We start from the raw sequence: 144,179 nt of genomic DNA on the forward strand, positions 1-144,179 counted from the left end.
GTTTCGTCAAATTCTTATCATTTCTTAAATTTCGGCATTAATTATCGTATAAATAAATTTTACCTGATTTTTGATGTAACGAAAATTTAATTTTTTATATTAAAATAAGTCAAAACTAGAGCTGTGTTCCATTGAAGGTCAACTTAACTCAAGTACTAGAATAGAGATTGTTTGTCAAAGGAATAATCTTGCGACAAATCTGAATATTGTAAATTGTCTACTACAAATTTTCGATCGACTTTAATTAAGCTATACAAGGTTTGACTGCCCTTTTATGGGATCTATCCAACAAAATTAATTAATTCTATATGTTATTTTACTCTCCATTTCCTCATGTCTTCTGGTTTTTTAAATATTTTGTATATTTTTCAATTAGTATTCTTTGTGCAGCGAAAGGTGGATTTTGGTTAATTTTCTGGACAACAAACAAGTTATAATTGTATTATTCATTATTTCAAAATTACAGAAACAAAGAAAAGCTATATAATTTTGTTAAGAACAATGAACTATAAGTTTGGATTGTCGAACATTTTCTTTCCGATTTATAAGTTCTGCGCGATGCAGGATGACTTTTACACTTGAATACTTAGACAAATCTAAATGGGTTAAAAGGTAGAGTTACAAGGGTAGCGATATAGTTAGTTTTTCTTTTTTTTTGCTAGATGACTAAATCAAAAATGCTTTCGTAAAAATTGGGAGCCTGCTGGTGTGCTAGAGATTTTCCCAAAAAATGAGCTAAGGGTTTCGTAGAGGTGGGGCAGCTTTGGAAAAAAAAACTTTTATTTTGGAATCCCTCATTTTACCTATGCTATAATCGACCGGGATAAACAAAACTGGGAAAAACAAATGCTTGCCCCTACCTAGTGCGGTTTATTGGCAGCACATATTTCTAAGATATAACATTTTGCTGATATTGATAATAAAACGTCAAATAAGATAAGGTACACAAAATTTACAATTGAATTTCTGATTTAATGGTACAATTATTAAAGGCACTGACTACTCTAGTGCATACTACCTACTATGATAACTAAAGGTCAGGAATCTAATGCGACAATAGAATATAAAGTTGTTCCCCCCGATGGTGGGTGGGGTTATATCGTCGCAATAGCAACCACGGTAATTTTCGTAAGTTTTATTTTGATTTTTCATAACGTGGCTAAACATATATTGTGCGGTGGTGGAAAGTATCTAAAATGCTGGAACATCAAAACAGATATGGAAAGACTGTAAATTGTTTTCAGAAGTTCATATCTGCGTACGAAGCCTCAATTCATCCTATATCTCTGTATTCTTGTAGATTTTAACCAGATGATAACCAATACCCCATCATCTAGTAAACATATTTCTGGTCTGCCACTTTTTATTTTTTATTATTTAAGACATGTAAGTTTGAAAACAATGTATAATTTTTGGCTACGTATTTAGAGTTATAGTGTCCCGCGACTAACCTGGATTGTATTACATTCTATGGTTACATAATTATCTAGAAATTAATTAGAAAATACTTCTAACGGGGATTTTTTATTTATGTCTTAATTATCATGAATCAAAAGTGAAAACCACCAAATAATTTGAGTGGAATGATTTTTCTCATACATAAGTTTATACCTGCCCCCATAAAAACAGACTACAAATAGATCCTCAGAACAAATTAAATTATCGCTTTTTGGGAAAAGACAGTTCCACAAACAGTTAATTTAAAACAACATCAAAATCAAAATATGATTTCACATCTTATCGTATTATAAATGACAATGCGATGGGTACTGAGTAAAGCAAACTATGTCGTTATACTTATTAAAATTATGGGTTGTGGTACGGAATGGGGTAAGCATTAAATAGGTAAAAAAGATTATAAAAGAAAGCACAATTAAATAAAGTGTGGATCTCAGTCATGTGATGCTTCAAAACAAATAAGGAGCCTAAAGCTTCTAATTTTAAAAATTTATTTGTATAGTATAAATAGTATAAAGATTTTCGAAAACATTACTAACTTGTATCCAGTGATCGTTTGTAAAATGATTCAGCATGCCTCATTTGAATAAACCATCAGTATTTAGAGACTGAATTGCGTCACACATAATCTATTTACGAAAAATTCTATTTGGATTTTAAAATGTACTCTTAATATTCTGATACAAAGATCGCTATAGGATTTCGCAAAAAAAAAACTGTTTTATCGCAGTTTCTTAGCGGGTGCTGTGTAAATATGCAATTAATGTAATTGTTAAACAATCGAACTGTATATGAGTGAATGGAAATATTAATTGCCTTTCAATGTTTCGGCCTAAATAGTTATTATATGATAAGGATCACTAGACGTTACCCGCCTGAGTTTTATTGGTAAACAGTTGATAATCTGTAATTTTATAACCACTTGTCCATAAGCACATAATTTTACTGATAACACAATATTTCAGAGGGGATATCAATACTGAGAAAAATGGGTGTATAAGAGTTCAATATTTTTTTCACCTATATGTATGTAAACATTAATTAGGATACTTCAAATTCTACTTCGACGGTTGGGATTTCGGAAATGGGATCCTTAATTCCGCTGAAAAGTATAGTTTATTCAAAAACTTTCGAAGATACATATTATACTTAATGTTTTCTGATCTGAATTGTGTTATAGTTATGCACTACTAGTGCAAACTTCAATTTGTCAATGGATATTTTTCGTTTCACCATTACGTTTACCCAATTTGAGCCAATCTTTATCCTTTACCATTCTCCAGAATCCAATGTGAAACACTCTATACACGCACGCTAAATCGATGTATAATTGGTTATTTTACAGAAGGGAGTACAGAATAGCATATTATGCAACAAGTGTGGTAAACGGCATTTCATTTTATTTGGCACGAGCATCGCGTTGTGGAGGGTGATTAATAAACGAGCCATTAGATTTTAGGTACACTTTTGCAAAACAACACAGTTACATTCACTAACATCACCGTCAGAATTGATAAACGTGAAAATTCAAGACGTGGAAAATGTCTCCGAAAGCATCCGATTGCTGCCAAACCCGGAAATGTCGTAAGTGGACCGCAGGCGTAGGAAACGAAAGTGACGCGGTTAAGTGAAACTTTTCACAAGCTAGATGGGTTTATAAATGGGTATTTTGGTGAAGGGAGTAGAAAAATATGTAAGTTTCGTTACCTACGGCGGGGAGCCGCTTCGGACATGCCCGGGGTATTATATACTCACTGGTTTGGCAGCGGATTGATTTTTGACATTTGTCAATAACGACGGTCATATCACGCGTCACTCATTGAATGTATTAGTGCTGAAAAAATGTACCTAAAAACTGATAATTAAAGGAAAAATATTGTATGCAACACGTTTGATAAACTTTTTCATACACTCGCCCCTCTGCGGTCCGTTGCGCTCCGCTCTGCCAAAACAAAATTGTGACTCAAACGGCGTTTATCAAACTTGTTGCATAATATACTATGTCTTACTACCAACTTTAAAATACTTACACATATATAAACGGGAATACTAATTATTTTTTATGAGCTCTTTATTTTGACGTAACAATGATTAAGTTGTGGATATGGTGTCAATTTAAAACGTCATCTTCATTAAAATGCCAGTCAATCCGAGCGTTTCTCGTACTTTAGCCACGGGTTTGGGGGTAATAGGATTCTTTTTTTGTTTTGATTTATAACGCAGATGGTATTTTGACGTTTATCAGTTCTGATGGTCACACCTCATTCAGTGAATGTATTTGTGCTGTTTCGTGACAGTCGTGGAAAAAGTATAGTATGTAATACGTTTATGATTTTCAGAAACTCGCTCATTAAACACTGGCTTTGCTGCTTTCCGCTCGCACCAAAAGAAGGTCGTGACTAAGGCGTCCTTTAAAAAAATTGCTGTTAATATATAAGTAACAAATAAGTTAAAATTTTCTCTAGTTTGTAATTATTATAATATATATTTAATGATAATTATTATAATTTATAATAGTTATAGTCGTAATTTAATCCAGTACAATTCTACTTAATGATATAGTCGTGATCGAATAATATAATAGTGTTTCAACATAAGTGGATCTAATTGATGATAAAGTTGACCACATGGGACACCTTCATGATTATAGATAATAAATTTAATCATAATTGAATGTACGAGAAAAAAAAATGAGGCATTTACATCAAAGTAGAAACAAAATAATTTGGAATTGTCAAAACGGAGAAAGAGAAATTCGTCAGGCAAATTTGAATCAGCAACTTGCAATACGCACTTTTTATCGAGTCTAGACTTTACTATCACACAAAAAACACTAATGAAAATGTAACAAATAAGCTTATAACGTATACGTTAGACAATTAGCTTTCGTTGAAGAGCTCACATACTTTATGGTTTGAAACTTTCGATATCGCCTGACCAATTTTCTTCCATTTCTGAAGTTTTTGTATACTGGATTGTTAATTGTTAAATTTGTTGCAAAAGAGACTGTGTCGATACTAACCAAAATTTATAAGTACATTTATTTTCATCAACACTTTCCTTCAGATTTCTACGTGTGCACCAGTCGCTGCTTTTGGACTAATTTATGGAAAGTTTTTGGATTCCGTTGGTGACGAAACAACTGGAACGACATTGGCAACTGGTTTCTTTAACACCGTTAGTTCATTTATGGGTGAGATTTTAAACAATATTCTAATCCTTTAAAGGTATAACTGCAATCTAAGTGGCTAACAAACGACAAAGAAATGGTCATCATATCATACGATTTAATTTAAATGGTCCTATCCAAAATGCTTTCGAAAGGAGGTTCTTGGTTCGTATTCGGTTAGGTATTTTTCAGAATGGTGAAAGGTCAAACTTAGGTTATCGGTCTTTCATTCGTTTTATTTTATTTCATTATGGAGACTCTATGAAGAACTTACTCTCTCGAAGATAATAATTTTAATTTTAGAAGAAAAAACCGAAACATTCATAAACCAGTTTTGGTTTGTTAGTTAGCATGGAATGAATTCGGTTCTTCGGATGCTTCAGTGTAGTACATTTTCCACTTTCTAAATTATTTTTGATATTTTTAAGCATCTATTTAAATTTAAATGTATTCGTGTTGTGCTGCCAAAGTATACCCGAAAACTAATAGTGCTAGAAAAAGTATAATAAGCAAGACGTTTGTAAATTTCTTGAAACACTCATTTATTAGTCAATGGCTCCGCTGCGTTCCCACCATGCCTAAAAAATCTTGGAACTAAATTGTATTTTATAAAACTTGTTGCATAATATATACACATGGTCTATTTTACACATTTAGGTGTAATTACTGAATGACATCTTTTTACAATCGCATCTAATTTTAGGTTTAGCAACAAACATTCTTCTTAATAGATATTCGTATAGACAAGTGGCCCTGGCTGGATCGGCAATATTTATCATCGGAGCAGTTAATGTAATTTTTTCAAAAACTATGATTCAATTTCTTTTATTCTATGGAGTCGTTCAAGGTAACGTATATGTTTTACTAATTTTTAGTTGTATTGCAGAAAATGTCCTGCGCGCTTTTAGGTATAGGCTTCGGTTTATTGATGCCGTCTTCATTTTCTGCAATGAACTGTTATTTTGACAATAAATTGTCTGTGATGATGAGTTTATCGCAAACGTTCCTTATTGCTGCCTATATGAGTGCACCGCCACTGGCAACGATTTCTATCGAATATTTAGGTTTCAAAGGAACGTTAATACTGATAGCGAACTTAAGCGTTTTGAGCTTCCCTTCGGCTTTATCATTTCGCCCTGCCCAATCGAATATAGGAAAGATCTCAATTGACACATTTGAGCTCAATAATGGTAATTTTTGAAGTTTTTTTTTTATTTCCATTAATGTAATATTATTTAAGAAACTTCTGGATTCTTCCTGCGTCGGTTGTGGTTGAGTCGAACTTGCCAACCCTTCGCCTATCATCTTGTTGTCTTCTTCAGAGCTTGACTGAAACTGGCTCACATTTTACTCTGTACCTGCTTATATATTGCTTTTTTTTTGGGAGGGGGTGGGGAGCTAAATGAGGGGCATAAACAACGTCCCGGATGACTGATTCCCATATTGGTGAAAGGTCGCGGTTAAGATTTTGGGATTTTTCGTCGGTAGAAGAATTGATTACATGCAAGAATTTTAGTTTTATCAGTGTCGTGATTGTGTTCGGCAACTGTTGATGAGTTTAGTTGTGTTAGTCTTAAGGCTCTTTCATATTCTTTGAGCCTAGTGAATATTTTTCGTCCGGTCTCTCTAATGTATTCTTTGTCGCATCTGCATGAAATACTGTAAACTCCCAGCATCTCAAGTGGAATTTTGTCTTTGATGCTTTTAGATGGAAGGTGTTGAGCTTTCTTCTCAAAGGCTTCCATAAACCCGTAGCTGTTCCCGACGTTTCTTCAAAAGTTTGACCGTTATAGGAAAATGTATTCCAGAACAGCATTTTTCAATTAAGGTTAGAAGGTTTGGTTCCAGATTCTCGGGTTTTAATCTATCTGGAATGATGTTGAGAGTTTCAGGAATAGAGACTTTAGTAAAGAAGTATTCTACGAATATCACGAAACCGGACATAAAATTTTCTTCCAATGAAAAATTCTAGAATCAATAGAAACAGTCTTAACCGCGACTTTGGTCTTTACCTGTCACCCATATAGAAATCAGTCATCCGACACTATGTTTCTGCCCCTCATTTAGCTCCGCTCCCCTAAAACAAGCAGCAGGAACAGAAAAATATGCGAGCTAGTTTCAGTTAACCTCTGAAGAAGTCAACAGGATGATAGGCGTTAGCGAGTTCGACTTAACAACAACCGATGCCGGAGGAATCCAGAAGCAATAGCATTACAGTAGCCTGCGGATGTTTCTTTGAAAAATTAATTAATCTAAATTTAACAAAACTATGTTATCCAATATTTAATGTTTTAGGTCCTGCTATTGGTAAAATCAACTTAAGACAACGAGCTTTATCGTTGGGGAATGAAATGCTATATTCTCAAATGCAACCTTTAGTGAATACCAATATGAACAAGGCTAATTATCCTAGCGAAAAATTTGTAAACAGGAAATTATCTCGAGATGTTGAGGTTTATATTCGTAAGCCAAGAATGTCCGTAGTAAGTCTTGGTGATAGAAGTGCGGCGATTCCCATTGATTCTATTTTGGAAAACCTCGAGGACAAATCATTTTGGTTAGTTGTTATTTGAGAGAAAAAAATTAATATTGTGCTTTCAAATAAGTTCAACTTGGGATTGTCCACAAAACATTAAACATTAATAATTAATTTAACAGATTATGGTAAAAGTGGAAAAAGTATGCGTGTTCTGTTTTTCTGAAGGTTTCCACAATCTTAGTTCAAGTTTGGAAGTTGGAAGCATTTTCCACCATCCAATTTGAATGTTTCAGTGAATGAATATATTATAGGAATATCTAAGGAAAGTCCCTGATTTTTTTTTGAAATACCATTCAAATAAGAAAAAAGTTGTGGTTTTTAAGACTTTTGTGTTTCTTACGTAAGTGTATTAATTAACATATTTCTTATTGACATATTTTAATAAAACTTACTAAATATGTTATTGCTCTACTAAAAACCATATTGGATTTTCACGATGCTCAATCTAACGAAAAATACTAATTGCTTCATGTAGTACGCGATTTAATTTTTTTAATAATTCTTGGAAAACGTCCCTTGATTGTTTATTCATTAAAATGGAATTGGCATGCAATGATAATTTTTATAATAAAATTGACCATTTATTTGAAAGCTTGTTTTTTTTTTCATTTGCAGTTCCATATTTTGTCAAACTTACAACAATTAATGCTACTTTGTTATCATCATTTTATCTTGTTCGATTCTTTTTCAGCAAATCTCTCTTGGAGTCCATGGATATGTCGCTATTAAAAAATCTGCAATACCTTAATGTCAGTATCGGCGTAGCATTATCATATACAGCCGATGTGTCATTTTTTCCAATAATTCCTTTAATTTTGACTAATATAGGATATTCCTCATCTGATATAGCACTGGCCATATCTATTTATTTTGGATCTGATTTGGCGGCTAGATTAATTTTTTCAGTTGTATCCGGATTAGTTGAATTTAATAGCAGACATGTGCTACTTATGGGATCATTTCTAAGTGCTATTTTTAGGTTTGGTAAGGGCATAGTTCACTTTTTAAATATAAACTTAATATTTTTCCATTATCTAGTATTTGTTGGAAGCGATTCGTATATTTTAAAAATAACGTCCCTTGTTATATTGGGTTCCATGCGTTGCACTGTACAAACAGTGATGCCATTGGTATTTTCTGAACAATACCCCGATATATTTGCAACCGCTTTTTCTTTGTTTATGGTCGTCAATGGAACAATTGGTTTGGTGACTGCCCCGCTAATGAGTAAGTTTTTAGATACTGTTGCATAATCCTTTAAATGTTCGAACAAATATTGGGAGGTTTATATTTTTGGAAACTTTTTCAATTTCAGGTTACATCAAATCCTGGACAGACAGTGATCTTTTGGTTTGCCATATCCTCACAATCATGTATCTAATCTGCGTCGTATCTTGGTTATTGGAAATGTGGTACTATAGGTTAAAAGAAAAAAGGGGAACAACTTGAATATACCAGCATGACGAAATGAATGTTTTTATTATATTGTGTATAATTGCAATTGCATGGTGTATAATACATGCTCATAGAGAAGTACGACGTTGAAATCTAAAAGTATTATATAATTTGTGGCATGGAAAACTACTCTACGAGGTTGAAAAATTTTGAAACTTGAAAAATAAAAATGTGCACAATTGGTTTGACTTACAGCGACGCATTAACTACTCATCCCTATGCTTAGATCTTCAAAAATATATATGCTTCAGAATTGTGGGCAACAAAGAGCGAATAAGAAAAAGAACCTTTATTTTCAAATCGTTGTAATATGATAGCTACTTGCAAGTTTCCGTCCATTTTCTCTACCAGTAAGACGGACATTTGAATGGCGTTCTGAAAGGACTCATATTCATAAGAATATCTTATGTTATTTTGATTATTTAGCTTCGGTGTTTCATATCAAATTACTGAAATAGCACTTTATCATTTCTAGTTTTGCACAACTTTTTTCTAGTATTACCCATAAATTTAAGGTAGCTCACAATTTTAAGCAAAATTTGGAAAGCTAGGCGAAGAAACTCTGCAAGAATCTTTTATCATATTAAAATATTCGATTCTTTTAATACGGCCCTTGTTGGTGCAAAATACTAGAATATATACCTAAATACTATTTCTTATCACAACAATTAAAAAGCATGATTTGGGATTATTTATCAATATATTTTCGACTTAAGAACATGCGCGTTCATCATTTCTAATCAACTTGAAAGTTTATTTCATTACAATTTATTATTAGGCAGGATTCCAGTCGGAATTCAACAAGATTGCTTTCGCAATCTCGTTGCTGCGCGAGACGACTGCTCCGCGCTGCGCGCTACGCAGTAAACAAAGCCGCTCCGCGGCTTTCTATTTCAGAGAAGCCGCTTCGCGGCTTCTTGTCCTGGGAGAAAGCATTGTTTTTCTGTCGTGCTCCTGCGGACCACTACGGAACTTTCGCAAAATGTAATTTTATTATGTTTGCATCCTGTATAAAGGGTCGTTTATGTCTAGCCGAGTTTAAATATCATGGCAAACTTCGTTAAATATAAAACTTTTTACGAGTAATTGCGATTTGTTGTACTTGATTGGATCTAAACGTAGGACACAATATTAAATAATTGCTTTGTTTTCAGCATTTTTCAAAACTCATACAAACCACCTTCAAAATCCAATTATTACGAATTAATGCTCTGAAGATGGCTTCCTGCTAAAACGAAACTTCGGACGCAATTTTAAATCATTGCATCATCTTCAGCGCACCTCAAAACCCCCGGAACCACCTTCAAATTCCAATTATTACGAATTAGTGTTCTGAAGATGGCTTCCTGCTAAAACGAAACGTCGGACAAAACTTTAAATCATTGCATCATCTTCAGCGCACCTCAAAACCCCCGAAACCACCGTTAAATTCCAATTATTACGAATTAGTGCCCTGAAGATGGCTGCCTACAAAAACGAAATGTCGGCCACAATTTTAAATAATTGCATCGTCTTCAGCGCTTCTCAAAACCGCCGGAACCACGTTCAAATTCAAATTATTACGTATAAACGCTCTAAAGATAGCTTCCTACTAAAACGAAACGTCGGACACAATTTTAAATCATCGCATCGTCTTCAGCGCATCTCAAAACCCCCGGACGAGATGCAGAGCCTACTATTTATAGTGAAACGCATAGAGCAATAGGATTAAAGCTTAAGAAAATTGCACGTATAATCGCTGAACCAATCAAAATAAAAGATTCAAATAAATCTCACAGCCTACTCCTGAATTAGAAACATTATTCTCAGAATATTTATATTTCTTATTTTTTTTTTTTAATACTTACATTGCTCCGAGAAGATTGAAATTTTTTTTCAAGATGAAGGTCAATAAGGTCTATTCACAGATACCATAAAATTCCCCCCAGCCCCCTCCATTTACCTATTAATAATTATTTTTTAAAATTTGCAGTCTCACACATAAACCGCTCCCGACGGCAAACGGTATAACTTGTGGGAATCTTTTTGGTATCGTTGGATTGAGGAAGGATCAAAGTATTGAACGCAAAATTTTTAATTTTTTAAAATTATAATTAAATAAAATATAAAACGTTAAAAATTGATAATTGATTTTTAAGCCGATTTTTCCATTTAAAATGAGATTTCAAGGTTATTTCTCAGCTCATATTGATCCGAGAAAGTTGAAATTTTTATGGAAGATACACATCAATGAGGTCCATTCGCGGATACTATAATGTCGCCCCCCAACCCCCCATTTTCTTTTAATATTTTCAATTTATTATTTTCATATTTATGTGTTTTTCTTCAAAAAATTTAGATTCTTAATTTTTTTAAATATATACCTTTCTCCGAGAAGAATGAAATTATTATCAAACTTAGAGGTCAATGAGGTCTATTCGCCAATACCGTAAAATCTGCTTGCAGCCCCCTCCATTATTAGTTAATATTCTGAATTTATAATTTTCATGGGTATCATGATGCTCCTAAAAAATTTTGGTTTTCATTTTTTTTAAATACCTACGTTACTTCGAAAAGATTGAAATTTTTTCTGAAGATGGAGGTCAATGAGGTCTATCCAAAGAAATTATAAAGCCCTCCCCAGCTCCTACCATTTAATTATAAATAATAATTAATACATTTTTTGAAAATATTGCAGTCTCAGACACAAACCATTCCCGACAAAAAACCATACAACTTGTGTAAGATCTTTTCATATCATTAAATAGATAAAAGACTAAAGTATATAACATATTAATTTCAAATTCCTAAAATTATAAATAGCGGCAATATAGAACATTTTATAAAAAAAAATCCTTTTTTTTTCGATGTTTTATCCCCCGAAAGGACTAAGGAACTTAGAATTAAACAACCGACTATTTTTTTTAAAAACCCACCCGACCACCTATCTTCGTGCCAAATTTCATCCGGATTGGTTAACATCGACCTCGATCCAAAATTTTCATGGTCGTGATTTTTCCCAAAAATTTAAATTTTTAATTTTTTAAAATACCTACGTAGCCACTAGAAGCTTGAAATTTTTACTGTAGATAAAGGTCAATGAGGCCTATTCGCAGATACTATAAAGTCCCCCCCAGCCCCCTCCATTTAATTGTAATTAAGCATTATTTTAAAATTTGCAGCATCCCACAAAAACCGTTCCCGACGGCAAACGGTACAACTTGTGCGCAACTTTTTGGTGTTGTTGGATAGAGAAAGGACGTAGGTATATAACATATAGATTTCAATTTCTCACAGTTTAAAATAACCGAGATATAAATCATAAATTACGGACCATCGATTTTTGAGCCGGTCTTTCAGCCCAAAATGTGATTTCGAGGTAATGTCCCAAAAGGTTGCAAAATTTTGGCTAAAGGGGTTTCTGAGGATCAGAAATCCGAATCGGCAACTACTTTTTGAAAATGTTGACATTTCATGACGATTTATGATTATATTGATTATGTTTTTCCAAATATCTCGCGCACCCTGTATAGTAGACGAAAGCTCCAAATCCGAGAATTGTAGCTCTCTATACAGTTCTTAATACGTTTTAAACCAAATTTTCCTATCCTTTACAGTTTTTCATTCATAGATAATATTTTATACACGAAAACAGCAATTTTCACGGTACTTTACATATTTTGCCCATAATCGAGACACCCTGTACATAATCGGAAAAATTACAGAAATGGAGATTAAAACCCTGAATCTCCCACGTTCCGTGGTAGATGAAGTTTGCAAATAGAACAAACGGTTTTCCAGAGAATTACATTTATCTGAAACCATGCAGCGCACAGCACGTGGTAATGGTGACGTCATCGCGTCTAAATTAAGCGCGATTTTCACATGCATTTTTTCAAATATCTCGAGCAGCATGTGTTCTAGATGAAAACCGTGTTAAATCCGCAAAGCGAACACCCGGGCAAGAACCGCGGAAGTTTAAAAATGTAGAGCTAAAAGAGGGAGAGAGCGCGCGCACGTGCGACTAAGAACGGGCTTAACGTCTTTTTCGCGTTCGAACTCGGGATCGATAGCACGCCGATAGTGTTGAACCCCAAAAGAAAAAACTATTGTCTCCCTACGCGTTGCGTGTGCGTGTGAACCACCTCTACCGTACCGAGACCGTGATCCTCAAGATCGAAGAGGAGCTGCTATTGGGGCCCCAGTCCAGCGAGACAGCAGCGACAAGAGGTTAGTGCCGTCTCTACCCTCGAGTCCACGTCTTGCGGGCTCGCGGGCTCTGCTTCTTAATAAAAAATTAGAGTCCGCTTTAAATTAACCTCAGGGTCGCGACGACCCAAACCGTAAATGCAAAAATTGTAACCCTCGGTGTGGTCTACACCTCGGTTTAAACCAATTAGCCATGTTTTTCAAGAATTTTGATTTACGGCTAAGAATGTAATCTGGAAAAGGACAATTTTCTGAGTCTTTCAGATTTTTGCCTATAAAGAAAAAACTATGCATATAATCAAAAAAATGGCTAAAATAAAAGTTATAGTCCCGGATGTTCTGCGTCTTTTGGTTCAAGAATTTTGTTGATCGGGTAAAGCGTTTTGGCGAAATGAATTTTTTTATGCAGCCCAAAAAGACGACAAAAAATTTTTCGAAAATTTTTAAAAAATATTTTGAGAAGTTCGATTGCGCCTAGCTTCAAGTATTTGGGTGCGGGGGCGGACTTTTACCACCCTGCAAAATTTGAAGTCAATAGCTGCAAATTTGCGGCACCTGTTGTATTTTTTAATAAAACCCGATATATCTCGCGCACCCTGTATAGTAGACCAAAGCTCTAAATCAGAGAATTGTAGCTCTCGATGCAGTTCATAATACGTTTTAAACCAAATTTTCCTATCTTTTACAGTTTTTCATTAATAGCTAATATTTTATACACGAAAACGGCAATTTTCACGGTACTCTACATATTTTGCCCATAATCGAGACACCCTGTACATAATCGGAAAAATTACGGAAATGGAGATTAAAACCCTGAATCTCTCACGTTCCGTGGTAGACGAAGTTTGCCAATAGAGCAAATGGTTTTCGAGAAAATAATACGTATCTGAAACAATGCAGCGCACAGCACGTGGTAATGGTGACGTCATCGCGTCTAAATTGAGCGCGATTTTCACATGCATTTTTTCAAATATCTCGAGCAGCATGTGTTCTAGATGAAAACCGTAAATACAAAAATTGTAGCTCTCGGTGTGGTCTACACCTATGTTCTAACCAATTGGCCATATTTTTTATGAATTTTGACCTACTGCTAATAATGTACTCTGAAAAAGGACAATTTTCAGAGTCTTTAAGTTTTTTGCCTATAATGAAAAAACTATGCATAAAATCGAAAAAATGGCTAAAACAAAAGTTATAGTCCCAGATCTTCTGCGTCTTTTGGTTCAAGAATTTTGTCGATAGGGTGAAGCGTTTTCGCGAAATGAATTTTTTTATGCAGCCCAAAAAGACGACAAAAAAATTTTCGAAAATTTTTAAAAAATATTTGCCGATGTCCGATTGCGCCTAGCTTCAAGTATTTGGGTGCGGGGGTGGACTTTTACCACCCTGCCTAATTTGAAGTCGATAGCTGCAAATTTGGGGCACCTGTTGCATTTTTCAATAAAACGCGATATATCTCGAACACCCTGTACAATACGCGAAAACCTTAAATACAAGGATTTTAGCGGTCTCTACGGCCTACGCTGTCATGTAGAAAAAAAGTCTGACTGAGTAACAGTGTTTAACTTACAGTCAATTATCTTTGCGAGGGTAACTCGAGGATAAGTTTATTGGAAATACCGGCACATCCTGTATATTTGGGAACAATTATCAAGAATAAAGATTTATGGGTATCCACATTCTGCATCTTCTCGTTCGCGAATTGTTTCGATCCGCGAAACCGTTTTCGAGATATAGCAATTTTTTACTTAAAAAAAAAAAGTGGTTTTTGAATTTTTAAAAATACTTCCCAATCACCGATCCCTCTCAATTTCAATAGGTTCCGTTAGGGGCCCGGTCTCTACCCTCGTGGAAAATTTCAATTAGATAGATTCAAATTTCGGACAGTTATCGTGTTTCATAGCGAAGCCGAAAAATCGAAACAAAAGTGACAAAAAATCGGGGTTGCCGTGGTGATCGGGGTCATATTTCGTTTTCAGAATATTATTTTTTCAAGATAAAAGGGTCAAAATTTCAGCCCTCTAGCTCAAACGGTTGCCGAGTTATAGCGGTTTTAGCGGATACAGAGAACGGAGAACGGAGAAACGGACAAAAAAAAAATTTTTTTTTTCGAAACTGATTCGATCTCATTCATTTTGCGAAAGTAACAAGCGAACGGATGATGTCCCGGAGTGTTTTTTATAGCATGTTTTTCCTTTTATATATATATATATATATATATATATATATATATATATATATATATATATATATATATATATATATATATATAAATAAATAAATATATATATATATATATATATATATATATATATATATATATATATATATATATATATATATATATATATATATATATATATATATATATATATATATATATATATATATATATATATATATATATATATATATACATATATATATATAAATATATATATATATATATATATATATATATATATATATATATATATATATATATATATATATATATACACACAGTGTTCGAAGTGTTTTCGGAGCGCGAGCATTGAAGATGCCAAGTGAGATTTTGGCGAAACGTCTGCAGGATTCCAGTCGGATGCAAGATTTGCAGAATTCCAGTCGGATGCAGGATTCCAGTCGGAGTTCAACGAGCGAACGGATGATATCCCGGAATATAGTGTCATCACATTTTTCCATCCGTGAATCAATACGTGAGAATATATATATATATATATATATATATATATATATATATATATATATATATATATATATATATATATATATATATATATATATATATATATATATATATATATATATATATATATATATATATATATATATATATATATATATATATATATATATATATGATGACAACATATTCCGGGATGACATCCGTTCGTTTGTTGATCTCCTACTGGAATCCTGCAGACGTTTCGCCAAGATCTCACTTGGCATCTTCAATGCTCGCGGTCCGAAATATGCACATGGAGCATTGCATATTTTGGTGGTTTGACGGATATATATATATATATATATATATATATATATATATATATATATATATATATATATATATATATATATATATCGTTTATCTACGTTTCTTCTTCGACCAATTGTAAGCACTATTGGTTCTCCAACCTATTCTAGTAAAATATATAGCTTTATATTAAAAGCCATTACAAGGAAAAGTGATAGTTTTGTACTTAATTCTATTAGCTTCATTGAACTTTTTTGTAATCAATTTTTCTATCAAAGAAAAATTCTAGAATCCATTGAAAACAATCACACAATTTTAACTGCCACTTAGGGGAATCGGCTATCCGAGATAATGTTCATGTCGATTATTTAGCTCCGCTCTCCTCAAACAGTATACAAGCAGATCCAGAATATAATGCAAACCAGTTTCAGTTAAGCTCCGAAGAAGCCAACAGGATGATTGATTGGGGAAACGTTAGCAACTTCTATTATTCAAAATTAAGAGATGTTTATTAAATACATTTACATAAAGTTTTTTTCGAAAAATTAGCTCGAGGATTATTCCTTTCAGTATCGGCGTTTGTAGTGGTTTTTATTATATTATGTAATGCGGAATCGTCACCTAGTTTCCTTCTTTTTAGAACAATCCATATTTTTCCAAATAATGACGTAAAATTTGTTTGAAAGCTTGTTTGAAAACATTCATTTGGGACAGTCGACTGATAGTTCCGATTTTTATATATTTATTTTCTTTATTTCGTCTTATATTTTGTAATGTTAATATTTTTGAAAGTTTTCAAGACTTTGGGTAAGTGTTAAGATAGTTTTTTCAACTGTCATCAATTTTACTATTTTTTTTCAATCCCTATAGAAAATTCCGAAAACCATTGTAACAACGCAGCGCTAGAGCGGCAAAAATATTCCTGACAAATATATTCCTTGCCCTTACAGATTTCGATTTCTCAAAAAACTAGTTTTAAGTGTTCGGCTATTTAGTTAAAATTATTTATAGTATTAACACAAACAGCCAAAACGAAACCGAACAAAGGGAAAAAAGTAATTACTTACATTAATTACATTACCTTTTGGTAACTTGTTTTTTTTTCGAAATTTGCTTTAATAATTTAGACTTCATATCTTCGCCCTCTCAAGTTCATGTTCTTATTATTTTTTATTCTAGTCCTTGGAAACAAGCCGTCCAGTTACAAACCTAGCCGGTTGTTACTTTATGAAAGCCAAAGGGAAATTTCTTTTTTCATCCGAATACCAGACGTCGGATGCTCCGGGTGACGCTCAAATCAGTTTTGCAGACGATTTTAAGCCAATAATGAACTAAAAAGAAAGGAGGGGTTAAAATAGGAAAAAAGAAACACTGATTCCGTCGAAATACAGGACTGTTTCAGTACAGGTATAAGTTTTATTATATTTTAAAAATTTCTTTGGATGTAAGTTAATACACCATTTTAAATTTGGGAGCTAACGAGGGGTAAATTGTGTACACTATGAAGGAATTCCAAGAAATTCGAAGGGAATTCATTTTTCGATGCGTTCGTTATAAATCAGTTAATAAACTACGTATGTGTTATCACTGCTTTTTGACTCATAAATCCATCTGTCTTAACTATAAAACAATTTGTTTCGTAGAAGACTGGAGAATTGCACTCTTCAATAAGTCTATCACAAGAGTTAATTTAAGTTATCTGCGTAATTTAAGATTAAGAAGTGAATAAGAGATTAAATTTTTCTTTGGCATACATAATTTGCTAATGCTTAAAAGTTGACGCCATATTTTGCCGAAACTTATCTATGAAATTGGTATATTGATAACAAGATATCAATTGTGATTAGGCGTATCGAATTCACAATTTAATTTCTGATTTTCTGTTTTAAACATTGAAAACACCGACTCATGTGAACATCGGTACGATGCGCAACAGAAATGGAGAATTCCAAATAACAGTGGAAAATAAAGTTGCACCCCCAGATGGGGGATGGGGGTATATCGTCGCAATATCGACCACTTTGATTTTCGTAAGTAAAGTATATTTCTAACAGCAAATATTGTGCTATGGTTGAAAATTATTAAAACAACCATAAGTGCAACGTAAATTTTTATTTTACAATTAAAAATGGTGTACAAAACTAATGCATAATATATACCCGTCAATCTGGCCGAATATTTAATATTCGAATGTTTCCGACTTTCTGAATAGGGCACAAAGTGATAGAGGGGTGAATACTGAAAGCTCTGCATTATTTCTATACGCAGGGTAAGGGTTACAAAATATAACTGTATAATGTTTATGATAAATGAAAAATTTTCTGCATGCTTTCTTTTTGAATATAACAGAAAAATAAAGTTTTAAAAAAAATTTTACTTCAACAATTTTACTGATTGAAACTCGAAATCCCAATAAATAATTCCAGATATTGATATTGGCTTTGATCGGGATAATGGTGTGGCGGTTGTGATTTGTTTTCAGCAGGGAAATTGAAGTTTGATTTTATTAAGGAACCTAGGAATTTGACGATTTTGGGAATTAGACCATGGATGTCGCATTTTTTAAAATCATTTTTCGTTATACAGGATGCCAGTGAAATAGAAAATTTTCTATTGTTTGGCGAAGAATTTGAAAGCGATGGGGAGGTCTGCAAAGTTCTTTATGACGTTGGTTGAATTATTGCTACGGAAATTATAACTAGATATAAACAGATATCGTCTGTACTTGAGAAAACGGGAAAATGGGGGTTCATAACATTGGAACTATTTTATGAAAAAATTTTAGAGGGTACTAGAATTGAGTTTATTCATTACACAGTCTCTATATTCTGTACAGTTTTAATTAGTTCATTCAGACATAACTTATAAGAATTTTATTTTATTAGTAAGGTCCTGTATAACGAAAATGGATTTAACAAAATATAACACGACAATATTGACGCATTCACTAAGACTCTCGCTGAAAATCCAACATCGCCATAGAAAAGTTAACAAAATAAATAAGAAATGAAAGTTAAGATTTTCACGAAATTATATATTTTCACATGACAATTGTTTCAATAACAGCGTGTCTTTATTAAATGGAATATTCACAAACTACCTGCTCCTATATATACCTAAAAATTATTATAAATTATATACATTAAAACCTTAATTAATGTTGTTGTGAGAATTTAAGTTTAATAATGGAGATATATTTAAATCTAATTGATCGTTAAGCAATACATTTGAATTTAATTTTCTACCTTTTGTGGCTGTATGTAAAATATCAAAATTGTAATCAAAAATGTGTTTTTCTTTGTTTAAGTGTGTAGGATAATTAGAATCTAGACTATTGTTTTTAAACGCTCTTTTATGTTCGTTAATGCGTTTCTTGAAGGATCTACATGTTTGTCCAATATAAATTTTAGGACAAGATCCGCATTTCAACGTAGACACCTGATTTTTGAGATTTTGGACATTTAGTTTTATTGTTTTTTAAAAATTATCCTATTGTGTTGTTAGTTCTGAAAGCTATTTTTAAACCACATTTGTTTGGAAACTTTTTCACTGGGTTATCCTATGTATGTAATTGTTTCAAATTGTTCGTGTTCTGTACTAGGTTTCGGATAAATAGAGTTTACTGTTGTCTGTCCTTGTTTTTTATTCATAATTTTATCGATAATGGATGGATTGTAGCGGTTGTTCAGTGCAATTTGTTTAATGATATTAAGTTCTTTGTTGTAATTTTCTGTTAAGAGTGGCATAATAGTTAAGTCTAAAAAATTAATAGAGTTATCCTGTTCAATCTCGATAGTGAATTTTATACGATTATGTACTGAGTTAATGTAATTTAAAAAATTATTTAATTGTCTGTCGGTTCCAACAAAGCAAGCAAATACATCATCCACGCATCTATACCACCATGGAAAACTTTATATTGGACAAACAGGTAGATCCTTCGAGAAACGCATTAACGAACATAAAAGAGCGTTTAAAAACAATAGTCTAGATTCTAATTATGCTACACACTTAAACACAGAAAAACATATTTTTGACGACAATTTTGATATTTTACATACAGCCACAAAAAGTAGAAAATTAAATTTATTGGAAGCCATGGAGATTAACAAAATGAGACATTCAAATGTATTGCTTAACGACCATTTAGATTTAAATATCTCTCCATTATTAAACTTAAATTCTCACAAAAATGTTAATTAAGGTTTTAATGTCATTTTTCGATAAATATAGGAGCAGGTAGTTTGTAAATATTACATTTGATAAAGACACGGTGTTGTCGAAACAATTGTCATGTGGAAATATATAATTTCGTGAAAATCTGAAACTTTAGTTTGTTATTTTGTTAAATGGATTTTAACCAAGTAAAATCCACCTCAGTTCAATCATAGAAAAGTTGTCGCTAATCAAAATGCCCTAGGGCCTTTGAGAAAACTTTCTTATTGCCTGCTTGTCATTTAAGATCGCGACTTGTACACCGTCAGCAACTTTTGGCTTAATTTATGGAAAATTTTTGGCATCGATTGGTGATGAAACAACTGCAACAACGCTAGCTAATGGTTTTTTCAACGCAGTTAGTTCATTTATGGGTAAGATAAAACTTGAAACTATATATTAATAAACCCACTTTTAAATTTTACTAAAAATCAAATTAAATCTGCGTCTTGAAATTTAAATATAACACACAGTCTTTGCCCATTCCAATGCACATTATAATGTCTTATGACGTCTAAGTGTAGTTTCCTCTGGATTCTACATCTACTTTGTTCTACTACTTCGGTCCATTCGGTGCCTTGCACTTATTTGGTTGCTATAACATTTAATAGTCAATTCTGTCACCGCTAACTAGACGTGTTAAGTTAAATGGGAATACCGGTTCAATATTGTACTATAAGCGGTTGGGCAATGGGTTATGATTTTAAAATGTTTATACAATTATTGACCTATCAATTTCACTTATGTAATAAAGGCAGTATATTTGCACCAACTTTTATGTAAACGTTAAACAAGTTATACAAATTTAAAGTGATCAATTGGGCGCAAAAACTTCACTCGATTCGTGATCAACGTCAACTTTCTTTTATCGTTCTTTCATGCGAATACTTCGGCAGTGATTTTGTTTATGGGAAGATTTAAAAACAGCATTAATGAGTCTTTGGTTTATAGTGTCTACATTTAATAAGATCTCGGACACTGCTTTAAACTTAGAATGAGAAATTAAGTTATTAGTAATTTTGTTTAGAATTATTAGAAAAGAATGACTAATTTGAACTAAATTATTCTCTTTTTCCATTAGGATACGTTCATTTATATATTTAAAAATTTTGGCAAATTTGTCATGATATCTGGTTTATTTGCAACAAGTTTAATCAATGACACATTATTCACGAGCTTGTTTTTGCATGAGCGGAGCGCCATCATTAATTTTTGTGTGACATGACTGTCAGAACTGACAAACATCAAAATACCATCAATATTAAATTCACAACCAGTGTCTAGATACCGAAATCCCAAAATCACTCATAACAGTGTTTAACGAAGCTGAATTTTTAAAGTGACACTTTGGGCAAGCCTGATCAGTGCATAAAAAAGGGCGTAGAAAAAACATATTTTTATTTTATTTATGAAGCGGTAAGAGAATGACTGAACATAAAAGGAAAATAAAAAAAAATCTATTAAAATATTTCTCCAAAGCATTATCAATTACAATTAACTAAAATGGCATTTAACGGATTGGTAGTATTGTAATCGATAGATTACATATATAAAAAGACTCAAATTAACTCTAGTTTCAGCTACATATACCCTAACTTTAGTTCTTCCAGTTTTGGTAGTCTTTAGTGGTTACTCAGCAGGCTTTCTTTATGAGGATTTAAATGGGGATGTCTTTTGTTAATGCCAACTTTTATAAATTATTGTTACGTAGTAACTAGCCAGCTAAAGCTTAAGGTGACCTTAAGCCTTGATGACCTTTGATATATCTAGAATTTTATATTATATTGGTAGATTTTATTTCAAAATAAATGTATCGTAATTTAGTTTGATAAGTAACATTCGCATTTTTGTCACTCAATCGGAACATGTTCTTATCTGCTGTAAAAATAATTTGTAATAGTAATAAATACAAGTTAATAAGCAAAATTTTCTTTTTTTTGTTATAGGTTTAGCCACAAATATTCTTCTTAACAAGTTTTCCGCTAGAAAAGTCGCTGTAGTTGGATCTCTAACCTTTATCGTTGGCGCGATTACCTTAATCTTTTGCGAGAACATGGTTCAGTTTATAGTGTTTTTCGGAGTCGTTCAAGGTAACACATATTTTTTATTACTTGTGTTTAAAATCACACATAAAATTGCAGCTTGAATTTTTAGGTATAGGCTTCGGTTTATTGATGCCATCTTCGTTTTCTACCATGAATTGTTATTTTGACAGCAAGTTATCCATGATGATGAGCTTGTCGCAGTCGTTACTCATTGCGGCATACATAGGCGCAGCGCCACTGGCAACAATTTCTATCGATCACTTGGGCTTCAAGGGCACATTGGTTGTCATAGCAGGCTTAAGTGTTTTAAGTCTTCCAGCCGCCATGTCGTTTCAACCCGTTAAATTGCACATAAAAGAGATTTCGACAGATACCTTTGACAATAACGGTAATTCATCTTTTATCCTTAAATTTCGGTATGCGCAGACTACACATTATGTAATATTTTAATGACTAAATCTGACACACACTGCTTTCAGTTTATGGCTGTGATTTATTTTTAATGACTTAAGATAACCATTTCGTTAGCAATGGCACCAAGCGTATTCTGATGGTATTTGCTGTCCATCATTATGACGTAGTCGTCATCTTTCCTGATATTTATTATATCAACAGATATGTCAGAGATGTTACACCGTTATAATAATAATAATAATAATAACAACGTTTATTTCCATTGACTTTTAACAAAAGTATCGGATAATGTCAACAAGTAAAAAAAAATACATTAGAACACTAAAATACAAACTTTAAAAACAGATACGTACGATCACATAAAGTATATCACGCTGAGAGATCGGCATTACTACAATCAAACTATTCTTCGATAGTATAAAAAGAGCTCTTCTTCAAAATGAGTTTTAATTTTTGCTTAAATATAGGGACAGGCAATATCTGCCTGACGGACAAAGGCAACTTATTATATAGTTTTATTGATATTTATATTTTTATAGATAAACAAGATTGAACATATCCGAAATAATACAATAGTAAAAGCTGAAGATCCACACTCGACCGCAGTCGCCAAATAACAAAAGTATGCATAGCCATTTTGTTTAATACGTAGTCTATTTGGCTTGTCCAGGACAAATTACTATCTATGAACAAACCTAAATACTTGACAACGTTAGTCTAATTAATCGATTTATCCTGCATTCTAACCAATAAGCTCTTGTTCAAATCTCTAAGCGAAAACAACATCATCTCAGTCTTTGTTCCGTTGAAACAAATACCGTTACGCTCGCAATATCGGATCATACCACTTACTGCCCTAGTTGCAAAGAACGTGAGATCTTCCAGACTTCTAGATGACACGGCCACAACAGTTTCGTCTGCATATAAGGAAACATAATTTTCTTGGAAGGAATCAGATATATCATTTACCTGTCAAACACAAAAAAAAACAATTTACTAATTAATGGTAAAATATATTTTTGTTCTACTCCTCTAAAATCCAGGATTATGCACAGCTGAAAAGTGGGGAAGGTGTCAATTTAAGACGTCAGCTTTAGGCTAGTAAAAACGTGTATTAGTATAGCAACACGCGGATAATCTTCTTCTGTCAGTTGTTTAGGAAACACTAGCTTTTCTGGTGCCAACGCAAACTTGAGAAGTGTTTTTGATCAAACTTATTGCTTAAATACTTAACATTCTCGGTCTGCCCATATTATTATTATCTTCAACAAAGTCATTGCCTAGATTTGACTCAAACTTGCTTGTTGGCTTGTTGAATTGATCAGCACTTTCGTTTTTATCTAATAAAATATTTCTTTCTATCTGTTGTCTTTATAGATTAATATTTGAGTTGAGTATTGACTTTACTAGTGCCGAAGAGGGTATTAGGCAACAAGTTCTATAAACGACACATTAATTTAAGTATGATTTGACTGAGTGGTTAATAAATAAATAAATAAAATGAAGAAGTTGATCAATATTCATTATATTCTTATTATATTATTTATTTATTATAATTTATATATTTTTGCAAAACAGCACGATTACATTCACTAATAACACATGACGCTATGAACTGATAAACGTGAAAATACCATCAGTTGCAAAAATCTACCGAAAACATCCTATTCCGTGACTCAAGTGCCTACCGGAAATGCCCAAAGTGGGTCGCGGCAGTAATTGACAAAATACACCGGTTCTATCTCTAGCGGCGCTCATTTTTCCAGCATATTTAACAAGATCTGGGAATACTTTTATAACATACTGCCGTCAAAATGCAACATATAAACTTAAACGTGCCACGAACTGCCAGCGGCCAAATAGCGGCGCCAGTGCCTATAAAGTTACCAATATATTTTTCATTCTCGCTTCATAAGTTGTATGCTGTGTAATCAGTTTTAGTTAAGTCGTGTATATACCAGTGGCTTGAAAAACACATTTAGAAATGCATTTCTTTTAGCCACCTTTTATTTAGTATCAGTAAATGAAATTCTCAATCAAATCACTAGTAATTTGTGCATACTTTGGATAATAGATACGAATCGTTTTCTTTTCCTAAATGGGAACAAATTATGAAAATTCTAGTGTGTTTTAGTTTTGGTTAGTTTATATATAAAATTATATAGAAATAAAAGTAGTCGGCTCAAATACTTATAAAAATAATGCTGTTCGAGATTACAAGTTTCAATCTAATAGCAAAATTTCAATCCTAAGAAAGCTACTTATTCTTTTGAGAGTGTCACGCAGAGCAATCGCAAAGAATTTCTGTTAGGTCTTTCTCAGTCGTTTTAATTTTACTAAAACATGTTTGTTAAATTTTTCAATAGCATATATTCAAGTGATCGCAAATGGTCTGTTTTTTTAGATCAAACATTTAGTGCAAACGCAAGGCAACGTGCCATATCCCTGGGAAATGACGTCTTGTATTCTCAGATAAATCTTCTAACGGACTTCAATGCCACTGAATGTAGTTACCAAAGCCAGGAAGCGCTAAACAATAATATAATTCGAGATGGAGGTTTTTGCATTACGAAGCAAACAATGTCGGTGATCAGCCTTGGTGATAGAAGTGCTGTAGTTCCCACCAACTTCAGCAATATTGGAAAGAAGTCAATTTGGTTAGTTTTACGCTCGATAGATAGATAGATAGAAATACACGTAATTAATAGGTAATCCACCCATGCCCAAGCTGTAGTTTTGTGATACATTGCAATATTCTGTAATGGGTTTGAATGTTGACTTGACTTCATGAATGAATTGTGATCAATCTGTGTTATTTTGCCCGCAATGTATGTAAATTTTGCATTATCCAGTGAGTCAGCAAATTTTGGATTTATAGCTCAGTTATGCCTATACTTATCGAAATGGTGAAAACTGGTCTGGGTAGGGAAAAAATTTAGTTAAATAAAGCAAACTTGAGTTTTTTTAATGGATCACCTTATCTCTCTTATTTTAATTTGTTTGGTTTTTTATAAGTAGGCAACGCCCAAAATTCAGATTAAAAAAAAAAGTTACTTAATTTACTATAGAAGTCAAAATAAACTTGTGTGTGTGCAGTATTATATGCGCATTGCTAATACTGCTTACAATAACAGTAATACTATTATATCCAATTTTTCATAATTCTCATATTTTGGGTTAACAAAAAGAAGGAGAAGCAGAAATGACAATAATAATTAAGAAATGTCATCAATGTTTGGTAGGAAAACGGACATTCTTTTTACATGACCTACTAGCTTTATTAATAAGGAAGATACACCGTAAAGACATCAAAAATGGAACACGATCTACACTTTGGTATTTCAGGCATGACTGTCTTTCTAATTAATTTTTTACTCATTTCGGCATATCTATGATGTTAATAATATACTTTATTCACGTAATTTCGACAAAAGCAAAATTACAAAAGAAGGAAAGAGTGCAATAGCTATTGCATCTGATTGCTACACTTGTCCATACAAATTCCAAAAGACATGACACCCAATGCTTTAAATTAGTATCTACCTATATACAGAAGGAAAAAGGAGATCCTAAACCTATCTCTGTAAACAAAACTACAATCTAAGCCTGCGAGTACAGGAAAATTTTCAAGAATTCTAGTAGTGGTTTTTGCGTTCCACGGCCTTTCTTCTTTGTTTCTTCTATCTGCGTTATTTCTTCTTTCTTATATTTTCTTTTTTTTCACCCAACTGAATGCGACAATTTTTTTTGCGGCGTGTGATCTTCGATCATTATTAGCTGACAAATAAAAATATAACTCATAATATTGTGCGTTTTTTGGGAATAACAATACATGGTATAGCCTATTGTGCCTCTTGGTTAAGAGTATATTTAGATTGAGATAAAAGGCGATGTTAACCAGCGACCGCGAATTAACTAGTATGAATTCTATTAGGCAAAAGCAAATTAAAAATTATCTATACATATAAACGTTGAACATTTCATTAACTATTTATTAATCTTCTGGATTCCTCCTGCGCTAGTTCAAACAATATGTAAGCAGGTACAGAGCAGAATGCGAGGCAGTTTCAGTTAAGCCAACAGGATGGTTGGCGAAGTTTGGTTTATAAACAACCGACTCAGAAGGAATCCCGAAGATTTGTAAATAGTATTACAGTAGCCTGTGAAAGTTTCTTGGGAAAATTTCATTGATCTTCTTCCAGGCAATCCCTACTACATTCAATGGATTTATCGCTTTTCAAGGACCTGCGTTACCTTAATATCAGTGTCGGAGTGGCATTTTCCTATACAGCAGACTTATCATTTTTTCCGATAATTCCTCTAATTTTGGGTAATATAGGATACAGATCATCCGACATAGCACTGGTTCTGTCTGTATATTATGGGTCCGATTTGGCAGCTAGACTAATTCTTTCAGTTGTATCGGGATTAGTTGCATTTGAAAGCAGAAAAGGATTGGTTATTGGGTCGTTATTGAGTGCCATATTTGTATTCGGTACGTAAGTAAATAAATTACGTTGTGTGGCTATAAGTTAAATTTTTTTGTTTTCTAGTATTTGTAATCAACGACTCGTATGCATTAAAAGTAGTCGCCCTTGTTTTGTTGGGTTCTCTGCGTTGCACTGTACAAACACTAATGCCGTTAGTCTTTTCTGAAGAATACTCTGACATATTTGCAACGGCTTTTTCACTGTTTATGGTTGTTAATGGAACGGTTGGGTTGATAACAGCACCTTTAATGAGTAAGTATTTTAATGTTTCTATTTTATTGTCCTGCAGACGTTTCGCCAAGTTCTTACTTGGCATCTTCAATGCTCCCGCTTCGAAAACACTTCGAACACTGGGAGGTTATCGGCGATGCGTGCAGTATTTATAACCTGCGCCGGAGATGGTAACGGTAATTGTCGCATCGTTACTATTTGCGGCGCAGGTTATAAATACCGCACGCATCGTTGATAACCTCCCAGTGTTCGAAGTGTTTTCGGAGCGCGAGCATAGAAGATGCCAAGTGAGATCTTGGCGAAAAGTCTGTAGGATTCCAGTCGGATGCAGGATTCCAGTCGGCATCACTATATCGAATATTTTTCATTTCTAGGTTACATAAAATCTTTCACAAATAGTGATGTTATGGTGTGTTATTTCTTATCGTTTATGTATTTAACTTGCGCTGCATCCTGGTTGCTGGAAATATGTTTCAGCAAGTCAAGTTGTAAACTTGTTGGAAAAAAATAAAAGTAAGACGAATATGAGTCAACAACGAATCCGACTCTTTAATTTAACTTTAATGTTTAGTGTTTCTGAATTATTTCAGGATGCGCAAAGAACTTGCGTTTGTACTTCTAGATATTTATAAATACGGATGAATCGGGATGTGGATTGTTTTATTCCTGTTGTCATAAATTACAGTTGCAATAAGACGACTGAGAAAATAACAACAAATGAATTTGAATGTAGATTTATTTTATCTCATGCCTATTGAGCTGCGGTCATATATTTCTGACAAATATGTTAATTTATTGATAACAAGCATTGCAAAAAATGTTTTGCTGCGGTCTATTTCGAGTTCTTCAAGTTCTTCATCACTTTACACCCACTGTTGCGTTTAAAAATTGGTGGACTGTATTTTCGTTGGTTCAAAACACTAACGTTATCACTACATAAAACTTTATTCCTCTTACTGCCGAATAGATAACAATACTAACAGACTAGACAAAAGAAGGAAAAAACATGGGTCTCTATTCGTTCACCGCCGACATGCTTCTCCCTCTCCTTCGCGGCCGGCGCCGGGAAAAATCGAGTATGTTGGGTTGCATACCGCACAAAACTAAACATAAACCCCCGGCCTTGAAAGGACACCCTTTCAAACACATTACACTACTACTGCTGAATTTGTAGGTAATGGACAAATCTTCGCAAAGGAGCGCTTTAAGTTGCCTCTCCGGGTCCTAATTGTAGCTACTCTGCAAATTCCATCCTTCCCTGGATGCAAATCTTCGATCCTCCCCAACAACCATTTGCATGGAGGAAGATTGTCCTCTTTGATCAGCACTAGATCATTCTTCTTTGGATAAGTTCTTGATTCGCTCCTATAAAATTATTCCCGTTATCCGAGTATATTTGAGTAGGCTTTCCACGACGTGATGCAAAGCGTCTTAAGGCTGCCAAAAAGGCTTCAGTAGTTAAATCTGCTACTAATTCTAGATGGATGGCACGCGTGGTAAAACAAACAAAGACACAGATATAACCCTTTGTCACCTTGAAACCACGCCCTTGTCTGTCTCGAATCGAAAATGGTCCTGCGTAATCTACCCCGGTTATAAAAAATGGAGGGGCTGGATTTACACGTGTACTAGGTAGATTTCCCATTAACGGACTGATTGAACGTGGGTTAGCTCTAAAACATTTTATACATTCATAATATACCTTACGTGCTATGTTTCGTCCAGCTATGGGCCAATATTTTTCGCGAATACTAGACAATAAAAGTTGAGGACCCGCATGTAATAATTGTTGATGTTGACGTATAAAAAGCAACTTGGTAAATTCGTGCTTTGATGATAAAACGATTGGATATTTTTTATCAAACCCAAAATTTGAGTTAGTAAGCCTACCACCTACTCCTAAAATGCCGTCAACATCGAGGAAGGGATGTAACTTATATAGTTTACTACATTTGTCAATTTTTAAATTGCTCTCAAGTGCTATAATTTCTTTACTAAAAGATTGGCTTTGCGAAAGCTTGATAAGATAATTTAAAGCATTACAAATCTCCTTATATGTTAAGACACCTCCATTTCGAAACTCCTTTGATTTAAGAGCATTTTCCTTAAATCTAAAACAATAGGCAATTATACGTTCAAGTTTGGATAAACTTGAACAATATTTTAAGTCAATGGAATCTTGAATTGAGCATATTTGCGTTTGTACAACTACCTTTCTTAATTCTGGTAAAATTTCTTCTGTGTTGCACATCTTAGGCCAAAAATCTTCCGACTGTTTGAGCCAATCTGGCCCTGACCAATAAAGTTCAAGCGACAGTAAATCCGTTGGTTTAGCCCCTCGCGACACATAATCTGCCGGGTTCTCTTGAGTCGGTACATGTCTCCAATTTCCTACATTCGATAATTCTTGAATTTCGGAAACGCGATTTGCCACAAAAACTTGTAATAGATTAGACGGTTTGTTTAACCACTCTAAAACAACCGTAGAATCAGACCAAAAAATAGATTTATCGACTTGTATATTAAGTGACGTCGTAACCTTACTCATCAATCTCGCTATCAATAGCGCAGCCATTAATTCCAGCCTTGGAATAGTTTGAACCTTTAATGGGGCCACCTTTGATTTTGCACAAATGAGCTTGACTAAGACTTCATGCCTTTTATTACGTGTCTTCACATACACGCACGCACCATAGGCATATGCCGATGCATCCGAAAATCCATGAAGCTCAGTACAAATTGCATTTTTACACGTTACCTGTTGTTCTATGTTAAACTCATTCAGTGAAGGTAAGTCATCACGAAAACGTAACCATCGGGTGTGTAAAGATTGTGGTAAGGAACTATCCCAGTCTATCCTTTCTAACCAGATATCGCGTAAAATAATTTTTGCTAATATAATACACGCGCTTAATAACCCGAGGGGGTCAAAAATTTGCGATATTTCGGAGAGAACCGTCCGTTTTGTCACAGATTTGTTGGAAATATTCCTTATCCTGTACGAAGGCGTATCTTCCCTACCGTTCCAAATTAAGCCTAATGTTTTCGTATTTTCGTTGGCACCCAAATCTAAAATATCTGTTTTATCGGCCGTTTCAATTTTATCCAGGATTTTTGAACTGTTCGATAGCCACTTACGCAAATGAAAACCCGATTTGCTAAGAATTTTCGAAATGTTGTTTGCTAACTTTATTGCTTTCTCCACGCTATCAGCACCAGTCAGCATATCATCAACATAGAAATCTTTTTTGATAACTTGCGAAGCGTCGGCGCATTCCGTTTCACATTCTATACCAATTTGATAAAGACATCTAGTTGCTAGATATGATGCAGATTTCGTACCATAAGTGATGGTTTGCAGCTCGTAAGTATCTATAGAGTTGTTTAGATCATCTCTCCATAAAATGCGTTGAAAACACGTTTGTTCCGGGTTTACGCGGCACATCCTATACATTTTTTCAACATCCGCGGCAATCACAAAATTATGATTTCGATATCGCAAGAGAATCGAGAAAATGTCTGATTGGATATTGGGACCATTCATTTGTAAATCGTTAAATGAGTACCCAGTAGTCGTAGGACATGATGCATCAAACACCGTTCTGAGCCTTGTGGTAACGCTATTTTCATTAATGACGCCGTGATGTGGCATATAGTAACTAATTTTGGAACTATCATGATCATTTATCTTAATCATATGTCCTAAAGATCTGTACTCGCTCATGAATTTGAAGTATTGGGTTTTAAAAGTTTGATTACGTATAAATTTTCGCTCTAATGTAATCAAACGCCTTTCCGCGGCCTCATATGATTCACCTAATTTTTCCGGACTATCTGCTAAAGGAATAGTTATTACAAACCGACCGTTTGCATCGCGGGTAACAGTTTCCACGAAATGATTTTCACAGATACTTTCTTCAAGAGACCATGGCTTGACCGCAGGAAACTCTTCAATCTCCCAAACCCTCGATAATCTACTATCTATGCCCGCGTTCACTAAATTACATTGGACAATTTGATTACAATTTTCTGAAACCCGCCCTGATATGATCCATCCAAAATTTGTTTTTTGTAAATAAGGACCGTTGTGATCTAGTTTAATTTGACCCACGCATATTACCTTCCAAAAACAATCCGCTCCGATTAACATATCTATATCCCCTGGTATATCAAAGCTTGGATCGGCCAATTTTATATCGCGCGGAATTTTAAAGGTATTTCTGTTAACTTTAAAGTTGGGCAAATTTCCTGTAATTCGAGGTACGATTAAACAAAAAATTTCTGTTGAAAAACTATTTAGTTTCGACTGTACCCGTACAATACATTTGTGTTTACATTCAGATAGTGTTTCGTTAAGTCCAGTGACCCTTATATCAATGGGCGCCTTTGCTAATTTAAGTTTTGCACAAAATTTTTCCGTCAAGAAACTGCTTTGTGAACCTACATCAAGGCGCGAGCAGTGTGAGGTTTATTATTACTATCTAAAATATTTACCGAGACCGTTGCAAGAAGTACTTGGTTAGTATTTATGATACTACGGGAAGATAGATTTACGCTCTCTGGGTTGGAATCATTAATGTTTTTAACCGATCCTTTCCGCCCATTATCATTGTCGCCTGCATGCAGCAACGTATGATGTTTCATTTTGCAAGTTTTATACGGACCAGAAAAGCATTTCCTAATCAAGTGACCCACTCTTAAACAATTCAAACATAGGCGTTTTTTCTTTGTCTGTTCATATCTCTCGTTGACCCTTAATTTTAAAAATTCAGCACAATTTTGAATGTAATGTTCCTTCTCGCAAAATGTACACCTCGGTTGGCTGTGACTACTACCAGAAACAAATGATTTAACTATTCTTTCGCGCTTATTCGATTGCGGCTTATTTGCTTTATTTTGTTCTAAAGATTCGAGAAGATCTGCTCTTTCCCTTAAAAAATTATTTAAATTTTCTAGAGAAGCTGTTTTATATGAAGCTTTAATCTGTTCCCATTTCCTCAGAGTGACGTCATCGAGTTTTGTGGTTATTAAATATATAAGCAATGTATCCCACGAGTCTGTCGGCTCGTTTAACGTGTTCAAAGCTCTAATATGTTTGGCAACGCTGTCTATTAGTTTTCTCAACGCGTCCGCTGATTCAGTAATAATTTTTTCTAGGCTAAAGAGAGCTTTCACATGGTTTTGAATTAAAATGTGACTATTATTAAATCTATTGCAAACTAATTCCCAAGCATTTTCATAATTCGATCCCGAAAACTCTAAGCTAGCTATAATTTCTAACACGGTTGGACCTAAATACGATCGCAAGTAATGATATTTCTGTATATCCGACAAGGTGCAGTTTTTATGAATAAGTGACTCATACGTATCGCGAAATTCCAACCACTTATTATATTCTCCGTTGAAACGCGCTATTTCTATTGTCGGTAGCTTTATGCCGCCAATGTTTTCGCTACCCGATTGTAATGCGTTGCCCCTAGGAATTTCGATCGAGACAGAACTATTAGAAGACAGAGACGGTCCGCCCCTATTATGATTAACGTTTTCAGAATTTGTGTCAATTAAACGTTTAGCCCTCACTGTGGCCGCCGTAGAATGCCGCTTCAAATAGCTCACGTTCGTTGATTTGCGTTTCAGGATTGTCGGCACCTAGTTCGATTTCACTTTGAAGTTCGTCAAACTCGTCAATGATTTTACATGCCCTTTCAAAATGTTGTTTCAATTCGGGAAATACATTTTGGTTGTCAAAAATGCCATTAACATAAGTTTCTTCTACATTTGTAATATATTTCTCGAAAGTAGTAAGTTTAGCTTTGACTGCACCTCTCTTTCTAACGAGTTTTTCTTGTTCCATGATTGTTAACTCACAACTACTCTACGATATGATTAGTAAAACTCGTTGATTCAATTGAGGACAGTTTAAATTGCATGCACTAGGAAAGGCCTAAAGGGAAAACATGGAAAGGACCCACCTCTTTACTCGGTGATTTTATCACGCTTTGCGGCCCGATCCACAATCCGGTCGTGGAACCAAAAATGCTGCGGCTCGATGGACCAAAATGTTGCGTTTGAAAATTGATGGACTGTATTTTCGTTGGTTCAAAAACACTAACGTTATCACTACATAAAACTTTATTCCTCTTACTGCCGAATAGATAACAATACTAACAGACTAGACAAAAGAAGGAAAAAACATGGTCTCTATTCGTTTACCGCCGACATGCTTCTCCCTCTCCTTCGCGGCCGGCGCCGGGAAAAAATCGAGTATGTTGGGTTGCATACCGCACAAAACTAAACACCCACGACGCTGGCGATTATTATGTACTAGTCAGTTCTCTAATTATTTTCAGCTATGATGTCCATGAGTCTTGGCGTGTGCCTCATAAATTAAGATTAACAAGACCTTTACCAGATTTTTAGAATCTATTGTGTTTAAAGACTAGTGCGAACGACAGCGGAAAACTCTATAGTTTGATATTGGATTGAATTTCCGTAATGCTTTATTGAGAAGAAAGAACAAACTGAAACGGCGTTCAATTTTTGTCATTATAATTATTAAGTGACATGAAATTGAGAAATGAAGTATGTAATAGAATTTTTTTAATTAAAATGAGTAGAAGAGTTTAGCGCAGCTATAAAAAACATTTTGCAAAAACTGATTTTTCAAAAATTTGGAAGGCTAACGTCAACACTGGCGAAATCGTCAAACTCTCCAACTACTAAACACTGTGGTAAATGTATCATCGCACCAACTTTCGGACACTGAAAAATTAGTTCCTCCAAAGGTCCCAATTGTGTCCTTGCCTCACATATTATTCCAATCGAGGAAATCATTTCAAATTTCAATTTCAATTTCGAGTCTGTCCTAAACAAACTGCCATCTCAAGCAGCTAATGAAATTTGATTTGAAAGCGCAAACACCCTTAAAAAATCAACACCTCCTAAATCTAATATTCCAAAGCCTGGACACATTGCTCTAAAATCTCTAAAATCTAATCCCGACATCGTAATCCTAAAAGCAAATAAAGGGAACCCTAACACAAACGAATATCAGGGAAAGATGCAAGATATTCTTACAGATCGATCTTATCGTCAACTTTAAAAAGATCTTACGTCATCTATGGAACACAACCTTAAATCTGTTATTAAGGTGTCTTCTATATCAGACTCTGTGAAAAAGTCTGTCACCCCTCATGACCCTAAAGTTCCTCGTCTCTACGGGCTCATTAGATCCACAGGATATTCTAGTTACTTTCGAAGTAGAATCCCTCTTTACTAAAGTCCCAATTCCTGAAACCCTCAACATCATTTGAGAAACATTAACGTCTGAGAATCTGAAACCAAACCTTCTCATCTTAATTAAAAAATACTTGTCTGGAACATATTTTCCTTGTAACGGTCAAATTTTTGAACATCGGGAACAGCCATGGGTTCTCCATTATCACCAGTCATTGCGAATATATTTATGTAAACCTCTGAAAAGAGAGCTCTCGACACCTTTCATCTAATACCAAAATCATGGAAACGCTACGTGGATGATACTTTTATTATTTGGTCTCATTGCCTCACTTAAACGCTGTACACCATTGCATTCAAAACATCACTGACCACATATGAAAAGTTCTTAAGAAAAATAATGTGAAAGCCAGATTTACCACTGGTCCAAAAATGTCTCAACTTCTTTGAAGACAAAATTCCGTTTGAGGTACCAAGAGTTTACAGCATTCCATGCATATGCGGCATGGAGAGACCGGACGAAAAATATCAACTAGGTTCAAAGAACATGAAAGAGCCTTAAGACGAAGACAAACTCATCAGTAGTTGCCGAGCACAATCACGAAACCGGTTGAAAAGTAGGTGCAATGTTTTTTGGGTTGCCGACCATTAATAGTAATTTTCCCTTATAAAATAGTAATGACGGAAAAGTGTTCTTTTAACCTACCGGAATGTCGCTCAGAATCATTAGATTGCTAAGTAGCACACAAACTACGCATGCATTGGTTAAATATCGGTCGCGAAATTGTAAAGATGAAAATAAACAATAGAAACTTGGTTATGGTTGGCTAGCCACGAGTTAGCAAAATAATAAATCCATAGCAACTTTTTGTTTTTAATGGAGATTAATCATATCCAAATCTTTAAATTCCGTTAATCGCTTAAATACTTTCCGGTTTGCAAAGATTATAACTAATCTAAAAATTTAATCTAATTTTCGATATGTTGTCAGATCAGTTAATCTTCACTCGTGGCCTGTCTGATAACCATATTGAAGAAAAGTCTAATACAAGATGGTAGTAGAGGGCGATATTTATAACTTAAAACTACTTTAGTTTTGGTTAGCTAATTCTGAAATAAATGTATCAAATAAAAAAAATTCTTTTTATATGATAAAAATACTCGTATTATGTTTATTTAATTTGAAAATTTGCTAAAACATATGAACAGTCAAAAAACTCTAATCTCCACTGTTTACGCTTGACGTAGATGTGGTTCGGTGATATCTTGACATTTCAGTTAAACTATTATTTAGCAAGACCTTAGCAAGCATGCCGACAAAAAAAATGCTTAATTTATTTAATCAACAAAAAACGACCTTTGAAGCTTAATTCGGCAAATAATTGTGAAGAAATCGAATGGTGGTCAACTTAACAAAATTCTGTAATCTGGACCTACGTATTCGCTATCAAACAAAAGCTATCGGTTGATTAATAATTTCGAGCATCCACGTGTCTGATGAACTCAGTGCAGAGAAGTTCTGTCGTTATTTGGTTAACAATTATTTCCTTAATTCAGCTCACTAGTTCATTATAGTTATACTTTCTTCTAATTTTATTATGGTGGTTTTATTTGAATCACAAAATATTGGGAACATTTTGGAAAAAGAGTGCATTTAAAATAAATTCCACATGTCACAAAAAAAGAGCTCTGAAAGATATTAGATTTTTGCCCTTAACATTAGTGGAATTAAACATTGATAAGAGCTGCAAAATAGTATAATATGCTACAAGTTTTATAAACTGCACTTTAGTCACAAGTTCGTTTACATATGGGACATAAAATACTATCGGTGTTTTAAATATCTATTGTAAATATCAGACAGTATCCAACCCGTGATCCCTCACTGAAAAAGTGACTCGCGGCAGTGATTGATGATGCTTGCTGATGTTATAAAGTGACACGTTGCTTACGCCTGAGCTGTGCATTATTGAGTATTTCAGATTACGAAAACAGAAATTTTCAACACTGATTCAATAGGCGGGAAGGGGTCCAACATAAACTTGTTGTGATTTACATAAGTGGAATGCGCCGCATTAAATTAAATACGATCATCAAGAACACGAACGCAGTAATGCAGGAATTATTAAAACAATTAAAGGGTTGATAATATAACCGGCTGCTTATATTATTACTATATGAACAGTGTTTTGTAACGCTTAAATTGAAAAAAATCGGTCAGACCCAAAATGATTTGACATGCAAAGTTTATTTTTTATATAAAGAAGCATATCTCTGACGGCCCCAAAAACGTTGATATAATTATTTTGTTATATGTAGTTACAAAATTGTTGAAACCTTGTTGATTTAACCACCGCCGAGATAATCAATTATTTATGCCACTTACTAAACACACAATAACGGTTATTGTTTTTAAAAATACCAAAATCTCTCGCAGAAGAGAATATAATGTAACATTTATCTACTGATAATGAATGTAACAGATAACATAGAAATTACGGTTTAAATTTATTTAATTTTAATTGTCTTTCTTGACCCAAGGTTTCGACGTTAGATATCGTTTGTGTGTGTGTGTGTATGTGAATGTATTCCGAATAAGTGAGCGCAGAATGGGGTCTAAAAGGAGAGAGCCGCCAAATAATGATGAAATAATGAAATACCAAATCCTTCCACCTGATGGAGGCTGGGGATACGCTGTTGCAGTGGCCTCTACGATGCTCTTCGTAAGATGAAATTTCCGTCTGGAGTATACCCATCTAATAAAATAAAATAAAAAAATATTTACAGAAACCGTAAATTAAGCATTTAGTCATCGCAATTGGTAGATAATATTAACAATCCTGTCTGTTTTATTTTATTAAAATAAGGTTAAGCGATGACAGCAAGTGTTTTCACACCAATTTGATATATATGAGTGCTTAATATTTTCTTTGTAGCATATGTAGCAACTTTTGTAGCGCATCCGCCTTAATATTGGATGAATTTTTCTTCGATGTTAATGCAAATTTACATTAAACTAAAACCCAAATTTACTGTGGTAGTATTGGCAGTTATATCTATATACAGTGTGTATCAGATGAGGATGTCTATCATGAGGATATTAGAATCCATAAGAGATACGAAGATGGTTAAATTAGAAAAAAACTGAAAAACTTAAAGGTAGCAGATTTTACGATTCCAGTTGAACGTTCTATTTTTCAGATGTTTTTCAGTTACAGTTAACAGTACATCATTTACTTTTTTTTATTGCAGGGTTTATTTCTGGACTGGAACTTCTCATATGAAAAACCACATTCGATTTTGTATAGCAAAATAGATCAAAAACAAAAAGACGCACCAAGAAGTGTGGTAAACGGTATTTGAGTCAGGAGTTTATTTGGTGTTTAATAAACGAGTGACTTAAAAAGTTTACCAAACGTGATATTTTTTCTAAGATCGTTAGTTTCTGGGTCCATTTTTGCAAAACAACACAATATTTTCGCTGACATGACGGTCAGAATTGACAATTGTCAAATTCATTCCGTGAAAACATCCGATTGCTCCCAAAACAGTGAGATAATATCCCGGAAATATCCAAAGGGGCTCCGATCCGTGAGAAACGAAATTGACGTGGGCATTTTATAGAAGGAAATAGAAAAAAATATTTTGACATTTTCTCAACGCCATCATATCAGCGCCTACTACACCAAACCATTGAACATTTAATAAAAACCCTTTTCCGTGTGGTTTTTCGATGGATTACACGAAAAAATAATAATTAATAATATAATAATGATTTCGGCGAAGCAAAACGTCGGACTTAAAATCGGCCAATGCTATCTTGTGGAGCTCAAAAAGTGGCGACAATAAGGTGTCCTTTATGTGTTCCATTAATTCATATAATATATTAAACATTAAAGAGTTCTGCTATTTGATGAATCAAAAAATGATTATAAAAAGTTTTCAAATAAACATGGTATTAATCCTGACTGGCTACAGCTTTTGCAACTTACAACGCGCTCCTCGAAGTGTGAGTTTATTTTTGGTTTGGATAATTATTTTCATTTGTTATTTCCAGAGTATAAAAATTTGACGGGCAATATTTCCAATTTCAAAGGTTGCGACTAAAATCACTCTTTTGTTTGATGCATGAACATTTGAATGTATTACGAATTACGATCGTAACATTTTTATTTTTAATTCTCATTTTTTTTTTCAGGTAACCACCCTCATTCCAATGGCTGCGTTTGGTTTGGTTTTTGGTGACTTTTTGAAGTCGGTGGGAGATGAAACAACTGGAACAACATTAGCAAACGGGTTTTTCAATACCGTCAGCTCGTTTATGGGTATAAATATTTCCTAAAACGAGTTGGCGAGACGCCCATATAAATTAAACACAGTGTGAAAAATATGATTGCTATTTAAAAAGTTGAGATTATTACCACATTTAGAACTAGCAGACGTTTGGAGAGTTAGTGTTTTCAGTCTCTTGCCCGTTGATTAAAAAAGTTATTTCGACGCCATTATTGTCTTTTTGTGTTTTGAATTTAAAACCCAATTTAAGTTTTTTAGGTTTGGTCGCAAATGTCCTTTTAAATATGTATTCATTCCGAAAAGTTGCCTTTGCTGGCTCCGTCATATTCACCATAGGCACGATTGGAGTGGTTTTTGCGGCAGATATGCTTCAGCTGATATTTTTCTTCGGAGTTGTTGAAGGTAATTAGAAAATAAGTTCGGGACACGCGATTCATCGAAAAGTAATATAAAATTTTTGGAACCTTTTAAGTATTGCCATTTATATATATATATATATATATATATATATATATATATATATATATATATATATATATATATATATATATATATATATATATATATATATATATATATATATATATATATATATATATATATATATATATATATATATATATATATATATATAAAGGAATAAAAAACTTGACACAAGAAAATACTTCTACATTAATGTTTATTGAATAACCAAATAACCAAGACATTTCAGTCCAAGTATGTTCAACTCAATATATTTTTTTAAATACTAGCCCCCGGGTGTATTATAAGGTGTAAGCCACAATAGCGAATATACCAACGCTGCTAGTAAATATTTGATTTGATTATATTTTTTTAAATACTAGCCCCCGGGTGTATTATAAGGTGTAAGCCACAATAGCGAATATACCAACGCTGCTAGTAAATATTTGATTTGATTATGAATTTTTATGAATTTTTCCGAATGTCACTCAAATTGTATTAAGAAAAACTGTTACACCGGTTGTCCAATAAGTGTGCTTAGTATCTCATTGGCTTATTTCAGCCTTCATTGTGTATTTTTAAATATTATAGATTTTTATATATTTATTATAACGATGTTTTTAAGGTATCGGCTTTGGTTTAATAATGCCTGCTGCTTTCTCAGCCTTCAATTCTTATTTTGATAAGCGCATGACCCTTATGATGAGTATCTCCCAGGCCATCATGGTAGTAGGTTACATGACCATGCCGATCATGGGTGCGTACTTCATGCAACACTTGGGCTTTAGAGGCACGCTAATGTTATTGGTTGCCCTTACTTTGCTGAATTTTCCATCTTCCGCCATTTTTCAACCAGTCAAATGGCATGTCAAGAAAATTCCCATCGAAACAGAAACTCAGGATATTGGTGAGAAAAAACAAAAATAGTAACTTTGCTGAGTGATATCTAATATACATAGAATTTTACCTAAAATATAAATTGTATTTTTATAGTCAAGTGATTAAAGTTCTTTTAAGAATAAGTGTGCAAGATCTAAAATTAACATAATGTTTTCAGCAATTGATATTGACCACAAACGAGAGAAAACACATTCCTTAAATGAAGCCGTACTGAAATCCCAAATTGAGCCTTTGATGAAACATAGCCAACACAATTTGAGTAGTAGCCACAAATCACTTCACCAAAGACTAGGCAGTAATCTAGTATTACCAAAGCCTAGAAGTTCTATTGTAAGTTTGGGTGATAGAGCGGTGTCTGTAACAACGATACACGATTACCAAGAAAAGCAGGAGAAAACTTCATTCTGGTGAGTTAATCTATATTTCTTTTCATATCTTGTAATTTTAAATATTGCATCGGATTTAACCAATTCGCAGAATAAATTTAGGGTGGAATACATCTTAATAATATATAAATCTTATAAAGGTATTCTAATTTTTTTTTCTTGCAGGTCTTCTCTACGGATATATGAGATTGGTTTTAGAAATTAATTCAAATTTAAATTAAATTAAATTAATAAATTATGGACCAATTTTTAGAATCAGTAATTAACAAAAAATAAATTTGGGGCAAGAATAATTTAAATCCTCATACCTTTTATTGAAGATAAAAAGTTAAAAAGTTTCATTTTAGTGGGAATAAACAAAAATACCCACTTTTAGTTTAAAATTCTATCGAAATACGAGAGATTACCTTGTATTCGTACTGTAAAAAAAATTATCATCGCAGAAAACAACTGACAGGCGGATATATTAATAAATAACACTGGACTTCTCTATTTCAAAAGTAAAAAGAAAACTATATAATGTTTTTTTCATGTTCGACATCAGTATGTATTTAATAATTAATTTTTAGGAAAACCTTTGCTAATTCAATGGATATGTCTCTTTTCAAAGACGTAAGATATGTAAACATCAGTTTGGGATTGGCACTCTGTTACACCGCAGATATAGCATTTTTCCCAATCATCCCGCTAGTTTTGGGTAACATAGGATTCAATTCACAAGACATTGCGCTCATGATGTTCGTCTATTTTGCGTCTGATCTGGTTGCAAGAATATCGTTGTCCGTTCTATCCGGATTCGTACACGTTAAGAGCAGATATCTCGTTCTCGGTGGAGCGATTTTCAGTGCCATATTTAGATTTGGTAGGTATTTTGTTGACCCAAAAGGCCATAGTTTGGGCCAAATGACACATTGCGTACCATACAGACCTAACAATCGGCATTTCATGCTCTACGCCTACGTAGTTATTCGCACGGTACAAGCGTGAATAAAATTTTCTCTGTCAAATTTGCTGTTGTTACTATATTTGAATAGCTTTGGATAAAATGTGATAAATATGTACCTACTACCTACCGATTTGGATTGTTATTGGTTATAGAAATTTCATCAAGGTCATACGACATTGTGTAGTAATGATGAAAAGTATAGTATCCCAACTTTTTCAGTAACTCGTTTACTAATCACATGCTCCGCGCGTGCCAAATAGAACTCGTGACTAAAATAGCGTTTATCAAACTTTTTCATGATGTCTATTTTAAATCTATTTTGCTTATTACTATTAGGTGTACTCATTAGCGTGTTTAAATCAACTTTCAAGCTCAAATGCTAGCTTTTTAGTTAGTGATCCAACGGGAGTTGCTTGTTACAATCTTAATGAATGCTAGAACTGTTTGTGTGACATTGTCCTAGTGAATTATGCAACAATTTTGTCTCCAATTAGATTTGGCCTGAGGGAAGCTAGTGTTTAATAAAACATAGACTAAAGAAGTTTATTAGCTTGGTAGACTTTCTCTGCGACCAGTAGCTTTGCGATACATTTTTGCAAAACAGTATGAGTGACGCGTGATGTGCCCATCTTGATAATCGTCAGAATACAAACAATACAATACAAACCAATGACTAAAATACCGTACCTCTCTACCTATCATAATCATATATCCATGATATTTATTTTATTACCGTATCCCAACATCTAACCTATTTTTATTGAAACACGATGTCTTCTTCTTCTTCTAATACCTAACATTGTTTAATTATGCTTTCGATCAGCTACTGTTTTACAGACAAACTGAAAAAAAGTATGGGAAATGAATTATTTTGCGTTTCCTTTCATGCATTTTTAATTTTGTACAGTTTATAGCTTCGGCTCTAGAGCACATCTACATCATATTTTAGCGTTCGTGAGCAACGACACCTATATATGGAAGATCTTTATGCTTGCAATATTGGGATTTCTGCGCTGCTTCATCCAAACACCTTTGCCGTTGGTGTTGTCTGAAGAATACCCAGATAAGTTTGCTACTGCGTTCTCTCTTTACATGGTTGTGAACGGTGCAGTTAGCTTATTATGTGGACCACTTATGAGTAAGCTGCAGGAAAAATATAATAAGCTTAAAATTGCCTTAATTCGCAAATTTCAGGCATTGTAAAATCTTATACTGGCAGCGATGTAATGGTATGTCACGTTTTAACAACATCCTTCGGGTTATGTATCATCGCGTGGGCGATTGAAATGATTTTCAATCGAAAATCAGTGATGGACAAGTCTCATAAACCTTATGTCTCATAAAACTTAGATTGAAATGTAAAATTTTTATTATTTTTTTTTTTTTTTGGGATTGAAATATATTATTTATTAAAAACCGTGCTGGAAGCTTTTTATTAGCATTAGAATTTTAAAAAAGTTTAGTTGCAATTTAAAAAAATTGACAGTTGCCCCTATTAATGTGAAGGTCGTAAAATAGTATGTCACTTATTGCATAAGCCTTCATATTTGTTGTAAATATGAAAAGTTAGACCTTGTCATACTATTAGTTCTGTATTTTTGTATTGTATCTTTAAAGAAATTCAGAAAGTGAAAAGCGTACAGAAGTTGTAGCACGTGACTTTTTAATAATTCAACTAACAATTTGAAAAAAAATGAAGTCAGTGACAAAACATTTTAAACTCTTTGAATCGCATAATGAGTATAGTGTTAAAAATGGGGCATTCGATAAAAAACGTTACACACCGGGTCGTAATAGATTAACACTTGCGTTACAATGAACAAACTAAACAAATGTTCATTTGCCTAAGTGTAATTCAGGACTGCGTTGGCGGTCAGACATCGCGCTATTTGTCACGAACGGCGGCGGTTTTTCTTTGATGCAGTCGACGTCGGTATTTTTTTTACATATAGAAAAACGAAAAAAAAAATCGCCTCCTTACAACTCCTGCAAATCATTTTTGTAATTTTTCCACTTATTCAACAGCAATTAATTTTTAGTTCTCTTGTATTTATTTTTATTGCCTACTAAATCAATCCTTGAATCTCGAGTTTTAATGCCTGAATTATTCCTTTTGTTAGACATATTTATATCCGAAATGCCGCTTTTTTGGAATTTGCAACACATTTCTTTTTATTAATTTCAAAATTAATTCGCGAACGATTAGTTTTAGTTATAAACATAAAATACTCTCGGGTATTATTATTCTGTAGCCAATCGTCAGTAAATCCCATATTATCACAATGCAAATAAACGTTGTGTACTTTGTAAAAGCATTAACTACTACTGTCAACTATCAAAATCGCTTTTCAAGAAGACTAATTGCATCGTTTATCTTCTGATAAAAAATTTCAAAGATAATATAGAAACTAAAGCCTTTTATAAGTTGTAGGCGTCTGTCTTGTCCCGTTGTTAGTAACATCTTTGTATTGGCGCGTAAGAACATGCGAGTTCGTTGCGAATGATTTAAAACATATAGTGCGGGCAATATGGAAGCTAAAAAAATGGCATCTTCGGAGAATCAGATGAAATATAAACATCTTCCCCCTGACGGGGGATGGGGCTATGCTGTTGCCGTTGCCTCAACAGTGATTTTTGTAAGTCATTATAATCTACTTATACTTTACCTTAAGGATTTGTAAAAAAAACTTTTGGATTGTGTTGTACATACACTATAAAAGGAGCATTCGGACAAAGCCATATTTAAACATAATTTAATTTCTAGAAAAAACATGAAAACGTTTTGCGTATGTGACGATTGTGACTGAACTATGCATATTTAAATACAATGTCAAATGGATTTTGAGAGAATAAATAACAACTCTAAATAAATTTCTTATTGTATCGAAAAAGTGAGGATGATGAAGATTTTGACGCTCCACATATACATGTTTGGCTGATAGAAAAACTATAAAAGGGTTTTAATATATAGAGCATAAATATTGTTCTTATTTAAAATGTATGAATAATAAGCAATGAAGGCAGTAGATATCTGCAATAGTGATTATTACCTACCAAATCCAAATAATTTGGAGGCGTCTATGTTCGTTCACTATTTTTAATTCCTTTCTTCCACTTCTTTATATTTTCAGACAACTTTCAGAACACCCCATGTAACAAAAACACTCCTAGTGGGAAAGGTTATTGGTAAAACATATGGGCAATTCCACTTCTTTATATTTTCAGACAACTTTCAGAACACCCCATGTAACAAAAACACTCCTAGTCGGAAAGGTTATTGGTAAAACATATGGGCAATTCCAAAGCAAAAAGGCTTAAAGCTTAAATTTTGTACGCTATCCTGTATATATTTTGCGCTTTTTTTGCATTCAAATAATATTCGGAGTGACGCTGGTCGGAGATTAACACATATAAACGTTTATTCTTCCAACACGCGGGCGTCTACGATTTTAAATATAGATTTGATAACAAAATAAATATGTAAACTTTTTAACGTATCACATAATGCTTCTGTACAATAAATAAGAGTCATAAACCTTTTTGATCCCTTTGGCGAGACACCTTACAAAAAAGGTCGAAATCAGGATAAATAAATATAATATGACTCAATTTATATTTCTCCTACTTTTAAATTGAGACCTATTCTTAAGATGGATGGTTTAGGCACCTGGTTTGGTTTTCGATTGATTTGAAAACGTAGAATTACATACATTTTTCTATAAGTAAAACTTGATGCGCTAGTTTTACTGGTTTAGCGAGGAAGGTAATTATTTTGGATGGATTATTTTAGCTGGCCAATATTCTATTTCAATTATTTTTTTCTTATATGTATATAATAACAGTTTACCACGATAATTATTTATTGTACTAACAATATTTTGAATAGTTAAAAATGACTTCTATAACAACGCCACAGAAGGCTATTTAACAGAATATCTGAATATAAACCTAGATTAGTTGGGAAATTAAACGTGTAGACAAATACCACAAAATACGGTTACCTTAGGTATTTTTAACAAAAACAAAAATAATTGATTGTATCAAAGGTGGACAACTTTTATTCAAATGGCGATAGCTTTTAGATAATTTTTATTAATAATTATTTGTTTTATGTCAAGATTAATAAATGTCGTTATACTTTCGAATAAAATATTGTCTAATAAACGCCGTTGTGACTAGGACAATTAATTACAGTCTTCTTTTTCTATATATCCTTAAATGGTGTTATTGTATTTATAAGATTTTCCTATTGCCAATAATAATGTGAATGTTTGTGTCCTTTTTTCATAGGTAGTAACCATTATTCCAATGGCTGCATTTGGTTTAATATTTGGAAATTTTTTGTCATCCGTGGGGGACGAAACAACTGGGACAACATTGGCGAACGGGATTTTCAATACCGTCAGCTCGTTTATGGGTGCGTAAAATTTTAATTTTAATTTAATGTGTTGACGTTTTTTTTGTAGGTTTCTGACTTTTTCTTTTGTTTGTTTTATTTCACAAAAATTTCCTATGGTTCTTATATTTAAAAAAAAAACAGAGAGATTTCAGATTTGGATTCATAATGTTTGTGATGGGATTGATTGATTTGATATTTGCTGAAATGGATAAAAAGAAGAAAACCAAAACGAACCAAAACTAACTATTTTTTTTTTATTACGAAAGCGAATCTTGAAAATATCCTGGCCAGAATGCTTTACCGAGCATGTCCGATTCGGTCTCTGTAGAGTACCGCCTTCGGATCCGTCCGCAAGACTTCTACCGACCCCACTTTCCTGATGCGCTCCCAACCTGGTCATAGTTGGTAAACTCTGCCGTTTCCGCTTTCCTGATACGGTTGGTATATTGTCCGAAACATCCGTGTCGTACAAACTTGATCTCTCCTCCGATTCTAGGTGGATCAGTATTAGCCTCTCTACGATCAGCGCCGCGTCAGTGGGCACCGTACGATACACGCTGATACCCCTATGACCAGTTTCTTCTGTTGTTACAGCAGAAGAGGGTGTACACCCTTACAGCTTCGGCCCAGCGAGGTGCTCCGTATAGTGGAAGTCCACTGCTGAAACTAGCATTTTTTTAACGGGTGGATGAACACCCGATATTTGGCATTATCCTGTGCAGGTATCTAAGGGTCGGGTTGAAACGGATTTCTGTTCCTCTCAGCCTAAAGACCAGTCGCTTCAATGTTCGCATTTCACACAGTAGTACGACCTCCGTTTGGTGCGACGCCAGTTCCTGGCTGCTTTAGCGCATCCAACCATCGAGTCCATCTAATGCTTCATCTGCGCACAGCATTGGGTCTTCCTCCGATTTCCCCGACACCAAAATCGCCAAATCGTCGGCGTACGCCACTGTTTCAGTTCCCTCCGGTAGCCTCTCTTGGAGTAATGCGAGGTAGTGGACCAGGTAGTGAGACACCCGGTACATTTAAGTGTCTGTAAGATTATTTCCCACGAAGCAGAGTTGAATGCATTTTTAATGTCAGAATAAGGGTGCACCATTTCCTGTTTTCCCCCGATGGTATGCGTTTAGATTCTTGTAGGATATATTTTACTGTTGCTATTGCAGACATCCCTTTTCGGAAGCCGTATTGGGTTTTGCTCAGCTTGTAGTCGAATTTTTTCCTGAAAGCTCGTATAGCTTGCCTAGGCTGTTTAGTAGACATCCTGGTCTATAGAATGTGTCTTTCTGTCCCGTGTTCGCTCCCCTCTTTGGTATTAGGGCCAGACCTGCGGTCTTCCAGAAAGTTACTCCTGTACAGCAGGCCTAAACCGCTTCTGGTGGGATGTGGTCTGGTCTTTTTTTTTCTGATAGTGATATTGGCGGAAAGGGCTAATTTGATTGGATTTGTCTTGATTTTATGAGCTGTTTTGCGAAGAGTTCTTATATAATTTCTTTTTTTCCTACTGCTTTTCGTGTGTGTAGGTAACTGTTTTCCAGAAGGATATGAGCCTTGTCTTTGCTCAGCGTGTCGGTGACGGCACCGGTGCTTCTAGCATTTGGGCGGATGTCTCCTATCGTGTCGTTGTCGAGTGCATCTACTTTTTCCTCTACGGCTTCCAGTATTTCCTCCTTCATTGTTGTCGCATATATGTCCCTGTATTATCTCCACTCACACTCCCTTCACTTTGAAGTGAGTGTACTTGGATATTTGCCAGATATGTTTATTTATAAGCTCTTTTACCGCCTCATCATCTGTGTTTGTGATGATTAGAATCCTTCTGTCTCTTTTGCCTTATAAATCTTATCTTTCCGCTTATGCTGCTGCAACTTTTGATTTTATATTGCTGAGGGCTTCTTTGTAATCCTTCCCCAGCTGCTCTACTATTATCGCGCACGACATTTTCTTTCTGCCCGTGTTCTGTCTTTTCTCATTTCTTGTGTTCAGGATCGAATTTGAGGTATATATTGAGACGTTCGTATCCGAGTCTTTGAAGATTACTTCCGTTAATTTTCTCAGTTTTTCTACACTTAGTATGCGCCTGCAATTTAAGAGCAGTCGTTCCTTATCTCTTCCTTAGTTCTCGTGTATGGACATTGGTGACTCCGTATGATTTTTGTTGTTGGTTCCATTATGGCGAAATCATCTTTAATGTAGGCGAATTTCGGGTGTCTGTATATTCTCTGTCCATGTTTAGATCTGTGCTTTCAATGATTACTATTTTTACTACCCTCATATTCGTGTTAAGTGGATTCCCGGTCTTTACTTTCGTTTTACATACGTTTGTTGGTTCCACCTCAGATATCCTACGCAAGTCTTCCGAACTGTGAATAGTATGTTAGTTCTATTGAATTGCCCTCACTCATAGTCTAAGATCCTTGGTCTTTTGCCTCTTTGATATTCGGGATTGCAAAATTATTCTATCTAGCCATTCGGAGTGTCTGCTTAACGCAGTTAACGCTTCTTCCATCTTCCTCTTTTTGTCCTGACTCCTCATGGAACAAATCATATGTCGCTATGGAGTTTCTTCTTTCTTGGTCTGTTTGTCCCCTCAATGCGGAGTGCCCTCTCCAGAATTCGTAGGGCATGCGCCGGCCACCGGGGTTTTCACCCTGTCGGAATCGGAAAAGCTTCTCTATACTTAGTTAGAACTACCTCTAGAAAGAACATTTAGAATCTTAATGTTCTAAAAACGAAATAACTTTTCTAACAAATTGAAATATGGCTTGAATTTGCGTTTCGTCACTCATATACGTAGCCAAACATAATTAAAAAAGTTATTCTTATCCAATAATCAATTTGTTTTTTGAAATAGATACAGTAAAATATTCATAATTTATAATTCGTAAATAATTTCTATTTTGTTTCAGGATTAATCGTGAATGTGCTTTTGAACATGTATTCGTTTAGAAAAGTAGCATTTGCTGGTTCGCTAATATTTTCTCTTGGTACTATTGGAGTTATCTTTTGTACTAATATGGCACAATTCATAATTTCCTTTGGAGTTATTGAAGGTAACTTTCAAGCCAAGTTAATTCTACTACTAATATTATTATAATTAGCGCGCTCCATATAGCTATTCGCGCCAGTAAATACTGGAAAATTGATACACCTCGAGCGGCTATGGCATATTGCAATGAATGTGCAAATTGTCAGGTGTCATGTCGACTGTCCAACGCCGGGAGGTAATTTTTTTTTTTTCGCGGAGCCCATCCCGAACCTATTCGGAATATAAACCAAGCAAGAATTGTACCAATGCGCATGCTCGCTACCGAACTAATTTAGGTTATTTGGAGTTTGCGAAGGCACAGCGAGGTTCTAAGAATTTGAAATTTAGACTAAGACTAATATTTGTGGACCAATTAGCTTTGCTTTAGCGATGTCTAATAAAATATGAGAGATTGGACAAGAAACTAAGTTTTGCGGTTTTGCCAAAATTTTTAATACTGCCGTCTATCTCCGAGTTAAAAGAGCATGAAACAGGAACAGATTATTAACACAACTCTCATATCTTGAATTAATATCAAAATTACAGGAACCAGTTTGAAACGTATTTGAAATTTCTAATACAGCAAATAAATTAAACGTCATATCTATATATATATTTATGTATATATATATATATATATATATATATATATATATATATATATATATATATATATATATATATATATATATATATATATATATTCTCACGTATTGATTCACGGATGGAAAAATGTGATGACACTATATTCCGGGATATCATCCGTTCGCTCGTTGAACTCCGACTGGAATCCTGCATCCGACTGGAATCCTGCAAATCTTGCATCCGACTGGAATCCTGCAGACGTTTCGCCAAAATCTCACTTGGCATCTTCAATGCTCGCGCTCGTGTTCGAAGTGTTTTCGGAGCGCGAGCATTGAAGATGCCAAGTGAGATTTTGGCGAAACGTCTGCAGGATTCCAGTCGGATGCAGGATTCCAGTCGGAGTTCAACGAGCGAACGGATGATATCCCGGAATATAGAATATAGTGTCATCATATATATATATATATTTATATATATATATATATATATATATATATATATATATATATATATATATATATATATATATATATATATATATATATGTTGGAATACAATACTTTGCGTGTTAGGTACATTTATTTGTATAAGTAATATGCAATACATATTGCGTTTACGTCTCTTTATCTTTGCCTCTCAGTACCGTAGATATTTGTTTCACTTGTTCTCTCTGTACTTGACTGTCGTGTGCGCGTCATGTAAAAATGTGTGTTGTAACTTCTGTATAATAAACGGCCGGTTATTTTGTACGTGCTTATTTTATTGGCAAACGTTGATACAAGTAACGAATTCCGCTTGTGCTTATCGCCCTGCAACAGGGTATGGGCCCAGGGCTATGAACTATTGCGTTGCCGAATTTTTTTTTGTCGTTCTTTGTGTCGTTTATTCAAAATGGCTGCGACTGGCGATTTCAAATCCCTTTGAAACATGATGGTCTTTGGGAATGTGTGATGGGGCAGATGGTTACTTTCGCGACTACTGACGAAGCTCCAACAGCGGTTGCAGCACGCCGGGAGGCAGCACGTAAGGAAGAAAAAGCGTTATCCAAAATAAATCCTTCCTTGGACAAGTGAACGTACCCACGCGTGATGCAGTCGAAAACATCGATAGAAGCTTGGAAGGCTCTTGAAAAAGCCTTTGAAGACAAGGGACTTCATCGAAGTCTGCGCCTTTTGAGGAATCTGTGTTCCATTAAGTTGAATAATTATGATACAATGGAGGATTATGTTAATGAAATTATGTCTCTCTCGCAACAACTTAATTCGAGACCTATTGATGATGAGTTTTTAGGTGTTGTTATGCTCCAAGGGCTCACTGAAGATTATGACTCGATGGTGATGCCACTTGAAAGTTCTGGAACTGACATAACCTCAGATTTTGTAAAGACCAAGCTCCTGCAAGATAAAAAATGGCAGAATGGTAAATGCTCAAATAGAGACACAGCACTGATATCAAAAACAGGTAAAAGGACTCCTTGGTGCTGGAGATGTCGCTCTAAGGGGCACTATAAAAATCAGTGTACCCAGAAACAATATAACCATCAAAATAACTTTCCTCGTGCAAAAGTTAAAAACATGAATAGCAACAAAGCTTTCTTTGCGGCTTTTAACATAAGTGAAAGACATATTTTACCAAATGTATGGTATATTGATAGTGGAGCAACTTCTCATATGACTGGTAATAGTACATTGTTACCTGTGCTGTCTGACAAAAATAAAGGACAGGAAATTATAGTTGCTGACAATGCTAGGTTGTCTGTTGCCGGAACGGGAGATATAGTTGTCAAGTTGCAGCAAAATGGCAGCGAAAGACGCATTTCAGATATAAAATATGTTCCTAACCTGGCTGTGAATTTATTAAGTGTTAATTCACTAATTTCAAAGGGTTTTAGTGTATCTTTTGATTCGCAGGGTTGCCGAATATTTAATTGCAAAGAATTCACCAACAGGGAAGAGTTGATAGCAACAGCAAGTAATGTGGATGGTTTGTACAGACTTGATACAATACCAGAAAGTGACATCTGTGCGAATACTGCAGAAGTCATAGAATCGCAAATGCTGTGGCACAAAAGGTCATGTCAACTTAATCATTTTAGCATGAAGCTGTTAAAAGAAGGTTTGGCCTCAGGAATTAGCTATTGTGATACTCAACCTCCATCCTTGTGTGAAAGTTGCATTAAAGGTAAGCATTCGAAGAAACCGTTCCCCAAAAATAAAAGTAATGGGGTGGCTGCGAATAAATTAGACTTAATCCACTCAGATGTAATGGGACCTATAGAAATAAAGTCCTGGAGTGGTGTTAGATATATTTTTACACTAATTGACGATAACGCAAGAAAAGTTGTCTGGTATTTTCTCAAAAGTAAAGATGAAGTTGCAGATTGCTTTAAAGAGTTTTGTGTTCGAGTCGAAAATGAGAGAGAAAGAAAAATAAAAATATTACGAACTGATAATGGCGGTGAATACTGCAATCAGAATTTGGACAAGTTTTTAAAACAAAGAGGTATAAAACATGAGCTGATGGTTCCTTATACACCAGAACAAAATGGTGTAGCCGAACGTTACAACCGCACAATAATGGATAAGGTGCGCTCAATGATGTTTGATACAAATTGTCCAAGCCAGATGTGGGCGGAGGCGGCGAACCATGCCACTGGAGGGTGCAGAAGTTGGAATGGACCATAAAAATGGTAATGTAGAACCTCTTCGGCAGACTAATGATGCGGCAAGTGATGTTTCAGAGAGCGAACTTTTTGAAGATGTAGTTGACAAAGAAGACAGTTCTTCAGCAAGTTCCCCAGAAAAATTATTATTATTATTATTATTATTATGATTGGACACACAGGTGCTATGGAAGGGCGAATGAGTGATGTGCAACAGGTTCCTGATAGTGATGTAAATCACTATCAGGACCGAAGGTACCCAAAAAGAATCTCTCGTAAGCCGACGTTTTTTAACGAATATGTTTTGACCGACTCATCTGATTTAGATATTGATTTTGCTATGTTATCTTTAAATGTAGAGTCAGAGCCAGAGACTGTTTCCAGAGCATTGTCTGCACCAAATAAAGATCAATGGATTCTAGCTATCCAAACGGAGCTTAATGCTTTTAGACAGAATAATGCTTGGGAATTAGTTGACAGGCCTGCTAACACCAATATTGTTAGAAATAAGTGGGTGTTTAAAATCAAAAGAGATCAGAGCAGCCAAATTGCTACATATAGAGCTCGTTTGGTGGCAAAGGGGTTTACTCAAAAATATGAATATACTAAAACTTTTTCCCCTGTTGTCCGTTTTTCTAGTTTGAGACTTTTGTTTGCAATGGCAGCTGAATTGAATCTTGAAACTGATCATCTTGACGTTGAAAATGCATTCCTTAATGGTGACCTGAATGAAACAATATATATGTGTTACCCTGATGGCTTTGAGGAGCCTGGCTTGGAAAATAAAGTTTGCTTGTTAAAGAAAGCTATTTATGGACTCAAGCAATCATCTCCTTTGTGGTATGAAAAAGCCAGTAGAGTTTTGCAAAAATTAAACTTTGTGCAGTCTGAGATTGAACCCTATTTGTATTTTAAAGGTACAGATAACTCCATTGTCATCGTGGCTCTGTATGTTGACGATTTTTTTTCTTGCCAAGTCATACTATGGTTATGTATTTTGTTTGACCAGTGGCCCAATATCGTGGGAAAGCAGGAAATAAAAGACTTTAGCTCTCAGCTCAATAGAGGCAGAATATATAGGTATGTGTGAAGCTACAAAAGAGGCATTGTATTTAAAATTTTTGATTCATGAGCTCTTCACTACTAATAGTGAGTGTCAATTTTAAATGTATCACAGGCATGTAGAGTATATAATGCAATCAAAGTGCCATAAAATTAGCCCAAAATCAAATATTTCACAAGCGTACAAAACATATACATGTGAAATACCATTTCTTACGAGAAAAAGTTAGAGATGGTGGTGTTACTTTTCTATACATGTCACCTAATGACTTGGTAGCCTACTGACTTACAAAAGGTATGGCTAGTAATAAACTTATGTGGTAAACTAAGCTTGCAGTGATTTAGCTGTAATTTAACTTAAAATGGGACTAAAATGTGGTATCTTATTGTACTCGCCTATGTAACGCAAATATTGAGGGAGAATGTTGGAATACAATACTTTGCGTGTTAGGTACATTTATTTGTATAAGTAATATGCAATACATATTGCGTTTACGTCTCTTTATCTTTGCCTCTCAGTACCGTAGATATTTGTTTCACTTGTTCTCTCTGTACTTGACTGTCGTGTGCGCGTCATGTAAAAATGTATATATATATATATATATATATATATATATATATATATATATATATATATATATATATATATATATATATATATATATATATAGATATATAGATAGATATATAGATAGGGCGATAAGCACAAGCGAAATTCGTTACTTGTATCAACGTTTGCCAATAAAATAAGTACGTACAAAATAACCGGCCGTTTATTATACAGAAGTTACAACACACATTTTTACATGACGCGCACACGACAGTCAAGTACAGAGAGAACAAGTGAAACAAATATCTACGGTACTGAGAGGCAAAGATAAAGAGACGTAAACGCAATATGTATTGCATATTACTTATACAAATAAATGTACCTAACACGAAAAGTATTGTATTCCAACATTGTATATATATATATATATATATATATATATATATATATATATATATATATATATATATATATATATATATATATATATATATATATATATATATATATATATATATATATATATATATATATATATATATATATATATATATATATATATATATATATATAAAGGCTTACCACTCTTGTAAAATCTAAATGCATGTCGATATAAATTCTATACGGTATACACACACAAATATGACAAGAAAAAGTCAAAACACCTTAAAAACAAAGTAGACATTCTCCGTCGCGACCGACGAGATACAAACTAAACGGAATAAAAATAATGCGAGGTAAGATCGTTCTTTTTTTGGCGAGACTCGAAGGAAGGGCAACGGTGACACGGGTTGTTCGTTTAGTAAAGACAAAATTTCATTGTTAATTGAACGGTTAATAAACTTATTAAAATAATTGTTTCAGCAGATTGCAATATATTTTGCTTAAGTTTTTGGTGTCGATTTACAGCATTTTTGTTTTTTTGGATTTCGATCATTTCCAATATTTCCCGTTTTTTTTGTGTTGTTTTCGCTTTTTAAGATCTTAACCCTATCAAAATTGAAGGAATGTTTCATCTCCGTACAGTGACTCTTCAGCGCAGTAGTATTTTTTATCATATTTGTGACCATTTATTCTGCTTTTGAGGTATTGGCTTGTTTGACCTACATACACACCCTCGCAGTCGTTACAGGGCATCTTGTAAACAACATGACTTTTTTTCCCATCCGGTATTTTGTCTTTTAGTTTGCTATAGTTGTTCTTCATTAGATTTAAAACCCTTGTGAGCAACAGTGATGTTGTGGTTTGTGAAAATTTTGCTAAAATCTTCTGACATACCCGGTATATAGGGAAGAGACAAATAGGTGTTTTTTTGTTTTTTCTGCTTTCCAGAATGTTTTTGGTTTTCGTTGTAAAAAAGATAGACATGTGTTTTTTGAAGATATTGTTGACTAGTGTTTCAGGATAATTATTTAGTTTGAGTGCCAGTTTGGCTTTTTCGAATGCTGTTTTTTTGAAATCCGGATCAGAGAGCTTGATAGAACGGTCAGCCAAGCCAATAATAACAGATTTTTTTTGGTTAGTTTGTTGTTTTTTTGTTAGTTTGGTTGGAGTAAAAATTGACATATCTGGAAGACCAGGTTTCTTTGGTGTACCATTCTGTTCTGATTTCTCTTTGTTCGTTGTGCAGTGTCAAGTCTAGAAAATGTATTTTGTTTTCGGATTCTATTTCTATTGTAAATTGAATTTTAGGGTGATAACTGTTAAACACTTGAAGGAATTAGTTTTGTTTGTTTCTGGGAATGGCTGCAATGCAATCGTCTACGTATCGATAGAAAAATGGAATATCAAAATTGGCATTATCTAGGACCTATTCTTCCAAATCTTCCATGACAATTTGGGCTATGGGGCTGGAAATTGATGCACCCATAGCACATTTGTTGGTAAAACTTGTTATTGTATTGAATTAACAATGAAATTTTGTCTTTTATAAACGAACAACCCGTATCAGTTGCCCTTTCTTCGAGTCTCGCCAAAAAAAAAAACGATCGTACAGTTATATATCTATTTATGATGATCCATATAATGATAAGAACGCATTCGATAAGGATCAGCTTATTCAGCTTTTGTATACTATAAATACAAGTATTGTGCATATGCTTATTCAGTCTCTTAAGTCGCTTCTTGTCGTAACGCTGCCTGTAAACGCTCGTATTGAATAAAAAATCGTTTTTAAAAATACATGGTTTACGGACGGAAATAAAATTGGCGCAGTCGGTAGGATCCTTTTCGGTGTGTTTTCGAAAATTTACTCGATATTAGTACGCTGGATTACCATTTTTGGATTGTCAGTGCATTGTACTTCTCGAAAGTTTCTTCGCGATTAGTGTGCTGAAACGCCAGTTTGGATCATCAGTGCATCGCAAAAGGGATCGTGACACACTTCTGTTTCAACAGTTAAGAAAAGGATTTCAAAACATCATCGTTACACGGGGCACTTGGGGCTCCTGGCAACATCGATCATTGGTACGCCATTTCGATAGCCAGTAGGACGAACTAGCCTGAGCCAGCGTCCACTACAAACGGCATCGTTCTTGGGAAAGTGCAGCTTCTCAACTGGACGTGACCATTTGATACAGGAACGAGACTAGGAACATATAATTGTAAGTGCGTTTACTAAACTGTTCCTTATAGTTGTGACTCCTGTTAGTTAAGAATTTGTAAAAGATTTTATGATATTTCATGAGGAAATTTAAAAATAGTGTGTAAGTGAAGAAAATAATTCTACTCTTACGGATACTTTAGAAACTAGCTTAGATTTAACTCTTTGTGAAATTAACAATATGGCCGACACTTTGAGATCAACTGTTTCTCTATTAAAAGACTTCCATGGTACGCCGTCACGTTTAGAATTTTTCCTTAACCAAATTGATACCTTCTATGTAAGATATTTTAATAACGATTAATCACAACAGGAATATGTTATCTTGGCAATAAAATCAAAAATTATAGGTATAGCCGAAGATTTTCTTTTAACTCGACCAGACCTTAGAACCTGGCCCGAGATAAAATCAGCTTTAATTCAGAAATTTAGTGATCCGATCACTCGTACTAACCTTCAACAACAATTAATATTTTCATCTAGGAAAAATGATTCTATTCAAGACTACATTCAAAAACTCAAAGCCTTAGTCACTAAAATTAATACTAAGATATGTTCAGAAATCGAAAACGCTGAAGCTAGATCGATATTAATTTCTCAAAATGAATTAACCGCTACACAAAATCTTTTAGCAAACATTCCTAATGAATTGAGAACGTTACTTATAATTCGCAATCCTCAGAATTTGGATGAAGCTATAGATACTATTAATAATTATGAAATATTAACAAGAAAAACACATTTTAAAAATACTTATCTCCAAAATAGTACGTCTACACGACATAATATGCAGAAACCATTAAATTATAGTAATCAAATATTGAGTAATCTGATAAATCAATCTTTTAGACAGCCAAATCAACCCTTTAGACAGCAAAATTTACCATTCGGACAACCCCATCAAATGCCACAAAATCAATTCTTTAAACCTCAAAATCAATTTTTCAAGTCACAAAATCAATTATTTAAACCTCAAAATCAATTTTTAAAGCCACAAAACCAATTTTTTAAACAACCGCAAACTTCTAATCAAACTAACCCCCAAAATTCAAAAAATCAATACCCCCAACCTATGTCAGGCATGACCATACAACCTAAAAGATCGTTTCCGCAAATGAGACCACAACAAAAGTATTTTCAATCAATAGGTAAACCAAACTTTACATTTCAGGAATTAACACACGCAAAAAACTCTAACAATAATTACGAAATTAACGAACCACAAACAGACTCGACTAACTCTAATGAAAGTAACTATTACCCCGACTGTGATGAAGAAGAATGCTTTGAACAAGAAAATGATAAAATCGAACAATTAGAAAATTTTCAATTAACGGCCTCGGACGAAACTAACCCTACCTAACTTTAAATAGTTTTCAAATAAACCAGTTACCATATATTGAAATACCTAATTATAAAATTCGACTACTTATAGATACAGGTTCCCATGCGTCACTTCTTAGACCTTCGTTAGCTGAAGTTTATTTTCCAGAACTAATCAAACCTTATGTAAATACTCTTCAAACTTGCGCGGGTTCAAAGAAAGCTACACATAAGGCAACTATTCCACTTTTTACATGTTTTGGTATAACCGAACCGATTGAATTTATTTTATATCCCTTCCACGAATATTTTGATGGTATCTTAGGAATAAAAGACCTTTGTAAATTAAATCTAAACATTGACTTAAAAAATACCAAGTTAAAAAACCAATACATTGAAATTCCTTTCCAATATAGACAAAATTTTGATAACTATGTAGTAGAGATTCCCCCAAAAACTATACAAAAAGCAACACTTAAAACTAATTTGCCTGATAATACGATGTGGCTAATGCCATATTATCGTGACAACGAAATTGAAATACAACCAACCCTTGTAACAATTACAAATAAAACTTATACAATTGATATATACAATCATTCGGAAAAATCAATAGCCCTCGAAGGTAATATTAATAATAACTTACCTTTAAAACTATTTGAACTTAATAATTTTGAAATCTTTAATTTTGAAACAACGGCCTTTAATAACCCGACAATAAAAAAAGACATTACTGGGAAAATCGATATAAAAAATTGAATACGGCATGAACACCTAAACCTAGAAGAAAAGGAACAGCTCTTTAGACTTATTAAAAAATTCGAACAAATTTTACATAAACCCGGAGACACTTTAACCTTTACAAACCAAGTTAAACATATTATTAGAACTAGTGATGAAATTCCCGTACATGCGAAAAGCTATCGATACCCGTATATCCATAAACAAGAAGTGAATAGACAGATAGACGAAATGCTACAAGGAGGAATAATTCGACCATCAAGTTCTCCCTGGAGCTCACCAGTCTGGATAGTACCCAAAAAGGTAGACGCATCCGGATGTAGGAAATGGAGACTCGTGATAGACTACAGGAAATTAAATGAAAAAACAATAGACGATAAATATCCAATACCAAATATCGCCGATATACTTGATAAACTAGGAAGATGCCAGTATTTTACAACAATAGATCTTGCTAGCGGATTCCATCAAATAGAAATGGGTCCTGAAAGTATTCCGAAAACAGCGTTTAACGTAGAACACGGACACTATGAATACACACGTATGCCCTTCGGACTGAAGAACGCACCATCTACATTCCAGCGTGCGATAGATAATATATTGCGTGGACTATTGGGTAAAATATGTCTTGTATACATGGATGATATAATAATATTTTCAACTAGTCTGCAGGAACATCTAAACTCATTAAAATTAGTCTTTGAATATGAAGATACAATTGGATAAATCAGAATTTTTAAAGAAGACAGTAGAATTCTTAGGACACGTAGTAACCCCGGATGGAGTTAAACCAAACCCGAAGAAAATTGAGGCTATTTAGAATTTTTAAATCCCTAGTACTCCAAAAGAAATTAAATCATTTTTGGGCCTCGTTGTATACTATAGGAAGTTCATTAAAGACTTCGCAAAAATTACAAAACCATTGACACATTGCCTAAAGAAAAACGTTAAAATAACCCACGATAAAGCATTCGTCTCAGCTTTTAATCTTTGTAAGAATATATTGACCAATGACCCTATACTATAATCCCCGGATTTTAATAAAACTTTTGTCTTAACAACGGATGCTTCTGACTATGCAATTGGTGCAATACTTTCGCAAGGACCTATCGGATCGGATCTACCAATAGCATACACCAGCCGAACACTCAACTCTGCAGAATGCCATTATTCTACGACAGAAAAAGAACTTCTCGCTATCGTGTGGGCTACTAAGTATTTTCGACCATATCTGTTTGGTAGGAAATTTACGATAATAACGGATCACAAGCCGTTACAATGGCTCTTCTCTCTTAAGGAACCTAACTCGAAATTAGACAGGTGGAAATTAAAATTACAGGAATTCGACTACATTGTTCAATATAAAAAAGGTAAACAGAATACAAATGCAGATGCCCTTTCGCGTCCTCCTAAGGAAATTCACCCTGTAGATCTAATAAAACCACCATTAACACACATGTCCGCCGTATGCGAAAAAAATGAAGAAAAAGATGATCAACACATTTGGCATGAAAAAATTAAACACTTTTTTGAATCACAGAAATCACAAAAAACAACCCCACGTTCGAATAGAAAAACTATTTGAAACTAGGAAGAGAATAATGATGTACATAAATGAAAACCCAATAATGGAAAGAATTCAAATATTACGAGACAATTTACCACCAGATACTTACTGCTTATACTTTTTGAATAAAGAATTAGAACCGGTAATTATAAGAACCTTCCAGGAAACATTTAAAAATAATGCATTTAAATTAGTTATCTCTAACACCTTGCTTGAAGAAGTAACCGACCAGGACGAACAAAAAGAAATAGTAAACAGATATCATACTACAAAAACATCTCACCGAGGAATGACGGAAAATATTAAAAATATTAAACAAAAGTATTATTGGCCAAGTCTTGAAAGAGACGTAATTAACTTTGTCAATTTATGCGAAGTATGCCAGAAAACTAAATATGATAGATATCCTTACAAGGCCATTTATAAACCAACGCCAATTGGATCTAAACCTTTAGAACACATATATATGGACATACATTCAATTTCAGGACAAAAACATCTTACGATATTGGACAACTTTTCTAAATTTGCAGCGGCATACCCTATCAACGAAACATCTCTCGAAATATGCCAAAACCTAATTAAATTCTTTTCACACCATGGTACGCCAAGTAAAATCACAACTGACAACGCGCAGACATTTAAAAGTAAATTACTAGAGGATTTGTATAAAACATATAAAATAGAATTACACTTTACTACACCATATAACCCAAACTCGAATTCACCAGTCGAAAGATTACATTCAACTATTAAGGAAAGTCTTGTTGCCCTTAGAAACGATCACCGTACCAAAACGATTCAAGAACTAATGGATATTGTAATTCTAAATTATAATAATAGTATACATTCTTCCCATGAATATACTTCTTTCCAAATTTTAAAAGGATGTCTTAATTACCAACTAAATTTCGAGAAAAACTTGAATCAACTACAAACCGATTATATATATGACCTCGCACGTACTTTCGACGAACTTAATGAAAAAATAAATATGAAACTTAATGCCAAGAAATCGAACGTCTTAGCTAAATTAAACGAAAAACGTGAAAATGACCCTGAAATGCTCGAAGATACAAATCAATTAGTAAATACACCTCAAAAACTAGCTCAAAAACTACAACCCAAATATAAGTTGATAGAATTTAAAAATCAAAGACACCCTAAAGATGTTAAAAAACGTTTGTAATTTCAGGTATAAGAATGAAGGCTACTGTACTCCTACTGCCAATGCTTGTGAGTGCGCAATATAAAATAGAAGAAATTGAAAACCCTCTATTACCAGTCTACGAAGGAGATAGTAATAACGAGATAGTAATAACGAGATAGTAATAATGAACTTCCATCACGTCTACTATCATGTTAATCTAACTAATTTACAAGATAAAAAAAGTATAAAAGCAACAAAGTCAACGCTTTTAAGTATTAATTCGACTTTAAACAATTTAAATACACCTATAGGCCACTTATTGATAACCCGAACTTTAGATCTTATAGACCAAGCAGAATCTATTCAAAATTTTATTAATCATTATACTACTGTACATAAAAGAATAAAAAGAGGACTCTTTAATTTCTGGGGAAAAGCTCAAAAGTATTTATTTGGTACTTTAGACGTAGACGATGGTAAACGTTATGATCAATATATTAAAACACTACATGAAAACCAAGAAATTCTTCATCAAGATATATTCTCGACTCAAACGATTGTTAAACGACTAACAAAAGACATAGACTCCCAATTAAATAATATAAAAAATAATCAACAAAAAATACTAACTCAGATTAACTATTTAGCAAAAATGACACAAACGCTAACGACGACATATTTTATCATCTTACTCGATAATTTAGAGAACAATTTCCGCGTTATTAATGAAATCCCTAGTAACGTACAGACTGCTATTAACTTCGCAGAAATAAACATAATGCATCACAGCATTTTTAAGTATAAAGAATTTAAGAACGTCATCGCTAAACTTGACCCGAAAACACGAATTCCCTTTGATAATATTATTAAATATTATGAGGTGATACATACAGACGTCATAATTAAGAATGAACTTATTATATTCTATATGGCAGTACCTTTAATATTAAATAAACCATTTACTCTATATGGTATCTACCCGATACCTGTAAATAATAATATACCTGTTATAAATAACCCATATCTATTAAAATCCATGGATGATTTCTTCAACCTAAAGGAAAACTGTTATAAAATTGAAGAAATATCGTTATGCCCACGAAACTTACTTAATAAAAATGAACCCTGCGTTCCATAAACAATTAATTTAACTAACCATTGCCCAATGATACAGGTAAAATACTTAGAAACCTCAGTTACTCAATTAAAAGACAATTCAATTTTAGTAATCCTCTCTTCACGGGAAAAAGCATATTTCCAATGCCCAAATCAACAAAGTATTGAAATTAAAGAAAGTTTCTTTAATTTTCCCTTTAAACTGTAATGTTAACATTCAGGATAATAATTACGATTCTCAAAAAATAGACATAATTAATTTAAGACTAAAACTTCCATCAATTACTATTGATGAGAAATTGGTTCAAAATGTCGAACCTTTGCAATTAAGAGAAATTAATGTCGAAAATATAAAGGAGGATATAGTAAATGCCCAAAATCTAGCCACCTACCCACTAAAACGTTTGGACTTTGTAAAATCAGGTGTTCCAATTACTTTAATACTAATAATTGTTATTACAATCATAGGTATAATAATTTGGGTATATTGTTACTATAAGAAAAGACATCAAAATGTAAAAGTAGATATAGAACTGAAAACCCTCGAAAATCAACCCCGATTTTCTCAGACTTGAGGAGGGAGGAGTTATATATCTATTTATGATGATCCATATAATAATAACGCATTCGATAAGGATAAGCTTATTCAGCTTTTATATACTATAAATACAAGTATTGTGCATGTGCTTATTCAGTCTCTTAAGTCGCTTCTTGTCGTAACGCTGCCTGTAAACGCTCATATTGAATAAAAAATCGTTTTTAAAAATACAAGTTTTACGGACGGAAATAAAATTGTACCTTGAATTATTTTTATTCCGTTTAGTTTGTATCTCGTCGGTCCCGATGGAGAATGTCTACTTTGTTTTTAAGGTTTTTTTTTTACCTTTTCTTGTCATATTTGTGTGTGTATACCTTATAGAATTTATATCGACATGCAAAGACCCTTTTAGATAATAATATGCATGCGACAACAATCCACTGTATTTTCAAACATTTTTAATGGTACGATGATACTCTCCCAATAAAGTGGCAACTTTTTGAGCAATTTTTTTATACACAGACCTAAAACCCAAGAATCAACACGCTAATATATATATAGGAAAGGTCTAAGACACAAACAAAATAAAACCTATATATATATATATATATATATATATATATATATATATATATATATATATATATATATATATATATATATATATATATATATAACTAACCAAAAATTCCCGGAGAGAACTTTTAAAGCGAACTTTTAAACTTTTAAACTTAGAAAGCGAGTTTTGATATGATTGGCGCGCATATTAATATTATCTCCTCAATGTTTGTTGTGGTAGGTTTCAAAAATGCTTGTCTTTCTATACTTTATATATTCAGTTGCTATATGGTGATATGGTGTATTTATTTAATTTAAGCGGTCAACAATAAGCGGTCAACATAAGCACATATTACGTATGAAAAAATATTTATTATTTATTCGTTTATGAATTAATTAATTTAAAACGTTCATTGGCAATATTTTGTTGGTGTTTTATCACAAGTTTCTAGCAAAATATTTTTGTAGTAATGGAAATTTCAAAGGGTTCTTCAATTGTAGGTATCGGTTTCGGCCTACTGATGCCAGCAGCTTTTTCAGCATTGAATTCCTATTTTGACAAAAAAATGGCATTGGTGATGAGTGTCTCGCAAGCGATAATGGTAGCCGGAAATATGTTCATGCCAATTTTAGCCGCCTACTTTATCAACATCTTAGGTTTTAGAGGAACTTTGATAGTCATAGCTGTTTTAAGCTTGTGCAGTTTTCCTTGTGCGGTCGTGCTTCAACCAGTGCAATGGCACTGCAAAAAGGTTGCCATAGAAGATGAAATTGGTAAGTGTTTGCGTTTTATTAAGACTTGTTGCAACTTACGTTTCTTTAAAAGCGTGATGATGTGGATAACACTTGTAACACTTATTGTTTATAATTACGTAACACCAAAAAATATCAAATTTATGATAATAAAAAGTGTTAATAACCTTAATAGCTATATATTTTATTCTATAACTAAGGCTGTTACCACAAAAGTAGACGACTAGAAGAAATTTCTATAAATTCGAAAAAATTTTGCTTATTGGTAGATGTAAGAATCAAATTTTATAAATGGGTGTATAGAGACTATTAAAAAAGGAAAAGATGTCCTGCAACCAAATATGATATAACAATACATATATATAGCACAAATATATGTGAAAGATGGTCAAACTTGTGTTTCAGTGCTCGACGTAGATATTCATTCCCGGGGAAAGACAAGGTCATTAGGAGAAGACGTGCTAAAGTCTCAGATCGAACCGCTGATGCATCAGAACGAGCAGTATAAACACTTAGGTGCCAGCCGCAGATCGCTTCACCACAAAGTACTCGAGAACAACTTCATTCCGCCAAAACCAAGATCTTTAATTATAGGGCTTGGTGATCGCGTAGCCTCAGTCACAACCATACACGACTTTGAAGATAGCTACGAAACAACCTCGTTTTGGTAAAAATCTAAATGTATTCGAAGTGTACATACCAGATCTACTAATGCTTCCAGGAAGACTTTCGCCGCGTCAATGGATATGTCTTTATTAAAAGACCTTCAATATGTTAACGTGAGCCTCGGTTTAGCCCTTTGTTTCACAGCGGATGTCGCATTTTTTCCGATTATACCTTTAATTTTGGGTCACATCGGACTTAGTTCCAGAGAAATAGCGTTTATGATGTTTACCTACTTTGCATCTGACTTGCTTTCTCGAATTTTGCTTTCTGTTGCATCTGGGATTGTAAGATTTAAGAGCAGATATTTGGTTTTAGGAGGAGCAGCGTTAAGTGCAATATTTAGGTTTAGTAAGTTGACAAATTTTTACGCCTTTTGGTACGCTTGAAGTTTTTTTTCATTGAACTAGCAATGGTATTCTTGTTGTCCATTTTTGTTTCGTTATTTAGCCGTAACTTATTAGTTAGTGTGAAAGCGTCAAATTTTTACCTGACAACGGAGTAAATAAATTTATAAAATTTATTGTTGTGTCTGCTAAAGTAATCTAAGTGTGGATTTTTCTAAAGCTAAATTAATTAATAATTAATTATTATTAATTAAAAAGTTAAAGAATTTTAATAAGAATTCAAAACAAAATTTAAAAATAAGGCGTTCCGTTTAAAAAAATTATACTTTATTTGGTGCTTTTTTTGAGCCACCCTGTATACTTCAAAGTAATTTTAAATTGCGCATTAAATACTATCCATCTTTACAACTTCCGTATTTACCATTTTCTCATAACATTAAAAACCAATCAGATAATGAAGTTTATTTACTGTTGACTCACCCTGTAGAGTTCCACAAAACTAATTATCACTCGCTTCTTGGCCAAAACGTAACCCCGTGACCATAGAATAGCAACGCAGAAATTAATTTAATTTTGAAAAATTAATTGGCTTTGATGGGAAAAATGCATTTTACAGGACGAGTAAATCAGTTTGCGGAATACTTATTTAACTAAGGTATAAGCCGCTGGTTAATATGTGAATATACTAGGTCTTCTTGAGTATCCATACTTACAACCTTTGAAGCGACAATGTTGCAATTTTAAAAGTAGAAGAAGGAAAATTAAGTTTGATGCATTGTTATTTTTATGGCCCTTCCTAAGATAACATTTTCAGTCTTTCTTTTATGACCATGCTCAATATACCAGGTGTCCCAGTAAAGGCAACGCAGTAACGTATTAGGGAAACGAACGATCTTAGAAATAAAAAGAATGTAAATCGACCAAGAGAAAATGCTGCAGATTATTTTCGAGGGGGCAGAATTATTAGCTTGAATTTTAAAACTAGATTTATACAACAAAATTCAAACGTTAAAGTTTAATGTTAAAACGTTAAGTTAATTTTTTTTTATTTAATGCTGTTTGCTATATATCTTTAATGAAAGTGGTGGAGGATGTAATTAGATATTCAAAAATGTCATGTGGTTGTATTTATAATTTTTTCAGAAAAATATATTTCATTTATCGAGATAGACTAGGAGTCCTCTATAACGACGTCAAATTATGGATATGGACATTATTTAAGAAAATGTTCCAACACCACCACCACTTTTCTTGCAGAGATGGGGCAAACATCATTAAAAAATCAAATTTAAAATTTGTCTCAGCTTTAAAGCAGAGGTACTCACTGTAACTGCAGTTGCCATTCGACGATATTGTAGAAATAGAGTTTTAGAATTTAAGATCAGCAACTTCATATTTTTCTTTCTTAATTCTATCGGTTTTTAGCATTCGTGTGCAATGACACCTATCTGTGGAAAATATCGCTCCTTGCCGTTTTGGGCTTCCTACGTTGCTTCATTCAGACTCCTTTGCCGTTGGTTTTATCAGAGGAATATCCAGAAAATTTTGCAACCGCCTTCTCTCTCTATATGGCCGTGAACGGTGCAGTGAGTTTGATATGCGGACCTGTTATGAGTAAGCATTTCTGCGGTTAAATACGTTACTTAAAATACCATCGCGATTATTTATTTTCAGGTGCTGTGAAGTCCTTTACCGGCAGCGATGTTATGGTTTGCAATATCTTGACCGCATTATACGCAATATGTGTTGTCGCATGGGTAATCGAATTTGTATGCAGAAGGGGAAAAACTGATAGTAAATTAAGTAATGTAATTAGAAACTAGCGAACGATTTATATATATTTATATATGTGTGTTCACGCAAGTTTTCTTTTATTTTTGCCTCTATCGTTTAACTTTGGTTTTAATGCTGATAGTAAATGTCTTTTTCTTCCCAATTTTTCTAACAGTTATTTTTGCTCAAACCCGTTTCCTAGTCGTAAATTGGACATACTAGGAGTAAATTAAAAACGCCAAAATACTATCCGCAGCTAAATTTTACGAAAAACTTCCGATGATGTCCAAATCAATGACTGAAGTACCGCGAATGCCCGAAGTGTCTGACTCTAGTGTTTAGCAGAGCTGACGTGTTAAAGTAACACATTACGCATGCCTGATCCGACCATAATTTAGATTTCGATTTTCGTTTGTTATCAATTCGAACAATAAGTAAAGAGTGTATTTGTTGTCGAGTTTGAAAATAGGTTTGCACTGTTTACAACGACAAAAAAGAAGCAAACATTCTAATTATAATTTTAATTCACAAACATATTTGCTTTGGTTATAATTTTTGATTGTGTTTGTTAAACATTAACATTAATCGTTACAAACCTTAACTTTGGAAGGTTAAGCTTAAGCAATAAAAATACATCTACCAATTACGAACATTTATATAAAATGGATGACGGTATTTGAAAGCGAATGCTAACTTCCAATATGGACACAAAAACCTAAGATTACGGATTAACAAAAGTCATACGAACTGATTTATTTTTTTATTGAACAAAATGCATTTTTTATTTCTTGAGATAGTCTTTGCTTCGTCATTATAGTTTTGAAATTGTTTCGCATACTCTTAACTTGATTTTTCACCGCGTTTGTTGCGAAGTCGAAGTCGAAGTCAAATAGAAAAAGACCGGGTGTTTGGAAAACGTAGTAGAACGCATAACAGGAATCAAAATGCTTTAAAAAGTTGCTACGCCCTGCGGAGTACTGAGACACAACCCTCCAAATGGGGAATATATTTTTTTTATTTTAGTCGTTTTTGACTTTTTTAACAATTCAATTGTAATGAATGTAAATTCTTATTTACTCTAATGTTTTGATCGTGATCTTGGCGTGACCGACAAGCTGAATATATATACCATATTGATGTTTCAACCACTCTTGTTTGCGATGCTGTTGGAAGAAACTGATCAGCATTGGAGTCCTTGTGATGCGTTTCTTCTTTGCAAGTTCCAACACATTATCTTAATTATTAACACATTATTTAATTATAGCTAATTCTTAAATCCATTACTCATAAAATTATTGAATAAGTAGGTTTCGTACAATTTTTTTATTTCTATTTTGTTAGCGATTATTAGCGGTGTTGGCCATAGTAAAGCTTAAGCCAGAAATTATGTTAAAAAAAATTCTATTTTATATTTGATCAAGCATGCGGAAAATATGGATGGTCGGATGTTTTCGGTAGTTTTTTACCATAGTATTTTGACTTTTTTCAGATCTGCTACACCTATTTTATGACTTTAGCTGTTGGTTGCTTGCAATAATTTGAAAAAATAATAATAAACTGGTACCAAAAAACAGCTCCCATCTATTCTGCCGCGGACCACACGGGTCCGTCTCACCGTCAACCGACGTGAACAACACAGTATGACACTTATTTTCAAAACGTTGACAAAACTCACAAATAACTGAAATCACTTAAGTCAAACCGATAACCAAAACTATGAAATGATAAATCATAGTGGCAGCACTTTAGCACTTGTGTTGCTTAAGCGCCGTCATAGCCACCTTACACTAACTGAACTTATATGGCACTAGCATATTTTTTGTGATAGACAAATGTTTAAAAGGAAATATTTCAAAAAGTAAAAATATTAGGCACATACAACCTTATATAAAATTGTCTTAATTTTTAGAGCTAAATATGACAAGATTATAAAAATAGATAGTATCCATTAAAAAAAAAGTTTTTTGGCAGTTTTTTTAATTTCAGTTTTAATCTAATTTTTCGCGTACACTGTATTAATATGTATAGAAATTTCTTATGAAATCTGTCTAGAATTTTGTATAGAATTCAAAAATGAAGTAATGTAGCAGGTATTCCATTTAAAATAAGAAAGTTGATGTTTGCCTACTAAAACTGAAACCCCCTGTATATACAACATTTAAATAAATTGAAGATTTGTAATACCCCAATTAACTTTTGTATATAACTTTTGGCTCCATCCCCTAAAGTTTCTGAGGTAAGATAGTATCTTGAGATAAGCGCCCCTCCCTATACATAGTATAGGTATACAGTTTCGAACTAAATTAACTTGAATATGGAAACTTTGTCCTTTACCTGAAAAAAGTTTAAGCTTTCATAAAAAGAATCTAAACATGTTTCGAGAGGTGGGCAAAACAAAGGAGATGCTATTTTCCTCAAGAGGTAAAATTAAATTTCCACCGTGAGCGTAAATCATCTCCCAGATAAGAACGATGAAGAAATTTGAAACATAAAACTCGTTCTAATAATATATTCGAATTTAGCTGTTTCTTTGTGAACTGTGTAAGGAAAAAGATTTTATAACACAGTTGGCGAAACATCTATTCTATTGGGCATAAATAAGTAAGTATTTATTTGATAAAGTGAAAAATTTTGAACTGCTATTGTCTTTATTATTTACGTCTATAACGTCAAGTGGTCCAGTGGTCTTATTATTATGTTTCGTCGCTACTCGTTACTGAATCGCTTGAGCAAACTCATTGCACTGGCTAATCGTTTGGTTTTGTGTTCCTTAGTCAACATTTTGGGCATCCATCGTGAACACAATTTCCGATAATGTAAAAGTTCAGACACAAGACAAAAATGCTTTTTGAGATAACAGAAAACTCTTCAGATAAGGACGAAATCGTGAATCGTCTGTTCTCTTTCACTTTACAGTCAACTTTTTGAATCAAGTCATCGGTAATGAAGGTCGGCCTACTTCGTTCCCCATCGTGAATGTTACCGGGGCCATCTTAAAAGGCCTTAACCCATTTGTGCACCATTCCATAAACATAATGTTTTCACCATAAACATCACTAATTTGGCGATGAAGGGCAGCTGATCTGAAGCCTTTAACACTGCAAATGTATTACAGCACGCACTTCACAATAGGCCTTGCCTTCCCAACGGATGCAGCTATACGACATGCATGCTCTAAACGGGTACGCAGTGCTGCGGCAGCATAAATTAAAAACGGTACTTACTTTAAAAACACGCCTAGTATCTTCCTTCGGTGATTATATAATTTTGTCGGAGCCTATAAATTTCGTTTTACGCAAATAAAATCAGTTGAGGCTGTTATAGTTATCTAAAACTCCTACTTTCGAATATCTCTTCATTAGTAAATGACATTTTCCGGTGAACATAATTTAGTTTTGAATACGTAAAATTTAGACGTACTTCTGCTTAAAATCACCAAAGTCAAGTTAAGCTGCAGCAATTCCGGCGGTTTAAACAAGGACATAAAACACTCCAACTTTCACAGAAGTATCGGAGAGTTTCGAGATTGTTATTGATCCTGCTCGGTTCGTTGATAGATTGGGGTATTAGTGCTTTAGGAATGGCCACGACGTTCCTCTTCGAAACTACCGCTTTGCGTTAATATATCACGTAGATATTAAATGAAATAGTTTTACTTGTTTTGACAAGAACGGAATGCAATTTATTAGGATGGATATCGGTGGCATCTAATCATTTTTCTAAATATTTTAGGACATAGTAGGTGATGTTATTTATAATTTGCTTCATACGATTGCATCTATTACGAAATAGGACTGAATAGGGATTATTCAAAAACAAGCAAAATATTTTATTTATTATAATTTTTGCGTTCAACATTTAAAAACACATCGTGATTGTCCCTTACCTTTGAATAAATTATTGAGTTTCCCCAGTAACAATACGGATGAAGTTTATAATTACCTTTTGGGGAGCGTCCGTCAAAAGCCAAGAGGATATACCTTGAGAAACATTTTACACTCCTTCTGACTATCTCTTGCATCGGGTATTGACACTTAGTCTAAGAGCCAGTGGGCGGTTACATGTATGTTTTTGTACATTGAGGCCCCTATACCTACTATGCATGAGGTGGGGGCCCTCTATGCCCAAAGCGGTGGACTCAGGTACTGCGCATGTGAGACAGGTATTGATTTTTGGCGAATTTTAAACATATTTGACCACGGCTGCCGTTTTGAAATCATAATTTATTAAAAAAAAAATGAAATACAGATTCGAATTGTTTTTTGTTACTTGCATTATACCCCAAGATTTCAGATTATTTTGTAATATATTTACTTCATTTACCATCAATCTTATAAAGTTTAGTATATAAAGTACAAAAAAAGTATTAATTTCCATACATATAGTGATAAAATTAATTATAAGTCAACAGCGATCGTAATACATATACATCTGACCGAGTAATAGTAAAGATTTTGTTATCTACTGAGGAGTCTACTCAATAAAAACGTCTGCCGTTATTAATATAAGCTTTTAAGACTATAATATTATAGACTATATTCTATATCCCAATGGCAGATCTGGTTAAATACTTTAAAAATTTAAATTTTTTGAGCATTTTCAAAACTGTCTGCCTTAATGTTAACCGCATGCTAATGGTCGGCCATTATTATTTTTCGATAATAATATCGACAAAAGTATTGATTTTTGTGTCTCACCTGAGCAGTACCTAGGGACACCGCTTTGGGCTTAGTGCGTCCCACATCATGTATAGTAGGTATAGGGGCCTCAATGTACAAAAACTCAGGTCAGGTCAAATACATGCAGCTATCCGCCCACTGGCTCTTAGACTAACTGTCTTGCAGATGTTTTGCGAAACATGCTGCTCCTTCAGAGCGCTATCTGAAAACTGTCAGCAAGACCGAGACAATACTCGACACTGCAGAAATCCAAATGGAGTATACCTACAATTTTCCCAGCCTGCGTAAGTTTCTTTAAAGAACACATTTTTTTTCAAAATTCTAGACAAATCTGGTTCTGCAGCTAACTCTTGTTGAATGTTGCCAAAATAATCCAGGATTTTGAAAAAAACTGGCGAAAAAATGTTGAAAAGCCATTTTTTCTATTTTGTTTCTTATTTGAGCTTAGACATTTTATATTTCGACCGTCTTCACCTAGGCAGTGGCGCAAACGGGGTGCTAAGTATCGTTTCCTTTCATTTCAGCTTGCATATTGGGTATAGATTCTGATAGTTCTCTGTCCTATTTTATTATTGCTTAGATTATTTAATATTTGTAAATAGCAAAGGTGCCCGAAAAGATAATTTGATAATGTTTCTGATAAATTTCGATATTTTAATAATTTATAATTAGCAAATAAAGTTTTAAGTCGTTTTATTCAGAAGACGAATAAAGAAAATAATAAAACGAAGTGCAATTAATATTTTCGGTTCATTGAGGAACACGCCTCGGAACGCGCTGTTAATCGAAATACATCCGTCACAAAACTGCGAAGGCCAGATGGAGTGGCATGTCTAGTAATTATGATCGTATTAAGGTTTTGTGTACGGCTTACAGGGAGATTGTTCCATTATCCGGAAAATTAATTAAATCGCAAGCCGCGTTCCACTTTTATGGATCACAGCTTTAATTATAATGTTTATGTGCAAAAGTTTCAAGTCTATCGCCATAATGAAGATTAAGGTAAACGATTGTGACAGAATTAAATAGTCAAAAAATTGAAATAAACATAAAATTTAACAATAAATTAATATATGTATAGAGGCAATGTCTATGCTGATAATAGAGGGAATTTTTGAACCGACGATGAAAAAATATGTTGAGATAGGACTTATGAGCATGAGCATGGGCCATGTCAAATCTCTTTTTCAGTTTAAATTTAAAAATTTTACGGCAGAATTTTCTCAAAATATTCTAAGATCTCGTTCACTGTTCTCAATAAAAAAATTAAGTGTACGCAAATGTAGGTTATTACATGCGTCTAAGATCATTCTTATCTATACAATTTTTTTTACCGTATTACCATACTTACTACACTCTATTATCTAATAGCTGTATGGTTTTTAAGTCCAGTCTGAGCAATTGTGCAGTTAGATCATAGCATGACATCTTTATCTAGTTCATTACTGGATGTCGTAAATTGACACAGGAATTTTGTTTGATAGACATACGGATCATTTATGATTACGTTACTATACGTAACGTAACTGCATAACTGCTCTGATTGGTAGTCTGATAGGTAGTCTAGGAAGGGAATCTATATAACTAGTACCTATATGGAATAGACTATATCACGGAAGGAGTACTTTGTCTGGAGGTGGTGGCTATTTAAAAATTTAAAAAAATAAATTTTGAGCTCGACTTGATATATATATATATATATATATATATATATATATATATATATATATATATATATATATATATATATATATATATATATATATATATATATTATTGCATATTATTAGTAGATACTCCATTTTATACTCAATCACTCAGTGTAGAGTGTTTTCGGATTTACGGTCATTTAAGTGATTTATCCTCTACTTGTCTTGATGTTGGTTTGAATTATACAGGGCGCGTCAAAATTAAAAATATTAATTTTTTTGAAAAAATCAAATGGAACATCCTGCATATTATAATTCCATTAATTACTCCTATTAATGCTCTCTCTCTCAATTTTATTAAGCATTTAATATACCAAAACCAAAAAAGTATTTTTTGAGCTATGCTCATTTTCACGGACAAAACTCCGAAAATTTGTCAATTTATGGAAAAATATCGAAATAAGCCTAGAAAAAAAAACATAAATAGGTGAATTTTTATTTTTATTATTTTATTTCCATTAATTTAGAAATTCACCCTTTCTTAAATATTATTGAACTATAAAATAATGTTTTCAGATCGCGTCTTTAAGTGCAAATGTAAATTGGCCATGCAAATCTAAATTTGGCACGCAAATGCCTATAAATAATTAATTAAATAGTTTTTTTTTGTTTTGCAATTTTAACCTTGATATTCAAGTGTTTTTTTTAACTAAGTGCAATATTAATTTTGCATTTGTAATGTTAGGGTAAACTACTCTTTAAATTGTTTTTGTATTAATATGTAACTTATCTGAAAAAACTATTCTTAATTCGTCTCTGTAGACTTTTGACGTTCAGGTAATATTTATTTTATTCTCAACCTTTTGTTTTTTATGATTTTGATTACAAAATTTGATGTCAAGTATTTTTTGAGCTATGCTCATTTTCACGGACAAAACTCCGAAAATTTGTCAATTTATGGAAAAATATCGAAATAAGCCTAGAAAAAAAAACATAAATAGGTGAATTTTTATTTTTATTATCTTATTTCCATTAATTTAGAAATTCACCCTTTCTTAAATATTATTGAACTATAAAATAATGTTTTCAGATCGCGTCTTTAAGTGCAAATGTAAATTGGCCATGCAAATCTAAATTTGGCACGCAAATGCCTATAAATAATTAATTAAATAGTTTTTTTTTGTTTTGCAATTTTAACCTTGATATTCAAGTGTTTTTTTTAACTAAGTGCAATATTAATTTTGCATTTGTAATGTTAGGGTAAACTACTCTTTAAATTGTTTTTGTATTAATATGTAACTTATCTGAAAAAACTATTCTTAATTCGTCTCTGTAGACTTTTGACGTTCAGGTAATATTTATTTTATTCTCAACCTTTTGTTTTTTATGATTTTGATTACAAAATTTGATGTCAAAACTTCTCGAATTAATTTGAAACTAAAGAAAGGGTATCATATAATGGTACTTTATTGCTATGGCAACTAAAAGGCATAAGTCAGTTTTTGTCAAGATGGTTGTTAAACGATTTTATGCATTCTATAAAATTACCTTGTATTTTTTCTTTTAAATGTTCCCAAGTATCAGTCTCATAGTAAGTCTACACCATATTGCTATTCTGGTAAAATATTATTAGAATCGAGATGTAACAAAATTTGTTGTTTTAGAATTTCTTCAAATGACTTAGATAAATTACTGATAAGTGAAATGGGTCTATAATTGGCAAACTCTCATTTTCACCTGTTTTAAACAAAGATTTAAGTATAGCTTTTTTAAATGATTCTGGAACATTTCCATTTTTGATTGATTGGTTAAGTGAGTGAGAGGTTCTTTGATACATCCTGAAATTTTTTTCTTTTTAAAATTTCATGTTAGATGTTAGACAATCTTACCCACGCGTTTTTCTTGGTTTTAATGCTTTAGTTATGTTTGTAAGATCGAACTTAATTTTTTTGTCAATAATAGTTTTATTGTTTTCAACCAAGTTTTTACCGATATTACAAAAGTAATCATTAAAGTAGTTTGACGTTTCTTTGTTGTCAAATGTACTATTATCAGCTTTTTTTATTTGTTATTGTGAATTGTAGTATTATTAGGTTTTTTATTGATTTTTTAGTACTCGTATTTAATTTATGATTTTTGTTTGTAGCGCATTTAAAGCAATTTCATACTTTCTTTATGCAATTAAGTTTTTGTTTGCTATAGTTTATTTTAGCATGTTTTAACAAATCATTTAAGGTTTGGCCACACATATTCAGGACGCGTACGAGACATTTGCGTGTTGATAGAACGAGACTCGTACGGGACTCGTTTCAGAGCCATAAGCCCACACTGTACCGGCGTACCTATGACTTGCGTGTAGTCTCCAAATTTGTTACGCGCAGTGTATTGAGATAGAACTGGAAAGGTTTGTTTTAAAAAAACAGTCAAACCAACACATGCGTTAACCTGTGCTCAGTTGGGTTGCGTCTTATACTGGTTACTATAATTATTGCTGCGAATATGGAGGAGAAGGGGATTGAGGCTGAAGAGGTGTGAGACAATATCCTTCTGAAGGTGCAGCTAAGTTATCTCGATCACAGTGCTGGGGTGATTGCGAAGACGGGGCTGAATGAAATTGAGGAGAATGGAGAGGTTTGAAAGAATGCTCTCGAGGTGAGTCAACTATATATATATATATATATATATATATATATATATATATATATATATATATATATATATATATATATACATTTAAACATTTAAAAGAAAAAATACAAGGTAATTTTATAGAATGCATAAAATCGTTTAACAACCATCTTGACAAAAACTGACTTATGCCTTTTAGTTGCCATAGCAATAAAGTACCATTATATGATACCCTTTCTTTAGTTTCAAATTAATTCGAGAAGTTTTGACATCAAATTTTGTAATCAAAATCATAAAAAACAAAAGGTTGAGAATAAAATAAATATTACCTGAACGTCAAAAGTCTACAGAGACGAATTAAGAATAGTTTTTTCAGATAAGTTACATATTAATACAAAAACAATTTAAAGAGTAGTTTACCCTAACATTACAAATGCAAAATTAATATTGCACTTAGTTAAAAAAAACACTTGAATATCAAGGTTAAAATTGCAAAACAAAAAAAAAACTATTTAATTAATTATTTATAGGCATTTGCGTGCCAAATTTAAATTTGCATGGCCAATTTACATTTGCACTTAAAGACGCGATCTGAAAACATTATTTTATAGTTCAATAATATTTAAGAAAGGGTGAATTTCTAAATTAATGGAAATAAAATAATAAAAATAAAAATTCACCTATTTATGTTTTTTTTTCTAGGCTTATTTCGATATTTTTCCATAAATTGACAAATTTTCGGAGTTTTGTCCGTGAAAATGAGCATAGCTCAAAAAATACTTTTTTGGTTTTGGTATATTAAATGCTTAATAAAATTGAGAGAGAGAGCATTAATAGGAGTAATTAATGGAATTATAATATGCAGGATGTTCCATTTGATTTTTTCAAGAAAATTAATATTTTTAATTTTGACGCGCCCTGTATAATTCAAACCAACATCAAGACAAGTAGAGGATAAATCACTTAAATGACCGTAAATCCGAAAACACTCTACACTGAGTGATTGAGTATAAAATGGAGTATCTACTAATAATATGCAATAATATATATATATATATATATATATATATATATATATATATATATATATATATATATATATATATATATATATATATATATATATATATATATATATATATATCAAGTCGAGCTCAAAATTTATTTGTTTAAATTTTTAAATAGCCACCACCTCCAGACAAAGTACTCCTTCCGTGGTATAGTCTATTCCATATAGGTACTAGTTATATAGAGGCTCTTCCTAGACTACCTATCAGACTACCAATCAGAGCAGTTATGCAGTTACGTTACGTATAGTAACGTAATCATAAATGATCCGTATGTCTATCAAACAAAATTCCTGTGTCAATTTACGACATCCAGTAATGAACTAGATAAAGATGTCATGCTATGATCTAACTGCACAATTGCTCAGACTGGACTTAAAAACCATACAGCTATTAGATAATAGAGTGTAGTAAGTACGGTAATACGGTAAAAAAAATTGTATAGATAAGAATGATCTTAGACGCATGTAATAACCTACATTTGCGTACACTTAATTTTTTTATTGAGAACAGTGAACGAGATCTTAGAATATTTTGAGAAAATTCTGCCGTAAAATTTTTAAATCTAAACTGAAAAAGAGATTTGACATGGCCCATGCTCATGCTCATAAGTCCTATCTCAACATATTTTTTCATCGTCGGTTCAAAAATTCCCTCTATTATCAGCATAGACATTGCCTCTATACATATATTAATTTATTGTTAAATTTTATGTTTATTTCAATTTTTTGACTATTTAATTCTGTCACAATCGTTTACCTTAATCTTCATTATGGCGATAGACTTGAAACTTTTGCACATAAACATTATAATTAAAGCTGTGATCCATAAAAAAAATGCGTTAACCTGTGCTCAGTTGGGTTGCGTCTTATACTGGTTACTATAATTATTGCTGCGAATTTGGAGGAGAAGGGGATTGAGGCTGAAGAGGTGTGAGACAATATCCTTCTGAAGGTGCAGCTAAGTTATCTCGATCACAGTGCTGGGGTGATTGCGAAGACGGGGCTGAATGAAATTGAGGAGAATGGAGAGGTTTGAAAGAATGCTCTCGAGGTGAGTCAACTATATATATATATATATATATATATATATATATATATATATATATATATATATATATATATATATATATATATATATATATATATATATATATATATACTAAATACTGTAATACTCTTCTCTGCTAACGCTCTAGGAGACGCTATTTGAACCCCGTTCAAAGAAAAACTTCTACAGCCCAAATAACCTCTCTGAACCACACTTAAGCGCATCACTCTTTCTTGCAGCCTTCAGATTAATATTCCGTACTAACTACGTATGCCATACAAGAAATGTTCTCTTTTCTAATTTTTTTTCTATGCGCTACATTAACGAACAGGATCTGAACTTTTCTGTCTGTGTATTTTGTTAGCCACCTTAAAAAAATTAAAAAAAAGGTATGCGAACCTAGAGGATATTTTCCATATTTTTCACAAATGGTGACAACAATTAATGCAAGTATTATTTTTAATAATAATCCATCTTTCGCTTTGACATGAAAACATCGATTTTTTAATTGTAACTTTTCTCTTTAGTCTATATCTGTTCTTTAACTAAATCCCCACCTTTTTGAAAAACCAACCTCTAAAAATAGTTATTTTTCTCTAATATAAAGCTATACGTTTTCCGCAATGTGTGTGAATATTTTTGCTAGAGCATTTAGTTACTCAGTACATGTCCTAATCAATATTTTAAAAATAAAATTCTAATGATACGTGTTTACGATTTGAACATATCGAAACATTCCTCAGTTTTATAAATGAGAGCTCACTGCCAAACTACCAAACATCACAGTACAAACTACCGTACTACGCCCCCTGGACAAAATCAGGTTAGTCAGCGTCATTAATTCTACCTGCGTTAACGAATAGCGTATTGTTAATTAAGGTTTAATACGCAGAAAATTTAAGTAACAAATAATTGAAATGAAACTCACTAACATCGTAAATTATTTAAAAAAAAATGAGAACAGTTGGAACTTACTGGAGTAACCAATTTGGCACTAAAAATGGAAATTTTCGATACTCTACTAGGTGCCTACAATAAATTTTACTATTATTTTTAATGCAGAGACACAACGATTTTCTAGTTCTGAATTTGATCCGGGTATAGACAATACTTTACGCCGACTCTAAAAGCCATGCAGTCTAAGCAATCAGAGTTATTGAACGCCCCATTTTGTGTATTATGTTCAAAACAGAGACTCTCTGGGCTTACGACTACAGCTACCAGCTACTACTTTCAATAATATTAACACAAAAAAAAGTAGGTGGCATTTCTATAATAGGTGCAAAGTTTATGTGAAACTGACTGGAAGACAGAGTAATGCACCAATATGTTACTAAACATATTTCCATAGAATTTCGTAAGAGCTTACCTCCAAGTTTTCTCATTTAGTCAGTCAAAGCATCAAATGGGAAATTCCAATTCAATATATGTAGTGGTGGAAATACATCAATCGCCTACGTTACCGATGGTACCCGACTGAAGCTTCTCCGTCTTCTTTACCCCACATGCCGACTTAAAATGTTACTGGTCTAAGTCTCAATATTCCTGTTAAAAAAAGAGAGGTTCTATATTGCCATAAATATGTGTTTTCAAAATTTTACCTGAATGGTTCATGATTCCTTATATATGCCGTGTTGGCAGCAATGTGGCGACGACTACGCTTAAACTTTCCACATCTCGTGTCCCCATGACTGGTCTGTTTCATATATGAAAGGTCACCTCGCACCGCTTTGAACCGCCTTAAAAAAACGAGGCAAGTCTTGTACTTATCATATCAAAACTTATTTCATCGCCTCCAAAGGGGGGAGTAGGGGTTTCTAAAGTATGGTAGGTGCATCTCCTTATTTTTTTTTTAATTAAAAAAAGTGACATAATTACGCGACGTAACTCGATCCGGATCGTTAACGCGTCTCAAGATGGGGGTTTAGAGATGCTGAGGCCATTAAATTGATTCACTAATACCAGTACATACTGAAACCCCTTATTTGCAAAATAAAAAATTGTTAACTGTTAACACACAAAAAAAAAACTATTTTCTCACCAATTATATTTCTGGGGTCGTTTTCAGAATTTGTCCAACGTAGAATCCCAAGAGGATAGGTCCGCGATTTCGAAAAATGTTCATGTCTCCCCGCTATGCATTTGTACACGAAGCAGCAATTATATTCTTGTCAGTCAACATACAGCCGCCGATTGAATTCTCGGATTCTGCTTTACTAGTTGTCTGTCAAATATGTTACTTAAAAAATTGTATATTTTTTTTTTTACAAAGAATATACCTTTCCTAAAATAATTCCGCCTTTATCAAGGTGGACAAGGGCACGTCTGGCCGCTTTGAAAAGCGCGGCGTATGTATCTTCCAAAATGATCCAAATCGTTAACCTTTTTTTGATTTTTTGATTCCTCGTTATGCAAATCTAAACGGAGCAGGCTCGGATTGTCAGCAAATACACAACTCGCCGATTCAATTCTGAGTTGTTGCTTCACGAGTTACCATGATCTGTCAAATATTTTAATTTAAAAAAAAAATCATTTATTTAGCAACAATATACCTTTTTCAAAATCATTTCGTCTTTTTCAAGTTCAACAGGACACGTGTGTTCGTTTCGAAAGGTTTCGTATTCTGTAGCTCTGACGAATTCTCCAAAATTCGTTAAACCTTCAGATATTTTCAAAATTTGTCCAACGCAGACTTCCACTCACGCAGTTTCGAAAACTTTCAGGTCTCCCCGCCATGCATTTGTACACGAAGCAGGGGTGGACTATCAGCAAACAGCACATCCGTCATTTTTCTTCTCGAATTCCGCTTGACGAGTTACATCGATCTGTCAAATATTTAATGTAAAACAATCTTATCTATTACTTTTACCCCAATATTAAGTACCTATTTAAAATTAGTAGCGCCTTTTCGAGTTCGAAAGGTTTCGTAGCCTATAGCCCTGCCGAAATGGCATTGCATTTGTACACGAAGCAGGGTCGGATTGTAAGCAAACAGCACCCCCGGTCACTTCTTCTCGGGTTCTGCTTGACGAGTTACATCGATCTGTGGAATATTTAGCGTAAAAAAAATTATCTATTACTTTTACCAAAAATGAAGTACCTTTTTTCTTTAAAATTTGTTCGTCCTTTTCGAGTTCGGAATTTTTCGTAGTCTATATCGTCTGCCAATTGTCCAAAATCGTTGAACTTTCAGAGCTTTTCAAAATTCGCCCCAACGCAGCCTTCCACGCACGCACGCAGTTTCGAAATCTTTCATGTCTTCCCGCTATGCAATTGTACACGAAGCAGGGTCGGATTGTCAGCAAACAGCACCCACCGTCACTTTTCTTCTCGGGTTCTGCTTGACGAGTTACATCGATCTGTGGAATATTTAGCGTAAAAAAAAATTATCTATTACTTTTACTAAAAATGAAGTACCTTTTTTCTTTAAAATAGTTCGTCCTTTTCGAGTTTGAAAGGTTTCGTAGCCTATAGCCCTGCCGAAATGTCATTGCATTTGTACACGAAGCAGGGTCGGATTGTCAGCAAACAGCACAAGCCTCCCTTTTCTTCTCGGTTTCTGCTTGACGAATTACATCGATCGGTCAAATATTTAATATAAAAAATATCTATTTTACCAAAAATACGTACTCTTCTAAGATAAATTAGCTCTTTTCGAGTTTAAGAGGACACGTATCGTCAACTGTAGGATGTTTTATTATTATATTTTCCAGTGTCTATAAATTAATAAACAACAGAAGCTTCCGAATACAAAAATTTCAACATGAGTTTTTTTTCTTGAAACTTAAAAAGTTCTAACCCCTAAAACCATATTTTTAATACGCTGGCGGACGTATGACAATCCCCAAAAATTACCATATTAAAATTGTTACTATTGACATATTTCTATTCCGAACTTAACTCAATACATGCAAAAAAAAACTAGCGAATGTTATTTATTATCTCCGATGGATGGATGATTGAGAAACGTTTAAATAAATCTACCTTTCTGTCTCTCTTTTTCTGTATAGGTAACTCATTCTCTCTATCTGTTACTTTCCACAATCCGAATTTACACTTTGTCCCCAAAAATCTTGTAAAATTTTATCTGCTTAACTTCTTCGCGTTGTTCATATGGCTGAATTTTTTGGGGAGATATATCGTGCGTTATTTCTATTAATATTCTGTTTCCTTTTTTACCTACTTCAAAAACGTAAGCGAGCATTTTTGGTTGTTTTATTGAACAAAAATGGATACTAAACAAGATCCGTATCTCCGACCTCAGCCTCCTTTGATCACTCCCCATTTTTTTAAAATTAAGTATAGAAACCTCGTCGAACATATACATAATACTAGGTCAAAATGTTACGCGGTTACTCATTAAAGTCGCAATTCCGAAAGCTTCTTACCTATCTTTTTCCAGTCTTTTTTGTTTTATTTATCCGTATATGAAATACACAATGAACACAAAACTTAAACTCGTTGGCGATATTGCATTAAGCAACAAACGTGGATATCAGAAACAAACCCTTAACACAAACGCTTCTTTAAACTTCGACTGACACGTCAAACAATCCGCATTCCTACGAAAGGCAGGTAAACCAAGCAGGTCAAATTTAAGCTACCCTCCAGTGTCGTCGTAGGTTCGGGCATAGTAAATAACGAATACAACAAAGCGGTAATTTTTAATAATTTAATTTGCATTTTATTTAACTTAAGTTGTTATGTAGAAAATGTGACATTTCTACAATTAATCAATATACTACGAGTACTTTTCCGCTTAATTACTACTTTGAGAAACAAAAGAAAATGTTAGATTCCATTCAAACTTTTTCGGTTTTCATAATATCTCGCGTTTATTTAGAAGCTAATGGCCTGTGGCCATTAACCAGACGTTTCCAAAGACTGGTTTGATATTATGTATATAAATCTTAACAAACACAAAAATAGAGTTATATTGCCACCGAAAATCTGAATTTATGTTTAAAAATGTAACTTTCCTTATTTAAACTATTGCCTGCATTGGCGCCTATATTTTATAGTTTTTTTGTATAATATTTTTTTGTTTTGCTTGCAAATATGTGTCCATTTTTGGGTACTGATTTTTTTTTCTCAGATTATTACAAATTACTCAAAACGGAGTTAAAAACAGACGAGGAGAAAAGGGAAGAACCCTTATTTCTCCGACACTGACCTCCGATTTTTATAAAAATTGACGCCTTGACACCCTGCCCGTGAATATTTTGCAAAGGATTTTTAAAATTTAACTTCCAAATAACTCATACTCTCGCCTAGTGTCACAGTTTTGGGTCCCATTTTGCTATGGTTAGACAGGTTTATTCTTGTACATTGTCGGGACAAAAGAAGCATCTCCTTCATCCAAATGGACTTTTTCATACCAATACAACAGCTTCCGGACATCATCTCGCCTTAAATGTTTCTATTGAATTAATTTTAGTTACAAAAAATTAGATGATCGTCAAAATTGGCATAAAAAGATAATCAAGATTTAATTAAACAAGAATATGCACAAAAGAAAAGAGATAAACTCCGACACGGGAAACAAGGAAATATCGCTAAAACGGCAACTGATCTAGCGCGCGCCTTTTTTAAAAATAATATTATTTTTTCAAAAAAGAATTCTAGGCTAAGCTAAATACCTGGTGCAACAAAATATTGAAGGATCTTCATGATCCTACCTGTGAGCGAGTAGAAAATTATTTGCAAAGAGGATAAAGGTATATCTTAATCTAAATCGTTTATAAATTATTTCACTATTGATAATATGTCCCCTTTTAAAATGGCGCATTATTTGATACGTACTTTTTCTTGTCAGAGCTTGTCTAAAAAAAAGCGGGATGGATGGAGGTACTCCGTCAGGTTTTTTCCTGTCGAAACAAGTATGTGAGGCGTTCGCTTTGGATCTGGGGAACGGGTGGGGGTTATACATATATAAGCTATAAGAAATTTAAATTTTTATTCAGTTTCCACTCATACAATTTTTTGATAAGTGCAGAGTGAGAAAAATGTCCAAAGTCGAAAATTATCCAACGCAAGCATTGGATTCGTGGGGAAGATTTGTGGTCAATGCGGAAATAATCCGCGAACAAAAATACATTTACGAGGCAGCAATTACGCTGTCGGAATTCGGACTAGAAATCACCTCAGGTCTTAGCCCCGCAAGAATCTTCGCTCCAGCAGTGAAAGTGAGCTTTCTCCGCTACGCTTTGTCGGAAAAAAGAAGCATTTCGTTCGACGAGATAGACTTCACAGAATTAATACAACAGCTTCCACTGATATTGTCAGCAGGCCCGACTGGTAAAGTTATGTATTTAACCTGCTTCAAACTCAGCTGTCTACAATGTGATGGTGAAGTCTTGGTCAAGATTGAAAATGGCGAGGGTATACTCTATATTTCGAAAGACTGGGTACAGGAATTAATTACCATAACCAAATTTGCAGTGAAAAAGTCAAAGTTCAAAGTTGGCGATGCAGTGAGCATAAGTCGCACAAAATCGGTTTTTGACAAAAGCTATGAAATTAATTGGACACCCCGAAAATTTCAAGATTGTTAAAGTCAGTGGTTCCTTCCCTCTTACGTATATTTTGGAAGATATGGAGGGGCGTTAAATCAAAGCTTCGTTTTATGAAGTCGAATTACAAAAACCGTACTACCAAATAGTCGATCGACTATTTGCAATTTTTTTTTGGTAAATTATATACGAGAATCTCCGTTGTAGGGGTAATTTCTGAAGGTTTCATTCCGGTGGTACTATGTTTTGTTTGATTATGTTTTGTTGTTTTTTTTTCTTTAATAAAGTTATTTTACGCAATTAATTGTTTTTTTTTTACTTTTTTTATGTGGGGTAAGGATAAAAGACACACACACTGAATGTTATAAAACATTTATTATTATTAGTTTACAGATAAATTTCTATTAAAACACAGGTATGTCCCACGCTATCCTTTTGTTGATATCTTGTTTTATCTGCATTTTTCCAAAACGCATGTAGTCCTCCATGCAGTAGCTCTGCTCACTCTCTTCTGTAGAACATAAATATTCTATATGCGGAAAGATTTTGGCGTCGTCCAGCAAATTTTCATGTATAGTCAAATACAATATTCTATCGTAGTACTCGTAAAAGTTCAAACGAGACAGTACTCGTATTCTTTTAAATACCAATTTGCTTATGGTAATTAATTCCTGTACCCAGTCTTTCGAAATATAGAGTATACCCTCGCCATTTTCAATCTTGACCAAGACTTCACCATCACATTGTAGACAGCTGAGTTTGAAGCAGGTTAAATACATAACTTTACCAGTCGGGCCTGCTAACAATATCAGTGGAAGCTGTTGTATTAATTCTGTGAAGTCTATCTCGTCGAACGAAATGCTTCTTTTCTCCGACAAAGCGTAGGGAAGAAAGCTCACTTTCACTGCTGGAGCGAAGATTCTTGCGGGGCTAAGACCTGAGGTAATTTCTAGTCCGAATTCCGACAGCGTAATTGCTGCCTCGTAAATGTATTTTTGTTCGCGGATTATTTCCGCATTGACCACAAATCTTCCCGAATCCAATGCTTGCGTTGGATAATTTTCGACTTTGGACATTTTTCTCACTCTGCACTTATCAAAAAATTGTATGAGTGGAAACTGAATAAAAATTTAAATTTCTTATAGCTTATATATGTATAACCCCCACCCGTTCCCCAGATCCAAAGCGAACGCCTCACATACTTGTTTCGACAGGAAAAAACCTGACGGAGTACCTCCATCCATCCCGCTTTTTTTTTAGACAAGCTCTGACAAGAAAAAGTACGTATCAAATAATGCGCCATTTTAAAAGGGGACATATTATCAATAGTGAAATAATTTATAAACGATTTAGATTAAGATATACCTTTATCCTCTTTGCAAATAATTTTCTACTCGCTCACAGGTAGGATCATGAAGATCCTTCAATATTTTGTTGCACCAGGTATTTAGCTTAGCCTAGAATTCTTTTTTGAAAAAATAATATTATTTTTAAAAAAGGCGCGCGCTAGATCAGTTGCCGTTTTAGCGATATTTCCTTGTTTCCCGTGTCGGAGTTTATCTCTTTTCTTTTGTGCATATTCTTGTTTAATTAAATCTTGATTATCTTTTTATGCCAATTTTGACGATCATCTAATTTTTTGTAACTAAAATTAATTCAATAGAAACATTTAAGGCGAGATGATGGCCGGGTATTAGGTATGAAAAAGTCCATTTGGATGAAGGAGATGCTTCTTTTGTCCCGACAATGTACAAGAATTAACCTGTCTAACCATAGCAAAATGGGGCCCAAAACTGTGACACTAGGCGAGAGTATGAGTTATTTGGAAGTTAAATTTTAAAAATCCTTTGCAAAACATTCACGGGCAGGGTGTCAAGGCGTCAATTTTTATAAAAATCGGAGGGCAGTGTCGGAGAAATAAGGGTTCTTCCCTTTTCTCCTCGTCTGTTTTTAACTCCGTTTTGAGTAATTTGTAATAATTTGAGAAAAAAAAATCAGTACCCAAAAATGGACACACATTTGCAAGCAAAACAAAAAAAAATAGGATACAAAAAAACTATAAAATATAGGGAGAAGTTACATTTTTAAACATAAATTCAGATTTTCGGTGGCAATATAACTCTATTTTTGTGTTCGTTAAGATTTATATACATAATATCAAACCAGCCTTTGGAAACGTCTGGTTAATGGCCACAGGCCATTAGCTTCTAAATAAACGCGAGATATTATGAAAACCGAAAAAGTTTGAATGGAATCTAACGTTTTCTTTTGTTTCTCAAAGTAGTAATTAAGCGGAAAAGTACTCGTAGTATATTGATTAATTGTAGAAATGTCACATTTTCTACAATTTAAGTTAAATAAAATGCAAATTAAATTATTAAAAATTACCGCTTTGTTGTATTCGTTATTTACTATGCCCGAACCTACGACGACACTGGAGGGTAGCTTAAATTTGACCTGCTTGGTTTACCTGCCTTTCGTAGGAATGCGGGTTGTTTCACGTGTCAGTCGAAGTTTAAAGAAGCGTTTGTGTTAAGGGTTTGTTTCTGTTATCTACGTTTGTTGCTTAATGCAATATCGCCAACGAGTTTAAGTTTTGTGTTCATTGTGTATTTCATATACGGATAAATAAAACAAAAAAGACTGGAAAAAGATAGGTAAGAAGCTTTCGGAATTGCGACTTTAATGAGTAACCGCGTAACATTTTGACTTAGTATTATGTATATGTTCGACGAGGTTTCTATACTTAATTAAAAAAAAATGGGGAGTGATCAAAGGAGGCTGAGGTCGGAGATACGGATCTTGTTTGGTATCCATTTTTGTTCAATAAAACAACCAAAAATGCTCGCTTACGTTTTTGAAGTAGGTAAAAAAGGAAACAGAATTTTAATAGAAATAACGCACGATATATCTCCCCAAAAAAATCAGCCATATGAACAACGCGAAGAAGTTAAGCAGATAAAATTTACCAAGATTTTTGGGGACAAAGTGTAAATTCGGATTGTGGAAAGTAACAGATAGAGAGAATGAGTTACCTATATAGAAAAAGAGAGACAGAAAGGTAGATTTATTTAAACGTTTCTCAATCATCCATCCATCGGAGATAATAAATAACATTCGCTAGTTTTTTTTGCATGTATTGAGTTAAGTTCGGAATAGAAATATATCAATAGTAACAATTTAAATATGGTAATTTTTGGAGATTGTCATACGTCCGCCAGCGTATTAAAAATATGGTTTTAGGGTTTAGAACTTTTTAAGCTTCAAGAAAAAAAAACTCATGTTGAAATTTTTGTATTCAGAAGCTTCTGTTGTTTATTAATTTATAGACACTGGAAAATATAATAATAAAACATTCTACAGTTGACGATACGTGTCCTCTTAAACTCGAAAAGAGCAAATTTATCTTAGAAGAGTACGTATTTTTGGTAAAATAGATATTTTTTATATTAAATATTTGACCGATCGATGTAATTCGTCAAGCAGAAACCGAGAAGAAAAGGGAGGCTTGTGCTGTTTGCTGACAATCCGACCCTGCTTCGTGTACAAATGCAATGACATTTCGGCAGGGCTATAGGCTACGAAACCTTTCAAACTCGAAAAGAACGAACTATTTTAAAGAAAAAAGGCATTTCATTTTTGGTAAAAAATATTCCACAGATCGATGTAACTCGTCAAGCAGAACCCGAGAAGAAAAGTGACGGTGGGTGCTGTTTGCTGACAATCCGACCCTGCTTCGTGTACAATTGCATAGCGGGAAGACATGAAAGATTTCGAAACTGCGTGCGTGCGTGGAAGGCTGCGTTGGGGCGAATTTTGAAAAGCTCTGAAAGTTCAACGATTTTGGACAATTGGCATACGATATAGACTACGAAAAATTCCGAACTCGAAAAGGACGAACAAATTTTAAAGAAAAAAGGTACTTCATTTTTGGTAAAAGTAATAGATAATTTTTTTTACGCTAAATATTCCACAGATCGATGTAACTCGTCAAGCAGAACCCGAGAAGAAAAGTGACCGGGGGTGCTGTTTGCTTACAATCCGACCCTGCTTCGTGTACAAATGCAATGCCATTTCGGCAGGGCTATAGGCTACGAAACCTTTCGAACTCGAAAAGGCGCTACTAATTTTAAATAGGTACTTAATATTGGGGTAAAAGTAATAGATAAGATTGTTTTACATTAAATATTTGACAGATCGATGTAACTCGTCAAGCGGAATTCGAGAAGAAAAATGACGGATGTGCTGTTTGCTGATAGTCCACCCCTGCTTCGTGTACAAATGCATGGCGGGGAGACCTGAAAGTTTTCGAAACTGCGTGAGTGGAAGTCTGCGTTGGACAAATTTTGAAAATATCTGAAGGTTTAACGAATTTTGGAGAATTCGTCAGAGCTACAGAATACGAAACCTTTCGAAACGAACACACGTGTCCTGTTGAACTTGAAAAAGACGAAATTATTTTGAAAAAGGTATATTGTTGCTAAATAATAGATTTTTTTTTAATTAAAATATTTGACAGATCATGGTAATTCGTGAAGCAACAACTCAGAATTGAATCGGTGAGTTGTGTATTTGCTGACAATCCGAGATTGCTTAGACTGCATGGCTTTTAGAGTCGGCGTAAAGTATGGTCATATACCCGGATCAAATTCAAAACTAGAAAATCGTTGTGTCTCTGCATTAAAAATAATAGTAAAATTTATTGTAGGCGCCTAGTAGAGTATCGAAAATTTCCATTTTTAGTGCCAAATTGGTTACTCCAGTAAGTTCCAACTGTTCTAATTTTTTTTTAAATAATTTATGATGTTAGTGAGTTTCATTTCAATTATTTGTTACTTAAATTTTCTGCGTTTTAAACCTTAATTAACAATACGCTATTCGTTAACGCAGGTAGAATTAATGACGCTGACTAACCAGATTTTGTCCAGGGGGCGTAGTACGGTAGTTTGTACTGTGATGTTTGGTAGTTTGGCAGTGAGCTCTCATTTATAAAACTGAGGAATGTTTCGATATGTTCAAATCGTAAACACGTATCATTAGAATTATATTTTTAAAATATTGATTAGGACATGTACTGAGTAACTAAATGCTCTAGCAAAAATATTCACACACATTGCTGAAAACGTATAACTTTATATTAGAGAAAAATAACTATTTTTAGAGGTTGGTTTTTCAAAAAGGTGGGGATTTAGTTAAAGAACAGATATAGACTAAAGAGAAAAGTTACAATTAAAAAATCGATGTTTTCATGTCATAGCGAAAGATGGATTATTATTAAAAATAATACTTGCATTAATTGTTGTCACCATTTGTGAAAAATATGGAAAATATCCTCTAGGTTCGCATACCTTTTTTTTAATTTTTTTAAGGTGGCTAACAAAATACACAGACAGAAAAGTTCAGATCCTGTTCGTTAATGTAGCGCATAGAAAAAAAATTAGAAAAGAGAACGTTTTGTGTATGGCATACGTAGTTAGTACGGAATATTAATCTGAAGGCTGCAAGACAGTGAAAGAGTGATGCGCTTGAGTGTGGTTCAGAGAGGTTATTTGGGCTGTAGAAGTTTTTCTTTGAACGGGGTTCAAATAGCGTCTCCTAGAGCGTTAGCAGAGAAGAGTATTACAGTATTTAGTATAAGCGTCCAGATTTCATTATTGTTGAGATTGCCATAGAAACACACTTTCATGTAGTAGTCGCAGCAGCTTTAAAGTATATGACTTTTTAGTTAAGATGCCTTTCGAGTTTGTTTCATGGGTTGATAGGAAATTAAAGGGTAGATACGAAGTTACGAAAAAAAAAAGTATGTACACTATCCTCAAAGATCAGCAATAAATAAAAAAAATGATGAAATAGTAAAGTTGACTGCGATATCTTAAAATCATTAATAAGATAGATAAATTAATTTTGAAAATATTAAATAACAAAAACAAATAATAAAATAGCAAAGAAAACCAAAATCATCAATAAGATAGATAAATTAATTTTGTAAATATGAAATAATAAAAATAAAATCATAATAGCAAAGAAAACCTACCACGGCCACATACACATAATATTTTCGACATATGAACTTTTCCCAGATAAATAGTCAAATATTTCACGATACCTTAAAACAGAAGAATGCGGAAATATGTATGAAGTTAACGCACGGTAGATGGCATAGTAAATTAATAATGTATATGGTTTCTAATATCCTACTTTATTAATGAAAATTTTAACCATGTTTTTGTTTTTGCAGATATTATTGGTGGTGCCTGCCAGCTTCCAGTTCCGAAAAAAGAAATCCAACACTTTTCGTCTTTATTTACCCTGACCTTTGTGCGCAATAGTAAAAAGTACAGTTTGTACCCTCGAGGATAACATTCGCAGAACTACATGTTTATAAAATAAATGTTTTGGTCAATATTCACTAGGTGGGGTTACCTCATTAAAGAAAATCTTAATCCAAGAGGGGACACTAGTTTACATTCGAACCGCTAGAGGGTGCAGATGGTCGCGCGAACAATATGATTAAGTCTCATTGACGCCATTGCTTTTCTTATGGGTGGGAAAATATCTGGGCTCTGATTGGCTTCGCCGCCATCGCAAACTAGAGGAGGGGGATTGATTAAACCCTACATTTCTGGTTGCTTATCCAATGGGGGCCAGTTTCAACGGATTATGGGTAAAGGGGAAGGAGCTAGTGGGTCGTGGGGAAGGAGGACACGCCCATAAAAAGGGAGAGGAGTAGGGATGGACTATAGTGTACTTTTATACTACTTTCATCCTCACGATAACTTGGACTCACCTCGAGAGCATTCTTTTAAACCTCTCCATTCTCCTCAATTTCATTCAGCCCCGTCTTCGCAATCACCCCAGCACTGTGATCGAGATAACTTAGCTGCACCTTCAGAAGGATATTGTCTCACACCTCTTCAGCCTCAATCCCCTTCTCCTCCATATTCGCAGCAATAATTATAGTAACCAGTATAAGATGCAACCCAACTGAGCACAGGTTAACGCATGTGTTGGTTTGACTGTTTTTTTAAAACAAACCTTTCGAGTTCTATCTCAATACACTGCGCGTAACAAATTTGGAGACTACACGCAAGTCATAGGTACGCCGGTACAGTGTGGGCTTATGGCTCGTTCTAACTATCAACACGCAAATGTCTCGTACGCGTCCTGAATATGTGTGGCCAAACCTTAAATGATTTGTTAAAACATGCTAAAATAAACTATAGCAAACAAAAACTTAATTGCATAAAGAAAGTATGAAATTGCTTTAAATGCGCTACAAACAAAAATCATAAATTAAATACGAGTACTAAAAAATCAATAAAAAACCTGATAATACTACAATTCACAATAACAAATAAAAAAAGCTGATAATAGTACATTTGACAACAAAGAAACGTCAAACTACTTTAATGATTACTTTTGTAATATCGGTAAAAACTTGGTTGAAAACAATAAAACTATTATTGACAAAAAAATTAAGTTCGATCTTACAAACATAACTAAAGCATTGTCTAACATCTAACATGAAATTTTACAAAGAAAAAAAATTCAGAATGTATCAAAAACCTCTCACTCACTTAGCCAATCAATCAAAAATGGAAATGTTCCAGAATCATTTAAAAAAGCTATACTTAAATCTTTGTTTAAAACAGGTGAAAATGAAAGGTTGCCAATTATAGACCCATTTCACTTATCAGTAATTTATCTAAGTCAGCCATTTTCTTGGTTCGAGTTTAAAGGCCGTCGTCGATTGGAATTACTTCCTAACGTTTCGCTAGCACGAGTGGCGAGCTTCTTCAGAGGTCCTTCCATCTCCGATGTTGGACGTAGACTGACGATTTCTCCTGCGCAGGTTGTATTTATGCCGATTGGTGGTGGGCGGGGCTTGTTCCGCTTCGGTTGGTCTCGGGATATCGATCGGTACTGCTCGGGCGTTCCTAAGGATCGGGTTCCAGATTTGGTTGAGTCTAAGGGTCTCCTCCTTTCGGTTGAAATTGTGTGGGTGTTTTTGTATCTCAATGGCTTCCCTGACTAGTCTGTTGTGATAGCCGTTGACCGATGCTAGTAACTTACAGCTCTCAAAGTGTATCCTGTGTTCCCCGCTGCTCAGTGCGTGTTCAGCTACTGCAGACTTCTCTGTATGTCCTAGCCTGCAGCTTGCTTTATGCTCCTTAAGTCTCGTTCCCATTGATCTCTTGGTAGTCCCGATGTAGACCTTTCCGCATGAACACGGAATGCGGTAGACTCCTGCAGCTGAAAGTGAGCCCCTCTTGTCCTTCGCTGACCTGATGGTCTGCTGGATCTTCTTTGTAGGCTTAAAGATTGTTTTGATGTCGTGTCTTTTCAATACTCTGCCAATCCTGTCGGTGACACTCGGAATATACGGCAGATATGCGTGGGAGGTGGAGGGTCGTTGTTCGGTATCCCGTGATCTTGGTGATCTTGAGTTCATTGATCTCTCAATCTCCCTCTTGCTGTAGCCATTTGCCTCGAACGCAGTTTTTAGGTGTTCAAGTTCCATCGGGAGGCTCTCCGGTTCGCAAATCCTTCGGACTCGTTCTGTCAGGGTTCTGATAACCCCATACTTTTGACTTGGGTGATGGTTGGATAGAGCATGCAGGTATTTGTCCGTATGGGTTGGTTTTCTGTAAACTGTGTGGCCCAGCTTCTTACCTCGCTTCCTCACTAGTACGTCCAAGAATGCAAGTTGTTGGTCATTTTCAGTCTCCATAGTAAACTGGACGCTGGGATGCTGACTGTTGAGATGCTGCAGAAAATTGTTGAGCTTGTCCATACCATGTTTCCAAATTACGAAGGTGTCATCCACGTACCGGAACCACGTTGCTGGCTTGTACTCTGAGGTCTCGATCGCTTTTTCCTCAAAGTGTTCCATAAATAAGTTGGCTATAACCGGGCTTAGTGGGCTTCCCATTGTCACTCCGTCCACCTGTTCGTAGAAGTGTCCCTTCCACACGAAATAGCTACCGGTCAGACAGACTTCAAAAAGTTTGCAAATATCGACAGGAAATATCCTGTTCACCAGGTCCAAGCAACTCTTCAGAGGTACTTTGGTAAACAGTGAGACGACGTCGAAGCTCACAAGGATGTCGTTTTGTTCAATATTGATGTCTTGAATCTTGCGCACGAAGTCGGTGGAGTCCTTGATGTAACTGGTGCCGTCTCCTACGTGTGGTTGGAGCAGCGATGCCAAGTGTTTAGCCAAGTAATACGTTGGTGATCCGGGTGCGCTAACTATTGGTCTTAACGGGACATCTATTTTGTGTATCTTAGGTAGTCCATAGAGCCTTGGTGGAACAGTCTCCGTCCTCACAATGCGTTTCTTGATTTCTTCTGACAGTGATGATGACTTGATGAGCCGGTTGGTAAGACGTAGTCTAACTTGCGTCGGATCCTTTTTCAGGGGTTTGTAGCTTCCTGGGTCCAAGAGTTCTTCAATCTTCCTTTCATACTCCTCGGTCTTCAGAAGAACGGTTATAGCCAACTTATTTATGGAACACTTTGAGGAAAAAGCGATCGAGACCTCAGAGTACAAGCCAGCAACGTGGTTCCGGTACGTGGATGACACCTTCGTAATTTGGAAACATGGTATGGACAAGCTCAACAATTTTCTGCAGCATCTCAACAGTCAGCATCCCAGCGTCCAGTTTACTATGGAGACTGAAAATGACCAACAACTTGCATTCTTGGACGTACTAGTGAGGAAGCGAGATAAGAAGCTGGGCCACACAGTTTACAGAAAACCAACCCATACGGACAAATACCTGCATGCTCTATCCAACCATCACCCAAGTCAAAAGTATGGGGTTATCAGAACCCTGACAGAACGAGCCCGAAGGATTTGCGAACCGGAGAGCCTCCTGATGGAACTTGAACACCTAAAAACTGCGTTCGAGGCAAATGGCTACAGCAAGAGGGAGATTGAGAGATCAATGAACTCAAGATCACCAAGATCACGGGATACCGAACAACGACCCTCCACCTCCCACGCATATCTGCCGTATATTCCGAGTGTCACCGACAGGATTGGCAGAGTATTGAAAAGCCACGACATCAAAACAATCTTTAAGCCTACAAAGAAGATCCAGCAGACCATCAGGTCAGCGAAGGACAAGAGGGGCTCACTTTCAGCTGCAGGAGTCTACCGCATTCCGTGTTCATGCGGAAAGGTCTACATCGGGACTACCAAGAGATCAATGGGAACGAGACTTAAGGAGCATAAAGCAAGCTGCAGGCTAGGACATACAGAGAAGTCTGCAGTAGCTGAACACGCACTGAGCAGCGGGGAACACAGGATACACTTTGAGAGCTGTAAGTTACTAGCATCGGTCAACGGCTATCACAACAGACTAGTCAGGGAAGCCATTGAGATACAAAAACACCCACACAATTTCAACCGAAAGGAGGAGACCCTTAGACTCAACCAAATCTGGAACCCGATCCTTAGGAACGCCCGAGCAGTACCGATCGATATCCCGAGACCAACCGAAGCGGAACAAGCCCCGCCCACCACCAATCGGCATAAATACAACCTGCGCAGGAGAAATCGTCAGTCTACGTCCAACATCGGAGATGGAAGGACCTCTGAAGAAGCTCGCCACTCGTGCTAGCGAAACGTTAGAAAGTAATTCCAATCGACGACGGCCTTTAAACCCGAACCAAGAAAATGGCTTATCAACGGGCCGCGAAAGCCTTAACCAATTTATCTAAGTCATTTGAAGAAATTCTAAAACAACAAATTTTGTTACATCTCGATTCTAGTAATATTTTACCAGAATAGCAATATGGTTTAGACTTACTATGAGACTGATACTTGGGAACATTTAAAAGAAAAAATACAAGGTAATTTTATAGAATGCATAAAATCGTTTAACAACAACCATCTTGACAAAAACTGACTTATGCCTTTTAGTTGCCATAGCAATAAAGTACCTTTATATGATACCCTTTCTTTAGTTTCAAATTAATTCGAGAAGTATTGACATCAAATTTTGTAATCAATTTAAGTATTTTAGAGTAATTGTTGATAGTCATTTAGGATGAATGAATCACAAATAAATCTTAAATCACTTACACAATTTTCAGATTTTTTACAACAATTTTAGAGTTAGACCAACTTAAAACTTTGTACAATGGTATCGCTCAATAGCATTTAAATTCTAGCATAGAGTGGGTTGATAAACAAATATTTACCGGCAATTAATATTTCATAAAAATGGATTTTAAAAATTATTTATAAAAGGAATAGGTGTTATAAAAAAGCACAATTTTTTAATGAATTAGGTATCCTCGATGCTCGATTTTCAAAAAATAGCAGTCCAAATCTTTTTAAATAAAATTCCTATTAGAAATTATGCTCATCTTTAGTCAACCAGAAACAGAATAAACGAAGTCACTGCCTAAGGTATCTAAAACTGAAACAGAGATGTTTTCTTTATCTGCCTGCAACAGTTTCATAAAAAATAATAAAATTGCTTAATAGTAGAACACTTTCCTTATTTAAAATCAGATTAAAAACATTTATTAAAACTGAAACAACCAGAGATGAAATCCATAGTCTAATATAGTAATAATCTCAACTTTATTAATTTGATCCATTTATCCGTTCTATGCTTATGATTATGTTTTTATGTTTATTTACTCTGTATGCTTACCAGGTTGAAATTAGTAATCTAATCTAAAAGTGGTTATTTATTTATTAGGAACAAAAAAATCTATAGTTATCTATAGTAATTAATGTTTTTTCTTTTCTTTTTCCAGTATTCTTTTCTTTTTTTGGTCCTACCAGTTTTAAAAAAATGTTTTCAAGCTTAGAATTTGGTTTATTTTTTTGTCCTCCTTTTATGACAATAAATGCTATATAATAATAAAAATAATAAGGTGGGGGATAATTGTTTTTTCAAATTTTTGCATGCTGTATAACTTGTAGATACACCCGTTATGGATTTATCTTGGTTAGGATACTGACTCTGTTGCCCTGACGTCTGAAACGGTTTGAAGCTAGGAGCGAAACGTCATGGAGACAGAGCCAATGCGATATGTGAGTATATGTGATAAATTTTGTTTATTGTTTTGGTTGCTTATAACTTAAAAATTTGCAATTAAAAAAGTGTTTTAAACTTTCCCCAAAAATTCTTTTCCGATTAAAAATGTTCGGTCGTAATAAAAATTCCTGCAAAATACCTGATTCGGGCGATTTAATTGGGGCTCGACCTCTAGATTCAACATCTAAAGGGTCAGCGCTCTAATCGATGGAATGAGATGCTGCTGTACGAAAACAGGTCAGGAATCAGACTTGAAATACTTTGATCTCGAGCATTTTAAAAAGGAAAAATAGTATATTATATTATTACCACTTTGGTAAACGAGACATTAGTCAGAAGTTTATTTATGCTATCCTTTTTCTACGATCTTTAGTTTTTGGGTACATTACTGCAAAAACAGAACAAATGCATACTATGACTGGCGTCTGACAAACATCAAAATATCATCAGTGTATAATACTATAAAGTATATTATACTAGTTTATGATCTTAAAGTCTATGAAATGTCTTAAGTGGGTCTCGACGGTGAAGAAGCCAACGTCTTAAAGTCACATTTTGTGTACCTTTGATTAGTGCATAATTAGGTATTATAGAGTACTGAGTACGAAAAGTTACAAATCAATTTTATTCACTTAACATGTCAAAGATTGTCGTAGTCAAGGGGTGCGTTTTGACTCATCAGCTGCTGCAGTTTCCAAAGCTTTTCCGGTGGGTTGAATAGCTCAACACAAGTAGGATACTCGTTCATGGCGTGCAGCCATTTACGAAAAAGCGGAATGTCGTTTTCTTGGAACGGAAGCTCATGATTGAGTTTTCTAGAAATGTTCCAATAGTTTGGCATAAATGGCCATATCATATAGTCGACCTAAAATGCATAAATTTCTAAAAGTTTGCAAAACGATGTGCTGAAAAACCAACTAAAACTTACAATCCCTGGCTTCGAACCTCCAATAAATACCGATCCCCTCGAATTCAACTCGCTTTCGATGGGTTCAAATTTTTGGTTAAAGAATTGTATCCATTCGTCGTCGCTTTTTTCTTCAGTGCTGATAACAAATTCTCTGAACGCCAGTATATTGAATTTTCCTAAATTGTTCAAAATTTCCTGGTCTCTTTGCTTTTGCGCCGCATCAGTCGGGTACAGCGGATTTTCCGGATATTTTTCTTCCAGATAATTGCAGATATCAAGACTTTCGACAACTATTTTTCCATTATCTAATATAGCGGGTACCTTTCCTAAAATAAAGACCAACCAATTAACGAACCAATACAAACATTCTACTATTTAGAGTTTTTTCGTTATAAATATTTTCCCTGTACTTACATAAACCTCATAGCTCTTATGCAATTCGCGCTAAAATAAAAATCGAACACTGCCATAATTAATATTTACTTACTTATAACAAAAAAGGGAAATTACTAAAAATATTAACTAAATTTCATAGCAGTTTACAAAATAAAACAAAATGAGAGATTTATGTTGTCAAAGCTCTTTTTTAAATATAAAAATTGATCTGAAATCTGCAAAAATCCATGAATAAAAACTGAGCTAAATGCAGAGTGTAATTCATATAAAGACATTTTAATTTGGGTTAGATCATAACATTAGAGGTTAGTTAAAGAGTGTATTGTGTAGCACGTTTTTTTAGGTATATTCTTAGTATTTTAGTATGGAAATACTTACGTGTACATTTGATTTGATTTAATCTTAACTATTTCGTCAGTTTTCTTACCATTTGGATTAATTTCCAGATACCATTCCGGTTTGTTCTCATAAAGTCTGATGAACACGGTATCGTGAGGAATTCCTTTAGCATTGAGGACAAGCCTTGCTCTTAGAGCGTAAGGACAAAACTTCATTACATAAACCCTCAATAGCCCATCTTTCCTTGGTGGCTCAACAGATCCTGCAGAAAGGGTACAGAAAATTATCTTATGTTGACATAAGGAATCCCTTAAAATGTTTAAATCGCAAAGACATTCCAGCTAAGTATATCCAAAATATATAGGCGAAATGTTACTAATAAAAAAAGTTATTGTGGACTCAATGTTTAATCTGAATTTGTAAGATATCAGAATGACGCAACTCAAACTTAAACATACTCGTATGTTTATTTACAAAACCTGCTTACCTTTTCCTAAATGAATTGTAGACATTGTTTTCGATAAATTATAGGATTAGTTGATTATACTTGATTTTAACGAATGCTGACGGGAAACTGCTAAAAGTAATTTTAACATATCACTTTTATAGAAGAATTGACTAACTTGGCAAATATTATTTAAGTACTAAACACATACAAGTATCCAAATTATCTATAACAAAGCAGTTCTGCGATAAAAACTTAAGTGGTTTGCAAAGTAGGATAGAACAGGGTACCAAAATTCATTTCGAATTTTCTGATTCCATTAACTCAATCTTTCAAATTTAGCCATGCAAATCGAAATTGTTTCTGATTATATCACAGCTAGTTAAAAAGAATCACAGTCCTAATTGAGAAATATATCAACAAAATATTTACTGTACAAATTCTTTTTTCCTGTCTCAGCTTAAACAGTTTTCCTAACTGAGAAAAAAAATAAGTAGATTTTAACTATATTTAACAAAGTTGTATTGCCTCATGAAGACGATACTGCTGTATATACAGGGTATTATTGAAATGGAATCACATAAATTAATTAATGAATATCATGGTCGAGAGAGAAAGCGAAAAATACCCGCTATAACGGGTGCTATCTGGTATGTTTGTCGGGTCACTAAATTTTTCGGCGGGACGAAATAATGACAAAAATTGGAAAAGAAGTGTTTCAGCGTTTATATGAAAAAAAAACTGATTAGGGGATCTTATTATTTTGTCTACGAAGACTACAAAGAATTACCGATTAATTGTTAGCAACGACATTGCTAATCAAATAAATTAAAACAAAAAATTTACGTTATTACGTCCCAATATCATTAGGTGGTCTTATTACTTTCTCTGCTACCACGACAAAATGTTCTCGATTATTTTTTGGACAAACCGCAGTATAAACACTGCTAATATCATAAATTCAATCTCCATCAAATAGTGCAATTTAGTACTCGCCAATATAACTACAAGATTACTAACCACTGGGGAATTCACTGTTTTCAAAAAGGGATGCATTAAAAAATTTTCACAAATTATTTAACAAGTCACATAATATCTCCAGTTTTATTCTTTGGTCGTGATTTTCTTTACCACATCAGCTACACTTCATATTCTTCTTAATCGGATTAGATTTATTACATTACTTTTCACGAAATTTTAATCAAAATAGTTGTAAAATGTTGTTGATAATTTCCAATAAGCTATTAATTTTTCAAAGAAACTTCCCCAGGCGTAGTACGATTTCAAAATATTCCCGAATCGCACTTGACGTTTTACAAATTATCTTGATAGCTTCTTCAGAGTCTAACTGACACTGGTTTAATTTCTACTCTGTACCTGCTTATATACTGTTCAAGCGGAACGTAGCTTACAAAGAGACATGAACATTTTCTTGGATGCCAGATTCCTATATTGGTGAAAGATACAGTGACTGGTTGCTGTAAGCGATTTCTATGGAAGATTTGATTTCCGCTTTCACGATTATGTTCGGCAACTGCTGAGTTACTCACACAATAGGCATTGTTCGCTAAATGGCCGGTGTTTTGTCAGCTCGTCTCTGTTTAAACTTTACTTGTTCGCCCTTTAGAATGGAGATGGCGCGGTAAGTATTGATAAACAGTACTTCTTCAGTTTCATTTTAATAGTAATTTTAAACCTAATTATATGCTATTATATGCTACGCTGTATTAATTTGTTGAGTGTTTATAGTGCAATGTGTTTTAAGTGTAGAGTAAGAAATAATTTATAATATTAAGGGATATTTGGAAAATTTTCAGCAATTGAACCAGCACATCTGTTGTACCGTATAATCTAATAACAATCTAAGACTTTGGCTCCTTGTTAGTAAAGTTAGTTTTGTATCATATCAGCGTATTTATCGAAATTAATATGAAATATTTGGCCAAATATATTTCGAACGTTTATTTACGTTCTGTCATTTGTTACACTTCGCGATTGTTCTGTACCGGTCATAATCGTCCTATTGGACAATTTACGAAAAAATGAATTTTTTTATCCATTTGGGACCGGCATGAGAGTGAGGTTCAGATTCACTAATTAGTAAACCAATGCCTTGCATTAGGCTCATATCTCAAATTGATGTCGACATTCGATATAGACAATTCATTTCTTCGTATTTGTTGTGATGTGTTAAGTAGTATATGTTTATTTCATGTCATAATTCTATACTTATGGTTTACTCGAAATTTAAATAAGAAATATTTAAATTTAGTAATATCTTGTTATTCGGTATTTGTCCTAATTTTTCTAACAAGTTACTAGTTGACCTTGACTTGAAAACTGAAGTAACAAAAATTGACAAAGTTGTATTGCTTTATGAAGACGATACAACAAAATACAACTAACACAACATTTTAATACATAGAACGTGATTATAGCACCTGTATAGGTACGTACTATAAATCTATGGAATTCTCGACTTCAAATAAAAGTATATCTAGCGTACATACATTTTACTTATTTACTTTTTTACAGAAAAAAAAACTGCTAATTATAAGTTTATAGACAAAATTCGTTATAAATAAATAGGAAACTCCAGTCGTTTCGAATAGCTCTAAGAATTCCAAAAATGGGCAGACATTATTTTTTGTTTTTTAGTTTTGGTTAGTTTTATAGATTATTATGTGCTATGTAGTTTTGATGAATTTGAGAAATTTCAATATCTTACCAAAGTAACATATGGCATCGATAAATTGATACTTACTTGGTCTCCTTAGGGAAACTACGGGAAAAATGTACACGTTATGGTCCTGGACTGAATTAGACTGGTTCGTCATCGTCAATGGAAAACCGGCGCCGGTTTACTAGAATCGCGTACTAAGAGTTTGGTTGCCATAGTAACGAACTCCATGTGTATACGTCAGTGACCTACTATCGGTTGCCTCTATAATCTATGTCGCACGTAAAATGCTAGGGACCGATCTAGTTCTAGTTTTCCTGTTCCGAGTGTTTGTAATTCAAATAATCTTATGAATTATATTGGAAAATGGTAAACAACTTTCATTTGAAATTATTTTTTGCACGCACATTTTAATGAGAAAATAATAACCGATTTACAGGTTTTGATTTTTGCTGCAGTATAGTAAGTCTTTTGCGTTTGAATATGATGAAAACACATTCATGGTTTAAAGTTTATCGTTAATGTAGTTTATTCTTGCATATCTTAACTGTGTTATGCATGTATTCATGATCATTCGTATAAGATGCGGAAAAAAAAACAGATTAAAAATCTACATTTTTCTGTCAATAGTGCAAGATTAATAATATCTTTGGCACCTGGACTAAATGGAGTTCTTGATACACTGTGGAAAGTCAGCAAGAACATGGTTGTCGAATTTTTACACCAGTATATTACAATCAGGACAAATCCCAAAAAAGCTGAAACAAACCAACATAATTGCAATCCTAAAGCCTGGAAAAGCTGCCGACAAGCCAGAAAGCTACCGCCCGATTGCACTGCTGAATGCAATATATAAACTTCTTGAACGACTTGTTCTTAATAGAATCAACCCAGTACTGTCCTGCCACATCCCAATAGAGCAGGCAGGATTTCGACCAGGGCGCAGCACAACAGACCAAGTTTTAGCTCTTACAACTTACATAGAAGGTGGCTACCAAAGGAAACTGAAGACCTCAGTGGCATTTATAGACTTGACGGCAGCATACGACCCGGTCTGGAAGGATGATCTGCTATTCAAATTGCTAAAAGTAATCCCATGCAAAACAATATATCGACTAATGAACAACATGCTTAGTAGTAGATGCTTCGCGGTCTCCATGGGAAGTGCAAAAAGCTCTAATAGGACCCTAAACAACGGACTTCCACAAGGATCTGTACTCGCCCCAACTTTATTTAACCTGTACATATCAGATATGCCACCTACCCAAAGACAAAAATTCGGGTATGCGGATGATTGGGCAATTGCAACCAGGGACAAGTCAATGTAAACTACCGAGCGCGTACTCACAGAGGACCTTGCGACACTAGGGGACTTCTTTAGGTCGTGGCGACTTAAGCCGAATCCGAACAAGACAGAGGTATGCTGTTTCCACCTAAACACCAAAATGGCTCACAGGCAGCTCCAAGTCTATGCTGACAACCACCTGCTAACACACAACACCACCCCAAAATATCTGGGAGTGACTCTAGACAGAACACTGTCTTTTAAACAACACCTCCAAAATACAGCAGCCAAATTAAGAACTAGGAACAACATAATCCACAAATTATGCGGAACAACATGGGGTTCAAATGCTTCCACACTGCGATGCTCGGCCCTGGGGCTTGTCTACTCAACTGCTGAATACTGTGCGCCAGTGTGGCTGAATAGTGCTCACACAAGACTTGTTGACACACAATTAAACACAACAATGCGGTTAATATCTGGTACAATAAAATCCACTCCGACCCAATGGCTTCCGCTACTAAGTTTTATACCACCTCCAGAACTACGACGGCAAAATGCCTTACTGAAAACCTTCAAGAAGATACAGAACAACCCTAACCTGCCAATCCAGAATGAAATTGCTAATGCCAACCGCAATCGCTTGCGTTCGAGAAACCCGCCAACGAGAACAGCCGAAGAACTGAGGGCAAACGACTTCCAGTTAAACAATCAGTGGAGCAACATACAGAACGAAGCCATCCCAGCTATCAGAGACATGCCCGGTATAAGTACTACCCCTCCGGGATTTGGCCTACCACGGAAGGTCTGGTCCACTCTAAACAGAATAAGAACTGGGCATGGAGACTGTGCAGACTTCCGGTATAAATGGGACCAAATCCAAAGACCCGAATGTGACTGTGGTGCAGAGAGGCAAACAATCCAGCACATTACAACCGAATGTCCTATAAGAAGATACGACGGTGATCCAGAGGACTTCCTGTACGCGACTCCAGCAACGATTGAATACATCTATAATTTAGATATTAAATTGTGACTTAATTATGTACTGTGTATATTTATGCCATACGCTAAATAATAAATAAAATAAAATTTGGCGAACATCTGATGTTTTATAGCAGATTAAAAGAAACATTAAAAATTTTCGTGAAAAAATCAGTGGTAGATATCCGTTTGTACATTACTGTTGCTTTCCAAAGTTTTGCAAAAATGCAAGTGTGTCCAAGATAAGGTTGTGCAGCATGTGAGCTTCGACAAATAGTAACGGTGATAATTAAATCAGAGACCAGTAGCTTAAATATAAATAATAGTGAGTAGTTTAAAAAATATACATACCTCATGAAGCCCGAGATATTGTTAGGTCATTGTTTAACCCTACCCTGGGTTAAGTATATGCAATTCTGTAAAGCTCAATTCGAAATACAAGGTAAAGGAAATGCAACGTTTGCTAAAAAGCCATCTCTATTTATAGACATGATACAGGGTGACTCAGAGTAAATTTCACTATTTAAACGCGAGTTGTACATCCAACATCCAACATCCAACAAGGAGGATTGGACAACATTTTATTCAGTGATGAGGCTCACTTCCATCTGGAGGGGTATGTTAACAAACAAAACTGTCGCTTTTGGAGCCCCGACAACCCCAAAGAAAAGCATGAAAAACAATTGCATTCCAAGAAGGTAACAGTTTGGTGTGCCATGTCAGCTACTGGAATAATTGGGCCCTACTTTTTGAAGTTGCCCATGGTCGCTCTGAAACGGTAACAAGTCAAAGGTACACTGCAATGCTCTACCAATTTTTGACTCCAGCTCTTCAAAACTTTCCTGGCTATAACCCCAATTTGACCTGGTTTCAACAAGATGGGGCGACGGCACACACAGCAGCAGTATCAATGGACGCTGTACGTGAATTGTTTCCAGGAACTGTTATTTCAAAATTTGAGGACATCTCTTTTCCTCCAAGATCGCCCGATCTTACGCCCCTAGATTTTTTTTTGTGGCGATATTTGAAGAGTATCGTCTACACTGATCCACCAGTCACTACGGAGCAGTTAAGACGCAACATTCGAGAGGCTATTGCCGACATTCCTATTGAAATGTGTCAGCGGGTCTTTCAACATTTAAGAGCATCATTGGAGGAGTGTTATCTAAGGGATGGTCGATATTTGGACAACATTGTGTTTAAAAAATAAAATCCGCATTTCTGTACTTTCAAAATTTATTATTAAAATTATGCCAGCACTTTTTATTCCGTTTTTATAACATGTTAAAAAGGGAAATTTACTCTGAGTCACCCTGTATTTATAAACCTCGCTCGTCTAGTAGCTCATTTTCACTTATGATTTTGTTGTCATTTTTTTATCATGGTAAAAGGGTGAATGTTGGTCATTGATTTTATGTGGTACAATATGATCTATTATATTTCACACTTTTTCCCGTGGGAGTTAAGCGATACATTTTTAAATGGCAATAATCTGAACTATAAACAATCCCGATATAGTCAGGCTATTCGGCATTTGATTTTAAAAAAAATTGAATTATGGGATGGGTAAAGACTTAAATAAAAAATATTTATATAAAAGCGAAAATGGATTAACTTATAGGATATTAGAAGGTAGCCTAAATTATGAAGTGGTACATTAGTACTGATAAACATTTAGTCGTGAAACGAGGTTCTCTTGATAAGCCTATTGTTTACATAAGTCCCATAGTACAGTATTATGATGTGTTGCTAGAATCCACAAGTTATGGTGGCATGGGTAAAATGACATTTGCATTAAAAAAGAAATATAACATTGCTAGAAGATCAGTAGAAACTTTCATTTCATTATGCAAGGAATGGTAATTAACAAATCGCAACCCCATAAGAGTTGTGCGACCAATCCTTTCACAAGATTTTAATGTTTGCATTCAAGTAGAGTTGATAAATTTCCAATCTGCTTCTCATGGACACTATATATTTAATTTCTTACCTATTAAGACCATGTCAGCAAATACCTAAAACCACTGTACACATACGTTAATTAAATCAGCTCGCAAAACATTAGAAGGAAACAAACGCTACTTTGGTAGAATTGACAGTTTGAACATTATGAACATTATGACGAGAAAACAACGTTCACTGAGTGAATCGGCGGGGTCTGTATATAAAAAATAATGTTGTGCATGTCTAAAACTCATGCTAAACCAAGTCGTTGTATAGATGGAACACATGATCATACTCTCTGAAGTCATAGATAAATCGTATACAGAAATTTTGAACTCTTTGTATTCGATTGTTGGTGTCCACATCGAGACTGAACATATGTTGTTAACAATGTTGTGATAATAATGAGGTGAAATACAAACTTTTCTTTAGCTTGAAATTTTAAATATTTTGGTTGTTGTAAAGCATTCGTAGAGACAACAAAGTTCTGCCTATATTTTACAGTATCGCAGTGACTTTAAGAATATCTGACATATAAACGGGAAAGAGTAAGGTTCCTAAGATGTAATTTCGCGGAATTGTAGATATGGTATGGGCTTGTATAGATTGAAATCTGGCGTCTAAATAGGAAGCTATAAGGAGAGAAGCTGGATTATCAAAACTATAATAATTCAATTTAGGAGTGAATGATTTACCTCATCAAATGAATAATCTAACAGAATAAGGATAGTGTTCATCTTATCAAAAATACACAATATTTACAAACTTGGTATCGATTTTTCCAACCATTATAGTTTCAAGACGTGCGTTTTGTACACTGATTTTTACAAGACTTTTGATAAGTTACATCATCCAACTCGAATGATGGAAATCCATCCATCTATTTCAAAGCTAAATTACAGAAAAAACTCAGTTTGTGGTAAACATTTTCATTGTGCGAATGTTACCTACGGTGTCCCCTAGGAATCTCATCTGGGCTTTTTACTCTTCAATATTTAAGAGTAGCAAAAGAGACTCGTTCACATTTAAATGTATTGCAGCCCCAGAGCAATCTTGATAGATTTACTGATTATTGCAGAAACCACAGATTATCTTAAATCTTGTTAAATGTCGATATATTCTATTTACAAAGAAAATTGATTTTACAGATTTTAACTTAATACTTGATAGCAAACAGCAGGGAAATATTCTTAAATCTCAGAGTCTCATAGAGAAATTATTGTCAAACAAGAAATCTGGGCTGGGACCCCTTGCTTTCTTTTTAATATTATTTAAAATATCATGTTCTTGAGTAACTGTTGCCAGATTAAATGAAATATTAATCGAATCAGAAAATATATCATTTTCATAAAATACACTACTTTCCCTGCAATCTGTAATGTGTAAAAATGAAAAAAATATCATTTATTTGGTTGGAGTGGAATAATTAATTTCTAATTGAACTATTTTTATTGAAGCAAAAATTTTTAATTAAAAAAACCTATTTTTTTGGAGCATTTTGTTCTTATATTTAGTTTGAAAGAGGTGGCAACCAATTTTGTATTATAATTTGTAATCTGTTATTCGGTCCACGCATATAAGAAAACATTGAGAACAAAACTGAAGATAAACGCAATTTTATTTGAGTTTTTTGATTTGAAATATGAATTTTCGCCTGTTTCACTAGTGCCACTAATTGCTATTGACATGGTCTCGCAATATTGTAGTTTTTAGAGACAATTTAAAGGCTTAATCGGGATTTTCCGAGACTATATGCAGTGGCACGGTATATTCAGGCTTGTACAAATTTTTATTATTATTCAAGCAATGGTTTTGTGCTTACCGAACATTGCCGGACAAAATTTTGTTTATAATTATATATCAAAACCGGAGTCAGACTGTCAGAATGTAATGGCGCGGTGCAGTGTATAAATACCACAAGCATCGCCGTTAACCTCCCAGTGTTTGAAGTGATTTCGAAGTATCAGCATTGAAAATGCCAGTGGGATCTTTGCGAAACGTCTGCAGGATTCTAATCGGAGTTCAACAAACGAACGTGAATCAATACGTAAAAACATTACACACCTCTACGTGGAGGAGATCTTTACAGCTACCAAGTGTTATGAAAAATTAAGATAAAGGAAGGTTATTTCGCTATGTAACCTGAATTTCGTCATAAATTATGGCAACCAGAACTTGCTGCCAACGTTTATAAGTTTGTCTTTTCACACACGCATCGGAAAGACACAAGCGATCTTGGACAAAGCTAGCAAGGCCCTACTCCAAAACCAGATAAGGCCAACCCGGTACGAAATTAGTGAAACTGAGCGACAACTTTTCAGACGTCAGTCTTCCTCAGTGCGCCATAATGTTAATAATTCTAGGGGGTCCCACAGCAACTGATGGATCTCATGCTTAGTTTAAGGTGACGTCAGTAGGGATATGTATGCTCTGGGACCACCCCACTCCTCTACCTTTTTTGTGGGCGTGTCCTCCTTCCCCAAGACTCCCTAAACACTCCCCACAATGGCTTTAGACTCCGCCCACTTGGATAAGCAAGCATCAATGTGGGTTTAATCAATCCCCCTCCTCTAGTATCCTGCCCCTTATCGATGGCGGCGAAGCCAATCGAAAGTAGTAGGTGGTAGCTGAATTTGTAGGCTAATGTTAGTAATATGGGTGGACTTTCGAATATCACCTCCCAGAGGCTGTCTGCTTTGAACATAAAAAAAAAAGGGGCGTTCAATAACTCTCATTGCTTAGACTGAATCGCTTTTAGAGTTTCAATACTATTAACACAAAAATTAGGTGGAATTCCCATAATACGTGCAAAGTTTAAGTGAAACTGACTGGAAGACAGAGTAATGCACCAATATGTTCCTAAACATATTTCCATAGCATTCCGTAAGAGGTTACCTCCAAGTTTTCTCACTTAGTCAGTCAATAAGATAGAAAAATTCGTTTTGTAAATATTAAATAATAAAAATAGCAAAGAAAACCTAAATGTCCATAATTTTAACCACGGCCACATACACATAATATTTTCGAAATATGAACCTTTCCCAGATAAATAGTGAAATATTTCAGGGTACCTTAAAACAGAAGAATGCGGAAATTTGTATGAAGTTAACGCACGGTAGATGGCTTAGTAAATTAAAAAATGTATATTGTTTCTAATATCCTACTTTATTAATGAAAATTTTAACCATGTTTATGTTTTGCAGATATTATTGGTGGTGCCAGCCAGCTTCCAGTTCCGAAAAAATAAATCCAACACTTTTCGTATTTAAGTCCCCCTGTCCTTGTGCGCAATAGAGAAAACCATAGTTTCAAGGGATTATAGGTAAAGTGGTCGGGGTCTAGAGCCAATGTGGGAGGAGCTAAGGAGTCATGGGGAAGGAGGACACGTCCACAAAAAAGGTAGAGGAGTGGGGTGGTCCCAGAGCATACATATCCCTACTGACTTTACCTTAAACTAAGCAATGACAACCATCCGTTGCTGTGGGGTATCGAAATACGCCTCCCCTACCACTTAACTTTTAGCCTTTTGTTTAAAGCCTACCCCAATAAACACCTGCTGTACTCCAGCATCCCCGCTAAGAACGGAGCGAGGGTGGAAAACAGAAAACACTTGGTTTACGGATGTTGCCGCTACACTTGCGAATTCGTTCGATTGCAAGACTTTGTATAAAATTAGACCATAGTATAGCAAATTTTGTTGAGAATTCAGTCTACGGTTTCAAAATTCCAGATAGATGCATGTGTGTGTAGGGTGTTTTAAAAATATAAAAATTAAATATTATGTTATGTTTATTTAGGTATAACTAAATCACATTAGTCCTCATAGAAAAGACGATAACACGATGATAATTTATATAGTTATCAAAAATCACCTAAATTAATAAGTTTTCATTTTGTTGCACTCTCAGATTTTCATTATTAGGGTATTGCCAATTACATTTTTTATTAAATTTAGTACACTAGAACGCTTTTCTCTTTCATTCAATAATTCACTGTTAACAATAATTTTTATCGAAGATTTTGCATTGCATTGCATTGCATTGAATTTTTCACAATTTGTTTTGCATCTGCATAAGTGCATTGAATAAGTGCTTTTGATGCGACCAATATAACTAACTGAAATAGTATAGTTTGCAACACGAGCGGTAAACGCAGCGGGCACTGTCATGACCGTCAGAATTGACAAACGTCAAAATTCAAGGCGTGGGAAATATCTCCAAAAACATCCGATTGCTCTCAAACCCAGAAATGTCCGAAGTGGCTTGGATCTCAGCGAATAAAGAAGAAAGGTTCCTTCCGTGCTCACCAACTGTACAACCTGTTTATTTTTTTATTTGGGCGATCTTCCCAGGATGTCTGCTTATTATAATTTGAGATATTTTACGCGCCATAATGTTAATAATTCTAGGGGGTCCCACAGCAACTGATGGATCTCATGCTTAGTTTAAGGTGACGTCAGTAGGGATATGTATGCTCTGGGACCACCCCACTCCTCTACCTTTTTTGTGGGCGTGTCCTCCTTCCCCAAGACTCCCTAAACACTCCCCACAATGGCTTTAGACTCCGCCCACTTGGATAAGCAAGCATCAATGTGGGTTTAATCAATCCCCCTCCTCTAGTATCCTGCCCCTTATCGATGGCGGCGAAGCCAATCGAAAGTAGTAGGTGGTAGCTGAATTTGTAGGCTAATGTTAGTAATATGGGTGGACTTTCGAATATCACCTCCCAGAGGCTGTCTGCTTTGAACATAAAAAAAAAAGGGGCGTTCAATAACTCTCATTGCTTAGACTGAATCGCTTTTAGAGTTTCAATACTATTAACACAAAAATTAGGTGGAATTCCCATAATACGTGCAAAGTTTAAGTGAAACTGACTGGAAGACAGAGTAATGCACCAATATGTTCCTAAACATATTTCCATAGCATTCCGTAAGAGGTTACCTCCAAGTTTTCTCACTTAGTCAGTCAATAAGATAGAAAAATTCGTTTTGTAAATATTAAATAATAAAAATAGCAAAGAAAACCTAAATGTCCATAATTTTAACCACGGCCACATACACATAATATTTTCGAAATATGAACCTTTCCCAGATAAATAGTGAAATATTTCAGGGTACCTTAAAACAGAAGAATGCGGAAATTTGTATGAAGTTAACGCACGGTAGATGGCTTAGTAAATTAAAAAATGTATATTGTTTCTAATATCCTACTTTATTAATGAAAATTTTAACCATGTTTATGTTTTGCAGATATTATTGGTGGTGCCAGCCAGCTTCCAGTTCCGAAAAAATAAATCCAACACTTTTCGTATTTAAGTCCCCCTGTCCTTGTGCGCAATAGAGAAAACCATAGTTTCAAGGGATTATAGGTAAAGTGGTCGGGGTCTAGAGCCAATGTGGGAGGAGCTAAGGAGTCATGGGGAAGGAGGACACGTCCACAAAAAAGGTAGAGGAGTGGGGTGGTCCCAGAGCATACATATCCCTACTGACTTTACCTTAAACTAAGCAATGACAACCATCCGTTGCTGTGGGACCGCATAGAATTATGAACATTATGGCGCACTGAGAAAGACAAAGAAATCAAGTCAAAAAAATGTGGAAGAAATTAGAAATCCTTCAGTCAAAGTCCAAGAAACCTGGACAAGTGCCAAATCCAAATCATAGCCTTAAAGGATTTAATTATGATATGCATATAGCCCCAAAAAGAATAGTCATCGAAGAGATCATGTCTAACGTTGAGGCAAGTCTTTCCACCCTAAACGAACAAGATGCTGCAAGAAAAACCTCCGCTGTTCAAAATTGTACGGGCTTCCAAAAATTCACAAAAACGGGGTTCCTCTACATCCAAACGTGAGCGCTTTTAACTCACCAGTATGCAAGCGAGAAAAACATCTGGCCAGTAGTGGCCCATAGTATGAAAGACGAAATTCTATGTTAAAAATTCAGAACATTTCACTTAGATTTTAGGTTCTCCCAAAATGGATAAGGACGATATTATGGCAAATTTCGATCTCAAATCTCTATACCCGAGCATTCCAGTAGAGAAAGCACTTTTGCTTATAGAGTTAAACGAAGATCTTCCGCCGTATATAATGCCTGAAAAATGCTTACTTTACGTAGCAGTGCAGAGAGACCGAACGAAAATTATGAACTAAAATTCTTGCATTTAATCAATTCTTCTACCAACGAGAATTCCAAGAATCTATAGAAATCTATAACCAATCAAACAAACTTAAGCTCGACTTAGACCTTTACATGTCACCAATTTGGGAATCAGTCATCCGAGGCGATGTTCATGTCCCTCCTTTAGGTCATCCCTACTCAAACAATATGCAGCTACAGAGTAAAATGCGATCCATTTTCAGTTAGGCTCTGAAGAAGCCAACAGGAAGTGACGCAGAAGGAATTCAGATTTTTTATAGATAGTATTGCAGTTGCCTGTGGAATTTTCTTTATTCTTTATGGAATTATTTATTTTTGTTCGTTGTGCGGATCTTCGCCAATGAACTAATTTAAATGGGTGCACAATAATTTATATCAAATATGACCGCAATATCATTTGCCAATAATTAATAAGAATAAGCAATCTCATTTTCAACACCCTGTAGTTCTTAGAAATTCAAATATTCTAAAAGAAAATTATACCGTGTTTTTTCTTAAAATTCTCATTTTAGATAGATCCAAAAATACACTGTTTAGCAACGTTTTTTATTTCAACAATGATGTGATTTTAAGAGTTCTGTTTCAGTTATCAACTACTAGAAACTTCAAGAACAGATTGAACTTATTTATAATAAAGAAAAAACACGATATTCTCCAAACGCCAGCGATAGTCGATTTTACTCTATCCCGGGTGCAAACTTGAAATGAAATATTCTATAGACTCGGCTCTGATAATAAGCAGTTAATAAGTTCTGTAATCTGAACTTATATTTGGATGTTTAGTAGAGTATAAAAAAATGCTCAGAAAAACTATTTGCATTGCATTAACACATAGCAGAGAGTTTTGAAAGCCATCCTTCTATATGTGGTGACTAGGTTGCACGTATCTCTGATATCAATGGCAGCCTGTAAAAATTTATTAAATTTTTTGTTGCGGGCGGTCAGCGTAGAAATGTAAGTAAATTTTTCTTTGTAATAGATACCGATAACGAACAATCTCCACACTATTATTACTTTTCTACTAATAAAAAATTAATAAATTATTAATGTTATTTGAAATTTACAAGTTTTTATCAAATAACACCAATAATTAATAATTATAATAACATTTACTGTTTTGTTTTGAAGAAATAACATAGATTACACTCTACACTGCACATTATCGTTTCGGCGCATCGAACTTATATAGGTTATTAACGAAATACCTACAAAAAAAATATTTTTTACGTGTCGCAATCGTTAAAGTCGTAATATGACGCAGCATATTGGGCAAAACCATTTAAACAGATTTTTGCATCTAAATCTTTCATTTGGACAAAAGTTTCTCTTATGAAAAGAACTGCTCCCTATGGCTGCGAGTGACCCTGGGAGACACTAAAAGCATCAAGCAACAAAAACTTACAAAAAATAATGCTTTGATATCTAAACATTTAAACTGATAATGCAGTGCAGAAACTGTGGTTTTGTCAACAAATGCGACAACGCTGCAAGACGCTTAAAAGTCAGCTTCGAGCTGTTTCAGTGTTCGAAGTGTTTTCGGAACGCGAGCATTGATGCCAAGTGAGATCTTGGCGAAACGTCTGCAGGATTCCAGTCAGGGTTGAACGGATGATATCCCGGAATATATTGTCATCACATTTTCCATCCGTGAATGTAGGAATATTGTCATATTTTGTATTTGATGAAGGCACAGTGTTGCCGAAACAGCTGTCGTACAACATTAAATAACTTTGAAAATCTGAATATTTTTTGTTCTTTTTTTTTTAATTATACCAGTCAAAAACTTCGAATTAGATATATTTTTTCTATTAAATGATTTTTATGTATTTCATCTTGTGTCAGTTTTAGAAGTTACTACTACTATTTTGTGATAGTTACTCGCAACTTGATTGATTTCATTTGTTCCGAGAGAAGCCTTCCTTTGCGATAGGCTGCTTGACGTTTCATTTTCATCACAGTCTCTTATGTATAACTTCTAACGTATTTTCGTTTCTTTTGATTTATTTTTACATTTCATGTTTTCCCAAAAAATATAATGGAAAATTTCACAAACGGTTTTTAATTAGAAAACCGTTTTGTTTTCTATGGCGGCTTATTCGAATTTTATAACAAGCAAACCTACGTTGGGTATCGAAATACGCCTCCCCTACCACTTAACTTTTAGCCTTTTGTTTAAAGCCTACCCCAATAAACACCTGCTGTACTCCAGCATCCCCGCTAAGAACGGAGCGAGGGTGGAAAACAGAAAACACTTGGTTTACGGATGTTGCCGCTACACTTGCGAATTCGTTCGATTGCAAGACTTTGTATAAAATTAGACCATAGTATAGCAAATTTTGTTGAGAATTCAGTCTACGGTTTCAAAATTCCAGATAGATGCATGTGTGTGTAGGGTGTTTTAAAAATATAAAAATTAAATATTATGTTATGTTTATTTAGGTATAACTAAATCACATTAGTCCTCATAGAAAAGACGATAACACGATGATAATTTATATAGTTATCAAAAATCACCTAAATTAATAAGTTTTCATTTTGTTGCACTCTCAGATTTTCATTATTAGGGTATTGCCAATTACATTTTTTATTAAATTTAGTACACTAGAACGCTTTTCTCTTTCATTCAATAATTCACTGTTAACAATAATTTTTATCGAAGATTTTGCATTGCATTGCATTGCATTGAATTTTTCACAATTTGTTTTGCATCTGCATAAGTGCATTGAATAAGTGCTTTTGATGCGACCAATATAACTAACTGAAATAGTATAGTTTGCAACACGAGCGGTAAACGCAGCGGGCACTGTCATGACCGTCAGAATTGACAAACGTCAAAATTCAAGGCGTGGGAAATATCTCCAAAAACATCCGATTGCTCTCAAACCCAGAAATGTCCGAAGTGGCTTGGATCTCAGCGAATAAAGAAGAAAGGTTCCTTCCGTGCTCACCAACTGTACAACCTGTTTATTTTTTTATTTGGGCGATCTTCCCAGGATGTCTGCTTATTATAATTTGAGATATTTTACGGATCAAAGTAATTTGAAAAATCTGAACATTGTTAACGCACATTTTGTTTAAAGTTATATTATGAAACACGGTTGCTTTGTTTAATAAACGAGTGTTAGTTTTTGGGTATATTTTGGCAAAACAACAAAAAGGCATTCACTGATTGACATGTGAAGTACCATCAGAACTGAACAAACGGACCAAACTAACCAAAACTGACCAGTATTTAAATCTACCGGAAACGTCCGAATTTGCTCGCAACAGTTTTTAATGAAGTTGATCTTTTAATTAGATATTTTAAGGTAGGGAATAGAAAAATATATTTTATAGAAGAAATAAAAGTTTGTACCTTTGCACTTTATTACTTTTATTATCTAATTTATTATTATAATATTATTTTGGTGTTATTAACTAAAAAGAAAAGCACCTCAAATTTGTTTGCATCAATAATGTATTCTAAAAATTTAAAAAAAATCATCGATAGCTATCGACAAATGATGTCAGGTCATTCAGCAAGTATCTGCTAGAAGCTTCCGTTAAGAATTCTTCGTCAAATTGAAGTCACGTAATATTCTTTCAGGAATGCCGACAACGTCGCCGTTTTCTAGCGCTCTGCTCTCCCGTTGACACGCGCATCCTGACAACGTTGCCAGGAACCTCTCTCGGCGTCCAAGATCGCACAGTCTGTGCGTTATCCTGCTGACGTCAAAATCGGCATTCCGGGATGAAAATTGTTTTTTTTTCTGGTGCTCTTCTAGAGGAAATGAATTCAAAGGGACCATGAAGTGGTCGGGGACCCGGAGGTTGTGCTGGCTGGCACTAATTTTGAGTTCAGGTGAGTTTGGTGGAAGAGTGTTGAAATTGAGTCAATTAGGTTGTGTGGAAAATTTTAAGCACGAATATCATTATTGAAGACAATAAATTAAGACGGCACGTTATTGAAAAATACTTTTTAAATAACCAAAATGACAAAACAATATTTTCACAGTTGTAAAGTTGAGATTTGTCATGCTGGTTAAAGAGTATCATCAAGAAACTTGGTAATAAAGTTGAATTGATACTCTTATTCTAAATATTCTACTTACCTTTATCCAGATCCTTTTTGTTGTACCTTCAAAATAGAACTGTTTGTATTTTTGTCTTTGTTTCTGGCACTGACCATTAAGAATAGGCATAAAATCTTGGATCTTTTTAGGTAAATTTAAAAAACTATATTCTACTATTCTACTATACTATTCTACTATATTCTTCTACAGACAAATTATTATTTTTTATTTCTGTCATCCTATTTTCTTAAAGAAAGTTGATACGTATTGAAGGGCCTGATGAAAAGTGTGTTGAATAAAACATTTCCCAAAATAGATAGGTACTTCCTACAATATATTCCAAACCAGAATTTAACGTACCAGAAACAGTCTCTTTAACGAAATAGAGTTTAAACTATTGAATATCGAAGAGAAAGTTAATGGAATGGAAAGTCAATGGAATTCCAAGCAAATGTTAAAACAAAGCTAATGCAAATGAAGTATATACTACCATTTTACTTGCTCCTTTAGAAAATGATTTTTTTTTTCAAAATTTTTCTGCTACCTACGCAATTCATCGATAATTATCACCATACGGTACTATTGTGTTTTTAATCCAATCGAAGATCCCGAGCTTAATTGGAGATGTTAGAGGAATAATAATGCTAGGAAATATAATTATCCGGTAGTAAGTGGGTACTTCATTAGTATAATAGATTGAATTGAATGTGTAGTTAATATTGTAATAAGTGTACAACTTAATCTGTATACAATATTTCCAATTAAAATTATAGTCTCTTGTGTCTCTTGTAATTTTATAATAAGCAATTATTTGTTTTGCATTTGTTCCTTTGTTCATGTAATGTATGTTTTCCCCACGGATATTAAATTCTTACAAATGTAAAATTACTTAATTTTTACATTTGTTACTTACTTAATTAAAAGCAATAATATGTGTATTTTGATTTCCTTCTTTAGGTGTGTGATAAAAATGGCTGGCATGGCTTATCATGTCCTACTATTTTGAGATAGATATTTATGTGGTCAATATTAGTAAATGGTCAATAAAATAACTATTTCGACAATTTAAATATAATCTGCAAATATACATTGACAAGAAAATTTCATTTATTTTTTAACAACGCAGCATCGAAAAATACTTCTTAGTAGATTGAATTTCTGAAAAATAGATAACAAAATGGTAAATTATATTGGTAAATAAAAATATTTTTTATTTTTTATCTAAAGATTTTTTGTCTGTATTAACTAGTTTTTATTTATTTTCGCTACATTTTATTACCAGTCCGGATCCAACTACGAGTCGAATTGTTTTAAATTTTACGCTTCAAGCCGATATTAAGAAACACACACACACATACACATTCGAATGCACAAAAATGGTCTAGATTTTATTATGGACCAAGTTCTGAAGTTCTGTAGAAGCTTTACCAACTCGCGATGACAACAAATGGATGTGACAAAAATAAAAAATATTTAAGCCGATATGTATGTCTTAAAAATGCAAATAAAACATTGCAATAATTGTTTCTCTTTGATAATATAGAACATAGAAACATATAGGAATATAGGATGTGGCAAGTAAGTTAAAGCGTTTTGTTTCCCAGTCCCTCTTATTATTGGTGCGCTAAGCAGGGGGTACTGATTTCTTAACATAAGGCAGTTATACGTAATTGCTTAACCAGCTGTTTTTATTGCTGGAATAATTATTTGGTATTATGGCTAACAAATTTGTTTTTAGGTTTTGAAACAAACTCCCATTTCGAGGACCAACCCCATTTATTAGTCGACTGGAACTATAGACATGATTTAAAATATTATTGTACTCGAATCTCAAAACTCACGCGAAGAAGAAAAATATTTCCTTGGTTTGGGATGTTTTGAATTTAACCGTACACGAAAGGCAAAAGCGATTTATAAAAGCTGAATATTGACACGTTCGGTTAACGTAAAGCTCAATCCACAACAGATGTGCAGCTAGAAAGGGGGGTTCATAACAGTCTCAGTATAGACTATCATATTATATTTTCTTCTACCCGTGTGGCCACATCAGATTTCCTTCTTTATTCCAGTTATATGAAATTAAAGACCACACTTTTGGGTTGCTTCTTCAAATTTCCAAAAGGCAATTTTATCTATATTGTATCTATAGTATTGTTTTGTATTGCATTAATTGGTTACATTTATATCTGACGTGTCCTTTACCATCAAATAGGAATTTACAGGAGAAATTCTAGGATTGTGATCTAGTTTGCTTTACAAAATTCTTAAATATAGCACGTTGTCATATTTGTTGGACAGAACAATTTAGTTAGATAAACGTAACATACAGTAGCTTAAAAAATATTGTTACTATCCCTAAACAAAGAATGGAACTTTTAAATTGATCTTTTAAATGGTCACTTTAAATGATGCTTTCCACTGAAATACAAATATTCACTCATTGATTCAATAACATTTTAATGTTCACATTTTTTACTGTACTTTTGTAATTTTCATATCCTTTTTCTCTTTCCACCCCTTTGTTCTGCATTTTTAAACGCCCACTAACCGCTGGCTTATGATAGTTACAGGTGTAACTATTTCACATTATCGACATTTATGAAACTGAAACTGACATCTTTTTACAAAACTTCTGGATTCCTCCTGCGTCGGTTTTTGTTGAGTCGAACTTGCTGACCTTTCGTCGTGGCTTCTTCAGAGGTTGACTGAAACTGGCTCGCATTTTACTCTGTACCTGCTTATATATTCTTTGAGGGGTCGGAGCTAAATTTAGGGCGTAAACACCGTCTCGGATGATTGATTTCCATATTGGTGACAGGTAGAGACCTGAGTCGCGGTTAAGATTGTTAGGTTGTTTATAGATTTCTATAGACTCTCTGATTTTTCTATAGAAATCTGTAAACAACCTAACAATCTTAACCGCCACTCAGGTCTCTACCTGTCACCAATATGGGAATCAGTCAACCGAGACGGTGGTTATGCCCCTCATTGATCTCCGCCCCCATCAAACAAGCAGGCACAGAGTAAAATGCCAGCCAGTTTTAGTCAAGCTCTGAAGAAGCCAACAGGATGATTGGCGAAACGTCAGCAAGTTCGACTCAACAAAAATCGACGCAGGAGGAATGCAGAAGTTTTGTAAAAAGTATTACAGTAGCCTGTGGAAATTTCTTTTAAAAATGAAACTGACATCCTTTCGATAATATACGGAGAAATTATAATCAGTATAAAAAACGGGGCCGGTTTAAGATTGGATATCGAATCATATTAAAAAAATTCAGGATTCAATTTGAATTAGGAGTTAGAATTTATCTTTAGTGATTGGGAATTTGAAGTTTTGCTGCGAAACCTGAAAAATTGTTAGATGGAAATAATGTCAACCGGAACTGGTTTTTAATTTCTAATTAAAAATCAGGAAATCAAAAAATATGAGGTGTCAAACCTCAATTCAACAGCTTTGGACAAACGCAATTTTCCTTCCATCTTCCAACTGGTGTTGCAGTTTATAATAATATATATTTCAGTCAGATCTAAAAACGAATTTAATGAGACATGTGGAGGAAAACAAAGGAATGACTTGAACTTCGCCAATTTGCTTGCTTTCACTCGTACCTACGTATGTTGTTTACAGCCCCATTTGTAATAATAAGCGGTAATTGCGGAAAAAAAACAAGCCGATGTAATTGATTCAATGGATTTGGAAAATAAAAGGAGTTTCTTGCTATAAAAAAAACCTAAAATATTTAGACAGATGACCAATTATTCAGTGAAATAGTAAATTAAAAGAGAAAACTACTAAGTTTTATATTTAAATATTGTTAACGATAATGTGTTTTTTTTTACGAAAATCAAAAAGGTGATTTTTTAAATCTTAATATTGTATCGACGTTTGGTGCAAACTTCATTATGTTTTCTCATAAATGGCACAAAATACATACAAGTTTTAACCTGCTTTCGGGGCGTTTGCCTTAAAATTGTAAAGAACTAGGAATATTAATTTCCCCGTACTTAAGGCCCCCGCTTTCTTCGCTAAGCTTTTTTCTCTTCGTTTTAAAGTAACGAACCTCAATACAGCTCTTTTAAATGTCCCTGAGGATTTAAATTTTGCCGGAATTTGAGAGTAGTAGGTAAAAATTGAAAAGTTTAATAAATGTTGTTTGAACGACTTGAAAGACTTGCGAGGCATAAAGTTTCAAATCTTAACTTTGACTTCGTAATTACGTTTAGCATATAATATTGCCAGCTAAATTAAAGGAGTTTTAATGAGATGTCAACGAAGGTCTGTGAATTAAAATAATATTCTTTCTTGTATACAATGCTTATTATTCGAAAACTTTTTATAATGTTCATAGTTGCGTTGAAGTTTGTAGTCGAAAATCCCAAAATATCAAACATCTCAAAACGGAGCACAAGGAACTATACCGAAAACTAGGAATAATGATTACTGCAATGGTCAATTCTAATCGGCTTCTCTCTTTGTGGTTTCGTCAAACTCTTAAATAAAAATTGAATTGTTATTGTTATTAGAAAGCTCACCTGTTGACAAAGCAATTAATAATAACAACACCTCTATTTTTAATTGTACCAGCCACGAAAAATAATACAAGATCAAAATTTGAGGAAAACGTTTCCAGAATTTGACGCTTATAAGTTAAATATGTATTCTCTCTTGTTACAATTCTTTAAATTTAGGCGTATAACTTATGTTACCATACTTATTGACAACTCTGATAAATTTTGCAGCTTTGTTAAGTTTTGGTATTTAGAAGCAAACACAATGCAAAACTCCTTTATATATTCTTGCTCTTACCTCCTTACCTTCTGTGTCCTATAAATTAATGTTCGCCATTTAAAATTATTAATAATTTATATGATTTCTATGATCATGCAATTTTAATAATTGCGTAATTTTGCGTCAACCGGCCAACCGTCGTTTGCTAGGATTTAAAAAAAATTCTGTCAACCTTTGGAGGCCGATAATACGGAGATTGATAATACGTAATAAAAATTTCTCGTTCGCTGATATTAATATTACGAGAAGCACATTTCGCAGTAATTTTTCGCTGTCGATACAACGGCCTTTTCTAAGCGAAAATTCGATTAAGGAGACTTAACTGCATTACGTACAATGAAAATGCATGCGTCCTATGTAACTAAAATCGGTCATTTTACCCGGAGAATATCATCTATATAGGTCTAATAAATGCAAATTATAATTTTCCAACCATATATCTTGCTAAAAAAAGTAACTGACATAATACAGTGGTAGTGTAAATACTTATCTCACACACCATCAAAATAAATTATTAATTGAGATTAACAGGGACTAGTTTAGAACCATTCTACAATTTGTACCCATTTCTGATAATATTGCTTGAATTTTTAATTGTAAATGCAAATTTTCATATTGATAGCGAACGTTTGTCAAGGATCAAACCATTTTCTCTCAGTATGTGTATTTATCGCGTTTATCCAAGCTGAAGACAACATCAAAAATGTTGAGAAGAGACATTAAATATGACCGCTTTTAACCAATCTGCCATTTCAAATCTCACTATCAATCAATATGACCTTGCGGCGATAAACAAACATAATGGCCTCTCATAGTTCGTCAATTGGACAGTTTTCAGTTTGAATGTGACATTTTCGCAATATTTTGTCAACATACGCCAGCAAGAAAATGGCGCTTGGTGCACGTTAGTGTCTAACATTTCGGTTCATGTATACAATACAATAACTATACAGTTTTGCAATTTTGCCTGATCAGTCAGTTGTCAAGTCAGTCAGTCAAGGAGTGGAAGGTTCTTTATGTTTTCCACAAATTTGTCTCCCTTTGCCACCATTCCCACACATAAACGGGTAAGGAATATTGCGTATCAACAAGAGCCACAAAATGTAATAAAAAATATATTGAATCGCAAAACTTTTTACAACGTTTATTCAACAGCAATAATGAGCGAATATCTATATATACCTACAACATAAAAATGTATTATTAAAGTTTGAAGCGCTGAAAAAAATTCCAAAATTACCGACATTTATGGAACAGATATATCCACCTACATAGGTTTTATAATGAAATTTAGGGGGTGATGATTTAAAAGTTCTGTAAAGAAATTCTTTTTTATATGGTTTATACTTGAGTTGAGAGTGCAATTAAGACTAGTACTGGCCTTCTCTCAGACAATAAATTTCACCAAAAATTATATAATAATTTAGGTATACGGACGAATCAATTAATCATTCACTCAAAAATGTTATCTCGCTGATATTGTGAATCTCGTCAAAAAAGAGACTAAACATATACCAAAAAAATTATAACAACCAAAAAGCCAAATTTTCATCCATTCGTGCCTTCGCTAATATATTACTTTTTTTATTTACGTTAAATTTACTATTTGGATAAAAGGTGAGAATTTCCTTTAAAATATGAAAAAAAACTAAATGTATAACCAAAAACTGTAAGAAGCAAAAAGTCAAACCCCTTATCTATTCCTGTCTCGGCAATACAGTAATTTTTTTTCTTTTTATGTTCATTACAAAAAGTAAATAATTTTATTTTGTAAGGGTTAAAATTCTTTTCGATTTGCACATTTTTTTAAATAATATTTATTAGGATATCGCTATTACGATTTTGAAAACTAGCAAAATATTATATTCGAATGATATACTACTATTACGCCATTGAAAAAACTGAATTTTGATTTAAGAAAAACAATGGTGCACGGTACCTACATTTGGTTTTTCAATAGTACTTTTAAATTTAACATAAAAAGATGAGAGAAGCGTTGGGGTCACTGTACTTTTTTTGTATAATTTAATCCTATAGTACAATAATGAGAATATATTTAAAATTTATTTTGTATATCAACAAAAGTTAATTGAAGAAAGTGCTAATAATGATTTTTTAGACCTAAATCTGAAATAACAAGATATCTTACAAATAAAAAAAAGTATCTGTACCGGACATTATAGAGACATTAGTGTGTCCCTTGCGTTGTTGCTTTTGTTCTAAGTAAACAGAAATAATAATTTTCATCTCTATGAGACGTGTAATGGTTAATTAATATTTTATATAGGTGAAGTAGGTAAAAATTATAGTTTGGTAGTGCCGACAGTAACACCCGACACCGTTAATAAAGCTTTCCGGAAATAAGTATTTCAGCGTCACGTACAGAGGGTGTTATACTGATTCGTATGTTAATTAAGGCGTGCTGTCGCATTATTTTAGAAAATTCTTCGATAGCACGCAGCAACTAATGGTGGCAGAAATTAATTTTAACTTGCACGTGGTAGTTTCTCTTTTAGATGACGCTACAAGTATGATGCCTATCCGGGTTTCGCTCTTAGTAGTCGTTAGATTCTACTGCGTGTCTAAGTTTTTCATATAACTTGGTGGCTGAAAAGGTCTCGGCCCCGTAAAGGTGTGTAATATTTTCATGTATTGATTCACGGACGAAAAAATGTGTTGACAATATATTCCGGGATATCTATCATCCGTTCGTTTGTTGAACTCCTACTGGAATCCTGCATCCGAAAACGAGTGTCTGCAGGATTCCAGTCGGAATTTAACGAACGAACCGATGATATCCCGGAATATATTGTCATCACTAATATAGCGGCGTCCTTTCATTGAGGTGACTTGCTAGCGTTCAATGTACACGGGAAAAGTTTTACATTCCAGCATCCTAGCGTCCTTATGTATATTTTTCATTTATTGCGCAGATTTCTGAGCGTCCGAGCAAGGTTGCCCGATTGACTGTGTACATATAAATAGGTATCGTCTTCAGAAAACGCTTCTCTTTTTTAACATAACGGTGCACAGTCGAGCGGGTATAAGGGGATTCATAATTTCGCTATATTTTTTTTTGGTTGCGAACTGTTTTATATTTTTATTTAATTATGTTTGTTTTTGATAGATTTTTTAGTTTTTAAAGGTCTTTGCTAAACTCAATTTCTTTGTGTAGATGTTTTCTTTAATACGTTTTCTTTTCTTTCTTTGATTGATTTTAAGGCAATATGTTTGCCAGAAATATTGCACTTGTATCTGTGTTAGTCAGGAGCTGGTTGGGCCTAAACTTGCATAGAAAGTGTTAATTTCAGGGGTGTTCTAACAACCAATATTTTTAAAATGGAAATCAACTACTCTTTTTACAACTTAATAATTGAAAATAAATGCTAATATTAATTTTTCAAAGCAACTTCCACAGGCTACTGTAACACTTTTTACAAAACTTCTGGATTCCTCCTGCGTCGGTTTTTCCTGAGTCGAACTTGCTGACGTTTTGCCAATCATCCTGTTGGCTTATTCAGAGCTTGACTGAAACCAGCTCGCATTTTACTCTGTACCTGCCTATATATTGTTTGAGAGGGACAGAGCTAAATGAGGGGCATAAACACCGTCTCGGGTGAATGATTGATAAAGACACGGTGTTGTCGAAACAATTGTCATGTCGTAATATATAATTTCGTTAAAATCTGAACTTTTAGTTCTTATTCATTTTGAATAATTCCCATATTGGTGACAGGTAGAGACCTAAGTTGCCGTTGAGATTGTTAGGTTGTTTATAGATTTCTATAGACTCTCGGATTTTTTGTTGGTAGAAGAATTGATTACATGCAAAAATTTTAGTTTTATGCATAAAATTTTATGTCCGGTTTCGTGATTATGTTCGGCAATTGCTGATGAGTTTATTTGTCTTAGTCGTAAGGCTCTTTTGTGTTCTTTGAGCCTAGTTGATGTTTTTCGTGAGGTTGCTCCAATATGCGACAAAGAATCGCATATGCATGGAATGCTGTAAACTCCTGGCATCTGAAATCGAATTTTATCTTCGACGGACAAAAGATGTCGAGAGATTTTGGACAAGTGGTAAATCGGGTTTTGTAAAAAGTAAATACTAATATTTAAATATTATTTTTTAAAATTGTTTTCTAAGCTCTTGACGGTTGACTTACTTGGAGATCAATAAATCATTGTACCAAATTAAGAAAAACTGTTAATTTAGAAATTAATGTTATCTTCAATTATTTTCTTTTACTTGGCCCACTGACGCATCGTATTACTGTGTTATGTGTTCAATGTTGGTCTAAAATGGGCCGATGTTAGTTATTTGGAATATTTAGGAGGAATAATTAGAAGTTTCTATTTTAGTTTAAGTAAAAATAAGGATTCTTTAAATTTTTAGAAAATTATAAAGAACACAAACAACAGCGATGAGAGCGGCATTCGTTACTCGTCAAAATTAATATTTTCTTCAGAAGACTGTTTACAAATCTTCTAGATCCCTTCTGCATTGTTTGTTTATAAATAAAGCTAGCTGACGTTTCACCAATCATCCTGATGGCTTCTTCAGAGCTTAAGTGAAGCATGCTCATATTCTATTCTGAAGCCTCTTATATACTGTTTGACAGAGGCGGAGCTAAAAGAGGGACATGAACATTGTCACAGATTTCCATATTGGTGAAAGACAGAGCGCTGTTAAGATTGTTTGATTGTTTAGAGATTTCTATGGATTCTCGAATATTTCCGGGTAGAAGAATTGATTACATTGATTAATTTTTAATTTGATCGGATGAGATTTCGGTTTCATCATTGTTTTCAGCAACTGCTTATGACTTTATTTGTCATAGTCGTATGACATAGCTCTTTCAGATATATTGCAATTCGGGAATCTGGAATCAAACCTATTCAACCGAATTGAAAAATGCCTGTCATATTTTTCTTGTAACGGTCAGATTTATGAACAGGACCAGCTGTGAGATCTCCAGGATGGTTGGCGAAACATCAGCAAGTTCGATTTATCAACCACCGACGCAGGTAGAATACAGAATATTTGTAAATAGTCTTACATTATTCTGTGAAAGTTTCCTTAAAAAAAAATCTTCATAAATCTTTGCTAAACAAGTTTGATAAACGCCATATTAGTTTGTTTTGCCACGAACAGAGCGAGTGTTTAATAGATGAATGACTGAAGAAGTTTACAAGGTCTTGCATACTATATACGTACATGGACCATCAGAATTGACAAACCAAAGCCCTGGCTAATATATCACCGGTAATATCCGAAGTGGCCTAGGTAACGTCTTTACGCAACACTGTATAATGGATATTTTAAAGCAGGAATTTGAAAGGGGGATTTTTTTAAATGAATTAAAATAAAAAGATACTTTAGTTCAGAAGTTTCTACACTAGTTATACACTTTGAGAGTATATTTAGAAAAACATTGTTACGATTTAAGTTTAGGTACATTAAAAAATTAACATATCAAAATATTGTTCGGTTGCAGTAATGACACATTATTGAATATTCTGTAATTTACTTTTTATCCCTCTCATTCTTAGTTCAACTTTATTTTTATTTATATCTTAGGAAGAATAACTATTAAAAAGAACACTTTTATAGAATAATTTTTATCAAAGTTCATTTCAAAATGATATTTTTTACTAAAATATAGAAATGTTACTTTTCACATTTATTTTGGTTGGATTAAAAGCAAAGGTCAAGAACTTAAATCGTTCAATAAAATAGTTCTTATATGTTGCAGACTTTAATGGGCGACATATTAATATTAATATTAATATAATATTATAAGCCGATACAATCAAAATATTTTATTAACCAATTATTGAGATAAGTATTTAGCAAATGACATTTTAATTTGCAAATTCCAAAAACTTCTTTTCCTGTCGCATTAGACATTTATTTATATTGAATATTTCTATAATATAATAGTATATTATTCACCAAGTGCGGTAAACTAAACGAGTTTATTTGACACGAGCGGAGCGCAACGGAGCTAGTTTTTAATAAACGAGTGAGATAAAAATTTACCGACCGTGTTACATACTATACTTTTTCTACGACCGTTAGTTTTTGGCTATATTTTCGCAAAACAACACGAAAACATTCACTGACATGACCGTCAGAATTGACATACATCAAAATTCAAAGAGTGGGAAATATCTTCGAAAACATCCTCCCAAATCCGTGCGGTAAAATCCCGGAAATGTCCGAAGTGGCTCGGATTCATGGGAAACGAAACTGACTTGGTAAAGTGACGCTTCCCGCACGCTAAATCGTGTAATTAGGCATTCTACAGACGGGAGTAGAAAAATATTTATATTCGATATTTTTAATATTTCGAACACTAAACGCTAAATAGTATTTAGCAGAAATTATCCGAAGAAAGTAATAAACCTCAAAATGTACCCAAAAATTAAAAAAGATTCAGAAGTTATTTCATAATATTCGCATATAAAAAACCAAAACTTGTTGGTACCACGTTGTTTAAAAAATTATTTTACTAAGCTTGCTTAATAGAGCTGAAGATTTATATAATGCAATAATAATTAAATATTCGAAAAATAGAAATTCGTGCAACTAAATAAAAAAAGAATATATTTTTTAAGTGATCGATGATGGCCTGGTTGGTAAATGGTTGGACCTGTCAACTCGACTTGCAGCAGGTTTTAGGTTCGATTCCCACCTGGAGCCTTGGGTGTTGTTATTGAGTTTGTTGTCCGACTTTAACGACTGACCAATCTAGTCAGCCGTCTAAGTAAAGACAGACGTCAGTTCATTCAATTAAGGAAAAAAAATTACAACGAGCGGACGACTAGTTGAAAAATGAATAAATTTATGCAATGATCGGATTTACTTAGAACGAAGAGAGCAACCGACCTGTTTCACACAATATTATTTTAAATTCTAATATCATTAACATCTCACGTCATATAAAAAATAAAATTTTTTAATAGAAAAAAAGTCTTGTGTATTTTTGTTACGTTTACGTGAATTAAAACTTACCCTACTTCTTAATTTGTTGTAAAAGAAACAAAATTCTCTATACAGTATATAAGTGGGTTCAGGGCGGACACGTACGAGTGACATGGACGCGCAGCCTCTGAAGATGCCAAGTGATATTTTGGCGAAACGTCAGGCGAATGATCCTACTCCAGGGTCAAACAATGAACGGATGAACAATAAACGTAATGTGTTTTAGAACTCGTTTTGTTCTAGTCACTAGCCTATATTGATTTACTTTTTTGATGTTTGTTATTTATAATGGACGATTGTCACTATTAAAATGATTGATGATTTTTAGTTGTTTTAGCTGTGTTATTTTTCAATACATTTTTTTAAATCACATTTGTTCGCTCTTTTCTTACAATTTTTTGAAAATATTAAATTTCAATCTGCTGTAAGTTGTTGCGTATGTATGTCTTTATTTAGAACGCACCTTGCCCTATTTACTTCCCCTTTACCAGGCTTGCTACTTCGAATTGAATGATTTCTATGGCACAATTTAAATAGAATGCAATAGAATAGAATTGTGTTGAAGTCGCCTCAAACATTTTTTAAATCTAAATAAATAAGAAATTTTAGAAACACGCAGAATCATTCAATTTATTCAGTAAATTTATCCATTCATAAAATTTATTTAATTAGAATTAATGTCATAAAATTAACTTTTCCAAATTTTTATTAATCGGTATAACAAATTGTCAATGTTACTCAATCAATATTTTACATCTCGTTCTTTAAAGTGTCACCAAATTCGTATATTAGAAGAGTTTCCCGCTGAATTAAAAACTGATAGTTTAGTATCACCTAAAAAATTATATTGATATTTAATTTTACAAGCTTTAGAACTATTTTTAAGACCATGATCAATTTAAACTAAAAAGAAGCTTCAGGACAACAGTGTATTTATTGACAACGTATCGATATTATTGTAGTTGCCTTTCGAAGGCCATGCTCAGATTATTTTGTTGCTTTGTTAAGCAAAACAATATTTTGTAGTAACAAAGACGTATTTTCAAGCACACAGCGTATTTATTCTATTATGTAAAATTAGAATGTAAATTCTAATGGATTTTTGCTACCCCGTATTCTAAAATAACCAATTATGCACTGAGATCAACTGTGCGCATTACCACCAATACACATACTTCCATCCGTGAAGGACTAAAACAAAACATATATATATATATATATATATATATATATATATATATATATATATATATATATATATATATATATATATATATATATACATATATATATAAAGTAGATATGTTACCTGCGTTCAAGACTAAATTTTCTCATTTTTACATGTAAATTCCCATCAGAAAATTTAAGGTTCATATTAGCGGAAATTGGTCCGGTCAAGGTCATTCGATCCATACCCTCTTAGCACCAACCAACCTACCGTCTCCCTCAACCCCACCCCTCCCGCATTAAAAATTGACTTAAAAATCGAAAGGCACAAACGCCTATTTGAATAAACACGATGAACGTATGTTGTCACCAGAGAGCCATGGAGGCGGGAGTCTCAAGGTCCACGTGCTCAGACGGGAACGACTTGACACACAACCGCCTCGGACGTGGAGTCTGCCGCATGCAATTTTAAAGCGTGTCGACTTTCACATGACGTAATTTGGCAAAAAAAATTAACACCCAACAAAATTACTGATAGCACACGCAAATATATTTTGCGCCTTAAAAGCAAAGGCGATCCATCCGCCCACTAGGATAATGCCGCACTGTAGTCTCTTATCTGCGGTTGCGAGGCATTGACATCGCAAATTGGTTCGAGATAAAGTTGAATATATTGAAAAATTGAATCCAATAGCACATTTAATCTTTAAATAAATGTCTTCTAGATTGATAAACACTTTTTCAAAATAGGCATTTGCAAATCGGTCGTCTGTTTGCTGTTAACAGTAGACAACTTATTATAGGTACTGGTTAGTTGCAAAAATTAAAAACCATATATTAACAGGAGTCAAACTGTTTATTGACAGTGGAAAATATAATAAAAGTAGTTGGAAGTAATAAGCGAAAAATATTAAGGACTTCCGGTCATTTTTATTCTAAATATTCCCAAAATATAATGACAAAGATCAAAATATTTCATGCATTTTTTAAAATAAAAACTTAACGAGGCTGCCAGACGTGAATTGAGTCCTTAAGTGCACCTCATTCGATTTTTAGGAAAAACGAAATTTCAAAACAAAACCAATAAAACACATTTACAATCAAGCGGAGACAGTTTCTTCTTCCATAATTGAATAGTGTCCCCACGGCAACGTTTCTACTGATGACTTTGATATGTGACGTTTATCATCGTAAGGACTTAACCCGATCTTCTTTTGGGATACTGTGTGCAACTCCAGTTTGCTCGCTCTTATTAAATTCTGCGACATGCTTTTTTCAGAAAAATTTTGCAAACAATCGACGAAATCTTCAAAAGTTATCTTAGTTTTGATGACGGATTTTTTAACTCCTTTGATCCTCTTCGTAACACCCAAGTTTTTAAATTCACGTTCAAATGCTTCGCGATCTGCTTCTGCGGTCATCAATTGTTGTTTTGCGGTCTCTTCTTCCTCGGGTGTTTTATAGAACTTTGTGGCGTAAATTTTAGCTCTCAGTCCGATAAAATGAGACATAATTCGTCCATTATTCTCATCCTTCATCAGACCCAAAACTTTTTTATTGACTCTGGGTATATCGTACGGATTATCCTCCGCATAGTCGGAAGTATCAAAATACTGGTAACAATCCTTTTTTAGAATCTCGTACGGGTCTATGGTTAATATCTCGTATACAAGAGAATCGGTGTCGGTATATAAAACTCGGGAATTGGAAAATCTTTCTTGAATGTAGTTGTAGTGAAAGTCATAAATTGTTGTCTTGGCTATCTCCATAATTGACATCCCAACGTAGATAGGTTTGTTAAAATATATTTCAGATTTTTTTAATTCAATAAGAACGAGGTCTTTACTAATTACAGTTGCACTTTTAAACTCGGGTCGGGCAATCAGAGCTTCCGCACCGTAGCGACCTTCCCAGTTTTTCACAAGCTTAACGTTGGAATGGTTCCGTATGTTTTCCATTGTTTTTCCAAACACAGCATTGATCATCAGTTTAAACAAGTTCTTTTCAAAGTCGTTTTTGGCAGCCTGACGTAGTGCAATGTTTAGGTCGATATAGGCTTTTAACCAAGGCGACTGGCTGAACGAGATGACTCGATGTACCTTTCTTAACTTAGCTCCCAATTGTAGCGCCTGTTTCAGATTACGATAGTGAATGACATACTCCTGCTTGTCGCATAAGGTGGTCAGTAATTTTTGATTTTCGAATTCTGGAGGGCAGCAATGTTCGGGACATGGAGGTAAATCTGCAAATTTGTCGTGCAACTCCTCGGGTATTTCCAAATCGACCTCCAAGATGTAGCCGACGTCCGACTCGTTGGATATATTTAAAATGTCAAGATTTTCGATTTGCTGTTCATCCAACCAATTAAAACCTCCGTACGGTAGGTATTGAGACATTGCCCACCCATATTGGTTATTGACGTCGAAATACATCAAGTATTTATCAACTTTGGAGGGATCGTAGCTGTGCATATATTTGTTGTTGGCTTCCGCATATCGTTTGGAGCACTGACTAAGGCCTCCTCGCATTCCTTTCTCGATAAACAAAATCATGTCGACGTCAGTGAGTAGATCTAGTTTTTGCTTCAATTTATACAACATGCAGCTCCACGCGTAACCCGGCAGTGTGTACGCATGTGCAGGATCAAGTCCATAGGTCTTATGTGACGTTTCTCGAAACCTCTCAAAAACGTCTGCCAAGAGCAGGATGTCCGTCTTCATATAAAGTTCAGAATAATTCTGCAAATTTCGACATCCAAGCTTCTCCCAGACTTCCTGAGCACGTTTGTAATCTTTTTTGGTCAACGGTTTGTCATCCAATATGTTATAAAATGCCGAAATAGGAGGCAAAACAGTTTCTTTCAACGTATTCCATCCACTCATATAATCGTAGGGGAAAACACCTTTTTGTTTCAATATATTGGCTTGCTCCTCCGACAATTCACTAAATTCGGGCTCCAGTATCGGATATTCCGTTAAATTAGCCGCCAGCTTGTCCAGGCCACTGGACATAAATCGAAAACTGTCGATGAATCGGAATTTAACCAAGTTGTCATTTAGGTGCCACGTAAAGGAAATATACTTTTCCTTGTTTCCAGGTAGCAAGTCGATCAACCCATCACATTTGGCTAAAGCTTTTATTATTATATTTCCGTCATACGACGAAAGATTATGAAATACTACGGGAACGGTGTGGCCATCCCTAAATTGGAGATTACAATTTTCGTGTGCGGGTCCCCTGTATTTCCCAGTCAGGTGACAATGGTCTCGAACTTTTTTGTCGTCTTTTTCAAACGCCTTCTCGCATATGTGGCACAATTTAGACTTGTAAAATTCCATTTTTGGTCCAGCTGTTAGTTCATCCATTAATATATCACACAAGAATACCGTCTCAATGTTCTCAGCTAATTGCTCCATCTCATTGCAGAACCATTCCGCACAATCCTCTCCCGTGTACGACCGATAATATGAAAGGGAATCGTCATATGAACATTTAAAATAATAGCCCAGAGAGTACGGAACATGGCGCTGATACCTCTCGGTGTCGGACGCTGATTTATCACATTCGGGAACCAAAAAACATTCCGTGTCGGCATAAACAATAAAAGGAACCTTCTCTTTGTACTTAAAGTCCTTGAATTGCACAAAAATCTTGCCTTCTTCGGGAACCCTCGGAATTTCCAAATTGTTGTTTCTCTTCTCACAATCATTGGCGTGCTTCGCTAGCTTGTCCTCGGAATGAAAATAATGCAAGCAACGCTCACAAAATTATTTTCTATAATGATCTTTCGAAAGTTGGGCTGATAAAAGCCGAGACATACTTTTGATCCATACATAATGGTACGTAACGGGCGTAAAATCGAAGGGGTCATTTTCGGTAAAATACTGACTTTAAATCTGTAGTAGGTTAACGTGTTTGACCTTTTTATCTTTGGTCAGATAAGCAGGAACAACTTGAAACCTATTTGATGATTTTTTCAGCAGCCTATAAACATTCACCGAAACATTATTTTGACCTTCGAATCTGGGAATTTGCGGCAATGTTATTGGAAACTGGATGCCTTTAAGACTTAAAACAGACTGGGGAGAGGGATAAGACGAAGTCTTTCGACAGTTTGATCTAGCAGGAAACAGAGCAGAGACCACTGCCCAGGCAAAGCACATTTCATCAGAATTTTGCACATTAATACAGGCGTGCTTTCTTGCTATCGACTCCGGTAACTTCAGGTAACTTCCGGCGTGAAGTGGATTAAACTTGTTGATATTGACCATTAAATTTAGGATTTTCTTCAAAGCCCATCCGGAATCTTTTTCTTGGAACTCCTCTAATTGGGTTTTAATTGGCAAGACAACGTTTCTCTCAAACCATTGTTCTAAATTAGTATCTTTGTAGATTGCTGCGTTCGAAGTTGTAAAGTATTTAATTTCCGTCTGGATTTGATCAGTCTTTTGAATTTGAAATTCTCCCCCGAAGACAGCGTTTATTTTAACGGCCTAGTCCGTTTTCAGCGCATTGTCGACACGTCGTCGAAACAGTGCGAAACAGTCTTGGAGGAAACTCTGCACGTCCTTCTGTTGAAGGTTAGTTATGACGCCACTCCTGATGCGCGATTCAAATGTTGAATTAACATCATCCCAGTGAACGCGATCTCTCGCAGTTACGGGTCTACTTCCGGAACCTCTCTTCAGCATTCCTTTGAATTGACTCCGAAACGATTTAACTTGGACCATTTGAGCTACCAGACGTTGTTTTTCTCACACCGTTTTCGTAGTCCGCATTTCCTTTTGAATTCTTCTTATCGCTTGAGTACATTCTTTCATACCCTGAGCGACACCATCATTTTTAGGAGAAGCCAGTAAAAGAGCCAACAAAGCTCTAATGGCTTCAATGAGGGCTTCGACCACAGACATTTTTTTCACTGTGCCGCACACGTACAAAACTGAAAATCCCAATTTGAGTGTCCTGTAAGCTAAACTTTGGACGGACGTAGCACTGAACGCTATTGTGTGATCCGGGCCTTTGATAGAAGATTTTTGTGAACTGTTGAGTAGTAACACGGATTCCTTAAAATAAATCGGCCCAACGACACGTGCATAAAAGTTATTTACGCCAAATCGTTTATTTAAAGTATCACAAAAGTTAACTTTGGCAAACTAAACAAAAGTAAAAGTTTCGTTGACATCAAACGTTAATATAGCAGCATCCTATAAAGAAACCACAATAATTTTTATAGATCATTATTGCTAAACTCAAAAAATGGTAAATCAATCTTGTTTTTTATATCAGAACCCTTAATACCCAAAATTAAAATTTGTAGAATATAATTGAACGTTCATAATTCCAACGAAATATTGTATTCTAAATTTAGTGACTGGTCCAAAATGGTGATGCTTTACTTAATGTGAAATCGCATATCAGATGATTCTACGCATAGCAAAGTCCTTGATATTTTGAAAATATTTAATATTCTCAGTATTCATACCTGTGGTATTTTTTATTTTATCGTTGTGAAAATATGAAACCATAATGAAACTGTAGGTACTTACCACTTGCTATAATAACAATAGACTTACAGTGGAAAAAACGGAGATTGAAATTACTTGCGACTTGATACACACGTCCAATAACAACAGTGGCAATACGAAGACTCTGATAACGCATCTATGCCTGTCCGCGCACGGAAAATTTCTTCATGGTGGGGACACACGTGCATGCCTTAACACATCGCGTTGGCCGTAACGAGATTGCGGTGCGCCTTGCATTCTGGATGATATCGACATAACGGCAATGAGAATTGGATCCAAGAACAGCAAAAGAAAAAACAAACATGAATATGATATTACAGGATAAGAACGAAAATGTTTACAGTTTTTGAAATATTTCGGTTATTCATTTCCAAAAACAGTCGGTTTCTTAGTTAACAAATTAAGAGCGGAATGAATGTGGGCTTGTATGGAATGGACAGCTACTTAGTCGAAAAAATTCTTACCCAAGCTGCATTGCCGACAGAAACCATAGTGACCGCCGTCTGACGTACGAGTAAACACGCCTGTCTTTCTTCCGAAAAATAAAATGGATTTCATTTGAATATAAGCAGTTAAAAATAAAATTCGCATCAATTCGTCAAGACCACTGAACCAACAAAATACGAAAAATATATCGAAAGCTGATTCGCGTGGCAGTTTATATTCAATTTTTGTTGACGGGACTTTTCGTTGACCATATCTTGTAGATTGCAAGAGCCACGCACCCAACTGTAAATTAGCAAATAACTTACAAGCAATTCCTGTTCATACAAAGAAAACATTCATATATTTAGTAATTAATATGTCAACCCGTTCAAGAAATATAATGGGCATACTAATAGATGTTTGTCAATATGGAGTCATTGATAGGCATAACATAAAATGTAAACAGATGAGTTCAATGGATCCAGTGACTCCACTCGATGGTCTCGGCATTTTCATTTTATGAAAATATATGTATATATATATGTACATATAATGTAACCAAAATAGATCTATATTTACTAATTAAGAGTTCCACCGCACATAACCTCAAACTTTATAATCGCCCGCTTGCGTACGTACGTAACGTACGTACGTCACGGACGACGCCCATTTAAAAACACGTACATGACAACGTACTGCATCATAGACGCCGTTGAAATAAAAATACGTACGTCATAGACGACGCTGATTTAAAATACAAGCACCTCTTAAATCTGTGGTCGACACAGTGGGCGAGGCGACTTTTCTTTTTTTTTGAGTACTAAGGCCACGGCAACAGGAATATCGAGGTTGCCGACCAAATAGACTGTGAAGGTAGGACAAGGAGAGGGGAGCCCGACCTATTGGATCAAAAAGAAAGAATATTAAGGTTCAAGGTTATTCCATTATCCGCCCGTCCCTGTCACCTCGACACCGCGCCCCGCAACGCGCCATCTGGTGGGTGGGGGGGGGGTATCTAACGCGGCGGTAATGTGTGTGCGACCGAGGTCGAGGTGACAGGAAGGAAGCGATGATGTTACCCAGCCGTCGAGTTTCGAAGTGCAAAACACGGCGTCGCCGAAGTCAATTTTATGGCCTGTCTGATGTTGGTGCTGAAACAAAGCAGATGTTGTTTGTTTGTTTCTTATGGCTAAACGATGTTCCTCGAGCCTGGCTGAAATCCTTCTGTTAGTCTGTCCCACATACGTCAGGCTGCACGATCCGCATGCTACACTGTATACTCCTTGGTTTTCCAGAGTAATTTTTTGTTTTGGGTTTCTTAGGATTGCTCCGATGGTATGATCAGGTTTGTATGCCGTTGATATGTCGTGTTTCCGTAATATTCGGCCGATTTTGTCAGAAACCCCCTTGATGTATGGCAGGACAGCGATCGATCTTTGTTGGGTCTCGTCCTGCACTCTCTGCTGCGGCTGTTGTTGTTTACTGATTGCCTTGCTGATGATGCGCCTTTGGTATCCATTTTGTCGAAGACAGGTACCAATTTTTTTCAGTTCTTCATCTCTGTTCCTCTCGTTTGTGAGCCTGAAGGACCGAGCAATTAATGTATTTGCCACTGCCTGTATCTGTGATGGGTGGTGATGAGATTTAGCGTTCAGATATCTATTAGTGTGTGTTGGTTTTCTATGGACGTTGTGTTCCAAATGTCCATCTTCGGTTCTTGTGATGTGCACATCTAAAAAGGGCAGACTGTTATCCTCTTCAAGTTCTATTGTAAATTGAATCCTTGGGTGAATGGAATTCAGATGATCTAGGAATTTCAAAAGGCCATACAACAAATACATCATCAACGTATCTTGTCCATAGTTTTGGCTTCAGATTTGCCTTCTCTATTGCTTTCTTTTCGAAGTAAATCATGAAGAGGTTGGCAATCACAGGTGAGAGAGATGATCCCATTGCTGCTCCATCTATTTGTCGGTAAATTTTCCCGTTGTACATAAAGTAAGCGTTTTTCAGGCAATGTCTTGACAGATCTATTATGCACGGCGGAAGATCTTCGTTTTCTTCTATAAGCAAGAGTGCCTCTTCTACTGGAATGCTCGGGTAGAGGGATCGAAACTTGCCATAATGTCGTCCTTGTCCATCCTGAGAGAACCTAAAATCTGAGTGAAATGTTCTGAATTTTTAACATAGGAATCTGCCTTTTCCACTATGGGCTGAAGTGCACTGGCCAGATGTTTTTCCAGCTTGCATAATGGTGAGTTAAAGGCGCTTACGATTGGACGCAGGGGAATCCCGTCCTTATGGATCTTTCGGAGCCCGTAGAATTTTGAGCAACGACTCGATTTTTCCCTCGGAATAAGTTTCTTCTTTGTATCCTCGTTTGTTGATGAATCGAGAATTTTGGACTTAGTTGTTTTTTCCAAATATGTCGTAATATCTCTGGTGACTAGTTTGTATATTGGGTCGTTCAAAATATCCTCCAATTTTGCATTATAATCCGACGTATTCATGAAGACAGTGGCATTTCCTTTGTCTGCTGGCATTATTAGAATATCTTCGTTTTTGTTTAGATTCCTTAATGCTTGCATTTCTTCTCTGCTTAAGTTTGGTTGCGGTGGTTTTGACTGTCTTAAAACTCTGGCGACATCTTGCCTTAATTTAATAAATATATGTATATTCGAGTTATTGCAAAAAGATATCTCAGAAGCACAGAAACAAAATATCAAGCATCAGGAAAAGTTGAAGGGAACGGTGTATTCATCTTAAGGAAGGGACAACATAATCTTGAACATTTGAAGGACCAAATACAAGACAGGAGTTACAAGCATGTGTAAGAAAGGAGACCAGAAGAATATATGCAATAGACTTGCGACAAGGTAAAGAAGTTATTAGTAATAAAAATATTTGTAGACATGTGTAGTACATTACACTATATAACTGAAACTATATAAGTAATAATAAATTTCAATTATGTTAACGTAATTTTAGGAATGCCGAAGGTGCCTTACTTCCTCCAACTCAGTATGTACCTCTAGGCAGGGGTGGAGGCAATCGAATGTACCTGTAGAACTGAAAGACTTAATTAGAATTCTGGGAGCAAACAAGTGACCTAGATATTGGTTTGGTTATACAGTTTGGCAAAAAATCTTACATCCTCAATAGTTTCTTTTTTGACCCAACGTTTACATAGCATACTACCCTTTATTTTAAGCAAGGAATCACCTCCGAAGTTTTTCGCATTTTTTATTTAAACACCCTCTATTGCATTATGTCAACAGTTAGATATATTAATGACATCTAAATAAAATTGATTTTCTTCAAGTATTACTTAAGTGACACATGGCGTTCTGACAGACGTTAAATGATAAAAAATAACGAAATTTTCTATGGTAATTATTATTTCTCTACTTCCTTCTGTAAAATAGCAAATTATACAGCGATCTAACTTGCGGAAAGTGTCATCTCACAGCGTCAGTTTCTTGTCCCACGGATCCGAGCCCCCTCGGATATTTCGGGGATATTACCTCACGGGTTTGGGATCAATAGGAGATTTTACCGAACGGCTTGAATTTTGACGTTTGTCAATTATATGAGGGTCATGCCAGTAAATGTATTCGTGTTGTTTTGCAAAAATCTACCCAAAATCTGACGGTCGTAGCAAAAGTAAAGTATGCAACACGTTTGATAAACTTATATTTGTTTATTTTTTAATTATTAAGCGTTCGTTCGACTCGTGACTCAAATGCCGTTTATCGCACTCGTTGCATAATACACTTTACACATTTTTTAAATTTGTGTCTGAAATAAATTTTGGCTCTACCAAATTCAGAAATCTTACCCATTTAAAAGTGTCTAATAATTTTTACAATTACATTAATCAAACAGGAATATGCTCTAGGAATTACTATACCGGGTGATGCATTGCCGAACGGAAATTTTTAGGTGACCAAATATTCGCGTGTACATTATAGCAAAGTTGAATATAGCTTTTTCAAGGGCCAGTACGATTAAATCATGTGTCGAGTTGGAAGAAATGTTAATAAGCCAATCTTCAGTTTTTGAATAATTATGATGGCAAAATTGGACAATTTTTATAGCTCAGATAATAAATCACCAGTAAAATACATTTTACAATGACAACACGAAAATTCATGACAGTAACAATATTTATATTTGTAATTCTTATACTTTATTAAACGTGTTTTAATTAAAGCTAACGTGCGTTATTCAATTGAAGATGAAGTAACTATAATTAAGTGGGATTATGGATGAAACAGTATCAGAGCAAGGTCTGAAATATTTTCAGTTTATTTTCCTACTAAAACTATATCTTCTATTTCAACAATTAAACGTATTATTACCCAATTCGAGTAACAAACAGGTAATAAATAAAAACAAAGGCAATAAACAACTGAAATAATAGTGTTGCGCACATTAAAAAACCATAAATATTTTTCCTTCAAAAACGAAAAGCACCGAAAGCTCCGGTAAAGAAAAAAAAGCATTTTGTCTTGAAATTATGGAACAACCAAATACTGATAGGAACTTTGTTAAAAATATTTGTTTCATTGATGAATGTTCACACTCAACTCAACAGCAATGTTCAAAACTGTGTTTATTGGAGCAAATACTCGAACAGAACAAAAAATAAATGTTATGGTGGGAATTTGTGGACCCGCACTAGAAGTAGTTGTTTGCGAAAATTGTGAGATCTGGTACCAATTGGATGGTGGTCCCTCCCACAATTCTCTTGTGGTTAGGGAGAATTTGGGAAATACTTTTAATGGGAATATTATACTTTTAACGGGAATCCTTTGACTACCTAGGTCACCTCGCGCAGAACGACTTCTTTTTATGTGGTCACTTGAATAGTTTTATCTATAAAAATGTCAAATTTGACCATGTTAACCAGTGACAAAACGCTAGCAAACGCTAACAAAGGCTTAGAATATGACAGGATTTCACAATATCAATATTGGAATTGAATTTTGTGATCGCTTAGGATATTGTTTAACCGTTAATGGATGGTTGTTTGAACATTTACTTACAGAATAATGTTTATTTTAAATAATATTTTTAATAAAAGACTTGGTGGTCAAATTCATAGTCGTTTCTTGAAGATTTCTTGTTGCTTAAACAGTCGTTTAAATTAAATTCATTATTTGCTGGTCATATTTAATTCATTAACTGAAGATTGACTTATTAACATTTCTTCAAACTCTACACATGAGTCAATTATAAAGGCTCTTCAAAAAGTTATATTACAACTTTGCTATGAAATATACAGGCGAGCCAATATTTGAGCACCTAAATAAAAATGTACATGAGATATCCTATATTCAGTTCGGCAATGCATCACACTCTACATTATACCTGGTGTCTATGAAATTACTAATCAAACGATAACTCTATTTTCACTTTTTTAAAAACAAAGAAGAGAAATCCGCATTAAAAAAATAACAAAAAATTAAATTTTAGACCACGTGTTTGTAACTTTCTGTTTGTAACTTTTAATCTTACTTAGCAAAATGACCCTGTGAAATATTAAGTACTTATTAAATCACTGCTATACTAATATTTATTTCTGTAGTTCCAATATAATTGAACTGCGATGCGCTCAGACACAATTTCCAAACTTCGCAGTAGTGGGTTTTTGAAAAGCAAAGAAATTTTTAAATAATAGCAAGTTCTTTTTTTTCATATTTTTCGATACTACAAATGACATTTAAATTTTAAGTAATTTAAGGTAATGAAGAAAATCATGTTTCAATAACATATCTGTCAAATTATAATAATGTAATGTGCCAATAAAATTAATAGCCAAGTATGTGTAAAAAAAATGAATTAATTTGAAATTTAGAGATGTTCTATAAATATTTTACATTTCCGGTTCTATTGGAATTATTCTGTGTGTTTTCCTATTTTTTATTCTATGAGTAAATAAATGTTGAAAACATTTTTTCATTTTTGAAATAGGCCATCATTTTTATTTTCAAAAGTTCAATTTTTTTTTTTGGATGAATGTAACTTTACGAAGTTCAACGTGTACTTCCGGTAAAAGCGAAGGTTTCCTTACATTTATCATGGTTTTGTATAAAAAGCAGTCTATCTGTCAATTTTTTGGTTAAAATATATTTCTTGTTATGTAGATTGACTGGAAAAAATGTGCCAATTATTTTTTTCCGCTGAATAAAAACTGGAAAAATATATATATAAAAATTGAAAGCAAGAAAGTTGATGTCACCTTCGGTTTTGCCGAAGAAAATTTCCGACTTGAATTTACCTGTAAAATGCAAAAATAGGAAAACAGAGTAATTCCCAAAAAACCGGAGATGGTATTCAAAATCGGTAAAATCGCGCGTTTTATACAGATTTAGTTTGAAGGGCCGTTGTCTAGGCGGCGCTCGAGGCAGCCGTAATCTGTGTATAAATACAGATAAATGAGACCCACGTTGTGAGACCGGAAATTTGGCAACGGTGGATTCTATTTTTAGAATATTGAAATTTTATAATTTAACATCTTTTGCTATTTCTGCTAAGTTGATTTTTGGAGCGTTTTGTAATTTTGGAAATTGAAGTTATGGCAAACGCGTGGTCTAAAATGCTTTGTTTTCGCGATACAGTAATTTTTTTTCAGGTTATTAATATTTGTTTTGATTTTGAACTCTTAATAAATATTTAGTGTTGTTAGTTGAGTTTTGTTAAAAAAATAATTTATGTTGAAAAAAAAAAATATTTTCCATGTAAACGTGATTAAGGCATTTTTTTGCAAAAATGTAATATACAAATTTTTGTTTGTAACTTTTCAACAAAGCAAAGGAGCACAGAAAATTTTAAATAATAGGAAATTCTTTTTTTTTCGTATTTTTCAAAAGAACAAATGTTAGTTAAAGGATGGCTACATTGTGGCAGATAAAACAACTGAATAACATCTCCGGTTATACTGGAATTTTTGTGTTCTCCGGGTAAATTCAAGTCTGAAATGTTCGTCGACAAAACCGGAACTGACATGACTTTCAATTTTTATATATATTTTCCCATTTTTGTATTCTTCGGAAAAAAAGAATTGGCAGATATTTATCTTTTTTCGATAGCTCTAATAATTTACGAGAAAATGTTGTTCAAAAATTAAAATATGTCATTCTTTCTATTCAATCTACTTAAGAAGAAATATATTTTAACCAAAAAATTGACAGATAGACTACTTTTTATACAAAACCACGTAATAGATATAAGAAAAACCTTCGCTTTTACGGCAAGTACACGTGGAACTTCTTAAAACCACATTCATCCGAAAAAAAAAGACTTTTATTTACCCATAGAATACAAAAATAGTAAAACATACGAAATAATTCCAATAAAACCCTAAATGCTGTTTAATGATTTTATATATCCAAACGTAGCCATCCCTTTTTTTCTTCATATAAACTTTGCTAGTAATTTCATTGACACATATTATATTAATATAATTTGAGAGATATATTAACGAAACATGATTTTTTTGTTACTTCAAATTGAAATGCGAGGTTTGGAAGTGGTCTCTGAGCGCATCGCAGTTCAATTATATTGCGCGAAAATTGTGACTGCAGAAATAAATATTAGTGTATCGGCTTTTCAAAAACCCACTACTGCGAAGTTTGGGAAGTTGTGTCTGAGCGCATCGCAGTTCAATTATATTGTAACTACAGAAATATATATTAGTATAGCGGTGATTTAATAAGTACTTGATATTTCAAGGGTTATTTTGATAAGTATTTTTAAGATGAAATTTGCAAACACGTGGTCTAAAATTTTATTTTTGGTTGTTCTGCATAATTTATTAAATAATGCCGATTTCTTAATGAAATTTGATACTTGCTGTTGTTTTTAAATTTGTCTTTTTCTTAATTTCAACTTTTAATACGTGGCTATATTATATTTTTGTTAAAAAAAAATCCTCACTGGGTTTGAAGTGTTTAAAAAAAAGTGAAAATCGTTTGATTAATAATTTCATAGACACCAGGAATATTATACCGGGTGATGCATTGCCGAGCGGAATATTGGAAATCTCATGTGCATTTTAATTTAGGTGCCCAAATATTGTGTGTATATGGTTATGTTATTGAATTAAATAAGCAACGACTATAAATTTGACCTTCAAGTCTTTCATCAAAAGTAATGTTTTACAAAAACATTGCTAAAAAGGAAGAATATTTAAAATAAGCATTAATTTTTAAGTAAATTTTCAAACAACCCTCCATTAACACTTAAACAATATTCTAAGCGACAAAAAATTCAATTCTAATTGTTCAAGCGTAAAACGAAGTTACGTGTGTGATTTGCTTTATTGACAAAAGATTCCGTGTATGGACGCGCAGCTGAAGCAGATCGGGTAGGGATGCGTGTTACACCGCACACCGAAAAGATGCGATTCAGACATCTCCGCGTAAGGACTCATTTGTCCAAAATTATCATGCTGCCGCCAGGCTCATTGTAACGATTTGTTTTAAAAATAAGTAAAGTTTTTAAGTTTTGGCAATTCCACGACCTTTCATTCACGACCGAGTCCACTGCTTCCCTGAACAAAAACAGGGTGGTCCTTCGACGCTCTAACACTAATATTGCTTAATTGATATTATGAAATCCTGTCATATTCTAAGCGTTTGTTAGCGTTTGCTAGCGTTTTGTCACTGGTTGACATTGTCAAATTTTACACTTTTATAGATGACACTATTCAAAAGACCCCACAGAAAGAAGTCGCTCGGCGTGAGGTTAGGTGACCTAGGTGGTCAAAGGATTCGTCACCTTGGGCCAATAATATTCCGTTAAAAATATTTCCTAAATTCTCCCTAACCACATGGGAATTGTGGGCAGGACAACCACCCAACTGGTACCAGATCTCCTTCTAGTGCGGGTTCAAATTGATTTTGTAATAAGTTCAAATAGGTTTCGGCCGTGAGGTTATAGTCTGTAAAAAATGGGCCAATAATTTGAAGTCCACAAATTCCCACCATAACATTTATTTTTCGACGATATTGGAATCGAGTTTTTGCTCCAATATAGACAGATTTGAACATTGTTGATGAGTTGAGTGTGAACATTCATTATTAAAACAAATATTTTTTAAGAAATCCCTACCAGTATTTCGTTTTTCCACAATTTCAAAACAAAATGCTCTTCTTTCTTCATCCCCTTCCCGGAGCTCTCGGTGCTTTCCGTTTTTGTAGGAAAAATATTTATGGCTTTTTAATGTGCGCAAAAGGTGATTTGATGTGTTGATTTTCAAATCTCTATTGTCCCTTTCTTCTGCTCTAACATTTGCAGTTATTGATTACGGTGCCTTTGTTAAAATCGAAGATATAGTTTTAGCAAAAAATTAGCTGAAAATATTTCAGATCATGCTCTAATACTGTTTCATGCATAAGTCTACTTAATTATGGTTACTTCTTCCTCAATTGAATAACGCATGTTAGCTTTAATTAAATCACTTTTATTTAAGTATAACACTTATAAATATAAATATTATTACTGTCATGAAGTTTAGTGCTGCCATTGTCAAAATGTATTTTGCTGGTGATTTATTACCTAAACTATAAAAATTGTCTAATTTTGCCATCATATTTAATTCAATAACTGAAGATT

At 34.1% G+C, this 144,179-nt stretch overlaps 6 protein-coding genes across 29 annotated transcripts in view; 5 read left to right on the forward strand and 1 right to left on the reverse strand.

Annotated features, from left to right (window-relative positions):
* The first annotated feature begins 934 nt into the window (after nucleotides 1–934).
* On the forward strand, nucleotides 935–8,898 carry LOC132702645 (monocarboxylate transporter 9-like). Of its 3 annotated transcripts, none has more exons than XM_060671428.1 (8): nucleotides 935–1,119; nucleotides 4,525–4,651; nucleotides 5,331–5,474; nucleotides 5,536–5,817; nucleotides 6,923–7,184; nucleotides 7,858–8,150; nucleotides 8,205–8,393; nucleotides 8,482–8,898. In XM_060671428.1, exons 1-8 carry the CDS (start codon nucleotides 1,024–1,026, stop codon nucleotides 8,613–8,615), a joined length of 1,527 nt encoding a protein of 508 aa, XP_060527411.1. In that variant the 5' UTR covers nucleotides 935–1,023; the 3' UTR covers nucleotides 8,616–8,898. The 3 variants fall into 3 exon arrangements, with proteins under 3 accessions (XP_060527411.1, XP_060527402.1, XP_060527420.1); XM_060671419.1 differs by having other exon boundaries at nucleotides 935–1,128; nucleotides 8,482–8,897; XM_060671437.1 differs by lacking the exon at nucleotides 935–1,119 and adding an exon at nucleotides 2,813–2,917.
* Nucleotides 8,899–12,665: 3,767 nt separating this feature from the next.
* Nucleotides 12,666–42,819, forward strand: LOC132707840 (monocarboxylate transporter 7-like). 14 transcript variants are annotated; one of them, XM_060679862.1, is made up of 14 exons: nucleotides 17,687–17,816; nucleotides 20,249–20,375; nucleotides 21,948–22,091; nucleotides 22,143–22,434; nucleotides 24,865–25,117; nucleotides 26,663–26,955; nucleotides 27,014–27,202; nucleotides 38,616–38,742; nucleotides 38,969–39,112; nucleotides 39,798–40,079; nucleotides 40,230–40,479; nucleotides 41,028–41,320; nucleotides 42,354–42,542; nucleotides 42,599–42,819. In XM_060679862.1, the coding sequence occupies exons 8-14, from the start codon at nucleotides 38,634–38,636 to the stop codon at nucleotides 42,745–42,747; spliced, it is 1,416 nt and encodes a 471-aa protein (XP_060535845.1). In that variant the 5' UTR covers nucleotides 17,687–17,816; nucleotides 20,249–20,375; nucleotides 21,948–22,091; nucleotides 22,143–22,434; nucleotides 24,865–25,117; nucleotides 26,663–26,955; nucleotides 27,014–27,202; nucleotides 38,616–38,633; the 3' UTR covers nucleotides 42,748–42,819. The 14 variants fall into 14 exon arrangements, with proteins under 14 accessions (XP_060535862.1, XP_060535878.1, XP_060535896.1 ...); XM_060679852.1 differs by having other exon boundaries at nucleotides 22,156–22,434; XM_060679879.1 differs by lacking the exons at nucleotides 17,687–17,816; nucleotides 20,249–20,375 and adding an exon at nucleotides 12,666–12,830 and having other exon boundaries at nucleotides 22,156–22,434.
* Nucleotides 42,820–43,868: 1,049 nt separating this feature from the next.
* Nucleotides 43,869–66,904, forward strand: LOC132703424 (monocarboxylate transporter 7-like). Of its 3 annotated transcripts, none has more exons than XR_009619079.1 (8): nucleotides 43,869–44,040; nucleotides 45,695–45,821; nucleotides 48,716–48,859; nucleotides 63,790–64,062; nucleotides 64,447–64,586; nucleotides 64,636–64,708; nucleotides 64,763–64,820; nucleotides 66,477–66,544. XR_009619079.1 is itself a non-coding variant. In XM_060672676.1 (8 exons), the coding sequence occupies exons 1-8, from the start codon at nucleotides 43,933–43,935 to the stop codon at nucleotides 66,872–66,874; spliced, it is 1,545 nt and encodes a 514-aa protein (XP_060528659.1). In that variant the 5' UTR covers nucleotides 43,869–43,932; the 3' UTR covers nucleotides 66,875–66,904. The 3 variants fall into 3 exon arrangements, 2 of the variants coding, with proteins under 2 accessions (XP_060528659.1, XP_060528670.1); XM_060672676.1 differs by adding an exon at nucleotides 66,726–66,904 and having other exon boundaries at nucleotides 64,447–64,708; nucleotides 64,763–65,055; nucleotides 66,477–66,665; XM_060672687.1 differs by lacking the exon at nucleotides 66,477–66,544 and having other exon boundaries at nucleotides 64,636–64,774.
* Nucleotides 66,905–96,863: 29,959 nt separating this feature from the next.
* LOC132699886 (pyrimidodiazepine synthase-like) lies at nucleotides 96,864–101,344 on the reverse strand. 2 transcript variants are annotated; one of them, XM_060666862.1, is made up of 4 exons: nucleotides 101,326–101,344; nucleotides 98,205–98,378; nucleotides 97,400–97,707; nucleotides 96,864–97,336 (listed from the first exon to the last, which is right to left on the reverse strand). In XM_060666862.1, exons 2-4 carry the CDS (start codon nucleotides 98,329–98,331, stop codon nucleotides 97,112–97,114), a joined length of 660 nt encoding a protein of 219 aa, XP_060522845.1. In that variant the 5' UTR covers nucleotides 98,332–98,378; nucleotides 101,326–101,344; the 3' UTR covers nucleotides 96,864–97,111. The 2 variants fall into 2 exon arrangements, with proteins under 2 accessions (XP_060522845.1, XP_060522836.1); XM_060666853.1 differs by lacking the exon at nucleotides 101,326–101,344 and adding an exon at nucleotides 98,604–98,752 and having other exon boundaries at nucleotides 96,865–97,336.
* Nucleotides 101,345–102,494: 1,150 nt separating this feature from the next.
* On the forward strand, nucleotides 102,495–103,562 carry LOC132697064 (uncharacterized). Its single transcript, XM_060662367.1, has 2 exons — nucleotides 102,495–102,565; nucleotides 102,623–103,562. Exons 1-2 carry the CDS (start codon nucleotides 102,495–102,497, stop codon nucleotides 103,560–103,562), a joined length of 1,011 nt encoding a protein of 336 aa, XP_060518350.1.
* An 11,763-nt stretch (nucleotides 103,563–115,325) lies between these two features.
* Nucleotides 115,326–144,179, forward strand: part of LOC132697784 (cell adhesion molecule Dscam2) — a 222,408-nt gene continuing 193,554 nt past the window's right edge. For all 6 annotated transcript variants that reach the window (XM_060663427.1, XM_060663454.1, XM_060663446.1 and 3 more), the window contains exon 1: nucleotides 115,326–115,455. In XM_060663427.1, coding sequence (XP_060519410.1) covers nucleotides 115,401–115,455 — 55 coding nt within the window. In that variant the 5' untranslated portion in view covers nucleotides 115,326–115,400. The remainder of the gene's footprint in view (nucleotides 115,456–144,179) is intronic.

Source organism: Cylas formicarius, unplaced genomic scaffold (assembly GCF_029955315.1).
Source record: "Cylas formicarius isolate icCylForm1 unplaced genomic scaffold, icCylForm1.1 PGA_scaffold_10__41_contigs__length_53128322, whole genome shotgun sequence".
NCBI lineage: Eukaryota > Metazoa > Arthropoda > Insecta > Coleoptera > Brentidae > Cylas > Cylas formicarius.

What these genes read in the sequence shown, in the direction of transcription:
- LOC132702645 (XM_060671419.1), top strand. Translation starts at nt 1,024, where the DNA reads ATGATAACTAAAGGTCAGGAATCTAATGCGACAATAGAATATAAAGTT. An exon ending in CACCGTTAGTTCATTTATGG is followed by an intron (nt 4,652 to 5,330) that starts GTGAGATTTTAA and finishes ATCTAATTTTAG; the next exon opens with GTTTAGCAACAAACATTCTT. An exon ending in GGTGACTGCCCCGCTAATGA is followed by an intron (nt 8,394 to 8,481) that starts GTAAGTTTTTAG and finishes TTTCAATTTCAG; the next exon opens with GTTACATCAAATCCTGGACA.
- LOC132707840 (XM_060679814.1), top strand. Translation starts at nt 38,277, where the DNA reads ATGTGTTCCATTAATTCATATAATATATTAAACATTAAAGAGTTCTGC. An exon ending in TACCGTCAGCTCGTTTATGG is followed by an intron (nt 38,743 to 38,968) that starts GTATAAATATTT and finishes TAAGTTTTTTAG; the next exon opens with GTTTGGTCGCAAATGTCCTT. An exon ending in CAGGAGAAAACTTCATTCTG is followed by an intron (nt 40,480 to 41,027) that starts GTGAGTTAATCT and finishes ATTAATTTTTAG; the next exon opens with GAAAACCTTTGCTAATTCAA.
- LOC132703424 (XM_060672676.1), top strand. Translation starts at nt 43,933, where the DNA reads ATGGAAGCTAAAAAAATGGCATCTTCGGAGAATCAGATGAAATATAAA. An exon ending in TGCCATAGAAGATGAAATTG is followed by an intron (nt 64,063 to 64,446) that starts GTAAGTGTTTGC and finishes CTTGTGTTTCAG; the next exon opens with TGCTCGACGTAGATATTCAT. An exon ending in GATATGCGGACCTGTTATGA is followed by an intron (nt 66,666 to 66,725) that starts GTAAGCATTTCT and finishes ATTTATTTTCAG; the next exon opens with GTGCTGTGAAGTCCTTTACC.
- LOC132699886 (XM_060666853.1), bottom strand. Translation starts at nt 98,628, where the DNA reads ATGTCTACAATTCATTTAGGAAAAG. An exon ending in TCTGGAAATTAATCCAAATG is followed by an intron (nt 97,708 to 98,204) that starts GTAAGAAAACTG and finishes TCTTTATTTTAG; the next exon opens with GAAAGGTACCCGCTATATTA. An exon ending in GAGGTTCGAAGCCAGGGATT is followed by an intron (nt 97,337 to 97,399) that starts GTAAGTTTTAGT and finishes TATGCATTTTAG; the next exon opens with GTCGACTATATGATATGGCC.
- LOC132697064 (XM_060662367.1), top strand. Translation starts at nt 102,495, where the DNA reads ATGCCACCTACCCAAAGACAAAAATTCGGGTATGCGGATGATTGGGCA. An exon ending in GCAACCAGGGACAAGTCAAT is followed by an intron (nt 102,566 to 102,622) that starts GTAAACTACCGA and finishes GGACTTCTTTAG; the next exon opens with GTCGTGGCGACTTAAGCCGA.